At 37.8% G+C, this 144,179-nt stretch overlaps 1 protein-coding gene across 1 annotated transcript; it reads right to left on the bottom strand.

The window, feature by feature from the left end:
* Positions 1–35,721: 35,721 nt before the first annotated feature.
* Positions 35,722–138,460, bottom strand: LOC146002365 (uncharacterized). The gene is made up of 2 exons (XM_083140087.1): positions 136,356–138,460; positions 35,722–38,474 (listed from the first exon to the last, which is right to left on the bottom strand). Exon 1 carries the CDS (start codon positions 138,238–138,240, stop codon positions 136,357–136,359), a length of 1,884 nt encoding a protein of 627 aa, XP_082996213.1. The 5' UTR covers positions 138,241–138,460; the 3' UTR covers positions 35,722–38,474; position 136,356.
* Positions 138,461–144,179: the final 5,719 nt, after the last annotated feature.

Raw genomic sequence — 144,179 nt, 5'->3', positions numbered from 1 at the left:
TAACCTATTATATTTTTCTTTTATAGGTTGTAACCAAGGCAGATATGAGTGTAAATATGGGAAAAGAACCACCTCATGAAGCAGTTCCTTCAATTTCATCCACACCAAACCGCCCGGTACTTAGAAAGGATGATAGAGAAGTGTCTGAAGCGTGGCTCTTAAGTAATTTACTGCAAGATTTGACCCCGAAAAAAGGATCTCAACTGCCCACCAATGGGGATGTGCTTCGCTACTTTGTTTTTCTCAATCGTGGACCCATGCAGGAAGATAAAAGGGATGATGTTATAAAATTCGTTATCCTGAAGGCAGAAAAGTTTTGGGAGCTTTCTGGCATTCCAGTGACGCCTGTCAGAGCGGGACATTCCAAAGTGAAACTCAGTAAATTAATTGTGCAATACGAAAATCTTCGGAAACACAAAACAAGGAAGAACTTCCCAGCTGAGAGTGAAAGCTTTCTCAAATCTCTTCTTCTACTCTTTGACATAGCACATGACAATGCTATTTCTATTATAGAACATGACAGATGTAGGACTAGGAAAATGATTCTGGAAGATGTGCAATTCTTAGAAGATCAAAGGTCATGTCGAAAAATGGAGTTAGGTGTTTTTGATAAGACATACTTTGCAAAAGTTATGAGGAAATTATCTCATAACGAAAAAGAAATTGAGCGTGCTGCGAGGGAGAAGCGTCGCCAAGAAGAAGCTTCAACCAAGACAAACATAAACACAAGTACTAGCCTAGAATTTGATAAAGTTGGTAGCCTTGATTCAAGTGATTCGGATGGCTTTGATGCTGAACCTGATGCAATTGAAGATCCTGAGTTTGTTGAAGGGGAGTATTTCCTTCAACTAGCAGTGGTGCAACAGGTACAGGTACAACACTTCGTAGAAAAAGTTCGTCAATTGCTTTAAATCTACAAGAAATCCATTTACAAGCAAAATCATATCAACCATGGGAGACAGGCTTAATCTATCAGCTGGTCAACGAACAGCATTCATGGGAGCAATTCTTACAGAAGGTGGAGTTCCACTGAAAAAAGCAACTCTTTCAATTAAAAGCACTTGGACAGCAGGTAGGGAAGTTAGGAAATCATCAGCGCAAGCAATTAAGGCTACATTCACAGCACCGAAGCACTCAACACTACATTGGGATGGTAAGCTGGTTCCAGACTTCAAAAAAGAAAACAAAGAAAGACTAGCGATTTTGGTATCTGGTATGCCAGTCTGTGAAGAAGGCAAAGTTCTTGGTATCCCTGTAATTACAAACACAACAGGTGAAGAACAAGCAAGCGCTACGTGGGAGATTTCAGATAATGTGAGATCCCTTGTTTTTGACACTACAGCTTCAAACTCAGGATGGAAAATTGGAGCTTGTGTTAGGCTGGAAAACCTCTTTGACAAGAAGTTGTTTATGCTGGCTTGTCGGCATCACATATTTGAAAGAATTCTGAGTTCATCTCACAAAGAATTGTTTGGTGCAAGATCAGGTCCTGAAAACACCAATTTTATTCAATTCAGAGACTCTATTTGGTCAACTATTAACACAGAAGCTGGTTGATCCTAGAAACCAAAGACAGGAGTTTGAAACTCACTATGGAAAATTCTATACAATCACTGAAGAGAATACTTTCTACTCCAAATAGAAAGAACTTGCTACCTCGCGCTGACTTTCGGGAGTGTGCTGAATTGATGTTGATACTTCTGGGTGAGACACCTGAAAGAGGAATACACTGGCTGAAACCAGGAGCAGCGCATCAAGCTCGATGGATGCCATCCATTTTGTATCCTGCAAAGATGTTTGCTTTCAGTGCTCAAGCAGGATATGACAAGGACATGATCAGTAAACTGGAAGCACTATGCAAATTTAATGCACTATTCTACGTTGAAAACTGACTCTCTTCATCCATTGGTGCCAATGCAGTGTATAATGATCTCAAGCTATGGCATGACTTGAACAAGTACTGCAAGCATGATCCTCAAGTTGCAAATGCAGCCATAAAAGCCATGGGAAGGCACTTCTGGTACTTAACCGAAGAATGTGCTGTGTTCTCTCTATTTTCAAACAGACTTTCCTCTTCAGAACGGCAGCAGATTGCTCGAACATTGCTCCGAATTCCTCGACCAAAAGAGTTTGAAAGGGGCCATCCAACTTTTCCTATTCTTAGCCACAGTACAAAACTATCATCCCTTATTGGGCCTAAATCCTGGTTCTTGTTTCACAGTATGGAAATTGGCGGCGACTGGCTAAGAAAACCTGTTAGTGAATGGCATAATGATCCCAATTACCAAGAAGCTGAGACATATGTGCGGTATGTCAAAGTGGTGAATGATCTGTCGGAACGGGCTGTGAAACTAATCCAAGACTTCTCAACTAGTGTTACCAATGATGAAACATAAAAACAGTTCTTATTGCAAGTGGTCGAATATCACCGCAAAAAAATTCCCAACTTTCAAAAAGAGACATTAAAGAACTTAACAACACTCTCCTCCATAAAACCATAAATCCAGTAAAGTGATTTCAAATGATTGTGTGTTCACTATTACCATAGTTGTTAGTTACTATATATGGAGTTTGTCTTCTCTGTATAATAAACTGTCTTACATTGCAAACATTTTTGTCATGATTTTCGTGTAGGAAAACGATGATTAATAAACTAAATCAGTTAATCGTGTTGGGCGGGGGTCAAAACATCACCAAATGACCTAAAATTTGGTATGCATTCATATTTTGGCAGTAGAAACAACATAGGAGGGGTGCACCATATAATTTTAAAAATATTTTTTTTCCATACCTACATGCAATGCCCTAGTGGTCATATTCCCCCCACTTCCCCTATACTAAGTATATAATTATGAGTATTGTTAACATTTTTACTAAAAAGAGTTTCAAAAGAAAATGTGCATGAACTAGGAGAGTGAATGGGACGTTCGGGCTACAAATGGCTCTCGCATGACATTCTGAACGAGGTCATTGATATATTAGGGAGATCTGTTTTGCGCTCCGTGGTAGCAGATATTAAAAGTCGGGAATATTTTGCTATTATGGTTGACGAAACTTGTGACATATCCATCCGTGAAGAATTGACATTTTGCATTCGAACTGTAAATGAAAATTTTAATATTTTTGAGGAATTCATGGGCTTTTACGAGATTCCGAACACTGAGGCCAAAACTTAAAAAAGGGAGAGATTGAGTCATTCATTAATTTATTTCAGTGATCAGAGCCCCCCCCCAATAATTTTGACAAATCGGCGCCCCTGGTAGTAATAATAATACAATTCCATATAGTGAGTTACTTGATACCTTCAGTATTCAGCCATTGTTCGATTAACAGCAGATCTTTCACTTTACCTTTGAAGTTTAATGGGTTGTTTATACTTGCGATGTTCACAGGCAATGCATTCCGTGCTTTAGGAGCCGAAAAGGAGAAAGATGATTTGTAAACCGTGGTTCAATGATGGGGTAAATCAAAGTTGTTCCGCTTACGGGTAAAATTCTGATGGATTTCCCTACGGGAATGCATTTTCTCGAACAGGCACATATGAGAAGAGAATGCTACATTTGAATGTACACGAAGCACTCACATGTTCCGAAACGCAGAAGAACCATCTTCTCGAGTTTCTTGAACTTACTTCTTCAGGAGCAAAGGGGTAAGGGGAATATACTCAAGAATATTTATACGCATTCTTCTTGCTGGTCAATTCAAGGTTAGTAAGGTGGTGGCTTGGGGCAAATGCCATTGTATGTGGATAATCAGCACGTGGGCTTCTGGGGGGGGGGGGGGGGCGTCAGCGTTCTTGCATGATGTCTGCACTGGTTGACCTTCGGTTCGGAGCCTGCTCTATTATTCAAAACAGAATGCAACAACGCCAGCCGCTAAATATAACATGTTTTTATCATCGCCTTTTCTATTGTGGCTTTCAATGTTAATTGGCTTCTAGGATCGAACAATAGGTTTGCATTCCGCCGGAGTTGGTTGATCTTAAATCCGCAGACGACATGTGTGCGTGTTTGTCTACTTTAAACACAAAGACAAATCTACGCACTACCATTCCGAAGACAGCAACAGTCAACAGGTAGGCTGAATGCGGGTCATGAATAGGTAGGCTTGCCAGATCGCAGATGTAGGACGCGTGCACACCTGAGCTTCATTTCATGTTTTTCTTAGTTCAGCTGTCGTGCATAGGGTTACCAGATCGCTGTAAGGGAAATGTAGGACATGCTGTCCCAAAATGTAGGACATTAAGTCAAAATGTAGGACACAAAACATTCTCAATAAATAATACATCTTTCTATAGAACACGTTAGGAAGTAGTTAAAAAATGACACTTTTCAGTTTTTTAAAAAAATATTTCCCAACGAATGTTTAAATGCAAAATTTCAAAACTTGCAATCATACTAATCAAGGCACCTCTTACTACTTGATTTAAGTGGTACTTCTCAGACGAGACAATTTTTATCAAAATTTCAGGTTTTGTCAAACTATATATTGATGTTAGAGTGGACAGTCAAACTCGTTGAAATTATAGGGACCAATACCAAACATTTTACAGACTTTATGAGAAAATAATTCTCTCGTGAGTCTGTTGTGTGGATGACAATGAAAGTACTCTCTCAACATTTCAATTATGACCTGTAATGGCAAACAAATATTCAGCAATTACTGTAATTTAAAATGGTTTCATCTTGGCTAGTTTTTAGTTCAATAACAGGGTTTCTACCAAAATAACACATCCAGAAATCTTGACTTTTTCTGGACTTTTCTATATCCTACTTAGGCAAAGTTGGAAATTAGTAATTAAGAAAATAAATATTTATTTAATGAAAATACCTACCAAAGGACCAGTTAAGATAAAAACTGAAGCTGAATTTAAGAAGAGAATTACATCTGCTATTCCGTATTAATGCATCCTGAACTGTGTTTGGCAGACAAGCGAGGCTTTGGCGTCTGAACTCACAGCCAGTATAATCTCATGTGGGGTTTGTGTCGGTTGTCCCTATATGTTTATGTCTATCCATTCATCCATCTTATCTTACCATCATTCATCCTCATCTTCGCGATTAGCCAATGGGACAGAAAAAAGTGAAGTAAAATAAACTAAATCAATCAATCAATAGCAAAAATTCTTGACCACAAGAATAATTTGTTGCCTTTTTATTGACTTCTTGACCTACTAGTTGATTTCTTTATTTTTTCTTGACTTCCATGACTTTCTTGACTGGCAGGCACCCTGAATAACTTTGTTTTCTATACTCCTGCTTTACAATCAAATTATATTAAATATTGAATAAGAATGGACAACACCTTGTTCCATCAGTATAAACCCTAAGGCAAGAAATTCTGCTCAGGCATTGAACAGTGACGTTATCAGAAAGTGGTCCCAAGACTTTGTTCATTAATTGCTTCCGTTTTCCCGTTTGTTGAATAGCACGACAAACTTTATTATTTTTGTGCAAGGACTGAATCAAAATAAATTTCACTATTGAGTTTGGAAGCGCAGTCCATAGACTTGTAATTTGCATGATTTCTTTTCTGTTACGTATTTTCCTAATAAATATTATGTGACGCTCAAAATGTAGGACATTTATGATATTTTTCAAATTCCTCCCGGACGCCGGACATAAGGCTAAAATGTAGGACATGTCCGGGAAAATCCGGACGTCTGGTAACCCTAGTCGTGCAGTACACCACAGATTTAACACCATGCCTTCTAGAGTGCTGCATCGTCTAATAGTTCGCACGGATGACGCTAGATGGCTTTACGCTCGGGCGAATAACGCTCGAACAGGCAAACGATCGGTATACGCTCGAAGCCCAGTACTTCATGTATAATCGTAATTTGTCTGTGGTAGCGGGCCTTCAAATATGCTTCGTGAAGAGAAAGACGAAATGAAATTGAAACTAAAGTGAGTATAGTCATCATCTCCATGTTAAAATGTAATTTAGTTTATCTTACCAATACATAGCAAGATATGAAAATGGATAGATGATTATGGGCTGAAACTACCAACACTAATTTTACACATATATTTGTACGAATTGTCACATTGAAATTATAGTTGATATTCTATATATATACGAGCGAATGACGCTCGAACGTGGGAGATTCGATCGAGTTTGAGCGAGCAAAAGTGCTCTAATGCCTTCCCATACCTTGGTATGAACGTCGCCTGAGATTTTTGTCAGGTAGTTGATAAAATTTGAACAGTAGTAATAAATAATAATAATATTTATTTAAGTGATGAGCACGATTTGACAACCAGGTACATCACTATGCCCAAAAGATGAGATATAGAATTACAAAATTAAATATGAATGACTGACTGGCGCCTTGGAGGCAACGTGCACATACAGAATCGCCCTTCCATGCCAGTGCTGCCATCTAGCGACACAGTCTGGAACTCGTCTCGCGGACATATTGCGTACCCCAGCCTGGCCTACATATCCCGTAGGTTTCATCGCTCTGTCACTTTATTTCGCTTTTTCACGGCATTAGTCCGGTTATTTATTGACCGTACCAAATAATTATAAAATAATACAATGGATCCTACAATCTTGCAGAACATATGGAGTAAGCTTTCCACAAGTTCAGCTGTTAAACCTCTGTCCTTTTTAGAGATGTTTGAATTGAGATATTGAGAAATTCACGAGAATATATAATTCTAAAAGTATTCACTATCTATTTGGGAAGATAAAATCTTCTGTGCAAAATTGTATATTTTCATTCTTCTTCTTTCGTCTAAGGCAGACATATTTAACTGTGTTAGCCATTCAGAATAATGATGTTGATAGTAATTATTTTTAAACTTCGTGCATAGTAACATAATAATTTGAATTTGAATTTAAAATTTTGGTTGCGTCAGCACTGAAAGGCTATTTTGCACCCGTCACGTTATATGAGGTCCAGCCCCTTACCATAACATATAACATATCAGCAACGTCCCATAACTAAAATCTTAAAACATTCTGACTTAGGCTAAAAGCTGAGGCTGTGAAGGGGCACTCAGCACACACAAAGACAAAACACAGGACAACATACAGAATTATACTGGCCATAGGGGCAGTCACCAGAGCCTCGTTAGTCTACAAAATGCAGTCTATGGTGTACTACGTGGAAGTGAGGCTGACATTTGGGTACACCACGTGGAATGTCACCCTTACACCCCTAGTAACATAATACTAATAATAATAGATTATTTTGAGTAGTGAGCCCAGTATAAAACTTAACACAGCACTAACCGAAGGAAAAAGTGCATTATCACTAGGGTGCGGATTTTTGCCTATTTGCCTTTTTTATTCCTTTGTAGCAAAACATTAATATTTGAAGTTTTCCATGGTGTTTCTAGTCCAAAGGCGCATTTTTATAGTGCCTATAAATGCCTATTTCGAAGGTTAGCGCCTATTTTGCTAAAAATACCTAATATGCAATTTTTGCTTACTTAATTTTTTTAAGCGGACTTTCCCTAGATAGATGAAGGTAAGCCTTTTTTTATGTTTAACTGACTGAAATCTTGTATTCACCTGATTTTAGGGACTCAAGGGATCTCAGATCTTTGGAAATATCATGCTTAATGAGGGTAAGCTAACTGGACAACATGTTGGTGACTCATACTTGGACAAAACGACGCCAACCCGCCTCTTATTTTTTCCACCTGAATGCTTTAGGAGTCAACTCCCCCTCCCCCTCAACTTAGGCACGCCCTGAATATAACTATGCATTGGAAGAAGAAAATTGAAATAAGTTCATGTTCAAGGTGCCTTTTAAGTGCCTATTTTAGTGCCTTTTCTTATTTTATAGCGCCTTTTTAAGTGCCTATTTTCATCATTTTTCGTGCCTATTTGAGACCTTTTTAGTGCCTATAAATCCGCAACCAAATTATCACACGGATAAAATATGTAATATGTAGAATAATATAGTGAGAGACACACATTTACAATTCAAATTAGAGTTGTCGACAAGATCATCTGCTAGGACAGATACTTTGGGGATTTTCAAATCCTAGTAGTCATCCTCCGTGGCGGAGTGGTAAACACAGCGGGTCCCGGGCTCGAATCCCGGCCTGGCTATGGGTATTCTTTGTGAGAAATCCCTGCACCAATTTCATCATATCGTCACTCATCCTCATCAAAATTAAAATTGAAATAAATTAAGCGAATTTACAATACCGGAAGTATCTTCAATTGCTTTCAAATTCGGCATACTCGCTAATTTTGGCCTCGTAATCACGAATCTGCAGTTAAAATTTGGCGGTCATGTCTAGAAATTGCAAGTTGAAAAAAGTGGGTCCGTGAGTGGAGTGAACACCCTTGATTTATGAAGAAAACAACTATTTTTTGCAATGATTGGCGTTTCAAAACTATGTTTATGATCTAACTATGCTTGCCTAACCTAACCTAACCTAACTTTACCGTGAATGGTTCGTGGGGCAAACATGTTTTTCACCTTTACGCAAGACGCCATTTTCTCACATGCAAATCAACGCTCCATGCAACGGGTCTCACTTATTGCACAACACTTGAGCAACGTTGGTGGCAAGACCGTTGTGCGGAAAGGAAGCAGAAAACATGGTTTCCGTGTTATTGTAGGCAATGGAGAATCATAGCGGTAATTGACAAGGTTATTTTTCAATTTCTAGACGTGACCGCCAATTTTTAACTGCAGATTCGTGATTACGAGGCCAAAATTAGTGAGTATGCCGAATTTGAAAGCAATTGGAGATACTTCCGGTATTGTAAATTCATGCCTAAATGAACTATAGTGGTCTAACAATTACAGAAAGTAGCTTCCGACATTCGGTGTTTTTAACCCTTTATTGTCTGGGCTAAAGTGACGTAATTTAGTGGGAATAATAATATGATATTCCATACCAGGTCACACTCGCTTCGCAAGCAAAAATAAGCACATACTAGTGAATACACTTTAGCCTATGCCCTTTCACATCATTCAATATTGAATCATTAAATTCTGTTCGTTTCCTTACTCTTCCCCTTATCAGTTGCTCCACATTAAATCCTCGATTGAGCCTAAGTTTCTCTTCTTGTGCTGCAAACAAAAACCAGCTTTACCCTCGGTCGTAAACGTCTGCAACGAGACGAGGAATCAGCATCTTACTTTGCTCAATTTCCTTCATTTTATGGCCATCTTGTTTCGACATGCCAATTTGTAGTCCAAGTGATTACATGTGTCTGTCGGAACCCGCGGCCAATCTGTATGGTTTATCGGATTCGGTTTGGCGAGCAGATATACCACAAGGAGGAAACGCAACACAGCATTTTAACCAAAAGAGAACAGTTTCTCTCCCGACATTCTGCTCCCGCTCTTTCGATGGTATTATTTGTTTGTGGTGATTGGCTTCGGAATTGCACGCTTCATTCTTTTGGTTTCCTGCTTCTCGTGTTGTTGCCATTGCATAATAATTTACAGTTATGGCCCGCTTCCTGTTTCCAAACAGCCATTAAAGCTACAGAAGCTGTGCAACGACCAGACTAAGTGATATACAGTATGCATACTGAAGGCAACACTGATAAATGATACGGTGGAGCAGTGGTGCCAACTTGTATAGGCCTGAGGGGCTCGAGCAGATCCAATAGTTTGCTTATTATAATATTTTTGGAAATGAATCACTTCACGGACTTAAGAATGAAAAAAGTTTCATCATTTTACAACTGAAGTATTTCCACAACTTAATTACTGTTATCAAACTGTTTCATAATAATTTGTTATAAGACATTTTAGAGCAAATCATGACATATACTGGATGTTCCGTTACCATTACAATCAAACAACTCTGAAACGACATGACATAAGGAGGGCGGTTTTGTTGCAAAATGTTCTACAGCTCAAAAGGTTTCTCTTTTGTTATTTTCGTTTGTGTTCTAGGTTCATTTTTCTTTATGGAGGACGGCATTGCATGGATAATTTACTTCGATATGCTTGAACAGTACCTACGTCCTGCTCTATGCAGTGTGACTTCAGAGTTATGTTTGATTATAATTGTAACGGTACTTTAGGGACATCCTGTAGTAATAGGCTATTCGGGCTACTGCGTTGCAGTCTTGCAGTTCTATTTCAATGTTTAGCATTGTGACAGAGCCAAAATTTAAAGACTGAGATCCCTATGTCGATACCAGGTGGAGGTAGTTACATAGTCTTCATGCACCACAGACGGTCGGGAAACATTTTGCCATTTCCCGTGTCTCTCATTGAAGACAGATCATTGAATCACTCATAGCAGGTTCTTCATACACCACACCATAATCACAAGCTTTCGCAATATTGAACGTAATTTCATTGAACGTAAATCTGCCTTTAGGGACAACAGGAGGATATTCACGTTTCACAACTTAAAAGAAGTTTTACCAAAACCTTCCCTAAAGACAGAATTATGTTGACTTAAATTGCGTTCAATATCGCGAAAACTTTTAGCTTGAGAAAGGAGAGCACATTGTGTGTTTCAATTTTGCATTACAAGTAATGTCAAGTAATCTAATGTAATTTAGATAGTTAGGTGAGCCGCTTGCTTTGTAAAAAATTGCAATTTTTCACAATTGTAAGTCCTTATTTAATTCCACATTTTGATCAAAATAACAAAATATATGTACATGTCAAACACATTTTAATACATATAAATCTGTTCCCTGATCATAACAATGTAAACGATGTTTTAGTAAATGTTAAATAAAATGTATTAGTAATGATCAGTGTAGGGATTATCGCATGTAAATTATGCTAAAATTGTGCAACTTATAAAAGAATGTCTCTAAGAGTTTTCAAAACTGACGTTGGTTATTTCCGACCAAAATATGACCTGAGGTATTTTTGGGGTTACCAGACGTCCTCTTTTACCCGGAAATGTCCTCTTTTTCGGGTGTTAAAAATGGTCCTGGCGGGTTTTTAGGAAAATGGGGAAATGTCCTCTTTTTTGGAGTATAGACAACTGCTTCAACTTCAAGATTCGTAACAAAATTTTATATTTGTAAATAATTGTTAATTCTGTTTCAATATCAAATACAACATTCTCAGTTGCAAGCGCAAAGACAAGAAACTTTTCTTCCAACAAAGAATGAATATAGTTTATGTAGTTCATGATTATGTAATGTTCTCCATTCCCGTGATTCTTCATATCTTTTAATTAGGTCCAAATATTCTCCTACATAATTATCAAAGACCATATTTATCAAAACCAGCTACTAAAGCCATTATACATTTATACTATAACTCGAAGCTTAGAAGTCAAAAACATATTTATCCTCGATTTCTAACTAAATTCTTGTTGCCATGTATATATATATCTGTCGTATATATACGCAGAGGTTAATTCATGCACACGTAGGTACTTCATGATGTAAAGATTAACACAAGGATACAAAATAACAACGATTTAATACTCAACTTACAAGACCATTTCTAAGATGGCTGAACACATAATTTCGTCATCCACAACTTTACAAACAATTGAATGTAGATTCAAATATTATGTACACTTAACAAGTACTTTATTTTCAAAAATTCTTATTTTAAAGTCAGAGACCAAGTTTCACAACCGTATAATACTACCGGCATAGTAAATAAATATTTGAATATTCAGACATTTGCCTGTAATGAGGCCTATTATTAGTTATACTTAAACGACAATTATTTTACAGGGGTGAGTGATCTACAAGTTTATCAAAACGCTTGTAAACACAAGCTTGTGTTCGAAGCGCTGCATATAAAAATGTCCTCTTTTTCAGATTATGTAATTTAAAAATATCCTCATTTCTAAAGTTTGTCACCTGGTAACCCTATGTATTTTGAATGTACGATCACGCAAGTATATGTACAATTTATATTGGAAATGTATCTCTCTTGAAAGGAACATGCTTCAAATGTCTTCCAGTTGTCAATGAGAGAGTCATTCGAACGCTGACCTTATTCATGTAGCTACATTGTTTTTCGATCTACTTAACACAAGTGCTTAGACGATGAGAGAATGAACGCAACTGTTCCCTGCTCTTTTCTTCTACACTCCTGATAAAAAAAGGTGAAAGTGTTGTGGCGTTGGAAGACAAAGGATTGACGTAGAACATCCCGATGTTTGTGCTCTTGTTTCCTTTGACGTCTCCGCAGAAAAACATGAACATTTTTCACGCGAGTCTTTGTCATACAATGTTGATGTCGAGTGTCTACAGACTGCAGGGATAGGCGTTACCGCTGCATCCAATTACGAAATTGTTCTTGGATTGGAAAACAGCTGGCAACTCAAATTTTATGAAATCGGTGGTATTTTCATTTCAAATTGTTGTTATTATTACTATTATTAGAAGTTTATAATTTGTATTCATGTCCAGATATTATTAGAACGATTAAATCCAGAAGACTTAGGTGGGCAGGCCATGTGGCACGAATGGGAGAGGAAAGAAGAGTATACAGGATTCTTGTTTGGGAAACCTGATGGTAGAGACGTAGGAAGACTGAGACGAAGATGGAGGGTAATGTTGAGATGGACCTAAAGGAAATTGGTAGAGATGGAAAAGAGTATATACAGAAGATCTTGCTCAGGATAGGGACAGTGTTGCTGTGTTGCTGCAGCCATGAACCTTCGGGTTCAAGAAGACTAGAGAGTTAGTTAGTTAGTTAGTTATCATGAGGAGTGGTTGGAATCACGTAAATTACAAACACCGTACTTAAGAAGAAGTAACAAAGTAAGTGTGTTTGTATACAATATGCTCTCATCAAAGATCGATAGAAATCATTTAACACTAGACAAAATTAATTTATTTCAGTAAATAGTAAAAATGGTGCTGAACTAATAAAAACACTAGTAGATATTTTAAATGATATGTTATGAATTATATAAATTGGACGTGGGGGTATATCTGCTCATACTCAGCATTAGAGACATTGTCGAAAACAATAACTTAAAATTCACAATATATTATTCTATATCTTACATATTATATCCCTGTAATTTTGTACCTTTTTTACTTGATTTAGTTGTATACTGTCTTCAGCACTTAAAAAAACTAATATCATTATTATTATTGTGTATCTGCAATTAGGCCAAGTATTATTCACTATTTCTATCAGTGATGTTACTCTCTGTTTTAAATCGGGGTGTAAGGGATAACCCTTTCCAAGACACCAAAATGTCAAACCCCCTTCAACATAGTGCACCCTGGACTGCATGTTGCAGACTAACGAGGATCTGGCGTCTGGACTCACAGCCAGTATAAACCTCTGTGGGACTCGAGTAGTGTTGCCCACGGGACGAGACGGGACAGGCTTTTACAAATTCGAGACGAGACGAGATTGATCATGTGTCCCTTTGACAAACGAATATTTTCGAGACGAGACAGCATTTCACAGCATTCCCACGAGACGAGACAGGCCAAAGTCTCGTCTCGTGGGCAACACTAGACTCGAGTAATTATACCATTCTCTTATGGACTTTTTTTTATCATTTTGTGCCATGTAAGTCTTGTTGTGTCATCCCTATATGTTTGTGATTGTCCCTTCATCAATCTTATCTTATCACCATTCATCCTCATCTTCTCGATTAGCCAAAAGTGGCAGACAAGCGAAGAAATATAAACTAAATCAAGCACATGCCTGTTATATGCAGATGATATAAGCATTTTCAACAAATAATGTCGTTTCATGCTGACAATGATAGAATGACACATTGGTGAATATTTAATGGATTGAAAATTAATTTAAATAAGTGTCAAGCTTTGATGTACAAGGAAAATGTATTAATATAGAATCAAGTTATTATTATTTCAATCAGATTAAAGTGCAAGTGTGTGCGAAATTTAAAAAATTTCGGAATCTTAATAGACTCCTGTGTTTTATTTCATGCACATATTTAAAAAATTGCACAAGAGTAAAGAAGATGTTAGGCTATATATTTGTTTTTCATGGAAAGTTTTTCAAATTGAAAGTACCTTGGTATATTTGTATAGTCAATAGTTTGTCCAATTGACAGACAAGAATCATTTTGAGAAAGTTGAATCAATTTAGAGACTTCTTTATTAGGTCACTTTTTTTTTAAAGTTTTAAAAGAAGTATTATGAACAGTATTACTATGAATTATTAACACAGTTAAATATTTTTGTCCTAGTAGATGAAAATTTAAGGGAAACTATTTTGTACGGATGTTGTGTTTACAAATACAGTGCTAAAAGAATTGTTGCATAATCTAATATGTACAGAATGGAATGCTATATAGGTGTTGAAGGGAATGGAATATACTAGGAAATGGGGCATAAAGCAAAAACCTTTATTTGAAACAAAGGTGAAGTGTTTTGCACGAAACAAGAGGGGGGAAATATACAGTAGCACAGTTACAATTACACTGGTTCTCTACACGACGTGGCATGATTCGCACCAGGTTGGCCAGGGTATACTGAGGAATACGATCCCATTCATGTATGGCGGCCTCGGTGAGTTATCGGAGGGTCTGTGGTGGGTTGGGATGATTGGCAGTAGCTGTCTTCGGGAGTGCCCATGCATTTTCGATGCAACTGAGATCGGGAGAATAAGCTGTCCATAGAATGCAATGAATTCTGTGTTCCTGCGGGACAGGAGCCCAGAATAGTCGTCAGGAATACGTAGATGTACCTATCATGTTTGCAAAATATGAAACTTTTTTGAGTCCTGTACATAGCGAATCTTACAAAATTCCCAAATGGTATTTCAGTATAAATCTGTTATAATTATCGCAAAATAGCAACGCTTCTAGTTGACACTATTCTTGCGAAGTAAATCCAGCTCATAGCTTCGAAACGATATGTCTCATCCGTTCGGATTGACACCTTGGTGGGATACATTTTTACAACCACAGCTAATTGTGATGCAGGCAATAACTCGAGTGACAGATCGCCCAATGAGAGGAAGAGAAGGACGAACTCAGGAGAGAATGGCTTACTTTCACTTTACATGATTTCACGTCAACCATCCCATTGCTTTAATCAAGGTGTGTCACAGAGGAACCTTACGAAGGAGATTATCTAAGGAGCAGATCTTCCTGCTGTCATGCAGAGAAGAGACGTATGGCACAGGAAGAAGTCGTAGAGGAGTCTTTTGCCTATAAGTCGGTTCTTTCGCCCTTGCAGTGTTGCCACAATTTCAGGGAATAATTTAAGTAATAATTTCCCTTTTCAAGCAAAAAAATTTCCCTTTTTGGGCCATTCCGTCCTTTAAATAATAATAATAAGCAGTAGTAGTATTCTTGTCGGCGCTGATGCGTTAACTTCACATAAATATTGGTAGGGCAAGATTGGCAACAATTTTTTTTTATGTATAAAGTCTTGAGGATTTGGTGGGGGAGAAAGTGCCGCCCCTCCCCCTAAATTGGCGCCTATGCGTTACCCATGTTTCAATCATAAAATATGTTTAGTGCCACTTTTGGCTAATTTGCGAAGATGGGGATGAGTGATGATATGATGAAATTGATGGGCACTCATAAACATACATGCACAGGCAGACCCGTAGCCAGGCAGAGGCCAGGGGGGTGCTCAACCCCCCCTGACAGGGTCACCAGTCCCTTGACATTAGGTAAAACTATTTTGCATTCTAATTTATTTGAGGTGAAGAGTAAAAATGTAGACAGAATATATTATTTTGTTCCCAACTTCGTTCGTTCATCTTGCTTATGAGCAGAAGTCTAAGCAACGGCAAGTGTTTAGAAGATTCTCTAGACTTTAGAAAGTTCTTTCATAGGGAGCCTTCTTTATGTGTACCTTCCCTGCCCCTGTTGCAGCTTCTCGTTTGACAGAAATCTGTGACTTCGATGTCATTATTCACATTCCTTCCGCATCTGCTTCAAATGTCAACAGATCCCAAATGTTATTGCTTTGGCCGGGGGTGGAATGTACGGTAGGCATTATGATTGGAAGTGAATATCGTACATTTTAACATGTATGATATAAATATCTGTATCATCAAAAATAGTATGGAGTGTGTGTTAAGGGATGGTGTCAGTGGCAGTCATTAGCACTTCAAGAGATGTTTTAGAAGATATAGAAACGAAACTGTAGTATTTGTATGATATTTCTAAATTTTATATTTTAAATTAACTTAATGACCCCCGACACACATAATTTACCTTCATTAAACTTTTGAAAAATGGACTTGGTTTACAAAGCCCCCCCTGATAACCCGTGAGCCCCCCTGGAGGTCAGTTCTAGCTACGGGCCTGTGCCCAGGCCGGAATTCGAACCCGGGACCCCTGGCGTCGTAGCGCGATGTGATAACCATTCTGCCACGGGGGCCGGCTAAATTAATCACACGGCCGAGATGGATGGGCTTGGCCAGAAATTTTTGAATGGGGTCTAAGCTATTCATAAAACTTAAATAGTAATAATTATTGTCATGCTTATGATTATTATTATTATACAATAATAGCGTTTATAGACTAAAATTAAAGGAATATTGTTCCAAGTTTATTATTATTATCATCATTACTATGTGTACACTTGGGGAGACTTTTCTAGTGGATTCACCAGATGAGTGGATATCCAGCACAACTGTTGTTTTTCTTTAAATTTATTTTTATTACATTTGATGCAGTTATTCACTTTTTCACGCCTCGTTCAAGACTAAGCTTTAAAAGTAAGGGAGAAATGTAGTGTTTATGTTGTGTGACCTCCCACATAAAACTCTATTTTTTAGAATTTTGAATACTATGAAACAATATATTCTTTGATGTAAAGGTAGGTAGATGAATATGATAATTAGCTGGTTCCTGCATTTTAAATTCACTTTCTCGATTTAACGCATTTTACTTCGCTATTTTGTTCGAATATCAGCTAAATTAACTTTATTTCTGTTATTTTTTTTTATTTTGATTTGATTTGCTTTATTTTACTTCGCTTTTTGTGTCACTTTTGGCTAATTTGCGAAGATGGCGATGAGTGATGACATGATTGATGAATGGACACTCACAAACATCCATGCCCAGGCCAGGATTCGAACCCGGGACCCCTGGCGTAGTAGCGCGATGTGCTAACCACTCCGCCACGGGGGGCGGTCTTATTTCTGTTATTAACAAGGAAAATAACAAGCTTTATGATTTTTTGTAATCCGCAAATGGATACGAAATTGGAACCTAATATACTTTACTAATACTGAGTCTGAGATCTTCAAATTTCCATGATTATTTTTCATGCATTTTTCATCGCATTTCCCTTTTGGTTTAAAATTTCCCTTCGAAAAAGGGAAATTTTCCTTGATGTGGCAACACTGCCCCCCTTGCATCTAACAAGGGCGATTTTCCCTGTCGCTGATGAGAGCCTAATCTGCTTTCCGTGGGAAGAGACGAGGGAAACGTTCCTCCAAGTTTTTCCATTGTCAGTTTCGTTTCAAGGGAAGAAGACACATGGAGACACGCGCATCGGGTCAATGCCTCCGCTGCAGGTCCCTCCGTGAGAATCGCGCATTATCATTAGCTCTCGAAAGTGCTAAAGAAGAAATCACAGCCTTTCGTATGTGTGTGTGAGTTTCTGCGTCATTACTCTGCACCGGGGTTGTCAATGATTCCTCATGAAATAAGATTTGTTTGACTGCAAACCTTTTCATATTTCTGGCTATCACTGAAATTCGTATTACTTTTTACCTGCCACTAAATCATATTTTTTTCAATTTTTGGCATTTCCATTTTCATGTCCATGTTTAAACAAAATATGCGCTTGGAGTGGAGATACATTATAGTTCGTCTAAGAATGTTCAAACTTTGTATGTGGCACTGTCCTACACAGGATTTCTTTTTTGAAAAGGGCTGGAATTCTAAAGCATAGCTGTTCTCTAAGGGGGGGGGGGGGAGATACACAATAAAGTATTTTGTATTTTAATTTACAATTTTCAGTCTTCGTTTTAAAAGTTATTCAAAGTCGAAATTGGGAGTCATTTTAAGGGGGGGTTTGTATTTGCCACTTTGGTTTTTCCCAAGATGCTGTTTTCATTTTTTTATATATATTTTCTCAAAATTTCGGGAAGGGCTGTAGCCCCATCAACTCCCTAATGCGTACTCCAGTGTCTGCGCATCATTCTATACTAGCTCTATATTCTGTCTACACTTCAGCCAGAATTTAGAGCCATAATATCCACAAATTAGACCTTTTGTGAAACATTTTGAAGGGGGTTAGTGAGGAAATTTGGTGAAGGGGTTAAGAGCGGGTATTGGAGTGTGAAGATAAAACATCGATTCCATGCGAAGTGATCCAGCACTGGTTTGCTTGACTTTTACTTCAAAATCTCATTTTATGTGTGTTGTTAGATTGCACTGATAGGTTGATAGTTCAAAATAGGCCTATTTTGATTCCAAACATTTTTATTAGAGTATTTTGAGCATTGGAGCAAACCAATACAAAAAATAAAACTTTGAAATAAAAATTATGTGACTAAGATATGCAATATATTTGTTAAAGTGTTGTTTATGCTGTTTCTGATTGTGTAAGTTAGTTAATATAGTTATATACTAGAAGTTATGGCCTTCTAATACATCTATTTGCACAATTTCGGACACGACCAAAACCAGGGTCTCGGCCCTCCACTCGAAAAAATTCTAGATACCCCTGCAGTCAGTATTTTTATTGTTTAGCCTAGCTAATGTTGAATTTGTAAGTTTGTTCTTTATGTAACTTTTGGCTAACAGCGACAGTGAATAATGATTATATGAAATTGGTGCACAAAGAAACACCCACGCGGACACCAGGATTTATATCTGCGACCATCGGAGAGAAGATCGTGAGTCCAGCACTCAACGAGCCCGGCCGATGAGGGAAATGCTAGTTTGTCAAACACTTTGAAAAATACAATTGACGAAAGTGTATCTGTAACCCGGTTTCGATCTTGAATAGGACCTAATTTCCTCTCGCGAATTTTCTGAATGGCCAATTGTCGACTTCCTTCCAATTGATGTTACAATGAATAGTGTAAGGTTTTCACGTTTAGCAAACAAGAATCCATTTATGAACTAACCTCAATGACTGCCTCCATGGTCGTACGCGTACAAACTTCTCCCATTGGTTTAGTGAACATTTTGCACTAATATCACACACAAATACAAAAGTAAAGTAGGATTTTAAAAGTAAAAGCCTAAATCTATTAAACTCAAATATAGAAACAATATTGCTAGGGTAAATACAATTAATGCAGGCCTATATCAAGCTAATATTTAGAGAGAAAAATATTAGTTTCAATTTAAAATGTTTATTGACAATAAAAATAGTAACAATTAAATTATAACAATTGAAACTGTATTGTACCTGGACTGCATTGAGTTGAGCCCTATATATATATATATATATATATATATATATATATTGACTGCCTTTGTAATAGGAAACGACTTGCGAAAATTTGGCAGACAAATAGTAAATAAGGGAGAAGTCATCAAATTGATGCTGATAAAAATATACATAATTGTGACGTTGATTTGTTACTTTATATATTATAGTGGTGTAAATTAGATTCCGATGTGTAACCAAAAGAAGCAGAAAATAAAACAAATCATTGAATGAAAGTTGATAAACGTACTCGCCAAAATGCTATACAACAGCTAAACGTTACATGAGATAACATTCATGTCTGAAATTTTAGGACCATACAATGAGGAATAAAATGATTACGGTCCGAACATATTGAAAATATTCTTTAATTTTCTTATCTTGTGCGGTGAAACCTTTTGGTCAGCAAAACGTCCAAACATACATACTAACGTCCATACTACCGCTTAAAATATTTCTAGGTAACATGCAAATTTTCCATCATGTAGGTTATGTATGGATCACAATTGCACATAATGAAAAAATATGGCAGGGGTAAAATTAGAAAATGCAGTGGCAATTGTGACCTACGACAGCTAATCTCAACCACTCCCTTTTTTATGATCATAAAATGCAAATATGTAATGGTTCGGTTGCCCATGTGGAATGCAACATAAATGCAAGTGAAAGTGAAGGCAGTTTTAAAGTAGAAAACATTTTTTTTTCAACCTCTTGCAACATATCAATTTTATGTAATCGGTATAATTATATCTTACATCTATCTACGCATAAATTATTTTATAATTCCAAGAGGCAAGTTTCGTTAAATAGTACGGAGATATGGGTTATGTTCCTTTTCTTCTTGAGGATACATACACATATTCTTATTTGTATGTATATGTATATTACAAAATTTTGTCCATTTTTGTGAAACTTTTTCAGTCTAGCTTATGTAATTGCAAAGGCAACGGCTTTAACCAAACTCATTTTCAAAGTAGCATTTTTGCATATCAAATAATTTTCGCTTCAATGAAATACAAAGAATGTCATGATACTACGTGAAGTAATATTTTCGAACTGTTTCTTGTAGAAGAAGATGCCTATACATTGCTTCGACTTTCTTGCAACTGTTGAACATTTGTATAATGTAAATCTGTGTGCATGAGACGCAAGTTGAAACAAACCATCTTGAGTATGGAATGTTAATTAGCAAGTCAGTGTCACTGAGACTCGCTCTATTATTCTAAAGATATATAAACATCATGATCCTGACGAGACCATCATTTCGGTCTTCGTTAAATATTATCCAACTTTATTTACATTTGGAGACTCATTCCTGTAAGAACGTAAGTTGTTTGTAATTGTGTCAAGTGTACTCATATAACGGGACATCAACCAATCATAAATTGATGGGTTAGCGACACTTCTCAGTGACAAAAGCATTCAAGAGCTTTCCAGATAAAACCTACATGGGGCAAGAAGTAAGAAAAACAGATTTACAGATGGGATTAGAAATGTGAGGCGCACACTCTTAATGTACTGTTTTTGCTTTCATTTTTCATGGGAGTTGATTCCTCTATGCATCTTCTGTCCTCTCTTCGGTCAACTCTCCTCTTGGTTTGCATGCTCGAATTCAATGTCAACACTGTTGAACGAACAGTAAGTAAACAACATTGAAGTATTTCCTTACTGAAATTGAACGTATATCATGCATAGACAACAATTAGAATACCAAGCGGGCTACGTTCCATGAATACTAACCGTTAACTAGTTTTTAGCAATAACAAAAACATGTTAGGGTTTTTGTATCAAGAGAGAATTGTACTTTGGTTGCACTCTCATTATTTTCCAAAATGTATCTCTTTCATGACTAATCGAAATTTCATTTTAAGTTGCTTGTTCTCATGGATATTCTAGTCTTACACCATAGCTTTTCAATGTTCTTTCTCTAGGAGATATAGGTAAAAATCATCAATGTTCTCCCCGATAGCGTAGTGGTAACGTTGCCGCCTTTTAATTCAAGGGTTCCCGGGTCGTTCTCCGGTGGTGGGACAGTAGTGAGAATTCCACTTTGAATTGCAGATACGATGTAAATTAACCTACCTGAGTGCAAAGTGGATTGTAGCAAACATTAACGAACACACTTTGGCAAACATTATTAATAACATGTGGACAATTCGTGTAAAAGGACGATGTTTTCCTTCTTTCAAACACCTTTTCTTTGCTCTGTATGTCACAGACCATGTTGCAAATGTGCAATTGGAATACAGAATATAGAATAACATTCACACAGGATAGAGCATGTCTAGTTGTACCAATATGAACCAATATGTTTTCTTACACGTGTTGTTTGTAAAATAACTCTCATCATAGTGTCCATTAAAATCCCGATTAGCCTATCTGAGCATAATATGAACCTAAATCAAACTTTTATGTTGCCGTTGAAACCACGTTTTCGTCATTCAGTGTGTTGGTGTTATTTAATTAACAAAGGCGTAGAATATACACGACAGCAGTCTATATGACTCAAAGAAACTGTTGCAAGGTGCGTGTTCGCAGATGGGTCTTTATTGTTTCGAAACAAATGCGCTAGTAATTTGCATACACATGTTTCACACGCTTTCCCACTTGGTCCCGTGTGCTTTTCAAGACACTGGTTCACACAACATTTAAATTCCTTCCACTAATGGTAGGTTACTTTGCCATCTCTGGATTTGATCAGATACACCTCATATGAAAATCCATGAAGTACTTTCACCTTAGCGTGTCACCTCTAGCTTGCGAAACCTATGATTCAGGAAATGTCAGACTTTGAAGTTGATTGTTGAGATGTTGAAAGACAACCAAAAATATTCCTTTGCATTGCATTCAAAAGTATAATTGGTTGATTCCTTAAGGAAGAGATTCAATTCTGAAACAAAGGAATATTAGTATAGCCCCGTCCAGTTCGCTGCACTTTTTGACTTTCTCTGCACTCACGTGTCTAGTTGGTTACACGCAGTGATGTGCCGTAGACTATAAGTTTACGTATACATGCGTTGTCTACACGTAATCTACGCGTAGATTACATTGGGTTGTAGTTTACATAGACTACATAGACAATCTAAAGTGCATTAAAATTAATTTTCAAGGGTTTCATGAAACGAAAGTGACATTTTCAACTATATTGGTTCCTAACGAAATAAAAAGAATCCTATTTACAACAAATTTCTCTTCTCTTCTATTATCAACTATGGAAGAAGATAAATAGTATGCAAAAAACAACAACAGATGGCAGTCGTGAGGGAAAAGTGGTCTTTTCCCCATAAAACACTAGAATATTTCCTATATTAGGTTTCTTCCTAGGTGAGAAATTGTTCGAATTTGGAAGAATATAAATGAAAATTTCTTCTCACACATCACCAACTGATACGCAGTATATTTTTTTTATAGTTCCACGGCCCTTTGCTAAGTTATCACCTTTCCCCATGTTGTTTACATAGTTCCCGCCGTTTTTTTAATTGGAAAAATCTCTATGACATTAAATACGTTTGGCACGACGGTGTACATCATGCGAAAGAGAATATATTGTTCTACCTAAATTTATGTTTCTTTGTTACTAAGACACATTTTTTTGTTATTTACAGATCATTAAAATGGAATGTCAAGTTGAGAAGAATGAGGATTTTCGACACCTCCTCCTTTTTGCCTTTAATCAAGGTTCTAAGGCCGCAGAAGCTGCTCGGAACATTTGTGCTGTGTATGGAGTGGGTGCTATAGCTGAAAGAACCGCCCGTGATTGGTATGCGAAGTTCAAAAAAGGAAATTTTGACCTCAAAGACGCATCTCGTTCTGGCCGTCCAGTTGAGTTCGATGAAGAGCGATTGAACCACCTGTTGCATGAAAATCCGCGTCAAACAACAAGGGAACTGGCAGAGACAATGGGTTGCTCCCACACTACTGTAGAGAAGCATCTTCACTCGATGGGAAAGGTTCAGAAGTGTGGAGCATGGGTGCCTCACACTTTAAGTGTCACCAACAAAAATCAACGAGCCACAATCTCCGCTGGTTTGCTTGCTCGGCACCGTACAACCCATGGACACAAGGAACGATTTCTTCACCGAATCGTTACTGGCGATGAAAAATGGTGCCTTTACATGAATATGAAGCGGCGTAAGGAATGGCTGAGCACCGGGAAACAAGCGACCCCACGTGCGAAACAGGAACTTCATCCGCGTAAAACGAAGTTGTGCGTATGGTGGGACTGGGAAGGGATTCTCCATTTCGAATTGCTTGAAAGGAACCAAACGATCAACGCGGAACTCTATGTGCAACAAATGGAACGACTCAACACGGCTATTCAAGAGAAAAGACAGAATCGGCAGCATGGTGTTCTTTTGCTGCACGACAACGCCCGCCCTCATATCGCCAATATGACCAAGGACGCCATTCAAGCTCATGGTTGGGAAGTGCTGCCACACCCACCATACTCTCCCGATTTGGCACCAACGGATTTTCACCTCTTTCGATCTCTTTCAAATGCTATGCGGGGAGTTTCGTTCAATACTGATGCAGAATTGAGAGCTTGGTTGGATGACTTTTTCGAGTCTAAACCACGTGATTTCTACCGACGAGGTATTGAAAACCTTGTTGAACGTTGGCAAAACGTTGTAAACAACACAGGAGAATACATTATTGATTAACTACTTGTATCTGTTTATTGAAAACTAACCTTTTAACACCTTCCTTAAAAAACGGCGGGAACTTAGTTGCCAACCAATAGATTACATAATGTAAGTGTATAAAATGTAGACTATCGTTGTTTACTCGTAGATGCACATCACTGGTTACATGGTGCAACACCGAACCGTCTACTTCATTGATTTGGTGTCAAGTAGTGTATTTGGTGTCTGCACCGTTTGCACTACGTTCTGGAGCAGTGTAGGGTGTGTGTTGCATAATCACGTGGTGCGTGCTAACTAATCAAATGAACGTTTAAAGCAGCATTTGTTGAATCTTCTAAACTTGAACACCGTTATCCGTCTAGTACTTGGTTGAACGTCATTTCCTTGCACCAGCCTGACACCGGGATGCACCTGCGCTACATTTAGTGTCAAAAAGTGCAGCGAACTAGACGAGGCTTATGAGACCAACAAATTTCAACTCTGTAATTTGATACTTTGAACTAATTTGTTGGAACGAATGGTGCAAGGATCAATTTAAGTTTGTGGGCAATACATATAGATGGATTGCAGAATTTAAATCCAAGGTGCCTTGGTTCAATTCATACACACTCTCACGGCAAGTCATAGTTTTTATTAATAGATTAAGAACAGGACATGTACGTACACCAGCACATTTAGCAAAAATAAATATTAAAACTCAAGAAAATTGTAAATGTTGCAATAATAATCCTGCTCAACATTTATTTCTAGAATGCCCAATTTTTTCAAATCAACAAATCACGCTCTACAAAGGTATACAACGTTTAAAAATGCCATTTCCAATATCACTCTCATCCATTCTAACAGATTTAACCCTTTCAATAATATGGATGCTGTATGCATATGCTCGGAAATATAGACTCGAAATATAAAGTGATTTTTATATATATATTTAAAAAAAATAAGAAACAGCAAAAGGATAAAAAAGTGAATTATTCATAATAATCGTTTTATGTTTGTTATTCTGATTAATTTGAGAGACTAACTATCAATCTTAGAAGAAAAACATTAAAACAAATACAAAACAGTAACGATGTCCAAAGTCGACAAGATAATGCTGACAGGGACAGTTAAAAAGAAGAAGAAGAAATGGATTAATTTGGACAATCTAAAAGACACAGTACAAACAGTATGAATTAAAGAATAAGACTTATGAGTACATGACTCATTGTGCCGAAACAAGGCGTCATCCAGCAAAAAGTTAGTAGAAAAAGTTTGCATTGATATCCTCCACACGCTGTCAAATTTTATAGGTAAGTCAGGACAAAATCATTGTGTGTATCGGGGGGGGGGGGGGGGAGTAATAAATACTGGTCCGTTGAAATTGGCATCTCATTTCATGTAACAAAAATTCAGAAAGTTTTTTTTTTATTGTTAATAACGTAAATAAAGTTCATTTAGTTAGTATTTGAACAGAATAACCAAAGTGAACATTTGATTATATCGAAAAAATTAGTGTAAAATACAGAAGGCAAGTTATATTTTTATATTCTACCATTTAATCCAAAGAATAAATTCTTCCTCAGTTTCCAAAATTAAAAAAATATAGTTTTAGGTGAGAGATCACAGAATGTAAACTTTATGATGATTTTTCAATGCATCATAACTTTAAAAGCTCTTCCTTGAAAGAGGTGCATAAATGTTTATAACTAAGTTCCATAACTATAAAATTTGGTAATTATGCGATATCGCCCGAACACTTCTCACTCGTTTATTTCGTTAATTTTAGCATTGATACTTACCTATTCTGCATTGCGGAAGATTCTTTAAGGTGAAGTTATGCCTTTTTCCATAAAATAGTGTCAACTTTTCATATTATGAGTCATTATTTGTCTTCCTTGTTCCGCTTGGGTAACAGGCAATATGGCGTGCACTCGTCATGGATCATCGCGCGTCGTGCTTGTGTTTTGTCGATTTGGAGTGGGTATGCAGTGTTTTAACCTTCTTCACCGAAAAATACCTACTTTCGTGTTCATTATGTCATCACAAACTATTGACGGATAGCCCCCCCCAAAAAAAAAACATTCACGATAGCCCCACAAACCATTGACGGATAGCCCCAAAAATTCTTCTTCTTTGTAGCTAATCAGTGGTGATTTATTCATTCTAGTATTTGGACTTTTAACCACTTTTATTTTTTAAAAGAGATTTACCTACGTTTCGGAAGCTGAATCTGCCTCCGTCTTCAGGGTAGCGTGTAGTTATATAATGGTTGCCTTGGAGGATTATTCTTGGTGGCCTAGGCTCCACTGCGTCTGTCGGTCACAAGGACCTCTATATACAAATAATTGCCAGGTAAGATTATCAGTGTCCCAGGCTCCACTTTGTCAGATGACCACGTCAAGGTCACGATCAAGGCTGACAAAGTGGAGCCTGGGCCACTGATAATCTTACCTGGCAATTATTTGTATATAGAGGTCCTTGTGACCGACAGACGCGGTGGAGCCTAGGCCACCAAGAATAATCCTCCTAGGCAACCATTTATGTGACCTAACGATTACACGCTACCCTGAAGACGGAGGCAGATTCAGCTTCCGAAAAATAACAGTGGTTAAAAGTCTAGAACCAAAAACCATTCACGATAGCCCCACGATCCATTGACGGATAGCCCCACGATCCATTGACGGATAGCCCCAAAAACCATTCACGATAGCCTCAAAAACCATTCACGATAGCCCCAAAAACCATTCACGATAGCCCCACGGACCATTTCCGGCAAGGTTAGGTTGGGTTAGGTTAGGTAATCATAGTTAAAAGAAATTCTCGTAAAAAAGGCACGTTTGGAAACACTGGCGAGACCGCGTGACTTTCGACGCTCGCGCCATCTGTAGGTACATAATGGAAACAACGGCATAATGTCAGAAAATGCAAGTTCCTTACATAAAAAGTGATTATTTCTTGTTCTGCAGCATTCTATGGTGAAGTTTTCAGTTTCCGCGAAAGAAAATACCTCCCAAGAACTTCAACAATGCTACAGAAACTAATTCAGTAAGTAGCTTCTCCTGTAAATTTGAAGAAATCCGTTCGGGCGATATCACATATTTACCTAAAATTTAGTGCACTAACTCTATGAAAAGTAATAAAATAATAGAAAATAGCAGTGCTGGATATTCACTGTTCCATCTATCGGATGGAGTATCAAAGTCGCCCCAGTTTTTATAATGATAATAATAAATTTGGTATATTTTTATCAGTTTATAATAGAATTGTATAATAATTATTGTTGCTATATTTCTATCAATCATGTTTTATAAATCTATGGTGTTCGGGTAAAGTTCCATACGTCACAAACTGCGATATTTTATTGCTTTCATCTTCTGTCTGTGTGCGTGTGTAAAGTATGATCCCCCCCCCCCCCCACAAGGCTTCAATGATTTCGCACCCTGTCGGAGGATGATTTGGTCGTACGAGCTTTGTCGGCGACATTTCGTGAGGAAAGTCGCCTCGTAATCAAAGGGTCCCGGGTTTGATACCCAGTGATTTGGATCACATTTTATATTGCAGGACGAGTCCCGTTTAGCCTATCCGTGCATGAGGTGGACTTGAAACAAAAACTTGCATTTCTGGGGGGGGGGGGGCGGTATCTAAAATCCGCCAGCCCGCCACTGCTTCGTAGACCTCTCTGGAGCCTGTAGGCTGTCGACTTATGTTCCAAGAGGCCAGTGGAGGAGAAGTCGCGCAGTGTCCCGTTAGAACACGTTCTGTGCTGGACGAGTGGTGTGACCCTGGGACTCTCTTCCTCAATTCCCAGCAGCCATTTGAAGAGAAACGGTTCACCGGAGACTTTTTTTTACCTCACCGAGCCCCGTTGTGTTGTGGTTAGGCTATATTCGCGTACCAGTACACAAGCTGAAACACCAGCTACAAATAGAAGAGATAAGTTTGAACAGTTCGATGATTTCTCATTGAAATACTCCATATGAACTCCATATAATTTATACCACGTTCCTTTACACTATTGCTGGGCATCGCCAGAAAGTTTGCAAGGGGTTTACGTCATTAATAACACGTAATTAGCGGAAATAATAATTATTATCATTGTTATGATTATTATTATTCAATAATGACTTATAGCCTAACAAAAATAAACCATTTTTCCAAATTATTATGTTTTTAATTAATATTATATCCTTGGTGAGACTTTTCAACCAGATTCACCAGATGAGCAGAACTGTTTTTCAATATCTTTTTACATTTCATTCACTTATGTACCGGATATCAGAGTTATTCTGTTTTGATATTAAGTTTTACATACTTCTTTCAAGAAAACTTAAAAGTTTAGGGGAAAATTTAGTGAGAAGGTTTATATTGTTTGACATCTCATATATAACTATCATTTTTAAAATTGTTAAAACTGTAGAATCCATTCATTCCTCAGACTAAGTGCTAGAATATGACAAAAATAACCTGGATCATGGATCATACCGTTATTCTGTTCCGAGTACTAACTGAAATTTATATCTGTTATTTACAACAAAGACAAGGTAACAAGGTTTCTATCTCTTTGTATCTAGAGATAAAGAGTGTCAATTTCAAGTGGAGGGGGTGGGGGGAGTCGGTGCCCATGGCAGTATTGCGTTATCTTCTGAACTGTAAACCCAAACTCATAAATAAGAAGCGCTATTAACACCGAAAACTTGGCCAAATTTATATTGATCAATTCCAAACTTAATGACCACGTAACCTACTTAACAGGGGTGCCCATCCTCCCCCCCCAAATCATATCATTCGCGCCCTCAAACCATATTGTATTTAATTACGACAGCGTGTCTACCGAAAGTAACTTATTCTTAGCTTTACGTCACACTATACTTGATCTGGCCCTCCTCCCTAAGCAGGGGGTACCCATTACTCAAGACCGCCCCTAAAATCGTTCATCATACCCCCCATAATAGTTTGGATGAATACGTAACAATTGATGTATATGAAATGCCATGTTAAACTGTCCATATTTTTTAATTGTTCGATTTTCGAAAAAAAAACTTAAAGCTAGCACATTGCTTAAATGTAGTAAATTAAATTATGCATATAAATAGTTATTGTGAATGGGTTTATAAAACTCACAATTTGAGTATTTAACACAAATGTTACACAACTTAAGATAAAAATTGAAAATTCAACCTTGGCAAACCAAATAACATACTCTAGCCATATGAGCGATTCAATTATTGTTTCACAAGACATTACAGAACCCTAGCTAGAAATTCAATTCTTAAGATCAGGGCAATAATATAATACGGTTCCTCTTTCAAATAACTCATCCTTCCCCGTTTTCTTGGGGTAATATCATTATTTTAGTAACTAACACATAACAATAATTACGTGGATTTTATCTTCAGTGAAAATTTAACTTCATAAAGTAAAATTTTCCTGTGACAAGAAGTTAGAAACGCAGATTCGATATATACAGGGTGAGCATAAAGTCTTTTCCTGATTACAAACTTTTATTGCTAAAGAACTATGCTAGATACAGATATGCGGTTTGTTGGAAATGGTAGCTTAACTCATAATGTTTTGTTATCAGTACACTTCGACGTGTGCTCCCTTTGTTGCCCTTAGAACGTCTAGGCGATACTCAATTTCTCTCCATGTCTTTGCCAACATCTCTTCCGTCACCGTCTCTATAGCATCCCGTATTCGTGTCTGAAGAGTTTGCATATCAGGAACTGGTGAACTAAACACTGTGTCCTTAACGTAACCCCATAAAAAAGTAAGAGGGGTTATGTCCGGCGAACGCGGTGGCCATGATATGGGACCATCTCTACCGATCCATCTGTCTGGAAAGGTGTCATGCAAGAACTGGCGAACAGTTAACTCCCAGTGTGGTGGTGCATCATCTTGTTGAAACACTACCCATGGTTTAAATTCACTGCTCACCCTGTATTTTTGTTCCAAATGATGCACCTGCTCTAAATTAAACAGTATACTAACTCTAAGCATTATATTTTAAGAAGTGGTGTTATTGATAATATAGTTCATGTCTTATAATGCAGCTACAGTGTAAAATTTCACATTCGCCCTAGTAAAACGTCAAACACGAATTTTTTTACATCCATTTCTTTGCACGCTTTCAATAATATTAATTTAATGAGTTGTCAATACTTTCTTAGGATCCAGAGACTTTTGACTTCTCTTTTGGCACGTTGGAGGTCGAAAACGTGTGGATACCATATCGCTAAATTCAGTCTCCAAAATTTAATATTCGAACTCTCTCTCCACTACAGAAATCCCTTAACAATCTAAGATTTAACACTTTATCAAGAGCTTCCTATCTCCCACTTTAAATTTAAAACTCAATCCTACCACCAAAATTTCCATGCCAATTGTAGATTTTCTGCTGATATTGAAGAGTGGATATTGCCTCCTCCAAAAGAATTAATTCTGTCTCCACACCAGAATTTCCGCAACTGCAGTCTAATACAATAGTAATACACAAGAATTTGATACCCTCCTCAATGTAATACTCAATCCCCCACTAACTAAAATACTCGCTATAATCCAAGACCTTGAGTTGGATACTGTCCCCCCACAACGTTTAATTCATACCCCCCCCCCAAGAACCCACATTCTCCCACTTCGATAATACCATTTTACATTTTATTTTCTTCATCTAATGGATTAAATATGGTGCATTCAAGGTGTAAAATTTTTACATATATTTTGGAGAAATATATAAATGTTGAATTTTATATTATTTGAAGGAAAAAAATCCCCCCAAATATCTCGATGACCTGTACCATAATCCCCTCCCCTGTGGGCACCCCTGTGCCTAACCTATCTACATGTTTCTTGTGAACACTTTAATACTTGTAAAATACCAGCTCTATGCCATGAAAACTTAAGTGGAAAACAGCCTGCTGTTGTCTTGACTCGGTGAGGTTGTTCAGTTGCAGAATGGCGTCCTTTAATCCAGAAGGCTGCTTACTTTTCGGCAGGGAAATCGTTGATGACTGAACCATTAATGGACGGACATGAATGATTTTTTCAATTGTGCTTGTTACATAGTTAATACATAAACTGTAGATAGCTGCGTTTCTTCTTTCTGGCCACTGTAACAAAGCCTGACTACATTATGTTATTCCATGTTCCCCTTGACAAGCAGGCGACGTCCACATTCAGGATGTCCTGATTCAGGATCTCTTTGAAAAGTGTCTCGATTCGGGATATGTTTATCACAGATTTGATGTCTCAGTGGAATTTGTCCGGATTGAGGATGTCCTTTAATTGCCTAAGGAAAGGGAGAGAGTAAGACCGGTTTCTTGAGAATTTCGACCTTTAGGAACAATTGGAGATCATAGTCCAAATCACCTTGAAAAGACAAAATTGCTTGGTTAGTTTAGGTTAGGCCTTCGTGAACAACAGCAGGGCTACCACGTTCAGTCTTCAAGTAATCCATCTTCTAGCAGGACTCAATCACAAGTGATTAGTCGTCTGAATTTCCATGTAAGTGAAAATCAGATCCAAAAGCCAGGTCCATGACAGGTTGAGGAGGATGGGGGGAATCATATCGTTCCATTTCTAACGTGCATGTTCAAGCGGTAGAATGTCCACCCTATGAGTCACTCCCACTCTAGGGCTCCAGTCAAGAAGCCATCCTGAGTTAGGACAACCTCAAATCTTTAGCAAACCGGTTCACAGAACACATCCCCAATCGAGACAATTTTCAATGGAATTTGCACAGATCCTGAATCGAGACATCCTCAGTGTGGTATAAATCGTAAAGCAGCTCCTCAGGGCGGCAGACTCACAGAAACTTCATTATTATTATTATTATTGCTATTATTATTGCATTACTATTACTACTACTACTTTGTTCTTTTTAATTACATACATTTGTAATTTCCATATTGTAAATTGTATAAAAACATTAATTCATGTAGGACAAGAAGCTGTTTTTTATCGTTAGATAATCAGTGTAAAATAGACTGTAAGCATAAATGTAACCCTGTTTCAAATAATAATAATAATAGTAATCGTAGCTGTACCTTACGGCCTGTAAGTCACAGAAAACAAAACTTTTTGTTATAAAATATCTCTACAATTTCATCATTCGAATTTCATTAACTCTTTCCAGAAATCTCAGGGGGGCACTTGCCCCACGTAGATTGAATAGTTGCAGATTTAAAGCATGACAGTGCATTGGAAGCAAATGTAGAATATTTCTCGAATTTTTCGAATGTATTCTTTGTATGAGACATAACAAAGAGTACAATAATTATTTAAAATGGAATCGTTGTCTGGTAACAATGGGAAAAGATCCGTTGTATTTCAGAAGTGCAACTGACGTTCCCTGATGAACAGAAGTTCATGCCCGTTACTTAGCACCACGATTCGTCTTTACCTCAAAATTACTGTAATTCCATCATAGGTCAGCACATTGACATACCAAGGGCGGTCAACCAGAAGAGGGGAGGGATGGCATCAGGATAATTGAATCGAATTGATTCGTCTTTATTAATTGGATATTAATTAGACAAAATACATTCACAAATTTTATAATGGTTGTTGTGGATATACATATGATATTAACGTAAAATAATAAATTTATAAATTTGAGTGTGAATAGCATATTCAGAATGCTCGATATTTTCTGTGATGTGTGAAATATTTTTTTAGAGGTAGCTATAATATTTGCTAGATGTTCTTCATTCATTTCAAATATTGCATGTGGTTACTTACCGAAAATAGGTTGAAACTCGTTTATTATTATTATTATTATTGGGTCGGGTACCCTATTCTACACCCTCGAATTTTGAAATATTTTTTTTTCATTATGAAGGTTATGTGATCCTATTTGTGAATAAAAAAGATTGGAGCGCGGAAAGAAGTATTTACGACTGTACAGCCGTTTAAAGTTGCGATTTTGTCGTTTGAAATTCTTGAGTCAAAATTTCCCACCGGTTCCGGGCTCCGCCCCTGGGGTAATTGACTTACCGCCCCCTACCGCTACCGCGGCCCCGCCTGCGTATTTACAAACCCTATAGTGCTGCAGAACCAGAGGTATATAACACTTTCTTATTGGCTGTGTGAACCGGAAGTGATTATGTTCCGTGTCGTGTTCCTTGTTTCTTCATTTACAGCAAAAGTATGGAAAAAATTAGACGTGATTATATTAATAAAGTTTGTAAACAGATTGTCGAAATTATGTTAAGAAATATACGTTTATATAATAAAATATAATGTTTAAAATGCTATACATTGGATATACATAATTTTCTCAATAGTCATTGGTAGTTACAATGTTTGCACTGATGTGATTTTAAATAGAAAAATCATTCACTTCAAGAAGAGTTCTGATTTCTGTCTTCTAAAACATTAATTTAAATAATTTTACTAAAAAATGAACCTTTTTGTAAATGGGTTTCTTATCTAGTTGGGATGGATATCTGAAATCTACACTGTTAATTTGAACCCTGCCATCTAGCGTTAACTTGAAGGAACGCTGCATCAACTTCCGGAATGGCAGCCAATCAGTAGCCAAATATCGCTGGAGGTTCTGCAGTACTATAGGGTTTGTAAATACGCGCCCCGCCTGTATCTATAGAGTCCCTTTTAAAGGCATGTTAGAAATTGGCCGAAGTCACCTGCCCCCAACACTATTTCTCACTGTTTTCCGCATTGACACATGAAGATACAAAAAATGAAGGCTCAATGAAGGCTAAAATTAAACCAAAGAAGGTAACTTACCTCTTTTTACCAAGGCCAGGTATTGAATTGTGGGTCGAAGTTCAATTTGTAAGTCCAAAAATGAAGTAACTCCTACGTTGAAAGTCCTTGTTGTCCTTTTCCACAGAATACCAACCTCCACTCCCTTCCCATCATAAAAATTAGAAGTCGCAAATTATCCCATCCAACAAGTCATTTAGAAAAAAACAACCCTCCCCTTTACGGCATGCAGTTGCCAAAAATATATATATATATTACGTATAAAATATATAAATCCAGTAAATGTTTTATAATATCGTTTGAATTCATGCTTGCAGTTATTTCCATTCTTGACGAAAGGATGGTTGCTAAACATTCTAACAAAAAGCAATTTTGGAAACTAGTAATATATCGTTCCATAATCAATTTTTCTTTCGTAGCTGAAAATTCCACTTTCTGCTATGGGCCTCAATATGGAATACCTACCGTAAGCAGTGATTTATGCACACAAGCAAACACACTCTTATATTTTTTCAATGCTTCCTAAATTTTTTCACAAAGAACTGATTTGTGACCATTTTGACGTTAAATTTGCCTTCAAACTGCCTCCAAGATTGAAAATTCTGGAAGGAAGTTGAATATGAACGTCCGGAAGGTGAAAGGATACATACGCCTTCTTTGCAAATGTATCCTAAAATTGTATACTTCACATATATAATTTTGTTTCGGTCACAGTAATTTGCATTAATTGTTATAAGGCACTGCTAATTAAAAGCAAGACTGGTATAGGATCATCGCAGAAACGTGCAAACTTCTGATTGAAGCACTGTTGTATTTGGGGGGAAGGGGGGCTACCTTGCATCCCTCCATCCTCAGGGGAAAATGTTTTGTTTGCCTCTCCCACTGTAGTATTTATAAGGGGAAAGGAAAAATTCTCCCCTCTGGTTTCAAATTCTTAGCCCGTGGGGGATATTTTATACATAATACCCCGATGCCTTGAAGGAAGTTACTGAAACAGCCTCCCTCCGCCGAAAATTATTCTAATACCACACTGTGTAAGGGGATGTAATAGCAATGTAATAACACTCACATCACTGGGATCCGGGTTCTAATCCCGGCCTGGGCATGGATGTTTGTGAGTGTCCATTCATGAATTTCATCATGTCATCACTCATCTCCATCTTCACAAATTAGCCAAAAGTGGCACAAAAGGCGAAGTAAAATAAAGCACATCAATCAAATCAATCAATCATATTAGTGGTTGAGCGCACTGAGCGTTCGACTCACCATTTCGCCATCGAAAATTCTGTTTGCTTTTTCAATTTCCTCAAATCTATTTATGTACACTCTCCGGCAATAAAAGTGGGACACCTAGAACCTGAAATGCTCGCTTCCATGTAAGGTGTTATGTGTGTTGCCTAACTCTACGGCGATGAATAGATTTTAATAGCAAATTTTCAATGGCAGCTTCTAAAACCGCCATGCCTTACATAAAAGTTTAACATGATAAAATCACAGATTTAGAAATGAAAAATAACCCAATATGATGATTTGGCGCTAATGGTCTAAGTTAATGACCACAGACTAATGATGTGTCATACTAGTGACAATCGAACCATTAATCCAAGGTATCTTAATATATATTATTCAATATTTCTTAAACAATGAGAGTTTATATAGGTATTTTAAAGGTATCTATACATGATACATGATTGACAGGTTCGTGGAGACTATTTTTGTTATTTATGTTATTAAGTATCACATAAGCTTCCATTTTGTAGACTTGACGAAATTTTCAAATGAGTAAATGTGTGTGCTTGTACTAACTCAGAAGCTACATTTTCCATTATATTAGCAATATATCTAAACTCAATCGCTGCTACACATTATGCATTACAACTACGCGTATGATTAGATTCAGGATGTAGGATATATTTTAAATTAACAAAGGGAACCATTTTACCATAATATTCTCATGGTACAAAATCTCGAATGATAAACGCTGCTCGACATTGTATCCATAATTCAATCGACCAATAACAATCTTGGCATACCCTATCACAAGTGATGTTTGAAACACAATATAATAAGGAACTGAATACAAAATCCAACACAATTTTTAATCATGGACATTTTATTATCATTTTAAAAATAATTTGAATTATACTTCTGAATTATGTACAAAATGCAATGGATATATTGTGGTTCTTTGTTAGTAACACAAGCTTCACTGCAGTTTACAGCCACACATGATATCCTATTGGCATATTTCTTAGATCTTTTTGATTCAATCTTTCTCAATGAAGAATATAATATACACATATCCGTAATAGAGAATAATTCTAAATAGTAACGTTATAAAAATCATCACAAATGAGTTAACCGTGATATTATTTCAGTTAACATAAATTCCAAAACGCCTTATAATAATTATATAAGCTATGCTCGTAATTAATTAAAAATAGCATGGCACTTAACACTTCAGACAGTTGATTGGCTTCAATTACAGCACTCAAGTCATTTTCTGTTACAGTAATAATAATAAAATCTCACTGGATCTCCATCGTTCCATTTACAATGAACAATCACTAACTGGCACTATTTACTTGTAGCATTGTCACTGGGTACAGGTCCTCGCTACACAGTATCCTTGATACAAGCAATATCCTGAGATATTTTAAGTTTGTCTTTCTAACCGTAATAATCTTTGAAGGAATTTATTACAATATAGTGGCACAACGTAAATATACATTATATATTTTACTACAAAGACTAAATAATATCTTACAGTAAATACATAATACACAAATTAATTTATTGGAGGTTACCTTGAGCAAATTATGTTACCATTTATACCTTTTGGTGCAGGAGCTTTGTTTTAGGTTTTCAACTGAGAAATTAATCTAGATTTTTTGATGATGAAATTTGATCAAGCAAAACAATTGAAATTTAAATAGACCTTATTATCTTGCTTATGCTTAAAACAGCATAATAGCAAATTAGCGATATACGAGACAGGAAAGCAAAATAATGTCTGTGATGTACACGTTGTATTTTCATCCAATACAATTATATTAGTGATGAGTTAGGTCAATTTTTGATTCATATAGTTACGTGGAATTCAATGCTGTTATATTTTGTTACTTATTTTAAATAAACAGAAACACATATTCATGAAAACAAATTTATACATTTGCAGCTATTCTAACTTATTAATTACATGAATTTGTTGATGAAAATATCAAACAATTGTATCTTTCTTGCATTAATGCTCTGTTTAAAATTTGAAATAATTATAATGTGGTCAAGTTTGAGTACGTTGATGTTTTATCATTCTTCGTGACCTCCAGTGCTTGATTCTGTGAGCTTTCAAACACCGTAAAGTGTAAAACGTCACATTATAAATTGCCTAATTAAAGATTCAGAATTTGGCGTTAATGAAATACAACACAACGAGAAATTGAAAGGTCCGGTCTGTACTTTACATCCACAATGATATAACATAACCGAAATACTTTCACAAAGCATGTTCATTAATAGAATCATCATTTTTTTTACAAGTTGCGTAAACGCAGAAACAAGTAGAGATAGTTAACTAACTATCAAAATATAGTTACTATCGACTACAGTCCAGATCAACTTGTATTCTGATAATGGAAGGAACTATGCTTATTGTTTGTCTTGAGTTGTAGTTTTACTACGTGAATGATTACCAAATGGTTAGCTTTTGAACTTTTCAATAACATGCAATAGTCCACATTCTTGTTTCAACACGGAAGCAGAATCTGAATATCATGTAGCAAGTTGATTATTTTTTTAATGTTCGATAGCTGTTAGGTTATTTGAGGAGGAAAAATAATAAAAGAAGTCCTTCTGTTGAAATGACGTATGCGTTTCTTTAGTACTAGAAGACATGCTTAGCAGATACTTAACCGTTACACACTCGGACTGTCCTCAACTGTACATTTCAGACTTATTTTTCTTACTACTTCTTTATGGTATCACGATGTGTGACTCAAATGCAAATCTTCTAGAAATTACAATGTTTGCTCTTTAACTGTTCCAAATTTATATGCTGCAATTCAAATTTCAATTGTTTAACTGAGGGCCAAAGTGGCTTTGATTACAAACTGCTTTCTTGTGCAAAGAATTTATTAAATCATACCATCTGTTAAAGAGGTTTAGTCTTGTTAAACTACTTCAGGCGTCTGCAGACTATCTTGACCTACACTGGGCGGTTAGGTCATTTGGTACCCTGAAGCCAGCCAGCTCCTGCCCGCAAACACACACACAATTACACACACAGGCACACATACGAAAGTTTTCTTCTTTTTCAGTCGCGGTAAGAAGAGGAGAGAAGAAACTACAGCAAACTCTCTGCGGACCTTCGATCGTCCACACTTATGTATTCAGAATGGATACCATGTGGTTCTGGGTCCCGAGTCAGGTGTCCGCCTCATGCTCAAACCTGAATGGAGGGGGGGGGGAACAGTCTCGGCCACTCCTCTATCTGGTCCCGTTGCCAGGTAAATTCATCCACTTGCATCGCTAGATGACCGACTAAAAAAACTGGCAACACTGTGCACACACAATCCCTCCCGTGTCGAGGAAATGTTCTGCGTTTCTTTGCCCGAGAGTAAAGTTCTGGGAATGAGTATTTAAGTAGGTTGTAGTTTTGGCGCTTGAAGAAAAACTTGGTCCCACTGCGGCGACGCTTCAGAAATCATCTTGGGGAGCGTTGGTGGTTCTGGATGGCGGCGCTGAAGACGGGACAGCGTTTCCTGTGCTCTCTGGAGGGTCAGACGTCACTTGGATGCCCAACTTACGTCGCTGCAGAAATCGGTCACTTCCTTACTTTACATCGTGGTCTGGAACAATCTGGAAGACACAGAAAAGAACAAATATTGTAAATACCGGCAACTATGCACTCCTGTTCAGGATTGACATGTTTAAAATAACTTGTTTTAAACGTTTAAAAACACGGTTTTGTTTTCTACGAATCTAGGACAATTGCGATGAAGCCAAAATCACGGACAATTGCGATGATTTTCACGGTGAAGGTCATTTTACAAATTAGTGGTAGGACAATTGCTACGACCTAACCTAACACAGAACTAATAATGCTGTAAAAGGTTGGAACAACAAAATAAATAGGTGGTTTGGAAGACAGCATCCAAAAATTCATGATGTTCTGACCTGCCTCAAGAGCCAAGCAGAAGACACCAACATCAAGTACATGCGGATGGAACTTAATCTTGAAGGTCAGAAAAGGAAGAAACGTGACGAGAGAGTTGGAAAGTGTATTCCGAGATATTTTTATGAGGAAACGGGTCACTTCAAAAGGTGTCTCTTGGCTCTAGCTCATGATCAAAAACTTGATTGAACCAAATTCCCAGCCGAAAATATCAATATTTCACATAATTCTCTTGTAAGCGGTATTGTACGGAATGTTAAGTCACCCTTAAATTTGATAGAAGATTTAAAATGTCATCGCAATTGTCCACCCGCCCTTTCATTTCTGTGTTCATCGCAATTGTCCGCCATCGAAAATGTCCGTTTTCTACAAATGTTTAAAACGTTTAAAACATGGTGTCTTAAATATGTTTTTTTAGACTTGTTAAAAACACATTTTGATACTTGATGTTTGTAGTCTTGGTTATTTACGATTTCTGTAACTTTGTATTTTCGTTCATTCCGTGTCATATTGATTACTGTGCACAGAAATCTGTTCAGTGGCTGAAAAATTAAAAGGTATATTCAGTTATCAAAGAAACATGCCGTGGGCCACTAAAGAAAGTTCGCCTAGCTATGTTGTTTTTTTCAAGCGTTTAAAACATTTTTAAAATTGAATATTATTTGGATGAAACAGTTTTGTTCCTTGCTTAATACACTGCACATAGTTGTTAATGTCAATATTTTGTTGCATTTACAATAAAATGTATTTCCCAAAACAAAACAGAGTAGCTACCACGTGTAAAAAAAAGGGGGCCTGGCAACTGTGCATTAATTGAAGATTCTTGAACAGTCTATATGCGAGATTTAAGATTGACAAAAATATGTATTTTCAGAAGTTAGTCAAGCATTTACTTTATAACTAGAAACATGGACCTTCCTTGGATTATTAACAGATTCCTGATTAATCATTATTCTTGGCATTATGTTTTAAACCTTTTATTTGCTTAAAAGATGTCTTTCTTCGGTTCTTGATTAAGACAATGTCAGTGACTCATTAACAGAAAGATATCAATGTAGGTGAGGTTGTTGGTTACTTAAGGTTAAAAAGAAAATTCATACTTTCAGATTGCTTACACAATAACCACTTCCTTTTTTAAATTACATATTTTTCTCTTTAAATGTCTTAGTTATTGAATGAAAACCGTACCTTTCGTGCTGTATATTATCTAATGTTTCCTCTACTCTTCGCATCGAAATTCTAAATGCTAACGGGTATGTTTCTGTGTAAAGTATTGTCCACTGTAAAGAGTTGTGTAAATTTTTTTTTGGGACATTTGGACTAGCAAAAATGTTAAAGAAAATGCTTCGCTCTAAAGCGGGCCTAAGTAAATACTAATAATTCGATATTTTTACAACGAAATGCCGATCTGAAGACTGCGGCTCAATACATATATATTTATTTACTCGGTTCTAATATTAGAGGAGAAAAACTCTCATGTTGAATTGCAAACGTATTCATTTCCACCGTTGAAGTGGGTAATTTTGCACGTATTGCAGGTCGCTGGCACGGAAAATGGAATCCCTGCATGCTGTTGCATCAGTGGTTTCTTTTCGTAATACGAAAATTCCTTGTGAATAACGTGCGAAAAATCCCGAGACTGCTTTTGTTGAAAGAGCCTTCAGTCATCCGTATGTAATTCGAGGAAGGTCATTCACAATGCACCAACGGGCGGTTGTAGGTCATCGCCTGACAAGCAGGTCGAGGACCCATTCAAGGTTTGGTTCCGTCTGGGATGTGATGTTCGCACTGTTCCCCGGAGCTACATTGAAGAGGACAGGACGGAACAATTCCTGCCATCCTTCTTGCAATCATACATTTTTCTTTGCAAGAGACGTTAACAGGTGACCTAACTCGAGTAAATGTCATTTTACGTCGATGTAGATGATTCAGGAAATAAAAGTTTACTTTTCTACACAGTTTTATCCTTCGCAACGCTTTGTCATATGAAAAAGCAAATCAAATCAACCTTTAGTATTCTGTGTGTACAGCCACCATCAATAAAAATGGGACACCTAGATCCTGAAATACTCGCTTCCCTGCAAGGCGTTATGATTGTTGCCTAAGTTTACGGCGGTGGTAGAAGTTGCCGTTGAAAATTTACTATTAAAATCCTTTCATCGCCGTAGAGTTAGGCAACATGCATAACATCTTACAGAGAAGCAAGTATTTCAGGATCTAGGTGTCCTATTTTTATTGTGACCGTACATGTGACATTGTATCGAGCTTGCTGACCTACAGCGTGCATTGCTCTATTTATCGTTTCGATTCAGAAAGAGTCTGAATTCGAGTCCCGCCCAGGGGACAGATATTTCTTTAGTTTTTCCTTCCTTCAACCTTTTACTATCTAAAAATTTTGCTTTGAAGGTAGCGATTTTCTTCAAGAGGTGTAGAAGCTATAGAACAAAACCATCGAATTATAAATATAGATAACACTGTTAGAGATGTAGCTTGAATTGAATGCTAAATTGTGACCGGACAAACAGAGGAGTTGAATGTGAGATATCGATCAGATAATTTGTAGTTTACACAGGCAAGCACGGCCTAATTAGTGTTGCCCACGAGACGAGACTTTGGCCTGTCTCATCTCGTGGAAATGCTGTGAAATGCTGTCTCGTCTCGAAAATATTCGTTTGTCTCGGGACACATGATCAATCTCGTCTCGTCTCGAATTTTTAAAAGCCTGTCCCGTCTCGTCCCGTGGGCAACACTAGGCCTAATCAATGATTAACGTTCGCATTTGTTTCAAGAATTATAAAGAATAAGATAAACAGTGGAGTAGCAAGGGGTGGGCGAAGTGGGGCATCGCATTCAATGGGGTTGATACGAAGAAAGCAATAATATAAGTCAGAAAAAATATGAAAAGTATAATTTTCGTGGGAAATAAAATTAAATCATTCTGTCTTTAAATTCTATTTAAACATCATAATTTGAATAAATATCTCAAATCAGGGGCGTAACATACAGGTGGGCGGGCCCTAAGCTAAAGGTGGGCGGGCTTTAAGCTAAAGGTGGGCGGGCCCTAAGCTAAATGTGGGCGGGCCCTAAACTAAAGGTTGACTGGCCTTAAACTAAAGGTGCCCGGAAAAAGTGAAAATTATTGTCGTATTTCTCATGTGAAACATTTACGCAAAAATTCATGCTTGAACATTTTTACCCATTTATTCTTTTATTGAATAAAAAGCCGTTTCAACCTTGCACTCTCGATTTTAATATGTTAACAAAGCACCTTAAACTGCTACGAAACTAGTGTGAGGCATTTAAATGCTTGCGTTGTTTTCCCCTCAAGGAGGGCATGGATAATATTAGCTGTTTTTTTCCTATTTCCTACAGCTTCAGATTTCAGCTCCAGGAAAACAGAGAAAGACGTCTTTAGGGTGAATAAAATTAATAAATATAATTTTCGCCAGCAATTTTTTTATGATTTAAATACAATAATATGCTGGCATATCTCTGAAGATTCTGTTCGATTCACATTGAGATTTCAAATTTAAAGAACGAATGGGGACCTTGCGATGTGTTGCTACGCTACTGGAGATAAACTACAACTTTTTGATTCTTTTACATCCGCTCTTTACGGAAAAAAACTTATCTGAACTCTTTTGGTTCGCCGCCTTTGATTCTTCGACAATGCTTTTCCATTAAGCGACCTTCCGTGCCAAAGTTCTGAATCCTGTTACCGACCTCAAACTGGCGCGAGTGAGAGTCGCCAAATTAGCGAACTTTGATACCAGCTAAGACGACAACGGTGGTCAGTATGTTTATAGGTTAACAGGAAGATACGTTTACAAAGCTTAAGAAAAAGCCATTGGTGCTACTTGGTGGTGTGGCAGACTGGGAAGAATGTTGCGTTCATCCCATCTAATGGATGTGCGGTCAGAATCAACTTATTAAGGTCAATTCGCTCTAATAGAAACTTCTGAATTGGAATCGGCTTTAAGAAAAGCCTAAGGACATGTTTCTAGAATAGAAGCAGAGACCTCATAAATTGTTAGAAACATGTTTATTTTAGGAATGGTTACAAAATCCGGATTTCAAATTAGCCGTTTTGGATACAACGAATAGTACGAATATCCGGAGAATTTAGATATGCGGATAATGCGAATATCCGAATAGAAAGATTTGTTGGAAATCCATATAGTGAAATAAATTATACGTGAACAGCCCAGCCCGTAAAACGGATAAAGGATAAAATTGTCTGCACAATGGACACATTATATTATTGAGAGTATTTGAAGATGAGATCCTTAGGAAAATATTTTGGCCTAAATAGGATGAGGAGACAGGTGAGTGGAGAAGGTTACATAATTTAGAACTACATAATTTTTATTCATGTCCGGATATTATTAGAATGATTAAATCAAGATGACTTAGGTGGGCAGGCCGTGTGGCACGAATGGTAGAGGAAAGATGAGTTTACAGGATTCTCGTGGGGAAACGTGATGGTAAGAGACCAGTAGGATGACCAAGACGAAGATGGAGGGATAATGTTGTGATGGACCTAAAGGCAATTGGTAGGGATGGAAAAGAGTATATAGATCTTGCTCAGGATAGGGACAGAAGGAAGGCGTGTGTTGCTGCAGCCATGAACCTTCGGGTTCAAGAAGGCTAGAGAGTTAGTTAGTTAGTGAGTTACAATGGACACATTCGGATATCCAAACATTTCGGATAATCCGAATATCTGGATAATTCGGATAATGTGAATATCTTGATAATTCGGATATCCGGATATCAGAATATCCGATAAGGGCATAAAATTTGGCCATCCCTAGTTTATTTTTTACTTGAATGATGAGGGACCTGGGTGAGGATTTATCTTTAGTCGCTTTCTCTCACTATTGGCTATTAGTCTGTTTATGTAGATCTCCTCAAAACACAACCATATCGAGTCAGGGCCGGATTAAGGTGGGTGCTATTGATGCTGCAGCATTAGGTCCATTCCTGAAATAGGCCCAGATGAAAACAGACGAGAATTTTCCGAAAGCTGAACAGTTTTCTTTTACTATATCAAATTGAAAATAAATCTTAGAATGAAATTTGGAGCCCCAATCTCGGACGCCTAGACACAGCGTTACCTATTATACAGTTACTGTTATTCTTTGCGCTGTGACGTAACTATAACGTCGTTGTGTTTATTGTTCACCGAAGATTTCAAGCATCAGGCCCAATTTCGTCTTAATCTGGCCCTGTGTATACTACACAAGGCTATCTCTTGAGGGCTCTTGTTTATAATTAGGGCCCGGGACTTTGTTATAACATATTTTTTATTTGGCATCGGGTCGGATACTTGGGTGAGATCTTTGCATATCTGATGAAAATCAGTCGAAATAGACAAACTTGATAAGGTATATTTTGACATATTTTTATCAATTTCGTGTTTTTACAACATATTTGTACAATTTTCTCGTAATAAGACATATTTCTGTATAATTTCGTAATTGTCTTGCATATAATCGTTTATTTTAAAATTTATTAATTTTTATTTTATAATTCATCCCTTTAGCGCAATAGTACAGAACAAAAATACCCCCTTTTTTATAGCGAGCTGCCAATTATGCTTTACTTTCCACAAAGGTGTAAAACTGACATAATAGCAAAAAAACATTTTGGATAATTGCAGTGAACCTCACAATATATTGTCAGTATTTTCCCACTACATTATATGGTTAAAGGGATTCTGACTTCATTTAATACCACACCCCCATCGTAGTCGATCATCCCTCGAAGATACTGACATCCCGTATAATGAGACATTCGAAAGTACTGTTGTGCATATTTTTGGCTTTACTGGGGATACTTCTGATTTTTTCTGACATATTTTTAATTTTTGTGACATATTTTTCCATTTTTATAACATAATTACATACATATTTTAAAGTGTTATAGGACATAAAGTCCTGGGCCCTATTTAATAATATAGTAGGTGCAGGGCAGGGGTCAGGGCTGCAAACGTGTCAATATTTTAAAAGAGTTTTACATCCCCCTTCCATTTTCCCCTCTTTAGGGGTTGAATTTCGGAAAAATCTCTTCTTAATGAAGCATCGTCCTTTAGAAAAATGAGTCGGAAACGAGGCATTTGTAAACTTAGCATATCAAGCTCGTACGTGAGATGCATTGAGCGAAATCCCGAAACTAAAGGTGATCCCAACTTAAGAATTCAGTATGGTAGCTTCTGGGCTTTTACGTTTGAGATCACCACCCCCAAATAAGAGTGTCTGTGAGAAAGGAAAGTTGTTAAAATTTGAAGACAAAAGAATGGATATGTACTAAGAAAAACACCCTTTTTCTGTCAATCCAGATCATCTTACAAAGAGGTGTTCGTTTCTTGTGTCTTCGGCGATTTGGGGGGTTCAATGGAACAGCCTGCTAACACAGTTTGGGAAAAGGTAAGGGGACGAAGAACGTCCAGGCAAAAGTTCGTCAATAGGCTTGGGTGTCACGTGCTTTATTGCATCTGTGCGCTCTTTCCTATATGAGTGGTTCTTGTAACCGGAGCGAGGTAATGTGCAATTTTTCTCCTTTGGGATGGGAATTTAGTAGTAGTGTTCTAAATACGTAAATATTCATGATTACTTTAATAACTGCTTCTAAATTAATGTTTCTCAGCGACATTGATTTGTTGTGGACTTTTCGCTTTCTCTAACGATGGCTCACTACCTTCTGTTTCAGTATACCAGCAGATATTCGCTGGACGGTGGAACATTCTTCTGCTGCTCTCCATGTGGCAACACTGTCGCCTTTAACCCTACACTGTATTCCTTAGCTGAAAATCCCCAATAGCGAATACGAAGACACAAAGCAACTTGGACTGCGTGACTCAGAAAAGGAAAAATACCTCTCGTTTCTCTGAACCACGAAATTCGTCCTTTCCTTTCTTTGGCCTGAGGCTCTCTTGGTGAAGAGAAAGGAACAATAAAACCAAGACCATTTGCATTTCCTCCGAAACTGCAATTTCCATGTAATTTATTGCTCCTTAAGTATTTCGGAAAATCCTTACAGCTACTTAACACTTGGAACTTCATAAACATTGGACACAAAGAATAAACAGAACACGAACGCTATATGAAAACTAAACAAAGGAAGGAATAAAAACTGTGGCGGGATATCTTCAAATAGAAGTTACTTCAACAGGTCACTCTAACCCCCTATATATTTATTTTACAGTGAGGATTACTCTACAACATGATTAATACTGTATCATGAGCAGCGCGGAGAACAGAAAACAGGTGTTTCTTCGGAAGACTATTTCTCAAAAACCATTTGACGCATTTGATTCAACGTTATGGTAAATTGATTAGAAAGAATGAATCTTGAATCTGAATATTTTAACTTTTTTACAACTACATAATTTTAAAAGACATTCGGTGTCAAATGTTTCAATATTTGAATAGATGTGTAGAGGCTGATTCTAAATTAATATAAAAATCGAGCTCTTCTAGGCTTTCCTGCGTCTTTCCTGAGTAAATTTCTTATTGTTTTATTGAAATTGGGTGACCCATTGTAACAATAAGTTGTTCCAAACATTGATATGCATTTTGAAAATCTGGAAAATTTCTGTAAAATATTCTGCTAAAATCGTGTCTTTCAAGTTCAGACGTCTGCCGCCAGATGACTCTGATCACCGATTTAGGACTGGTGAGCTACAACTGCAAAGGGGAGAACATTTCCTTTGAAAAGATTAATAAAATGGGAAAATTTTTAAAAATCTGGTTCAAATAAAACTGTTCATCTGTCATAAGCATGCAATATTATTTGGACTTCATCCATTGTCTAGTGTTTCATTTGTTTGTTCGAGAGAGTACCTCTGAAACGTTGCCTCTCATTTCTAGCATTTCTACTATGTTTCGAGAGAGCATGTCTTCTCTAGTCTCCAGGTGAACTATTTATTTTTGCTTGGGATCGCACACAATCCAAACATATGATTTTACTACAAAATTAGGTGCATGAACCAACGTCACCATGCATTGTGCAAGAACTTATCTGAATTTTGCTATATGTAAATTTTCACTTTCAGTAAATGCTTATATAATTAGCAATTTGATCATAATGGGATTTCCCAGTTACCAACTAACTTACACTTGCATACAGACATACATAACATTGGACAGCAGTTTTCATTGGTACGTGGACGTTACGAATGATGATTTCATATTTCCTTCTGTTTCCTTTTCTTAGTTCTTTCTATCTCTTTTGGATAAAAAAAAACATGAATAGAAATTCACCTTGAGTGTGGAGTCACGCAAACGACAGCCGTCAAACGATCGAGATAACGCTCTCATCTCATCTTCGATGTCTTCACTGATTTGAGTTTCTTTCGCCCAAAGTGCATGAGAAACCTCCGAGGTTGAGAGAAACTAAGTGGAACAAGGCTGTGGAGAAGATGAGAAACTCGCTCTCAAGCATTTCCTTGGTGAACCATTCTCACGAAATAACCGAGAGAAAAATATAGCAAATGAAGTGAATGACAGAAATACAGCGTCGTATGATGTTTCGGTTTAAGCGAAAGTCACAAGCATAAAGTTTTTACTTTCTGTTTGTGCAATTGTGTCATGTTGTCTCCGCGGCGTAATAAAGGCTGCCGAAGTTTCCATTGATCTGGTGAAAGGCAACGAGGATCTTTCCAATGAAGAGACATTAATTCTGTAGTGTTGCCTCACTTATGTTGTGTTTCATACAGCAATATTACTATAATGATATCTGCTAGGGAGATACAGAAGCTTTTAATAGAAGAAGTGTGTTTTGTAGACCTTTGGACAAACAACTAGAAAAGATGTCATGTTAAATTGTTGCTCTATTAATAGAAGAAGTGTGTTTTGTGGACCTTTGGACAAACAACCAACAAAGATGTCATGTCAAATTGTTGCTCTATTAATTGAAGAAGTGTCTTCTGTGGACCTTTGGACAAACAACCAACAAATATGTCATGTTAAATTGTTGGTCTATTAATAGATGTGTGTTTTGTGGACCTTTGGACAAACAACAAACAAAGATGTCATGTTAAATTGTTGCTCTATTAATAGAAGAAGTGTCTTCTGTGGACCTTTGGACAAACAACCAACAAATATGTCATGTTAAATTGTTGGTCTATTAATAGATGTGTGTGGTTTGTGGACCTTTGGACAAACAACCAACAAATATGTCATGTTAAATTGTTGCTCTATTAATAGAAGAAGTGTCTTCTGTGGACCTTTGGACAAACAACCAACAAAGATGATATGTTAAATTGTTGCTCTATTAAACTGTTGCTCTATTAATAGAAGAAGTGTCTTCTGTGGACCTTTGGACAAACAACCAACAAAAATGTCATGTTAAATTGTTGCTCTATTAACCCTTATGGACACGCGTGAATATTTGTGACACAACCACACGCATGGGGTGTTTTCCACCCCACACTTTATATTGCAGTTTTTTACAAATGTATGAGTAAAAAAGATTTTCTGTTGTTTTTTTGTTAACAATTAGTCTTTTCCATAATAGTTAAACATATTTTAGCTATATAAAACAACTGTATAGTGGTTTGAATAATTGTTGATTAGACAGTTACATTTTTCTTCTGTATTTTAAAGTATTGTTAAAAAATAAGTAAAAAAATAACTGTACCCAAAAAAAATAGTTTTTTACTTGCATGTGGTTACAAGACAGGTCAATGAAACAACTGAAGGTATTTTAGTCATAGGTTTATTATACAAATTTATTAGTAAATCACCATCGAGTATTGGTCAATTTAGCCAGCTGTTTATAATATCATAAAAACTTTTTCCCAAACCAACAAAATTTTTAGAGTGCTTTTTTTAATTTTTGATAAAATCTAAACAAGAGTATTATTTAAAGAGATACATTTATAAAAAATTATAAAATTTAAATCAAATTTACATCTTACTTAGCTACTGACAAAGGTTTTTGTGAGTGAATGTTCAAATTTATTCTGGGCAGCATTCTTCGCAGTAGATGAAGGTGTGCTCTTTACAATGCTGTCTATTATGCTTTCGTCTATCATACACAACCACTCATCAAGTGGGGTTTTTGGCTTCTTTAGCAGCGGCTTTTACAGTAGGATGATGTGTACTTACAATATTATGAGCTCTTGTCCTTGCGTTTTGTGGTGGTGTTTGTTTCTTCCATACAGTAGTTTAATCTTTCCCTATATAAGTGTTAAGTCTGCGAGCCAATGGTAGTTTGCTGTCACTGTCACTTTCTTCACTTTTACCACTGTCACAGTCTTGTTCAGTTTCTGTATCATGTTCACTTTCGTGTAAACTGTCTTGTTCTGCATCACTATCTTCGCCGACAATTGATTCATTATCACTTCCACACTCATCCAACATGGACAGAATCCTCGCTTGTTTGCTACCCAAATTATCCATTTTTGGAGGTTTTTTTAAATATGCAACTTAAAACACCATCTAGACTACAGTTCATAAAAAAACATAACAATTAGATAAAACAAATAACAAAAACTAAAGAAGCAGCATTTTGGAAATGTGTAACGTAAGCACACGCGTGGGGTGTAAAGCACCCCTGGCCAAGTTTGACGATGTTCACTGAGTGACAGCGGCGAGCAAACTGATTGACCTTGAGTCAATGACTAGAAGGGCAAACAACGGAAAGGTACCTGGAAGGCCACCAACAGAAACAAAACACTTTTAAACGTAGTAAAGAAGAGAGACTGTCTGGGGTGGATTCCACCCCGGCGCGTGTGCATAAGGGTTAATAGAAGAAGTGTCTTCTGTGGACCTTTGGACAAACAACCAACAAAGATTTCATGTTAAATTGTTGCTCTATTAATAGAAGAAGTATCTTCTGTGGACCTTTGGACAAACAACTAAGAAAGATATGTTTACTTGGACTTTTAACAACTGTTTTTTTCTTTTTTAGGTTCTATATGTACCTATGTTTCACAGACTGATTCTGTGCCATATTTGTTTCTATTTTGTCACCTGACAGTAGTCACAGAACACGGCATGTGTTATGGGAAGGCGTCGATATGCGTGGTTGTAGCGCAAAGAAGAATATAAAGAGGGTGTCTGAGGGGATTATCTATCGGTGACCGAGGCTCCACCTCTTCTAGTGGTCTGGGTTTTTGAGTGTAAAGCGCCAGGGAGAATTAATTATCTTTCTTGTGAACCAGGCTCCATCATGTCAGAATTGCTCAGAATTGGCAATTGAATTAATGAAATTAAAAATTGACATTAAAATCTATCCTTAGTATCGCTTACGTGCAACTGTCGGTTCGTAAATAGTTGTGGTTCTCCAAAAGAACTAAGAAACAGACTAATGAAGTGTTTTGTGTGGAGTGTTGCGTTGTATGGAGCAGAAATATGGACTCTACGAGAAGTGAGGAAAAGCATCTAGAAGCTTTAGAAATGTGGCTATGACGAAGAATGTAGTGTGTGAAATGAACCAAGTAAGAAATAAAACTGTGTTGGAAAGAGTTGGTGAAAGAATAGCAATGCTGGAAGTAAACAAGAAAAGATAAATAAATTGACTGGAACACTGGCTAAGAAGGAACTGCCTGCTAGAAGACACACTGGAAGAAATGGTTAGCGGGAGAGGATGTGGGGAAAAAGAAGAAGAAGATATCACATGATAGATTATAAATGAAGATGACACTGCGCTGATAAGCGAAATATCGGAAAGCCTGAATGTTACAGTAAAAACCCTGTCTACTAAGGCAGAGAACGATGAATAAATAAATGAATATAGTGTTAGGAATTGAAATCATCTGAAGTTTCACATAATTTATGTTCTCAAATTTTAACTTTTATATTCAATCTCCTTAAATGTCATGGTTTGTAGCATCTTCCAACAACTATACTATATTTTATTATTAGAAGAAATCAAGAAAAACACGTAAGAAGGAAATCAATTTTCATTAGCACCTAAGTAGAGACATTATTCTCCTTGTGAATTTTTATCTCATCATTTCTAAGATTAGTTGCAAAATATTAGCAAAAGTTTAAAAAGTTAATGCTCAACGTGTAATATTAATATATTTTTCTAATGGCACCATTACATATTAATAGCAACATTATTTTGTTTCTAAAAATTAAAGGGACACAGGAGGAGGCAGATTTTATGGGGAGGGATGCTAATGAAGCTAAGTTAAACATAATATTACTTATTAAAATTGAATAATAAGTTTAAAGAATGATGTTCCCTAAGAAAAACATACAATGCCCTGTGTCTTACAAAGCACTTAGGCCATTTGTAACAAAATTTTGATACTAATTGAGAGGAACCTGCTATGTAGTAATGGAAGACAGACAGACACACGTGCAACTTGAGCTTTCTCTTTGCATCTCTGGAAAACTACACGTGTGTGAGTGTTTACATGCTCGAATGGGATTATCACGCTCACAACTTATTACATAACTTTCATTTGCATGCTCTACAAAGCCAAACCAAGAAATATGTGTAACTTCACAGCCGTGAAATCATATCTCCATTCAGGTGGAAAGCTACCTGAATGTGCATTGGTGTCTTTGTATCAGCCAATGCGTGATGTCCTTTTCTTCAGTCTGATTGGACAGCCGTGATTTTGAGACCGAGAGTATAAAGCAACCAGAGCAGTCAGTGTTGCCAAACCGGATGCGCATAAAGGAGCTAATATGCATCCTAAATGGAGCTAAGAATGACTTTCAAGGAGCTAGATTTTCGAAGGCGCAGTAATCTGCCTCTTAAGGTAATTTTAAGCATCAAGGCGGGGGGAGTGAAGTAAAAACGATTCTCGGAGACCAATATTATGTAATTTCCATATCATCCAAGGCGATAGAAAAAACTAGGGTGGCAGGAGTGACCAACACAGCCAATATAACGTGTGAAATTTATATTTTGGGCAAAAGTTATCAATTCTTTCTTTGTCTATGGCGATCGGAGAAAGTGATGGCGCAAAAAAAAAATAAACAGGGATGCTGACGTCCCACAGTTCATAGATTAGATTTGAATACCTTCATTTGTATCGACACGTTTTAAAAACCAATAACATGCAACGTAGTTCGTAAATAACATTAGGGGTCTCATGGAACTTTACTCAAGAGCGACCTTTAGTAACCAAACACAAAAACCTGGTCCAGCCACAGGCGTGGGCACGGAGCGAAAGGGGGGGGGGGGGCAGATTTTTTCCATGGAGGGGTAAGCAAGATTTTTTTTCAGGGGGTTAAACGAGGCATATTAGAATACGGGAGTACGGTATGGAACCCATATATCTCATGCCATATCAATAAAATTGAAAAAATTCAGAATAAATTTTTACGACATATTTACTACAAAAAATACAAGAGATCTTCATATGCAGATCGCATCTCCTATGTTAAATTACTAAATGAATTCTCATGTGATACACTTGAACGAAGACGCGAAACGGCTGACCATATATTCCTATACAAACTTATCAATGGTATACTTGAGTGTGAAAATCTTATACAGTTGATAAACTTTAACGTCAATTATAAGGTATTAAGAGTAACACAACCATTTTACTGCAATAATCAAACACAAAATTCCATCAAAATTCTCCAATCATTAGATTATTAAGTAAACATAATAATATTGTCCCGAATGGAATTGATTTGGATTTTGCTTTTAATATTAAAAACTATCTATATAGTTTAAACAACATATTAGATATAATATACAAATAAAACAGATCTAATTCTAGAGTGATTTATTTATAGTCTCAAATACAATTTATAGCTTTCTAAATTTTGTATACATATAAACGAATTCAAATTTGAACTTTTGCTTTGTACTGATTATTCCTGTTTCTTATTTAAATAGTGGTATAATTTCTTTATTATTCTCAAGGTTTTATAGTTTGTTACTTGTTTATGTTTTCTTTCTTCTGTCCTTTAGTTTTCTCCTCTGTTTAAAATTTGTAATATGTATAATATGTATGTAATTTTTTGTATTTGTGTAACTTTTGTATTTGTATAACTTTTTGTATTCGTATTTATCTAATGTTTTGTGTAATAATTACTATGTGTTTGTATCATGTATTATATATTTATGTAAATTATATTGTGTATAGCAAATTGTAATGCCTATTGTAATTGGAGCATTCGCTCTGTTATAGGCGACTGGTTAATAAATAAATAAATATTACCCTGATAATAGTGTCATCCCCTCAAGAAACACCACTTGAATCTGAAATTATCGCGTTACTGCCTCCCCGTTACAATAATTAATGTAAATAACTGTGACTGAAATCAAATTATACTTGTTAAATATATACTTTTACGTTTTTATTCGTTTTCTAAAGGGGAGGTGTGGCTATCCTTGCTCCCCCTTCCAGACGCTCATGTCCCTACATTATTATACTCTCACCTAGAAATTTAGTGTAGAGGAATCTTATTGCCGTTATTAAATGATATTATGCTCTTAAAGAAAATGAAGTATTTTCAAGCCTATGAAATTTCAAAGCAACTACGGGGGAGGGTGTGTGTTATTTCCTATGTAATTGATATATCTCGCTTCGTTCTCTGCCGAATTTCTTGTTATTCGTCAGTTATGGTGGATTCGGACACACCCTATGTACGCCCCTGTTTCATACCCATCAATACAATAAAACAGTGAGATGAGAAGAAATTAGGTTTTCTTTCCCGACTGAACTTTCATCATGTTTTTGCACCACCTAATCAGAGTGTCTGCGCACGCCTCTGGGTCCAGTAGCTGGGAGGGTCGATCGCTCACCATGCCCCCCCCCCCCCATCTTCCCTACAATAAGGATTCGGCAAGCAAATCGTCAGACACATAATATGATCCTTACTTCGTAAACTCGCGGATCTGATTAAGCACTTTCAGATATTGTAACGACCGCCATGTTAGGTAGATTTCAGTCGTACGAGTATATTGGCATTTATCTTATTCGTATACTTTCAAGTTAAGAACTTGGATTAAATGATTTATACTTAATTGTTTTCATAATTCATGTATATATTTACGTTTTATCTTATGCTATAATATTATTCGCGTATTTTTGCAACATTTATTCAGAATATATAGGCTAATAATTATCCCAAATAATATATGAAACGTTTTCATTGTTTTTCAAATCCAAAATGGCTAGGATTATTACTATCTTCCACGCAAATTTTGTTGTTTAAGCACAAGTTAAATACATTTCATCTTAATATCGATTTTTGGTCAACAATGTACAAGATTGAAGTAATTTGTCTTCGTTATAAAGTAAACCTTTATTTAATTTAATTATTTTTATGTGCAAGGGCAAATATGATTTATTTGATAAAATCAGTTTAGTTATTTCTATATAGTTTAATATTGTAATATTATAGCAAAGTATTTCTCCCTGGTTTTCAATAAAATATCGTTTTCCTATTGGCTGTTTATGTTAGGAGTGGGGGGACCACGTTACGTGTTTTTGGCGATGTAAAATCTTCCACGTTGGCATTTTTAATTGTTGCCAACCTGAACTTTAGCTTACTATCGCTAATTAACATTGATCTGTTATATAAATTATCAGTTTTTTCTTGTGTTGTTTTATGTTACCCCATCTTCCCTACAGTAAAAGAAAGCAAATCGTCAGACACATAATATGATCCTTACTTCGTAAACTCGCGGATCTGATTAAGCAGTTTCAGATATCATGAAGAATACACTGCGGATAAGAACTTATCGACAGGGCTAGATTAGGAGCTAAATAGCTCCTTGGAGCAATTCGGAAGTTTAGGAGTAAAAGAGCCAGATCTGGTTGCAAAGAAGCTAAATTGGCAACACTGAGAGCGGTTATTACTTGAACGATATAGTAAACTGTCCATGGCGTCTGTTCTGAATTCCATTAACTATTCGTTGCCGTTGCTAATGTCTTCTCCGTCAACATCTTCCACAATACAAGATTTCTACGTCACGGGGATTAATCGAAAGTTTTTAAGGTGTCAGCAAAGCGGAAATGAGTTTTCTTCGCCTGACTTCAAGACCTATGAATATAAAATCTAGTAGACCGAAAGCCTTTTAACCCATTTTATCGCAAAATTATTTTTTCAGATAAAGCATGCACATTAACATCTTAATGATGTTTATAGTACTCATTTAACTTTGAGGGCTTTCCCGATGGTGCAATGGTAGCGTCGTTGCCTTGTAATCAAGGGGTCCCGGGTTCGATACACGCTGGAGGCACATACTGGTTCGTATTCTACTTTAAACTGTAGGTCCAGTCCCGATTAGCCTTTCTATGCATAAAGTGGACTTAAAACAACAATTCAATCAATCAATCATTAAATTCTCGAAAGTCCCATTGTGACGTAATCAACAGCTCTAAAACTGGGTATAGGAGACTAATATATATATGCGATTTCAATGTTTGAAGTGAGCAGGAAGTAAGGAAAAACTGATTGAAATGAGTCGTAATGAATTAGTTACCTGCAGTTTTATTTTTATAGGTTAAAACTAAATTATAATATTTTGAACTAAATAATCCCTTTTGATGAATAATTTATCAGTTTTTTAATGTATGAATAATGTATAAAAATACATAATTATTAATCAAAAGAGGATTATTTAGTTCTAAACATTATAATTTAGTTTTCACCACTAAAAATAAAACTGCCGGTAACTAATTCGCCTATTACTGAAATGATTTATAATTATATAATCAAGGGGTCCCGCATTCGATACCCGCTGGAGTTGCACAGTGGTTCGTATCCAATTAGAAACTAACTCTAGGTTCATCCCGATTATCCTTTCTGTGTATAAAGTAAAGTGCTGCATCGAGGCTTTTTTGCTCGATCGGCTAATAGTTCGCACGGATGACGCTAGATGGCTTACGTTACGGAATCGACTGTTTCTTCGCTCGAGCGAATAACGCTCGAACAGGCAAACGATCGTGAAGCCCAGTAGTTCACGTACAACCGTAATTTGTCTGTGGTAGTGAACCTTCAAAATTGCTTCGTGAAGTGAAAGACGGTGTGAAATTAAAACTAAAGTGAACATAGCCATATCTCCATGTTAAAATGTAATTTAGCCTATCTTACCAATACATGGCAATATATGAAAATGAATAGATGATCATGGGCTGAAACTACCAACACGAATTTTACACATATATTTGTACGATTATTGTCGCAATGAACTGATATTTGATATTCTATATATTCTAGCGAATCATGCTCGAGGGTGCGAGATTCGGTCGAGTTTGAGCGAGCGAAAGTGGCCCAATGCAGTACTCTAAGTGTACTTAAAACAACAACAACAAAACAATTTATCAAAACACTTGCGTAATGAAGCCTCAAAATGTTCACACCTCCCAGGTTGAAATCTGTAAATAAACATGTGAACTGACATGAGTTTTGAGACTAAACTTTATGTGAAATCTTCGGCAAAAAAGTGGAACACCTAAATCCTGAAATATTCACTTATCTGCAAGGCGTTATGTGTGTTGCCTAACTCTAGGGCGGTGGTGGAAGTTGCCGTATTTCAGGATTTAGGTGTGTCTTTTCTATTGCCGGTCACTGTACATATAGGCCAATCGGGACTGAGCCTACAGTTTAAAGTGGGATCTGAACCACTGTGCAATGTGCCTCCACCGGGTATCGAACTCGGGACCCCTTGATTACAAGGCGAGGACGTTACCACTACGTTATCGGGGAGGCCACAATAAACATGAAGAAAGAGGTTCAATCTAATTCTCCATAAACCCCATCCAAGTCTTTAATGTACAGGAATGTCCCAACTCAGGAAGTTCCAATTGAGACACTATGACTAAAGTTCCCAATTCAGGAACCGATATTTTCACGTGGAATGCTCCCAACTCAGGAATCGCTACCTCTGGAGGGAAAGGGGGGGGGGAAGGACCTGTTTTTGAGAGGTTCTTATCGTTGCTGCACGTTACCCTGAAATACTACGTACATATATGTATATCCAGCCATTTGCAGAAAAAGTAATGTGCTTCTTTCCTCTAATATAACTCGAGTACCTATATTGCAGATCTCTTGCTTCTAGGTTAGGTTAGATTAGGTTAGGTTGGCAGTTACATAGGTGTGTATAATGTCAACTATATCAATGATGATGATTTGTTATTTTAAGTCCACTTTATGCACAGATAGGCTAATCGGGACTGGATCTACAGTATAAATTGGGATCCTAACCACTGTGTTGTGTGTCTTCACCGGGTGCCTAACCTATGACCCCTTGACCACAAGGCGACAACGTTACAACTAACGTGTAATGTCAAATATGTCAAACTCCAATTCATCCTCCCCCGAGGCAATTAGTAGGAGGGGAAGACATTTCACTGAAATATCTAACTGGTAAAAACAGTTCCTGAGTTGGGAAGACATTTCACTGAAATATCCAACTGGTAAGGAACAGTTCCTGAGTTGGGAAGACATTTCACTGAAATATCCAATTGGTAAACAACAGTTCCTGAGTTGGGAAGACATTTCACTGAAATATCTAACTGGTAAAGAACAGTTCCTGAGTTGGATAACATTTCACTGAAATATGTAACTGGTAAAGAACAGTTCCCGAGTTGGGAAGACATTTTACTGAAATATCCAATTGGTAAACAACAGTTCCTGAGTTGGGAGGACATTTCACTGAAATATCGAACTGGTAAAGAACAGTTTCTGAGTTGGGAAGACATTTCACTGAAATATCTAACTGGTAAAGAACAGTTCCTGAGTTGGAAGACATTTTACTGAAATATGTAACTGGTCAAGAACAGTTCCTGAGTTGGGAAGACATTTCACAGAAATATCCAATTGGTAAACAACAGTTTCTGAGTTGGGAGGACATTTCACTGAAATATCGAACTGGTAAAGAACAGTTTCTGAGTTGGGAAGACATTTCACTGAAATATCTAACTGGTAAAGAACAGTTCCTGAGTTGGAAGACATTTCACTGAAATATGTAACTGGTAAAGAACAGTTCCTGAGTTGGGAAGACATTTCACAGAAATATCCAATTGGTAAAGAACAGTTCCTGAGTTGGGAGGACATTTCACTGAAATATCCAATTGGTAAACAACAGTTCCTGAGTTGGGAAGACATTTCACTGAAATATCCAATTGGTAAACAACAGTTCCTGAGTTGGGAAGACATTTCACTGAAATATCTAACTGGTAAAGAACAGTTCCTGAGTTGGAAGACATTTCACTGAAATATCCAATTGGTAAACAACAGTTCCTGAGTTGGGAAGACATTTCACTGAAATATCTAACTGGTAAAGAACAGTTCCTGAGTTGGAAGACATTTCACTGAAATATCCAATTGGCAAACAACAGTTCCTGAGTTGGGAAGACATTTCACTGAAATATCTAACTGGTAAAGAACAGTTCCTGAGTTGGGAAGACATTTCACTGAAATATCCAATTGGTAAACAACAGTTCCTGAGTTGGGAAGACATTTCACTGAAATATCGAACTGGTAAAGAACAGTTCCTGAGTTGGAAGACATTTCACTGAAATATGTAACTGGTAAAGAACAGTTCCTGAGTTGGGAAGACATTTTACTGAAATATCCAATTGGTAAACAACAGTTCCTGAGTTGGGAAGACATTTCACTGAAATATCGAACTGGTAAAGAACAGTTTCTGAGTTGGGAAGACATTTCACTGAAATATCCAATTGGTAAACAACAGTTCCTGAGTTGGGAAGACATTTCACTGAAATATCCAATTGGTAAACAACAGTTCCTGAGTTGGGAAGACATTTCACTGAAATATCCAATTGGTAAACAACAGTTCCTGAGTTGGGAAGACATTTCACTGAAATATCGAACAGGTAAAGAACAGTTCCTGAGTTGGAAGACATTTCACTGAAATATCCAATTGGTAAACAACAGTTCCTGAGTTGGGAAGACATTTCACTGAAATATCCAATTGGTAAACAACAGTTCCTGAGTTGGGAGGACATTTCACTGAAATATCGAACTGGTAAACAACAGTTCCTGAGTTGGGAAGACATTTCACTGAAATATCCAATTGGTAAACAACAGTTCCTGAGTTGGGAAGACATTTCACTGAAATATCGAACTGGTAAACAACAGTTCCTGAGTTGGGAGGACATTTCACTGAAATATCGAACTGGTAAAGAACAGTTCCTGAGTTGGGAGGACATTTCACTGAAATATCGAACTGGTAAAGAACAGTTTCTGAGTTGGGAGGACATTTCACTGAAATATCGAACTGGTAAACAACAGTTCCTGAGTTGGGAGGACATTTCACTGAAATATCGAACTGGTAAACAACAGTTCCTGAGTTGGGAGGACATTTCACTGAAATATCGAACTGGTAAACAACAGTTCCTGAGTTGGGAGGACATTTCACTGAAATATCTAACTGGTAAAGAACAGTTCCTGAGTTGGAAGACATTTTACTGAAATATCCAATTGGTAAACAACAGTTCCTGAGTTGGGAAGACATTTCACTGAAATATCCAATTGGTAAACAACAGTTCCTGAGTTGGGAGGACATTTCACTGAAATATCGAACTGGTAAAGAACAGTTCCTGAGTTGGGAGGACATTTCACTGAAATATCGAACTGGTAAACAACAGTACCTGAGTTGGGAAGACATTTCACTGAAATATCGAACTGGTAAACAACAGTTCCTGAGTTGGGAAGACATTTCACTGAAATATCCAATTGGTAAACAACAGTTCCTGAGTTGGGAAGACATTTCACTGAAATATCTAACTGGTAAAGAACAGTTCCTGAGTTGGAAGACATTTCACTGAAATATCCAATTGGTAAACAACAGTTCCTGAGTTGGGAGGACATTTCACTGAAATATCGAACTGGTAAAGAACAGTTCCTGAGTTGGGAGGACATTTCACTGAAGTATCGAACTGGTAAACAACAGTTCCTGAGTTGGGAAGACATTTCACTGAAATATCCAATTGGTAAACAACAGTTCCTGAGTTGGGAAGACATTTCACTGATATATCTAACTGGTAAAGAACAGTTCCTGAGTTGGAAGACATTTCACTGAAATATCCAATTGGTAAACAACAGTTCCTGAGTTGGGAAGACATTTCACTGAAATATCTAACTGGTAAAGAACAGTTCCTGAGTTGGGAAGACATTTCACTGAAATATCCAATTGGTAAACAACAGTTCCTGAGTTGGGAAGACATTTCACTGAAATATCTAACTGGTAAAGAACAGTTCCTGAGTTGGAAGACATTTCACTGAAATATGTAACTGGTAAAGAACAGTTCCTGAGTTGGGAAGACATTTTACTGAAATATCCAATTGGTAAACAACAGTTCCTGAGTTGGGAGGACATTTCACTGAAATATCGAACTGGTAAAGAACAGTTTCTGAGTTGGGAAGACATTTCACTGAAATATCTAACTGGTAAAGAACAGTTCCTGAGTTGGAAGACATTTCACTGAAATATGTAACTGGTAAAGAACAGTTCCTGAGTTGGGAAGACATTTCACAGAAATATCCAATTGGTAAACAACAGTTTCTGAGTTGGGAGGACATTTCACTGAAATATCGAACTGGTAAAGAACAGTTTCTGAGTTGGGAAGACATTTCACTGAAATATCTAACTGGTAAAGAACAGTTCCTGATTGGGAAGACATTTCACAGAAATATCCAACTGGTAAGGAACAGTTCCTGAGTTGGGAGGACATTTCACTGAAATATCTAACTGGTAAACAACAGTTCCTGAGTTGGAAGACATTTCACTGAAATATGTAACTGGTAAAGAACAGTTCCTGAGTTGGGAAGACATTTCACAGAAATATCCAATTGGTAAACAACAGTTTCTGAGTTGGGAGGACATTTCACTGAAATATCGAACTGGTAAAGAACAATTTCTGAGTTGGGAAGACATTTCACTGAAATATGTAACTGGTAAAGAACAGTTCCTGAGTTGGGAAGACATTTCACTGAAATATCTAACTGGTAAAGAACAGTTCCTGAGTTGGAAGACATTTCACCGAAATATGTAACTGGTAAAGAACAGTTCCTGAGTTGGGAAGACATTTCACAGAAATATCCAAATGGTAAACAACAGTTTCTGAGTTGGGAGGACATTTCACTGAAATATCGAACTGGTAAACAACAGTTTCTGAGTTGGAAGACATTTCACTGAAATATGTAACTGGTAAAGAAAAGTTCCTGAGTTGGGAAGACATTTCACAGAAATATCCAATTGGTAAACAACAGTTTCTGAGTTGGGAGGACATTTCACTGAAATATCGAACTGGTAAAGAACAGTTTCTGAGTTGGAAGACATTTCACTGAAATATCTAACTGGTAAAGAACAGTTCCTGAGTTGGGAAGACATTTCACAGAAATATCCAATTGGTAAACAACAGTTTCTGAGTTGGGAGGACATTTCACTGAAATATCGAACTGGTAAAGAACAGTTCCTGAGTTGGGAGGACATTTCACGGAAATATCCAATTGGTAAACAACAGTTCCTGAGTTGGGAGGACATTTCACAGAAATATCCAATTGGTAAACAACAGTTTCTGAGTTGGGAGGACATTTCACTGAAATATCTAACTGGTAAAGAACAGTTCCTGAGTTGGAAGACATTTCACTGAAATATGTAACTGGTAAAGAAAAGTTCCTGAGTTGGGAAGACATTTCACAGAAATATCCAATTGGTAAACAACAGTTTCTGAGTTGGGAGGACATTTCACTGAAATATCGAACTGGTAAAGAACAGTTTCTGAGTTGGAAGACATTTCACTGAAATATCTAACTGGTAAAGAACAGTTCCTGAGTTGGGAAGACATTTCACAGAAATATCCAATTGGTAAACAACAGTTTCTGAGTTGGGAGGACATTTCACTGAAATATCGAACTGGTAAAGAACAGTTCCTGAGTTGGGAGGACATTTCACAGAAATATCCAATTGGTAAACAACAGTTCCTGAGTTGGGAGGACATTTCACTGAAATATCTAACTGGTAAAGAACAGTTCCTGAGTTCGAAGACATTTCACTGAAATATGTAAATGGTAAAGAACAGTTCCTGAGTTGGGAAGACATTTCACAGAAATATCCAATTGGTAAACAACAGTTTCTGAGTTGGGAGGACATTTCACTGAAATATCGAACTGGTAAAGAACAGTTCCTGAGTTGGGAGGACATTTCACAGAAATATCCAATTGGTAAACAACAGTTCCTGAGTTGGGAAGACATTTCACTGAAATATCCAATTGGTAAACAACAGTTTCTGAGTTGGGAAGACATTTCACTGAAATATCTAACTGGTAAAGAACAGTTCCTGAGTTGGGAAGACATTTCACTGAAATATCCAATTGGTAAACAACAGTTTCTGAGTTGGGAGGACATTTCACTGAAATATCTAACTGGTAAAGAACAGTTCGTGAGTTGGGAGGACATTTCACAGAAATATCCAATTGGTAAACAACAGTTCCTGAGTTGGGAGGACATTTCACTGAAATATCTAACTGGTAAAGAACAGTTCCTGAGTTGGAAGACATTTCACTGAAATATGTAACTGGTAAACATCAGTTTATGAGTTGGGAGGACATTTCACTGAAATATCGAACTGGTAAAGAACAGTTCCTGAGTTGGGAAGACATTTCACAGAAATATCCAATTGGTAAACAACAGTTCCTGAGTTGGGAAGACATTTCACTGAAATATCCAACTGGTAAGGAACAGTTCCTGAGTTGGGAAGACATTTCACTGAAATATCTAACTGGTAAAGAACAGTTCCTGAGTTGGGAAGACATTTCACAGAAATATCCAATTGGTAAACAACAGTTTCTGAGTTGGGAGGACATTTCACTGAAATATCGAACTGGTAAAGAACAGTTCCTGAGTTGGGAGGACATTTCACAGAAGTATCCAATTGGTAAACAACATTTCCTGAGTTGGGAAGACATTTCACTGAAATATCCAATTGGTAAACAACAGTTCCTGAGTTGGGAAGACATTTCACTGAAATATCGAACTGGTAAGGAACAGTTCTTCAGTTGGGAAGACATTTCACTGAAATATCGAACTGGTAAGGAACAGTTCCTGAGTTGGGAGGACATTTCACTGAAATATCGAACTGGTAAGGAACAGTTCCTCAGTTGGGAAGACATTTCACTGAAATATCCAATTGGTAAACAACAGTTCCTGAGTTGGGAGGACATTTCACTAAAATATCGAACTGGTAAAGAACAGTTTCTGAGTTGGGAAGACATTTCACTGAAATATCCAACTGGTAAGGAACAGTTCCTGAGTTGGGAAGACATTTCACTGAAATATCCAACTGGTAAAGAACAGTTCCTGAGTTGGGAAGACATTTCACTGAAATATCCAACTGGTAAAGAACAGTTCCTGAGTTGGGAGGACATTTCACAGAAATATCCAACTGGTAAGGAACAGTTCCTGAGTTGGGAAGACATTTCACTGAAATATCCAACTGGTAAAGAACAGTTCCTGAGTTGGGAAGACATTTCACTGAAATATCGAACTGGTAAAGAACAGTTTCTGAGTTGGGAAGACATTTCACTGAAATATCCAACTGGTAAAGAACAGTTCCTGAGTTGGGAAGACATTTCACTGAAATATCCAACTGGTAAAGAACAGTTCCTGAGTTGGGAGGACATTTCACAGAAATATCCAACTGGTAAGGAACAGTTCCTGAGTTGGGAAGACATTTCACTGAAATATCGAACTGGTAAAGAACAGTTTCTGAGTTGGGAAGACATTTCACTGAAATATCCAACTGGTAAAGAACAGTTCCTGAGTTGGGAGGACATTTCACAGAAATATCCAACTGGTAAGGAACAGTTCCTGAGTTGGGAAGACATTTCACTGAAATATTTAACTGGTACAGACCAGTTCGTGAGAACTGTGTCCATTGGAATTCCCATAGTTCCTGTATTTGGAAATCCTGAATCGGGAAAAAATCCTATAGGACACCCTGAGCGTACATAGGGTTACTCAAAGGGGAGGAAACTTTTTGCCTCAGGTTGGGAACAAATTTAGAACCATAGAACCACAATAACTATTCTATACTATGTCCCGGGTATCTCTGGAGCCAGCGAACGAATACAAGTCTTTGCGCAAGTAGTGACTGTAGAGTACTCGACCAATAAACTAGTGCGGGGGATAGGGATTGCGTGGGGAAGGGAAAGCGACTTGAGCTAACAGCGGTTTGCAGGAGCGTGTTCTGTTTCGCTCGCCCCCACTAGCTTTCTCCCCTTTTCTGCCGTTATGTGCGACCTTGCTCCAGAGATTCCCGGGATAGAGTAGCAGTAGACCTTGTGAGTAGAGAACGGGGAAAATATTCCTTTCCTCCCTTTTAATTCCAAGACTATCAATGACTGCCTTGTCTGAGAGTTCTCCGAGCAGTTCCCACCCACTCCTTTCTCCCTGCTGAACCAACGTGACCTCCAAACGTCCACTCAGTGTGACGTAACGCGTTCTGCGAAGGTGCTGCTAACCGGATATACTCAGGCGACAATTGGTACCGTCTATATATCAAACGTTTGCTCAACCAATTCAATGTTATTAACACCTACTCTAACTGCACTGTAAAAATTGATTGTAGAAATGACAAACTAAGGCTGGGAATTTCCTCTGTCATCCGACCCCCGTTTTAATAACTATTATATAGTTTGTACAATTATGCAATTTAGATTATAGTTGTTTTTTAGTACACGCAACTACGAGGGCGTGCTGAAAAGTAATGCCTCCTATATTTTTGTGACGGTGTAAAGACATTTTGGATTTTGAGCTTTTTGGATTTTGAGCAACCATGCATTGTACTCATCAGACTTTCTCCCTTCTCCATTCCAAGTTTGAAACTTCTATCACCAAGGGTTGTGACACCAACGTGTGTGACAAAGAACTTCTTGAGAGTTCCTCGGCAGGAGTTTTCATTGTGAGCATGAACAGCCCAACATCATACTCATTGCCATAAAAATCCTTGATTCTCTGATGAATGTCACTGGGGGAGACACATTTCCTGCAGTTAGAAACTCGATCACCACACACAGTTTCAGGTGCACTGACATAGTATGGTTACATGCTGCCATTTTCCTCGCTCTAGTTCAGCAACCCCTGGGGATAGAAGTTTGAAACTTGGAATGGGGAAGGGGAAAAATCTGAAGAGTACAATGCATGGTTGCTCAAAATCCAAAATGTCTTTACACAGTCACAGAAAATAGGATGTATTACTTTTCAGCACGCCCTCGTACAAATAATAATTCATTACCTTATCTTTATGCGTGAAACTTTTTTTCAAAAGTCTCAATCAATGCTGGCTGAGTTCTTTGTGAATGCCCTTTCATAATCATCATCACGATTCGCCTAAGTGTCAGAAAAGCAACGCTAAATAACATAAACCGTATTTGCCGCCATATAAGACACACCGGCCCATAAAACCTCTTTTTTGCACATTTTTGTTTTTAGGAAAGAGCTTTATCACTGAAAATTATAAATAATTTACAGTATTTCAAATATAAATTAAACTTACCTAATCTAATTGTGAAAGGGGCCTCCCCGATGGCGCAGTGGTAGCGTCGTCGCCTTGTAAACAAGGCGTCCTGGGTTCGATACCCGGTGGAGGCACAAGGATCCCACTTTAAACTGTAGGTCCACTCCCGATTAGCCTTACTTAATCAATCAAACTGTGAAAGAATACATTTCAATCTTCTTCGTCAAAACCCAGACATTCATCTCCAGAACTAATTGAAGAGTGACTTGAAACCTCTTCTAAATCAGAATCTGAGTCCTCATACAACAAATTGTCAGCAATTGCATTATTAATTCTACACTTCTTCAAATGATTTAACCACTGTGTTCCTTTTCACAGCATCCCAAGAAGCTTTGACCCATTCACAAACTTGTGAAACCTTCTTCCTTCTTGAGTATCGGCGTAGAAGACGCACCCTGTTTTTCAGACCTATTTTTAAAGAAAATAAAGTGCTTTTTACGCCGGCAAATACGGTATATATTTCCTAAATATAAAAGTCCATTAACGTAACCTTTCCGCTACCTACTGCTACTCAAATCTTTGCTACAAGGAGCGCGGTGTGAGATGAATGAATAATGAATTGAAATATTTGGTTGGGTTGGCACCCTTCAAAGTATACATGGAAATATCTCCTTATCTAAAAACCCTTTCTGGTACCGTTACTGCTTCAATCAGAGGAAGAGAATAAGTTGATCGTCCAACATTTTTTATGACCATGAACTAAGGCCTTCTTTCTCCGGTAAATATGCAACACAGTTGTGCCATCAGTACAATTTAAGTACAATGAGTCCCCCCCCTCTCTCTCTCTCTCTCTCTTTTCATTCTCTCCCTTTTGTTTTCTTTATGCCGACAGCAGTCTACTGGCACTTTTTTGCTAGGTATTTTTTTAATCATACCCCATTCCATTGTTCTAACGACTTCTGACAGTACAAATAGTTGTTACTGCGTCACTTTCCCCAACGCTGTCCGAACGTATAGGTGTGTTTCGTCTACATCACAAACTGTTGCATTGTGGGATCGAGCAGCCATGATGAAGGCCAGTTCTTGTAAGCATACAAGCGGACGGGCAGAAGAATTGAACATTGTTTACAATACATTGTACAGCATTCGATGTTTCAAACAGAAGCTCACGTTATTTCACGGTATTTCCTTGCACACGACAAACAAACCCTGACGTCTCATGAAACCAACCTATTCAGAGAAGTCAAATTCAAGTTGAGTATTAAACGAAAGGCGAAAGAAATTCAAGTTTTTTCTACTAAATTCGAATTGAGGAAAAACTATTAAATCGCTTCAAGTGCAATGTACTATAAACTATATAAAGGAACAATTGTTTTACAAATAACTTTCTATTGAGTTTTCCACATGCATAATTAAAGTTATGATACTCATTCTAGTCATTATCTTACCATATGTGATGTGAAACGTGTTCTTCACTAGAATTGACATACCTGAAACAAAAGAAAATCAACAAATTAATTTTTGAAGACAGGTTTTAACCTTTATACAAATATGTTTACATTACATTGTATTTAATCGATAAAGAACACAATCACAACGTTATCTTTTAGTGTAGTTTGTAATATGTTTGGCAGCATGCCCTTGGATCCTATTGTAAACTGTTGAGATTGATCGAAATGTGGAAACTCGTTACTTTGTAAAGTCACTATAGCGGCATTCCAGCGTTACGTGTGTGACATTTTACACACAAAATTTAAGGTTCTAGACATGAGATTGGATTAATATATTCATAACGAACTGATTTCATAGAATTATGGAGTACTTTATGGTGTCTGCTAACAAATGAAAGAAACTTGAGTGTAATGGCATAGTCTGAAAGCATGAAAAGCATTGACAAAAGTGCGTTAAGTGTGGCGTTTAAAAATGAAGCAAATTTTGACTTCATTTGTCTGTGAAGCACATAGGCTGCAGATGCTAGTAACTTTTATTGTTGAAATGTGTAAATTATATGCATTCTCAAACATATATACCTTAATGCAATTAAAAACGATAATAATTTCCATATTAATTCATTTTGTTATTAACATGGAGTAGGACCACTTTTCGTGGAATGCCCCTATAGTATTTGCACACGTCACATTTTTTATTTTTCGTTGCTGACAAGTGGATAACTTCTTCGTTATATCTTTAAAAGGTTTTTGCGGCTCCTCATGTTACAGTCCGCATAGACATCGTGTGTTGAAAAGCAAGAGAAGAAGAAAATAGTAATTAGCATGTGAACAGCGGTCACATGTCTTCGCAAAGGCAGTGGAGAGACAAAACATTGCTAAAAGCTACGTTGAAAGATCTGGCCTGACGTGACTGTGAGGAAAACACCCAGAGGCTTATACAAGGCATTTTTAAATTGCAGTTGCCAGCTCGTTGGCAGGATTTTTTTATGACAAAAGAACAAGAATAATGGTAGGTATAGAATCGGAACGAGGTAGGTTGGAGGCCCTTAAAGGTGAGCGTTTGGTAAGGGGATTGAACTTCATGTTTCGTATCTTTGGTCAAGAAGTTTTCTTTGAGTGATTTCTGAGTGGAGTCTTTATGAAGACAACTTGACTTTCGCCTCTTCTCTGGCTCAGAACACCAGTGTACGAAAACGTGGGGGGACGAGGCCAGTATTCTGTAGCCAGAATTTTATTTCAAGGAGGCGCTCATCCCTTATCAGCACGGGCGTCGCCAGAAGTACGAGTATTTGTAGAGGGGCTCAGGCCTTAGATAAAACTTCATTAGTACAAATAATAATGACTATTGTTATTTTACAATAATAACTATTTATAAGTTATTAAAAATATACCAATTTCAATCCAAATTTATTGTAATTATTACAAAAATGGAGAGATTTTGCTGCTCGATTCACCGTATCACTGAATATCTAACACAATTGTTGTCCACTATTTGTCTTATATTTTGTACAGTTAGTGTAATGAAAATTATAGTTATTGTATTTTGTTATTAACTTTTACCTAATCGTTCAAAAAAAGGCTTTAACAGTTAGTGGTAAATTTTACTTATAAAGTTTATATTCTGTGATCTCTCACAAACGAAACTATAAGTTTTTAAGCTGTGGATCAATTTATTCTTTGGATTAAATGGTAGAATATAAAAATACAGCTTGGTTCCTGTATTATACACTAAACTTTTTTCGATGTAATGCAGTTTTTACTGTGGTTATATAACTTTATTTCTGTTATTAACAATAAAAATAACATTTAAATTAGATATTTGTAGGATTTCTGGAAGGGCTCCTTCTGGTTACGTGCCTGAGACACGGGGGAATCCCCCCAAAACAACCTTTGCCTCAAAAATCCCCTCCCCATCAAAGATTTACGGGGGGGAGAGTTTTTGTTCTAACAACATAAGATAAGAGATTGGTTTCTTGACATTGGTACTTTGCTACGGATAATATCGAAAATATACAGCAGTCATTTCTGAAAATTTATTCTGCTTATTACTTTCATTAATTAGCACACAGTTTCATGGCATTAAGCACAGCATGTGTGCATGGGCGTCCGGAAAGGGGGGGCAAGGGGGGGTCGTGCCCCTCCCCTGGAAAATGAAACTCAACCAAAAATTATATATTTTTCACATATAATTTCATTTCAGCTGCAATCATGTATGTTAATTATTGCATGAATATGATACATTCAAATTTAAGCAATGTTTTTTGAGGGAAAAACACTATTATTGGAGAAAATGTGCCTTCCTTGCCCCCCTGGAAAAAATACCTTCCTTGCCCCTCCCTGGAAAAAATCCTGCGGACGTCCATGCATGTGTGGCCTCGATAAGGGAGTAGTAATGTCGTCGCCGCCTTGTAATCAAGGAGTCTCAGGTTCGATTCCCCTATCTCTGCATAAGGTGGTAAATGATATTCCCATCCAGTGTTTCTACGGCCCAGCGAGCGGAACTAAGTACCACAGTTGATTTAAAGCAGCATTGTTAAAGGTCCAGGAATTTTACATAAATTCAATTCCGGTCCTGGAGAGGAAATCAGCAAGCGTAAATGGGTTCTGGACCGCAAAGAACCTTTCTATCTGTAAAGTATTTCTATTCGGTCCAGGAACCTTTTCTTCGGATCAATTTAAATACGGTCCAGGAACCTTTTTTCGTGACCAATTTAAATACTTTCCAGGAACCTATTTTCCGGTTCAATTTAAATACGGTCCAGCAACCATTTTTCAATGAAACAATACCCAGTTTGGACCGAATTTAAATTGTGCGAGAAAAAAGGTTCCGGTCCTGCAGCGGAACCCAATAGAACTCATTAGAATTTATGGGTTGGTACAGAGAACGGTAGCCTCAGGCACTCATTGAAAATGATGAAGAAATACGTATAAAATCGCCTGGGTAATTTTTATGAATGGAAAATCCAGATATTGGTAATAGTCCGTGAGAAAATAACAGTTCCTATTGCTTACGAACAAGTTCAGAACTGGAGTTGGGGCTTTTACTTTCAGCAATAAGGAAGAAATTACACTGAGGGGAAAAACGATTGTGGCGCCGCTCTCCTTGACTTGCTGTCCTTTGAAAACCATCCGGTCCCACGTCTACCTGTTGCAGAAGCAAGTGGCAGTGGGGGAGCTTCAGGAATGTGTGAAATTCTCTTTTGTAAGTGGATAAGGTACGGTGAATCCCTCCGAAGTGGTTGGCCAACGTTGCCACATGTACTGAACCTGGTTGCACCTGGCAGACCCGCGATTCAAGGTCAAATCGAGGATCTACCTGCACCAAAGCACTCTTCTTCCCCTTTGCAGGTGATTTTGCTGTTTTAAAAAATCCACTTGCAAAAAGGAGTGTTTTCGTACCAGGCGCTATAACTAACACTGTGTTAATTGTGTTTATTATTATTATTATTTATTAGTTCAACACAGGATACATCTCCCAATTATGTTGAACATAATATGCACAGAAAAGAAGAAAATATGAAATGAACATCTACGTGCACAATATTTACACAAATTTATGCACTTGTTGATGTGAGTATTTTTTCGATAGTGATTCCTGCCACAACCGTTGTAAGCAATCCGATTGGCTGATGTGACGTGACGTCATTAGTATTAGGTTAGATAGAAGAAGTGTTGTGGTACTAATTCCAACCATTTTTTCCGTCAGTGCGCTAAATGAATCTGTGCATATGTCAAATTGTAGGTACAATTTTTCTAAGTTCGTTCACTGTGTCCTACATTCGCACTGCACGTTGACTCTTGATCTCTGTACGTAGAATAGTTTTCGTTGTGTTCCACTGTGGCGGCCTACATCAAAGGTTATAGTTTCTATTAGCTCGGAACACTGACAGTCGTGTTTAATCCATTTCTGTAAGAAAGTGACGTCACTGACAACTCTTCAGTTAAATAAAGTGTCCAAACCAAAATGTTTACCTAATGTTTTATAGTCCTTTTTGTGATGGATAACAGACATTTATTTGAGGAAATAGCATTTTTATATTAATAACATCTACTATGTACATCTAGCAAAGAATGAAAAAGTAAAGTGTTCCCCTGTGCTTTGCACCACGTCATGAAAGGAGTCTAAGGGGGTGGAGTTAGGCCCCACACTTTCTTGATCACGGCCGAAGGTGCGGGTGATGTGATCAGCACCACGCCCCTGACCGTCTTTGCCCCCCCCCCCCCCAGAGTTTCCTCCAGGTACCCACTTTATACGGCGCTGGGTGGGCGCCGAACAGGAGGAAACAATCCCGCTTTTCCCCCGCCGGGATCGAACCCGAGTCTCTCGCATGGTAGGCAGACGCTCAGCACATACATGGACAAAACACAGCCCTACAAAGGATTATACTGGCCGTATGTCCAGACGCCAGAGCTTCGTTGGCCTGCAAGAAGCAGTTGCCGGGTTGTACAGTCATGGACACTTCTGGGTTGTAATGATTCCATTGAAAGTTAATGGAATTGTTATAACCCAGAAGTGTCCGTGACTGTACAGTCGGATCCATGAGTATTACCGTGCAAATTGTTCATTCTTTGGTTTCTTACATCCTATGGGTCAAATAAAGTGGACGAACATGGTGATGGTCAATTTGCAGGTACTCATGGATCCCACTGTACTACGTGGAAAGGACTTTGATTGGGTGCCTTGCATTCTCAAATACCACAGACCAAGGTGGATTAATTTAAATCGCGATTTAAATCACTTTAATAAATAATTCATAGAGTAATGTACATAAGGATTTTGTGGATATCAGAATCACTTTTGGTGAATGTACATTAATCTCGTAATCATTTAATGGTGTTTATTAGGCTCTAAGAAAGGAAACGAAATATATGTACCGATGGTGTGAAGCTCATCGAAAGGATATGTATAATATATAAACTGTAAACACATTTAAATTTCTCTCGATTAAAAATTCGATACTTTATATAGGCAAAAATAGGAAACATTTTATGTAGACAAATATACAAAATACTAATCATGTTAAACTGTAAAATAGTGTAATTATCATTAAACTGTAAACAAACATGGCAGCTGATATTTTGCAAACTATCATTAAAATAAATCCAAAATTCAGCTACAAATACTTTATTGTAAGTTACAATTATAGAGTACATCTAAAATGTTTTATTTCCACTGGAAGAAAAGTTACTGAAATCATTATAGTTTCATTAACACACTCAACAAACATTTCCATAGTAGATTCATGAAGCTATACAGTATCAGAAACAGAAAAATGTATATTTACATATATTTTTTTATTTCCTTTAATCAAAGTGTTCGAATATTTTATAGGACTGTTTATTGAAAGAGCCTTTCTATACAAAAACATATATGTATGATCGGTACCAAAAGCCATACAAGCAATTTTAAGCGTGTAAAAAAAAAAAAATCGGTGTAAATAAAAAAAATCATGAATTTTATCTTGTTGTTGTTGGAAATACACAAAAACATTTTTGCTTCGTTTTCCTCTAATATTCCAGTAAATGAATTTGGAGTACTGTTCAGTACAGGAAGAAATAAACTGCTAGAACACAAGGTAAGACCAAACGGCACACTGCTTTGTACCGGGCAAGTGACCCATGAAATAATTTCCCTCTGCTCTTCATATGCCTTCCCTTTTGCCACGTTCCAGCTGAGCCGAGGAGCGATGTATTCAAGACAGCAAGATTTTTGTTTGGTGCCAAAGGAAAGAAACAGGGAGGGGAAGTTTCCATGTTCCTGTGCGGCCGGCTGTACGCTCGAGTGACCAGGCTTCAATATCTGATGAGGTCAGTGTTCCCACTACAACAGGTATACGGGTTCGCATAAACAAAGGGAAACACCGCGCATGCACAGACGGGGTTATACAAAACCCCCGAACGGGAGCGGAGAGGCTGCCGGAACTTCCAAGCGTCTTCCTCCTTTTCTTTGTCACTCTGTGTCCTTTGTTGCAGCTTACCCAAGATGAGCAACGTCATGCTGCTTGCACCTCCAACAACAGTTTCGTTCGTGAGTTTGCGTTTGGAAGGAGATCAGCTATGGAGAGTCACTAATGGGAGAGGTCAGAGAGGTGCCTAATTTTGGTTAGTTCCCGTTTCGTCGCTTATCAGCATAAGGCCTGATTTAGACGGAAGCATTTTCCTTAACCATTTTACCAGGGGGGGGGGGGGGGGAATCTGAACCAAGTGCCTCAGGAATAATAATTTTTGAATTTGAATTTACAATTTTGGGTGCGTCAGCACTAAGGGTTTTTTGCACCCGTCACATTATACAGGCTCCAGCCCCTTATCGTTACACATAACAACTCTAACGTTGCATAACTAAAACCATAAAATATTAAAATGTTCTGACTTTCGTTAAAAGCTGAGGCTGTAAAGGAGCACTCAGCACAAATAAGGACAAAACACAGGACAACACAAACAAAATTATACTGGCTATGAGGCCAGTCGCCAGAGCCTCGTTAGTCTGCAGTCCAGGGTGTACTACGTGGAAGTGAGGTTGACTATTGGGTGTACTACGTGGAAGGAGCATAATATAATAATAGTAATAATAATAATGTTTAAATTAAAATAATTATATTAAATCAAATTAATACTAATTGCAATACATAAATTAATATTATATTATTACACCAATGGGTAAAAAGATTTTAAAAAATATAGATATAACAGCGCATATTCATTACGTGGCTTACCTGTAGTTAAGATGGGAATAATTTACATAAAAGCAAGTGCCCTGGCAATGAAATTAATGTCAAATAGATGAATAATTGCATATTATTATGAGTAGTAGTGTACATAAATCTTCTTCGTAATGCCATTCAAAGCCGTATCATCCCAATATAATCCTTGCCTTCTAAAAAAGTTCAGAGGAAATTCATAACCATCGATTATGCAACAAATGCTAATATTTTCATTACTTAATTTTAGTACTTGGTAAGTCTCTCGGGGGTCGTCCAGACCCTAAATACATCCTCGGTCATGACCAAAATGTGTTACCGTGAAAAGAGAAAACTCTTATAGCATTTCAGATGCCATGAAATATTTCAACGCATTTCCCAAGGATAGAATCGGTCATATTTTCGTAGCATAACCAATCAGAAACGAGATGCAAATAAAGTACTGACTTACGTGCTGTATTTCAATAGCCTACAAATAATCTGTAGTTTATTCTGAGTCAACGTGTTATTTGCAAGATAGAATGATGTTCCTACTTTTTTAAAAGGACTCATACCCTGTGCACTTTGCAAGCCTTTCCTCCGACGTCACTTCTATAGCCTATCTACTTTGTTTACCTCGAAAGGAAAACATGACAATGACTCAGGCAATCCTCTGAAGTGCAGAATTATCAAGGACAGCCATTACATCACTTGGCCCTACTTGCCTACTCCCACACTTAACCTCTCAAGGTATTTGTGTCGGTGGAAGTGCCTCATTCTTCTACCTTCACGTTCACAATTTATATCGGTGCGTCAGCTTGGTGTTCTATACAACCGTCTTGATAAAGAGACAATGTTCATGACTGGCAGTGGCGGCGATTGGGTTCTAAAACCGGGGGACAAAGACAGTATTCCCTTTGTAGATAAGGTTTAGCATAGTGTGGGGGCAAAAGTGGGAGGGCAACTGCCCCCTCGCTCCCCCTAATCGCCGCCACTGATGACTGGTTTAGTATTAGTATGAGTATGAATGGTGATTATATAAAATGTATGATATTAAGGGACACTCATGATCTCACTCAAGGCCAGGGTTGTTAAAGGTCCAGGAATTTTAAATAAATTCAATTCCGGTCCAGGAGAGAAAATCAGCTGGACCGTAAAGAACCTTTTTATCTGTACAGTATTTCAATTCGGTCAAGGAGCCTATTTCCGGATGGGTTTAAATACGGTCCAGTTTCCGGATCAGTTTAAATAGGGTCCAAGTTCCGTACTGAAATGAAACAATGCGCAGTTTGGACCGAATTTAAAATGTGCGAGAAAAAAAAGTTTCGGTTTTGTTACGGAACCAAATAGAATGTATGGGTTACTGGATCTTTAACAATCGCAATTGTAAATAAATTCAATTCCTGACCGGGACTGAAAATCGTTAAGTGTAAATTGTTTTTATGTATTTCGATTCGGTCCAGGAACCTTTTTTCCGGATGAATTTAGATAGGGTCCATGTAACCTTTTTCTCTGATCAAATTAAATACGTCCAGGAACATCTTTTCCTGATCAATTTAAATACAGTACAGGAATCTTTTTTGAATGAAACAATACGCATCACGAACCGAATTTAAATTGTGCGAGAAAAGATAGTTCCGGTCCTGCAGCGGAACCCAAAAGAACCCATTAGAATTTATGCGTTCCTGGACCTTTTACAACCTTGCTCAAAACATGACATTGAAGCCACGGCTCGAACCTGGAACCCAACGACCACGCAGCACGTTTGACCACCGAGCCGTAATTTTAGTTTTAAGTTCGCTTTATGCACAGATAGGCTGATAGGGACTGGACCTACAGTTTGAAGTAGGATCCGAAACATTATGCAACCCCACCGGTATCGAATCTGGGACACGTTGCTTACAAGGCAGCGACGTTATCATTACGTCATCAGGGAGAACACTTTTCAATAAAAAATACATTTTTGTCTCTCTGCCTTTCTTCTTATTTCGGTTATTTTACGACGTTTTTATATCTCTTAGGGTAATCGCGAGATAAGGGTGAATAAACTTGAGTCTAAACTTTATTTTCAACCTTTTTATTGATTTTAGTCGTTCCTGAGGAGCGCGGTGTTTTTTAATGTATTTTAATGTATATTTTATGTATTTTATTGCTCATGTGCTCTTTTCATATACTCTTGTCAACTTTGCATTTCGAATGTGTACAGTCACAGACACTTCTGGGTTGTAACAATCACATTAACTTTCAGTGGAATCGTTACAACCCAGAAGTGTCCGTGATTGTACAATACCCATTAGTTCGATACCTGGTTGAGGCGCATAATGGTTCGGATTTAAACTGTACGTCCAGTCCCAATTAACCTTCTATGTATAAGTTACACCTAAAATAAGAATTCAAATTCAAACTTGTCCATTATTGTATGAACTACCAATAGCGTGCCCAAGGGTTATAACCGCACTCTTTGTCCCAGTATTCCTAAAAATGAGACCGTTGAAGACAGGAAATGATGTCGAAATGAGGACTGACTACTAAATAATGTATGCTTAACCCCCTCCCCTCCCTTTCGAAAATCCTGGGCACGCCACTGTGAACTACTGTTTCACGTATATGTCTGTTCCTAAACAGGATCATATAAATATGTATAATCAAATGTAACAATTATATGTTAACGGCTGTGGAACTGATGAAATCAATTATGAGAGAAACACAAGTACATCCATGCCTTAACCAAGTTTCCATCTGGGCTTCGTAACGCAGGCCGAAATTTGTATTTCATATTCCCTATTGACATGGGGTCAGTAGATAGAACCTCTGCTATATGCAGTCAGGCCTGAAGCTAGGTAGGAGCGGGTTTCTTGGATTAGATTTCTGAAGAACAAATTTCCTTCAGTTGTCCAGTCAAGGTGCTCTACAGTTTACACAACTCACTGAAGCACCATGCACCTTTCAGTCTTCGGCAAATCAACAGCTTTGTGCTACAAGGTCTTTAAGTTTTCTCTTCCTTAACAGACGTTTTTGCTTGAAAACATACTGCACTAATAACAGGTAATTAATTTATTGCCACCATAAATCTATTGTCAAACTTCTTGCTCGATTTCCTTTCAAAACAACAATACCTCGAAGTTCAAGTTCTTCCAAGGAGTCAAGACATTCAAAGAAAAGTTAAATTGCCATCGTCCATCTCCACTTCACTGAACAAAAGTTCTCACTTACACATACTTGTTAGACACGTATTTGCAAGGTTTTAACGGTCCTACGTAATGCCCGAACTACGAAACGTTTAAAACAGTTTCTAAAGCGCGCAAATTTCCAAAATGTTTTGAAGCGCCATGATCAACAGGGGCACTCTTCGTCAATTCCACCTAAATGGAGGTGTGAGGAAATTCATCAACCGAGTAAAGCTTCCAGTTGGATAAGGGCGTGAATTCTGCGTTTAGGACAAATAAATAACCATGAAAATAGGTTAGGCAGTTTAAGTTTTGTCTACTTGACCTATTATATGTATACGTGGATAGGTTAGGCATGCCAGGTTTGGTGCTGTTAGCTTCCAAGGTGCTAAGGCTGTCAGCCAGTTAGCCTTATTGCATAAAGTGAGTTTTTATTTAACCCAAACCTTTCAAACTAAAAGATAAACAATCATTGTGATACATCGACAAAGGTTGTGTTCTTAGAACTATGCGTAGATGACTTGGAAGACTCAGATTCACTTAATAGACCCTTGGTTTAAATACTACACAAAGAATGGCTCTGTGTGAGATTGTTATTTCATCCAATTTCATGATTATCATCACCATTGTTCATCTAACGTCATAATGTAAATATTTGATGGTTATACATTTAGAACACAACCCCGTTCGAAAATCATTGATGCGTGGAATGCAGGTTGACATGGCTGTTTTGCACCTTTGAAAAACATAGTAGGATTGGTGGCAGTAGATAGGGATAATTGAAGAACTTTATTGTGGAAGAGAAAGGAAGACACTGGGAGTGAAACCTGGTTGATCCCCGAAAACTTTGAGTTACGGTTGTTGAACATTATGAACCGAAGTCTATCTACAAAGTTCCATCTGGAAGAGCCACTCCTAGAGATCAGATCCGGGGGGTGGTGATATTTCGAGCGATTAAGGACAAACCTGTGAAGACTGCTGGTTGGGTCGCCGTCACATGGGAAGATTCGGGTGAAGAACAATGTAAGGTGTGGCCTATCAATTTGTATGCTGATTCTGGCACCACCGAGAGACAGGCTGTAGGGCATGTAACAGTCAAGGGCAGTTCAATGTCATCCACACATACAAGGGACTATCATCATGTGGCATCGCTTTCCAGAAAATTACTATAATGTGAAATGGGCAAGAAAGTCACTGTTGCTGTGGAGAAACCAACAACTACCAATATCGAAAAGTTCACTAATATTTATACTGGAAGCTCTACGTGTTGATTAACAAATTACACATAAATCTTTTACACTCTTTTGATCTCGCCACCGAAGTTCCCGGGTTCGAATCCCGGCCTGGTCATTGGTGTTCTTTGCGAGTGTCCCTCATCAATTTCATCTAACTCATCCTCATCGTCGCATTAGTTAATAGTGGCAGAAAAGTGAAGCTAAATAACCAAAAATACAAATAACCAATTATATGCTCCATTTAAATCCATACTAACCTCTTGATATGATGGTTACTCACAATAACCCAGAGATCTAGTGGGTATGTTAGCATGAATACATGGTATACGTCACGTTTCATTCGCAACGAGCTGTAAAACATTCAAATTTTGTTTGAATTGCTGATAAGGCATTGGTGTGTCTATATGGTTGTCACTTACGTATGCCATAAGTTCATCACCCATATGTTTCACTCGCGTAAATTTGATTAGAAAAAAAATGAAGTTCAAATCGCTGAATCTTAGTTATCTAGCCTCTTCGTGTTAGGTGAACATTATATTTGTTTTGCCTTCAACCTATTACAGGTTAACATTTTACATCACTAACGTAAAGAATGAGAACCAACCATTTGCATTAAAATTTCGGAATGGTTTGCCTCATAAACATCTGTACATTCTCAATACAAACAGGAAGGAAGTTATAATTGTGTTTATCATAGCAGCGAGTAACATTCTTCCCGTGCTTGAAACAATCTGAGAAAAATTATGCATGCATATATTATTACATTAGAAATAAACTAAAAAAAAGAAACGAATGGAAGAAATGTTGTAAGTTCATTAACTTGGAACTAAATAACGTACGTATTAGGTTATATTGCATTTGTTTCAGAAAATATCATTGGTTCTGTGAAACTTTCCTGTCCAAGAACCGACAGTTTGCTGAAGCTTGATTGGTTTGCTTTATTTTACTTCCCTTCTTGTGCCAGTTTTGGCTAACTTGCGAAGATATGATGATATGATATGATAAAATTGATGAATGGACACTCATAAACATGCATGCTCAGGCCGGGATTCGAACCCGGGACCCCTGGCGTCGTAGCGCAATGTGCTAAGCAGTTTGCTGAAGCTGGCAGGAGGAAAAAGTTGATGTACCCTAGAATACCATCACTGGTATGACTGCATATTCGGGCGGTCTTGACTTGTTGTTGTTTATCTACAGTAGTTACCTGGCCTTTCAACTTCTTCCGCTTGTATCCAAGGTAATTTCGCACAAGGCTATCTGAAACAGTTATTTCTTTTCCTTTAAGCGGATACGAAATATCGCAAAGTTGCTTATCTTGATAGACGAAGGACTCAGTTGAACTTTCATAATATAATTTCCTGTACTCCAAACATACATTTATTTATGTGTTGAATTCTAAATATGTATAAGTATTATACTCGTGATTCCTTGGTTTCAGTTTTGCTGAATTCCAAAAATAAATACAATTGCATGTCCCGTCACTTATCATTAAGTTGAAACTTTACCGTGATTGCAACTTTAAGAAAGAATATTAGTTTAATGTCATCGTTGTTTCATTTTGACTAATTGCAGGAATGTAAATTAATATTTTGGAGAAACAAAATTACAAAACTAGATCAAGGTCAACTAGTTATTTTTCTGAGAAAGTCATTCGTTTCACATTACGATATTTGCCTGATTGAGCAATGGATTCACGTGCATTTTTATCTGTTTCCGATTTTCGCTCGGGGGTCTTCAAGAGGTAACTTTAATGAGTTCATCCGTTCTACGTGAGTAACGTCACGTAATTATGTGTCCCTGAGACAAATCACTTGTTTTCAAAACTGCATATTTTACCCTTGTAAACTTCTTGATGATGTTAATAGTATCTTCCGACACGTAGGCTCATAAACATCGACAAAGTTCAATAGACCAAAATATTCCTAAGTATAAGTATGAAACTTATAAAAGTCGACGAGGAAATTAGTTTAAGTAGAAATAAAGTAAGTGTAAATAGAAAATCCAGAGATTCATTTATATTAATGAAGTTTGCCTTTAAAGTGTTTTTCGACAACTGCGCCACCGATGTCGAAAACTGGAAACACTGCTTATAGAACTTCAACACAAGAAAAATATATTGTAGATTAGGCACACACAAGAGATGAACTACATTGAAATTTTTCAGCGAAAAATGCAGGCTCGACCAGGACTCGAACCCGGGTCTCTGGCATACCGTGCCATTCATTGCTCTAACCACTTTTTTTTTTTTTTTTTTTTTTTTTTTTTTTAAAAAAAAAAGGAAAGCCCTTATGCGGAAGCTTCCCCCATCACACTTCATTCACTCATATAATTTCATTCACATTTGTATTTCAGGACTTTTCAGGACAGACAATAACAAATATCCATGCCTTACCCGGGACTCGAACCCGGAACCCCTGGCGTTGTAGCGCGCTCTGCTAACCACTTCGCCACGGAGGTCGACTACCACTGAGCTACCGAGCCGGCCAGGCTTCACCTGATTTTTTGCTATCGGTGTTTTACCTGCTGAAAAATTTCTACGTAGTACAACTTCTGTGTGTGCCTAATCTACAATAATTAACATCTCTACGCTGGGAGGAACCAGGCAATGTCGAAGTCTACTGTGTTTCAAAGGCAACAGATCCCGTTGCGGTAGCACTGGCAGAGACGATTCCACGCAGGTAAGACAGCGACAGCGAGAAATCAGGCGAGGCCAAGACGGCTCGGTAGTTCAGTGGTTAGAGCAATGGCACGGTATGCCAGGGACCCGGGTTCGAGTTCTGGTCGAGCCTGCATTTTTAGCTGAAAAAGTTCTACGTAAGACAAATATAATTCTTCATAATCTTTGATACCAACAATACGAGATGTGCATAGCGGTGTGGATATTATTGTATTTGTCTTATTATACGTAGTTTTGTTACCAACTTGGGCTAACCGCGGCGTGGAAAAGAATAATGATTAGATGAAATTAATGAAGGGTCACACATCATGCACAGGCCAGAACCTAATAAGACAGAAAGTCCTGTAGACTGAAATGAATGGAAGAACAAATCAACGATAGGCATATATGTTTATTGCGTTTTGTGTCTGATTTCTTATGGTCAGTCAGTTAAGATAGAAAAATATGGTGTAAGAAAATAACATTTACATTAAACTAGGTACATTTACTGTTTTGATCAGCAGTTTTCAATTCATAACAATTTGAACTAACAATCCTTCATTCTGATTTGACACTGGCGTTATTGATGGCATTGATATACTGTATATACTATACACGTTAACTCCTGATTCTTACCGAAACTGAACGTATCTTTTGGAGAGAACCTGGATGTGGTGTGACGCATGGAGAATGGTCAAATATGGTCACTACTATTCTATTGTGGTTAGAGACGATTCTCCGTAAAAGAAAATGAATGGCTTATTGCAGAAAGGGACCTGAGTCACATTTTTGAGGTATCGGAGTTAATGGTGTTTTTGATTTTCTTAGACACATCTTTTAGTGTAGAAAGGACGTCAGTCACACGAGGCTATAGCCAAGAAAATACACACTGAAAAGTGTACTTTAATGCAGAAAGGTACCTGAGTTACTGACTCGGGTCCTTTTCTGCAATAAACTTAGCCGTATTTATACGTTGTGAGAAATGTGTACGCTAAACTGTAATGCAGCTCGGGGCGGTAAAAATACTGTCAAACTTATTGACACCAGTAACATTATTGGTTTCGCAACGTGGTGGCCTCATGTCTACAAAAAAAATGTGGCATCTGTGAAAACTACCATGTGTTCCTACGAGAATAGGCAGTATTTTCAGATTTCCAAGTATCATTACTTTGAATACTGTGTTGAACATAAGGGTACTGTCAAGGTTTCCTAATTCATCAAAGGTTTGACGTCTCACACCTTCTATCTGTCCAACGCCACGTACGTTCCCAGTTGCACGTATGCCGATTAAGCTTACTAAATTGAAGGATATATGAACTGCCTTGTCGTATGTACCAGACGACGTCACAGGATTTTATGAAGATATTCTTCAGTGGCCCACTACACACGGCAATGAAACAGACTTAGATGTAGAGTAACACATGCATGTATGAGTTCGTACATTATTGTACTTCAAACACCGACAATAAAGTCCAGAAAGTTCAGTACACTGTAATCTATTGGTGACTCTATAATTTTCTGTGGCATATATAACATAACCTAACCTAACCTAGCGTATGTGTCAACGACAAACGGGCGTTTGTAGGATATTTCTCGTCTTATTTCTCAAAGTTTCCACTTCTATTGCAGAAAGGTACCGGAGTCACAACCTTTTCATCTCCACTGTCTCTAGCAGCATACTGCAGGGGGGCGCATTGAGGGTTGCAAAATTAACTATTCTTTATGCTGAATATTTGAGCCAACAAGGGTACATTTCTTTCTTACACTATCAATATTATACGATTTTTCTTGTTTTTCTCAGAATTGTGCAAAAGTGACTCAGGTCCCTTTCTGCAATAAGCCATTCAAATAAATATGGAAACTAAAATATCAAGCCAAAAAAACGTATTGTGGTATAATTCAGTTACTTTCCCATGATTCATATAGAATCCGCTCTTCTCTGAAGACCATATTGTGGATACTTAGAAATAACGTACTACGTTAACATAATAATCATTATGATATTAAGTATCAAACCAGAACACATGAGCTATTCGAAAAACAGTAAAACAACCATGTTGTGGTCCAGAACTCCTTCTCGTAATTTTGGGAAACTTTCGGACAACCTGCGGGGTTGAGGTACGTAAAAATGGACTGACACAAGAGAAAATCCTTTAGTGGTTATCAGCAGGAAAAGTTGAAGCATGTGAGAATTGACTTTTTCTCTACTGCAATGACAAATTATGTGCGTCCAGGTGCAAAATTACTCTCAGCAGTCAAAGGTTCTGCTTTGTTGATTTCAAATCGGATGATGGTCTGGCCATAAGAAGAGGAAGAGAAAAGAAAACCTCAGAATCATGTTTCAAAAAATATGGAAAAATACTTCCGGATAGACATCTTGTAAGTTTCTCCGTATCCTCAAGATGCAGGAAGAATGGTTGTTCAATTTGAAGTTGGATCGTATACACGAAATTATGCCATTTTGAATGCTGAATAACCAAGTAACTATTCTAACTAAGTGTACTGTTAAGTTGCATTTTTACGATAACAGATGTTTTCATTCATATGAAAAATGTTACTGTCAGATATTTCATATTTTAAGGTATAAGGATAGATCGATCATACGTCAGTTGGCACTAGCAGAGCGTCTCATAACTGGCATTTTATCTTTGATATTTCTATTTATTTATTTATTTATTTCGTCTTCTTTTACATGGCGAAGTTAAGGCTGTGGAGCCTTTTCTTCCACTTGACCATGTTTACAAAAAAATTGAATATGAAATAATTAAAATATTGAAAAAAAAGAAAGAAAAAATATAAAGATTACAGAGAAATAAAAAATACAAAGAAAAATTACATATAAGAAAGGTAATCTAACCTATAGATACGGGCACATACACTCACACACACACACATACATATTTTTGCCCTTACACACGTACAAGCAAATACATAACACTACACTTACTTAAGCACAGTCCAATATTACACATACTTAAAACACAGTCCAAAACGATATACTTTGACGATAATTCATCTTAACTATTACGCTAAATAATTTTTGTGCCTTACGTCCTTCTATCATTCTCTGCACCCGCCATATTATTAGGGAAATCAAACATTTAATTTTCATTGTATAATATGTGTAACTTTAACAATTTTTTGATGATTTTTTTTCTATGATCAAATGAAAGGAAGAAGAAATATACATACACATGTGTGTGTTTGTGCGGTTGGCATGTTAGTCGTTCACGCTTTGATAGACTATTTGATATAAAAGTAATTTGTTTTATTACCTAACTAATGGTAGCTAATTTAATTAATTAATACACTGCTACTGAACTTTCAGATTTGCTACTGAGACCTATGCGAAAGTATGTCTTGACCCATAGGGAATGCCCTTGGTCTTGCAACTGGAGGATTGCTTGAAGACGAAATGGATTTATTTTTATACAGACCAAGATTTAAGTACGTAGTCATTTTCCAGATTTCTAAATCTTTGAATTGTCTTTTGAAGTAGCGATATGTTTATTACTTGTAATCTATGCTCAAACCCCGCTCACCTCTGAATTCACAGGGGATAATGATTGATTGAATTGAAATTTTTGCCTGCGTAAGTACTCAGGCTATTTGCACACGTCACATTATACTGGGCCACGCCCCTTACCATAACAAAAGTCAACACGTATCTCTGAGGGTGATGTCGCAATTCAGGAACCGATATTTTCACGTGGAATGTTCCCAACTCATGAACCACTGCCTCGGGAGGGAAGGGGGAGAGGTAAGAATCGGGTTTTGAGAGGTTCTTATCATTACTGCACTTTACTCTTAAATACTGGGTACATTTGTAGAAAAAAGTACTGTGCTTTACGGGAAGTTTCTTCCTTTATCTTATATATTTTGAGTATATTGCAGATCTCTTGTTTGTAGGTTAGCAGTTACTAAGTGTGAGTAATGTCAACTGTTTCAAACGCCAATTCCTCCTCCCCGAGGAAATTAGTAGAACTTCCTGAGTTGGGAAGACATTTATTTATTTCACCGAAATATCTAATTGGCAAAGACCAGTTTCAGAGATGGCAGTTTTTTCATCGGAATTTCCATAGTTCCTGAGTTGCGAATAAATCGTCTCTAAAATGTCCTTACCCACAGCTGAGTCTGTAAAGGGGCGCTCAGCACATATAAGGACAATACGCAGGGCAATATAGTCCTACAAAGTTCCAGACGCCATAGCCTCGTTAGCCTGCAACATTTCAGTTACCGGGCTGTTGAGTATTGGATGCCTTCTTGCACCCCAAAAGGAAAGATAAAATTCAAGGCAATGTTTCATAATTAAAACTTGTTGTTAATTATTTTAAGGAAATGTGATATCAATGTTCAAACTACTACGTAATACAATCTCTCCTTACAATTTATCTCCTTCGGAGATGTCATCCATTGGTAAATACATAAAAAAAAGCCTCTTAAGTTTTCTCCTTCTTTCCAAAGAAGGCTTTTCGAAAATATTTTAAAACCAAATCACTGGACCAAAAGCTATGAAATGCTTGATGTAGCAAACGAGTAATCATGGTAGTGCGGATTTCATCGAAGTCACAGAATCGGAAAGTAAGAATATAAGCTTTACAATCAGTTAACCATTTATTTTTTTTCAATGCAATTTACGGCAACACTATTGTGATACTTTACATAAAAATTTGCAACGCACAAAATTCCCATTTCCGATATCCATACACTTATTTCTGAACCTAAAACTACGATAATGTGGATATTGCATAGTTTTGGCTGGAAACATAACATCACAATATAAATATGTTCATAACCCCCAGAATACAAAAAAAAAAAAAAAAAAACCAACACAAAATGTCACTATGTCATAGGAACAGAAAGGTCTATAATTCTGAAAAGTGACAATTAGGAATATCATTCCTTGAGAAAAGTGAATACTAAGATCAAAGACAATAAAACCTCTACTCGGCAACTTTGGCTAGAAATCGCTAAAAGGCGGTGTGAGCCAATAAAAGAAGAAGAAGTAAGAATGTAACTCGAGCATTTATCGGTATACGACGGTAATCTCCATATAGAATCACATTAAAATGACATAATTATGTATTCAAAACTATCGTATCTGACCTCTTGAACGAACTTCCTGCTCTTGGAATAGAATCAAAAGGTTTCTCCTCAGCAAACGAAGCAGTTCCTCAATGGCATCCTGTATGAATGGCCTACAAGATGCTGCCCCGGGATCAATGTTTCTAGTTCGCCGATGCCTTCAGGCGTTCGTTCGACTTTCGTTGTTGTCTCCCACCTTTATTTGTCAAGGAATTGCCAAAACTGTCTGCGTCTAAGTTGGTCACTTCTTTTAGCTGCAACAATACAACTGCTGGCACAGAATATTAAATTCTGGTTGGCAGAACACAGACACAAGTTTCCAACGACACAACAAAGCATGTTTCGTCCTGCATTCTAGGTAGGGGTGCGATATACTTTAAAAATACTTCTTAATTGCCATTCTTTCCCATAGTGCTTCATTATCAACCACGGTAACATGTAGGTTCGATTTAATATTAAATAACTATTTAATCCATAACTCTAATATTACAACATGATTAACTCCACGCTTGACAACAAATTAACAAAACAATTGAATATCTACATACAAAGATATTATAACGTCATAGATGTTTCACAATCTATCATCTACTGCACATAGTTTTAAAAGCGTTCAAAGGCAAAAATGCTAATCGTAGTTAATCTTAACCAGAGTTTCCATTTCGGTTTTTCCTGACTTCTTTGCTGATTTTATTAAATTTTAATTGTCTCAAACTTTCGGGAAGGTCTGTAGCCTCATGTAATTTTGACAACGCTTAACACTTAAACTCTGACATATTTATACACAGTATTGTGCCCAAGGGGGATTTGTGTGGGTCATAACCCCTCTCCTTGGCCTAGTATTCCTAAAAAATAACGTAAAAGGCGGGAAAGGAAGGAAAAATGAGGGCTGACCACTAAAAAAATATACGTAAACCCCCTCTCCTGGACACGCCGCTGCTGCAGCAATGGGAATAAAACGAGACGTGAATTTTTCATGATCAAGAAAATAATCTTCCCAGTCTCGTGAAAACACTATTTTTCGTTAGATCTAAAGCATTCTGAAGCTGTCTTAACTACAGATTTTGAATCACCTTGCATTAGATTGGCTACACGAACAAAAAATCAGAAGTTAACTAAAACTCAAATCTAAGGCAGGAGATGTATGCTTCTTTAGCGTAGTGTGTCAGCCGACAGATCTTCTAGCTGCTAATAAACAGTAAAAAGCTTCATACAGCCACGTCTTCTCGCATTCAAGTCAGTGTTGCCACAATCTGAGGGCCAAATTTCCCTTTCCAAGGGATAAAATTTCCCTTTCTCGCCCAATTTTTCCCTTCATATAAAGAAATCGTGTAATAATAATAATAATAACAATAACAAAAGTTATGATAATAATTAGTAGCAGTAATGGTTGTAGTATTTTTCCCGTTGACCTCTGCTTGTGTGTGTGAAAACCCTAAATTTATTACATCACCCATTTCATAAGTTCATTATTCATCCTTATCGTTGCTATTAAGTAGAAGAGCGACGTAAACTAATACAAAATAGAAATGCAAATAGTTATAATAGGCTTATATTCAAAGGAATAGATATTAGAAGTGACCTGAAAAAAATGTGAATACGAAACTGAGACCTAACTTAATCTGCATTAATATTGAGCCCGGTGTCTTCAAATTCCCTAATTTTTAAAACATTTTTATCCAATCTACCTCTTCCCTTTTGGCTTAAAATTCGGTTCAATTTCCCTTCATATGGCAACGCTGATTCAAGTGATCTTCCTTTTTCACTATACGGCGCACGCTTTTAGAAGGAACATGAGTTCGGCCAATACCCAGCCAGTGCTACTGCGCTGTTGCCAAACTAACTGCTAGCGCAAGGGAAGGACAGAAAATTCGCGATGTGTCCATTATTTTGATAATGGATGCACAGTATATATGAGTACAGTGAATATTTCTACACAGGATTATAATATCATATCACTGTAGCATATACGAGAAACCCATACCTGAAAGAAACTTGAAGGTATTTATTCATCACCGCTCTCGTCGTAATCCTCGGTCTCCGTGTCACTGATTTCACTCATTTCCGAGTCACTCTCTAGATTTTGCACCCTTGGTGCCTGTACTACTGATGCTACGTTTTGAGAGTGACATTATTTAATTTTTTTAAAAAAAAACACGGAACACACACTATTGCATGAAAGGGCTGTATTTAATCTTTTCACAAACTGTTCTTTGTGGCGCACGATTGAACGATAAGCGAATAATGTTACACCGGCCTTGCAACGAAAAAGCTGAACTCAAACTGACCAGACTTTCAATGTTCGAGAACGCCCAGAACAATGAAGTGTCATTGTTTATATCGAGGCGAATTTAACACCCACAATTTTCCCTAGACACAACAACTAGCTGCGTCAACACGGTGGCAACGAAAGAAAACAGGCGGAAGGAAATAAAAGGTTATGTTTCCCTTGTTTCTTCAAGGAACGATAACTCCAGCTGTAGGCGACGGAAATTCATGGGATTTGGACAGTCAGGTTCAAAATGTCTTTCCCCATCTTGTGATGAACCTTAATGTGGCGAATTTTATGAAAACTTCTTGCGCGCAAGAAAAATACAGAACACGGCTTTTAACTTCCGCGCCGCAGTCTCCTAACTGTACAACGTTGCACTCCTGCCATTGGCTGATCGCCACGCACACCCTCTGCGTGGCACCACCCGATATCGCTTCTAAAAGCGTGCGTCGTATAGAAACAGGACTTGCAGGTTTAGGGAAGCGTCAACATAACGGTTCATAGCAAGCAATTCCTCGACCAACCAATATGTGCTATCTTAGCGGATGGGAACACCCGGGGCACTGCAAGCATATTGTTAGGTTATGTTGGAGATAGTTGCGTTGTTGTCTAACAGTTTCTTGTTTGTAATTACTATTGACGTATTTATTGTTATAAATCTCCAGCATGAGAACAACAAAATACCTGTTGGTGAAGCTAATTGGCGAACTGTTTCAAAACAAGGGTCGGTGTGCGGTCTAGGGGCTATGGGAGGAGTGGCCGTAGGCTTAGAGTTTGACTCCTATTTGCTATAACTAACGGTATTTACTTGTTCAGGAATGATTCCAGCTTGAACCTTTGCGAGAAATAAGGAAGGTTTTTCAGATGAGACGTGACTTAGCAGTGTCTAGTATCGAGTTGTAAATGCATGTCTCGTTCTCAATCTCGTTTCGATTTATAAATATCGGTCTCGTCAGTGGCGGCGATTGGGTTCCAAAACGGGGGGGGGGGGGGGGCAAGGACAGTTTATTTATTTATTTATTTCGAACACACAGGCCTCCCCGATGGCGCAGTGGTAGCGTCGTCGCCTTGTAATCAAGGGGTCCCGGGTTCGATTCCCGGTGGAGGCACATAGTGGTTCGGATCCCACTTTAAACTGAAGCTCCAGTTCCGATTAGCCTTACTGTACATAAAGTGGACTTAAAACAACAAATCAATCCAATCAATCAATCGAACACACAGGCACATGCCCAAATACAGTGTTCACAGAGTAAACAAGAAAGTAATACAAAATACAAAAATAATATTACATCAAGTGAGAAATATGACATTTCAATCTACAACATACTTATAAACATGACTGATTTCATATATTCCTTGATTTGATAGAGTTTATGTAATATTTGTATACAATTTATACAGAGGTAATCAGCTTATATACATGTAAATAGTAGTAGTGTAATAGTGATACTGAGTAATAAGTTGCACATATAAGATACACAATGATAAACATTCGACAGTGAAATTGAAACAGAATTTTATATTAAATAATGTTAAACAAAAATAGAGATAATGTCTAATTTAGGGTGAGATTATGAACATAACAAATTGAGTGAAAAATACAGGAATCAGGTTATGTTTTTCATATTCTGCCATTCCACACTTTGAAAAATCCAAAAAATTTTAGTTTCAATTGAGAGGTTCAGGTTGTACAACATAAAATTCGACTAAAATTCCCCCCACACTAGCTGTGTGAAAAAAAAAGTGCTGGCACTATCTTGGGGATCGATTTGCACCCTATTCAGGACTTCCCAATTCAGGAACTACGGAGATTCCAATGAAAACAGTGCCATTTCAGGAACTGGTCTACGTACGCCAGTTGGATTGAATTTAGTTAAAAATGGCAAAGGTAGAAATGGCGAGAATAAAAGTGGCAATGTATTATGATTTTACTTCAATATTGAGAAATTATATATCTCGCATTTCACAGTTTGAAATTAAAATTTCATATAATGGTGATATCTTTTAACATTAATTTGTCTTTTCAATTTGAATTTAAAATTTTGGGTGTGTCAGCACTTAGGCTAATTTGCACCCGTCACACTATACGGGGTTCAGCCCATTACCATAACTAACATTACTGTAATGTTGTGTAACTAAAATATTAAAATATTCTGACTTTGGTTAAAAGCTGAGGCTGTAAAGGGGCACTCAGCACACACGAGGACAAAAAACAGGACAACACACAGAATTATACTGGCCATAGGACCAGTCACCAGAGCCTCGTTAGTCTGCAGTCCAGGGTGTACTACGTGGAAGGTCACCCCTTACACCCCATTAATTTGTCTTTGAATGTATGCTGTTTATTTCTTTTGTCAGGAGTTACTGCCGCTATAGAATCACATGCTAATAAAAAGGCTTTTGTAAATAATTTGAAGCATGTGTAATGACTTAAGGGGGGGCAGCATAGCATGATAGCATGGTTTTACATCTTGACTGAAAACAAGTTTACGCTTTGCGCTCACCTGCTGACCAGTCACACATGTTTGTTACTAGTAGGGCTTCAAGTCAGCCCTTGGATCACACTTTAAACTGTAGGTCCAGTCCCGATTAGTCTTACTGTGCATAAAGTGGATTAGAACACCAACTCAAACCAACTCAACTCAAGTCAACCCCCTCGCACTAAGAGGGACGAACTTGTTTCCTTTTTTGAAATGAAAATTGTCCAATCTGGGAAACCTGGAGATAAACTCTTCTTTCTACAACAGTCTCATCTGAAGAATGTTATAAGGTGGAGGAACAATTTCAAGTGTCGAGGAATTCTAAAAACAAAATTATTGATCGCCGCGATCACCCATTTTTGTGTGAAGATATATATAATTGGTACAGAATTTTGTCCCCCCCCAAAAAAAAATTCCCATGACGCGTCATGAAACCCCCCTGTGGGCACCCCTGGTTCTAATGATATGAAGATTCGAAATTAACATCCGTGCAATCCAAGTGAACCTAAAACACCAGAAGATTCGATTTTGGATGATGTAAGAGAACATTTCATACATGCACTTGACAACTGCCAAAGAAGAAATCTAGGATAATTTATACACAGCATTAATATTTTTCTTCTTTACAATTTACATGTGGATTATTTATATCAATTATTTATCATTTGCTTTTGCTTTCTGTTTGTGATTTCTACTTTCGCCATTTTTCCATTTGCAATTTTAACTTTTGCCATTTTTTCCGTTTGCCATTTTTACTTGGCCATTTTTTCCTTTGCCATTTTTACCGGACACCCTCTACACGTGTACAAAACAGTCTAATCTGAAAAATGTTATACCAGGGCCGGATTAAGGTGGGTGCTATTGACGCTGCAGCATTAGGCCCATTCCTGACGAGAATTTTCCGAAAGATGAACAGTTTTCTTTTGCTATATTAACCTGAAAATAAATTTTAGAATGAAATTTGGAGCCCCAATTTCGGACGCCTAGACACAGCGTTACTTATTATACAGTTACTATTATTCTTTGCGCTGTGACATAACTATAACGTCGTTGTGTTTATTGTTCACCGAAGATTTCAAGTTAATGCTATCAATTTTACGTTTAGCATCAGGCCCAATTTCGTCTTTATCCGGCCCTGGGTGGAGGTGTGCTGACGGGAACAATATCAAGTGTCGAGGAATTCTAAAAACAAATTTATTCAAACAAAATCCTGTGTCGTAATGATATGAAGAATCGAGCTAAACTCACAGCCGGTGTTCCATCGCGAATATATGCAAAGATTGCTCAAGACCAAGAAGATTGTGTTTGTGCACGACTGCCTCCGGAAAATAGCTGTAAGCGTACTATGAGAAGTCAACGTCCGTGCAATCCAAGTGAACCTATAACACTGGATTTGTTTTTGGACATTTAGAGAACATTTGGATATTTCAGTGAAATGCCTTTCCAACGTAGGACGGCATACCTTGGGGGAGGGTGAACTGGCGTTTTAAATAGTTGACATTATACACAACTGTATAACTGCTAACCTAACCTTACCTAACCTAAGCTACAAGGGCCTCCCCCCTGGCGCAGTGGTAGCGTCATTGCATTGTAATCAAGGGGTCCCGGGTTCGATACCCGGTGGAGGCACAAGTGGTTCGGATCCCACTTTAAACTGTAGGTCCAGTCCCGATTAGCCTTACTGTGCATAAAGTGGACTTAAAACACCAACTCAAACCTAAACTACAAGCAAACGATCTGCAATATACTCAAAATATACATATTAGAGGAAAGAATAAACTAACAGCAAAGGACAGAAGTTTTCCCTTCAATCCCGAAGCAGCTGTTCCTGAGTTGGGAAATTTCGTCACACAGTAAAACTTCTCCTAACGGACACACCTCTAAATTACGGACATTCTTAAATTCCCCGGCAGAAATACAAGGGGTTTAATGGCAATATTACTCCTCAATAACGGACATTCTTAATAACGGACGCGGACACTGAAAACTACCTCCCCAACTCAAATAAAACTTCTTAATAACGGACAGCCTGAAAGAAAACGGTCGCAATTCCTCGAATTCGACACAACAATGGCCAGTATTTCGAACTAGCGCGCATTGTTTCATGTTACACCGAACGTATTTCTTTTTAAAAGTGCAGACACCTATACAGTATTCTTCGTGGTTATCTTGAGAAGTGTGTGTCACTTGTGCTACGACGTCACAGAAACGCAAACGACTGACATTAAAGGAAAAAGTAGATTGTGTAGCATCCTACACTTTTTTCTGAATAGCGGGCGGTTGTTAATAACAGACATTTATTTTCCCGCAGGCCTGTCCGTTATTGAGAAGTTTACACTGTAGTTCCTGAATTTGGACATCACCGGTAGATCGAGTAGAAAAATAATTTTGGAATAAAATTTGTGTATTTAATTAGTTTAAAATAGTTATTATTATATAATAACAATTATGACTAGGGAGCGGAAGTCGATGACCTATAGAATGTCATAAAAATTGGGGAAAAAATGACGTAAAAAATGCAAAAAATGACCATTAAATTTGTTAGTTTCAGGTTAAAAATTTAAATGAAAAAGAAATTAAACAAAATGTAATCTTGCTTTTAAAAAAAAGGCACCAAATGATACCACATGCACATTCAATTAAAATATGCAACGAGGATTTCCTATGGAAACAACCGAATAATTTTAAAACAATTTAATTATATATATATAGGCGTATGTTGACCTTGGTGAAAAGACTCAAGAATATTACCAAAATGAAAGAAGTGACAAAATATGACGAAACAATACAACGAATATTGCGAAAAATGACGAAAATCGGGGGAAATGGCCTAAAACCTGAAAATTGGCAAAAAATGGAAAAGAAAGCACTTCAAAATTACCTTTTTTGGGTTCTAGACGAAGTGTAATATTGTGTATATTTAATGGGCATCGTGTCCGAGAAGTCAGAAAAAATATGACATTTCATCAACTTCCGCTCCCCAATCATGAACATTGTGTACTATATCTACTATTCAAGGTTTCTGGCGACACCTATGCACACTCTCATCGTCTCGATTAGCTAAAAGTGACAAAATAACAAAAATATAACACTGCAAATCCTATGCAAGTCTTCTCAAAGACACGAAACTGTGCTGTTGAAATGCACATCACACAGAGCACTGCCGATTCCCACAGTCAGCTCGTCCGGTCGCCCAGGAGGAGGATTTCCCCTGGGGCACAGAGACAAAAAGAATGCGATGCCTTTCCCTTGGGGCGAAAGAATGACCCAGTGACTCTCTCGATCCATCTGCCTCAGACATTCCATTCAGCACAAGAAGAGAGCAGTGTGCGTCGTCTTTTCATTTGCTTTAGATGCGATCTTTATGTACAGGCAAGATGGAAAAGGGATTTTGTAGAATGAATGAATTAATGAAAATTTTTCTGATCCGTCGGCACGTGATGACATTTTGCACCCTTCAAAGTGTCCGAAGAAACATCCATTTATCTAAACACCTTACTTTAAAGCAGGCTTGTTAAAGGTCCAGGAATTTTAAATAAATTCAATTCCGGTCCAGGAGAGAAAAATCAGCAAGCCTAAATGGGTTCTGGATAGTAAAGATCCTTTATATCTGTAAAGTATATCAATTCGGTTCAGCAACCTTTTTACCAGATCAATTTAAATACGGTCCAGGAACCTTTTTTCAATGAAAAAATACGCAACTTGGACCGAATTTAAATTGGATAGCCGGACAATTGCGATGAACACAAAGTGAAAGGGCGGGTGGACAATTTAAATCTTCTATGAAATTGAAGGGTGACTTAACACCCCGTACAATAACTCTTACAAGAGGATTATGTGAAATATTGATATTTTCGGCTGGGAATTTGGTTCAATCCAGTTCTTCAACATGGGAGAGCCAACAGACACCTTTTGAAGTGACCCGTTTCCTCATATGTGCGAATACACTTTCCAACGTTCTCGTCGATTTTAATGTCAAGCTTCTTCCTTTTCTGACCTTCCAGATTAAGTTCCATCCACATGTACTTGATGTTGGTGTCTTCTGCTTGGCTCTTGAGGCAGGTCAGAACATCATGGAGTTTTGAATGCGGTCTTCCAAGCCACCTATTTATTTTGTGGTTCCAACCTTCTACAGCATTATTAGTTCTGTGGCACCTTTGGTTAGGTTACGTTAGGTCCTGATCGTCGGAATTGCCCTACCATTAATTTGTAAAATGACCTTCACCGTCAAAATCATCGCAATTGTCCGTGATTTTTAAATTGTGCTAGAAAAAAGGTTCCGGTCCTGCAGCCGAACCCAATAGAACCCTTTAGAATTTAAGGGTTCCTGGGGTGTAATATGAGCCCCTTGGGAGAGGTTAAAAGTGCAAGGTTTTAAAGGGACGTGTACAGGACATACGTACACAGCGCATTAGAAAGGTAAGCACAGTATAAGACTTCATCAGAAACAGTGTAAGAGGTCCGCTCTTCCCAGAGAGCTAAAAACATTAGTTAGAGCACTCATCATCTCCCAAAATGGATGATAAACAGTTCGGAAGGTTAAAACTAGATACTCAAAACCTGTAGTACATTTTCGTTCCTCGAGCAATATGGGTCCACTAGTAGTGTAGCCGCGGTGGCTCAGTCGGTAACTCGTCTGACTACCATGCTAAAGGTCCCGGGTTCGAACCCCGGCCGGTTCAAATTCGGGAACTTTTCTAACGATGGAAGCGGCCCCGGCGCCCACCCAGCGTCGAATAACATGGGAACCTGGGGGAAACCCTGGGGGGTAAAGGCGGTCAGGGGCGTGATGCTGATCACATCATTCCACTCACGACCGGATCAAGAAAATGTGGGGCGTTACCCCCACACCCCCTATACGCCTTCATGCACAGGGGAGCACTTTACTTTTTTTTTTTAGTAGTAGTGTATCGTTGACTAGGGCAAGATTGGAGATTTTAAATCGCTCTGTTAATAATTTCTGGATTAAAAAAGAAAAAAAAATCTGGAACAATTTTCATCGCGGACAATTGCGATTGATGCAATTGTGATTACTTTGTGGAAAATTCCCTTTTTAAAAGTTATAGCTAAGGACCAGTGGCGTATGCTGAGTCTAAGACCTGGGCTATCACAAATGACACCTGGTCCTAGGCTATGGAGGAAGGGAGAAGACTAGAGTCATTCTTGACGTCTTCAAGAAAGCCACGTTGCCATCCCAACGGTAGTCAGGTTGCAAACTTATAAAAATTCATGTTGCCAACTACTAAGAATTCAGGTTGCCAACTCCTAAGAATTCAGGTTGCCAACTCCTAAGAATTCAGGTTGCCAACTCCTAACAATTCAGGTTGCCAACTCCTAAGAATTCAGGTTGCCAACTTCAGAATCACCATTATTTTATTTCTTAAATCAGCTTAATTCACACAGTTTCTAAGATATTTCTTTTCAGTATTTTACTCTCTAGGCTTCAGGCTTCGCAGATAGCCTAACTAGCCTCGAATATACGCTCCTGCTAAGGACGATTGCGACCAGTTTCCCTGGTGACAAACTTTATTTCCCACCGTCATGGGTTTAATTTTTGGGTTCAAAATCCAAGATTATTTGCGAAATCACAAAAAATAATCTTTATTGCTTTGCTCCTCAGGTTCCAGGAAGTTAACAAATGTTACCTTAACTTGCAAATGTTAATAAAACTCAATTGCCCCCGTCAAGTTACGCCTATGCCCATCATTCACGATTAAATGGATGTAGGAACATTTACAAACATAAAGGTGGCATGAGACAAGCCTCGCAGACGATTATGCGGATTATGAGTCCAGGCGTCAGGGACTCGTTAGCCTACAAAATGCAAAATAGAAATATTATTTATTGTAATTCCAGCACAGCAGAAGCCATTTTCAACCGGAAACACACAACATTAAAGAGTACCCTAGTGTTAAAAAGAACACACGAAACAAGTTAAAATAAAATAAACAAAATATAAAAATAAACAAGCCAAGACAGTACCAAGGTAAATAGATTACTTTCACAATGCATTACTTATGTACATTTTTTTCTAAGTTGGTGATAAAAGACGAATGTGAACTGAAAATATCTACTTGGTTTGAGATGATATTGAATTGGTTCGGTAGCCTATGGAATAATGGACGTTGTATGAGCGATAGTCTGGGAGTTGCAGTGTGGAAAGTCTCCTTGCTCCGAGCTTTATGTCTGGGCACTCTGAGGGAGAGTTCGTGGAGTGGGATGCTGCATCTTAGGTTTCCATTAATGATCTTATGTAGTAATTTCATGTCTGCAATGTATCTACCTGATTCTGGAGTATTTATGTTTTAAGTTTACAAGCAGATCTTTCTTAGGTAGGTGTCTCAGGGCCTGCACTCTATATCGAATGATGGAGAGGAAAAAGCTGAGAACACTCTCGATCTTGGAGGTATGAGAATGGGCAGCCATGTTCCAGATGGGTGAACAGTATTCTAGAATGGGGGACACAAAAGTTTTGAAGTAAATGGAAAGTGCTTTCGGGTTATTGGTTTCGGTGAATCTGTAAAGTAAGCCTAGCATACGCATTGCCTTTTTTTGTGATGGTTGATATGTGATTATGGAAAGTTAGTTTAGAATCTATGAGGATACCTAAATCTCGGTGTTGTGGTTCTTTTGCTAGAGGGATGTCGGTGAGTGTATAATTACCTTCAAGAATGTTTTGCTTCAATGAAATTGTTAGGTAAGAGCATTTCGAAGAGTTTATGGGTAGTTTCCATCGCTTACCCCATTCAGAAAATTTGTTGATGTCATTTTGGAGAAGTCGCATGTCTGATGGCTGTTTTATTTCTCTCATAATCTTGTAATCATCGGCGAACATTAGAATTGGGCTTGAGATGGGGGAATTAAAGAGAAAAATGGCTTGAAGATATCGTATTCATTTGAGTCAATAAACAAGTGTTAACAAATACCATGAAAGGCGATATATTTGCGTGCGTACTTCCGAAAGTTTCCAATGATCGTGATGGCCTAGGGCCCGGAAACGACAAGTGCATTCCTCCAAAGACGAGCGACCGCTTTTGAGAAGGAACTCTCCTCTCCTCCGAATGCAGGTTAGGCGAACAACGTGGCAACGCCGCTTCTCGCCTCGGGTCGCGCCGCTCAGTTGCCACATCTAGGTTTTGAGGCTACGGAGAGTTGGTTGGTCTTCCTTTTCACCCAAGCAGCAGAAAGCTGGGACTCCGAACAGGTAAATACCGACAAAAGTAGCACCAGACCAGACTTCCCCTTCAACTTCCTGCTCCTGCGAGGCAACACCTGTTTGTTAATCTTGCTGTCGATTGCTTCGAAAAAAGGGCAAGAGAGAAATCATAGAGGCTTCTGGGCGATGTTGGATCTGGAATTCATGTCGACTGAAGAAGCAGAAGGCCCAGGGGCCTCAACAGGCACATTTTTCGTGAAACATATGAGACGAATATAACGTTTTGAAGTTTAATCCTATAAACTACTCATGTTCTATGTTTTGCTCGTTGAAGTGGCTCTTTTAATTCAAATACTGGCTTTGATTTTCAATTGTTTTAATGTCTTAGTCGAGTCCGCCTGGGTTCAGTCTCTGGGTTCTCGGCCTGTGTATAGGATCGGTGGCAACCCACCATCGTGAGGTAATTGGGGAGCTACGAGTGAGTAGCGTAACCCGGTCTCGGAAATCTCCGGCTGAGGATTTGACATGCTGACCCCACGTCACCCCATCACGGGTTGAAGATCTCCACACCTCTAGGTAGGATTGTGCGAGGAAGACGACTGGCATTCATGATATACACCAAAGCCCTTCGAGGCTGTTATTATTATTATTCATGTTTTAGCATGTTTTTTCAGTACAGCGATAACAATAAAGGTTCATTTCGTGGGAATTTGAATTGTTGGACACTGGACACATTTTAAACCAATGAATCTTGAATTTAACAACTTATAGACTAATATATCTCTTCTACAACAAACGCACCAAGATTTTTTTATTGTTGAAGTTTGTTTACGATAGAATTAAAGTAAACATTATTGAAACGCATCAATGGAGCGTTTGATTCAGCACTTCAAGGTATTTAACTGGCATAAAAAAATCACAATATTTCTCAATTGATTTGGTTTATTTTACTTCGCTTTTCTCCCACTGTTGACTAATCGGGAAGGAGAATATGAGGTAATTGATGAAGGTACTACACTCACAGATACACCCATGTACAGGCCGGGATTCGAACCCGGCACCCCTGGACAATATCTCTCTCAGAATTTTGTACAAGGGCATCAGGGGAAAATAAACTTGTAGTTCTTCAATACGTCATCAGTCTTTCATGGTGCCTACCGGGTACAAAATTTTACCTCAAAATGTATTAACAGCAGTTACCCTGCCCACATTCCACCTCAATATCTCTTAAACAGTTAACTGTAGTTCAAAGTTTTAGATACAAACTTGCATCCAAACCGATACCCTAAATTCTCTATGAGTTTAGCTCTCTAAGATTCGATAATAATGTCTAGACAGAGATTTGAAAAATCACAAAATTTTGCGTGTGAGGAAAGTAGGAACATTTTTTTTTCAGTACCTCACACCTCGTGAAGCTTCCACACATTTCTCTCAAATTTAATATCAGACCAGTCTTCCAAAGTGTAAAGTTTCGTTATAAAAAAGGTTTAAACTTACTGTATATTTAATGTAGTTAAACCACATTCTTGAAGCAGTGAACTCTATTCCAAACGGTTCCGTTTTCACTAGCAATAATCCTGTCATTAAATAATGAACAGTTTCTACCAATTTTGTAAATTGAAGACTAAAGCTTTTGACCACATATTTTGGTAATCTATTTGTGATTGAACTCAGGGAATTATGACGTAATTTTGAAAAAATAATATTAGAACCACTAATATTATTTTTTCAAAATTACGTCACAATAATATATAAAATATATAATATATAATATTAGAACCACATGTGGCCGCGGTGGCTCAGTCAAGTCGACCTCCGTGGCGAAGTGGTTAGCAGAGCGCGCTGCAACGCCAGGGGTTCTGGGTTCGAGTCCCGGGTAAGGCATGGGTATTTTTGTTCGTCCAGTTGATAAGAAACAAAGGAAAATGTAAGAATTGAAAAGCGTAAAAGTGAGAAAAAGAGTGAATGGTGGAGGATACCTCCGTGTAGGGGGTATTTCCTTAAAAAAAAAAAAAAAGTCTGTAACGCGTCTGACTACCATGCTAAAGGTCCCGGGTTCGATCCCCGGCCGGTTCAAATCCGGGAACTTTTCTAACGATGGAAGCGGCCCCGGCGCCCACCCAGCGTCGAATAACATGGGTACGGTACCTGGGGGAAATCCTGGGGGGTAAAGGCGGTCAGGGGCGTGATGCTGATCACATCACCCCCACTCACAACCGGATCAAGAAAGTGTGGAGCGTTACCCCCACACCCCCTATAAGCCTTCATGGCGTGGTGCTATGCACAGGGGAGCACTTTACCTTTTACCTTTTTTTTAAATATTAGAACCACTTTTTGAAACCGTGTGTCTTCATCAGGGTTGTTAAGGGTCCAGGAATTTTAAATAAATTCAATTCCGGTCCGAGGGAGAAAGTCAGTAAGCGTAAATGCGTTCTGTACCTTAAAGAACCTTTTTATCTGTAAAGGTTTCAATTCGGTCCAGGAACCTTTTTTCCGGATCAATTTAAATACGGTCCAGGAACTTTTTCAATGAAACAATACGCAACTTGTACTGAATTTAAATTGCGCGAAGGAAAAGGTCCCGGTGAGCGAAAGTACAGACAAAGGACAATCAAGACCTTTCTGGTGAATCCAACACCGCGAATACTTTACCCTACTTTCTTGAAACGTAACAAGCCAATTTAGGAATAGTTTAGTATCAGTTTCATTTGATACAATTACGGAGAAGCTGGCACGAAATTTCGAAAGGAGAGGCGCTCTTGGTTGCACAAGTGTTTCATAATAAGGTCACGTAACTTGTCTCCTCTTGGTCCTCGAGGAACGGGTTTTGACCTGGTCGCTGGGGAAACCTGGAGATATTCATGGCCGACCATCCCATCAAATGCCATTTGTTCATCGTCTTTGCTGACGGAATAACTTTATCAAATTGGTCATTGGCTGTTCTGAGTCGCAAAGCGGCAAGGAACCTAACCACCACAATGTTTGTCTTTAAGTTCGGGATGTAACTTAATGTAAACAAGACAAAGGCAATGGTTATTGGGAGGAAATCATGGAAAATTACCGTAAGGATTCGAGGCCAAAGCACTGAACAAGTTGACAACTTCAAGGCGTTGACATGAGCTGCAGTCAGGAAGTCAAAGTAAGATAGCAATGGCAAAATAAGCCTTTAACCATGGGCGCCCGCAGGGGGCGGGGGGGGGGGGGAGTGATATTTCTGGAAAGAGTTCCAACGGTGAAATTGTATCGATATTATTAACAACAAAAAAAAGTTGTTTTCTGTGACTTACAGGCCGTAAGTTAGAGCAACTATTATTATTATTATTTGAAATAGAGTTATATTTAAGCTTACATAACTATAAAAAACCGTTTTAAAAACAGCTTTTTGTCCTACATGAATTAATGTTAAGTATACAGTTATGCAAATTGCATATAGATATACAGAATATGGAAATTACAAATGTATGTAATTTAAAAACCATATATAGTTGTAAAAGTAATGTAATAATAACTATAATATTAAAAAGAACAACAAAATTAATACAATAATAATATAATAGCAATAATAGTATTAATAATTATAATAATAACAGCAATAATAATAATAATAATACAAGTTTGTGACTGCACCACTCCAGAGTAATTTTCTTTTTGTTGTTATGTTGGTTTTCCTGCGAAAATTTTCAAGCGCGATTATGTAATCTTCCTCTGCATAAGCTTTATTAGCAGGTGCAGGCAGTTGTTGGAAAGAACATCGTTGGTGCCACGGACGTCCGCAGAAATATTTCCAGGGGGAGGGGCAAATAAGGTACATTTCCCCCATAATAGCGTTGTCCCCTCAAAAAATATTGCTTCAATTTGATTTTTTTATGTTCATGCAATAATTAACAATTGAATTGAGATTATATATGTGAAATACACAATTTTTGATTGACTTCGATTTTGGGCCGTGCCCCCACTTGTCCCCCCTTTTGGACGTCCATGGTTGGTGCTAATAAACGACCCTCTGGTGTGGTGAACTTCCACACGTGCGAAAATGTTGTTCTACACTTATGCAAATGTTATTCAAAAAGGTGACCCACCACGAATTCGCTAATGTTGTGTGTCAAATTTTGAAAGAAGATGATGATTTTGATGATGATGACTACGGAGAATCGGAAATCGAGGACAATGTAGAAGAGCATGTAAAAATCTCTCTCTCGAAGTGTGTATAGTTTTAACGGACGCGATTGAAACCAGTAAGAGCATGAGAAATATTGTAATAAATGACTTCGACTTCTACTTCGGTCATTTTAGGTCACTTTTATATTTCCTAGGTTAATCGCGAGGGTGAGGTGAATGGGTCATAGGACAAACACCATGATACACCCGAGACCCATTGAGATTCGAACCTGGAACCTCTGACTTCGTAGCACGTTTCGCTGACCACTCCGTCACGGAGGCCGAAGACTTTAATGTGACTTTTAAGAGTTATTTTCCTTTTATAATAAATTAATCAAAAACATAACATTTGGAATTCAAAAGAACGCATGCTTTTAACCTTCTGAACTCATATAATATTCCGACTTTAATGCTTCAAGAATGTTTTTGCATCAAGTCTTAACTAAACGTAATGAAACACTTGAGTGCTTTCACTTTGAAAGATAAAACATTAGAATTAAGCTTTCGCACTCTATTCTATTCATTACGTCATTCAGATACTGAAATCGGAGTCACGATCACTAACTCTTCCGAAACACATTGTTTTCAATTGTTATGTGTTTACTGGTACTATACGACGCACGCTTTTAGAAGCGATATCGGGTGGTGCCACGCAGAGGGTGTGCGTGGCGATCAGCCAATGGCAGGAGTGCAACGTTGTACAGTTAGGAGACTGCGGCGCGGAAGTTAAAAGCCGTGTTCTGTATTTTTCTTGCGCGCAAGAAGTTTTCATAAAATTCGCCACATTAAGGTTCATCACAAGATGGGGAAAGACATTTTGAACCTGACTGTCCAAATCCCATGAATTTCCGTCGCCTACAGCTGGAGTTATCGTTCCTTGAAGAAACAAGGGAAACATAACCTTTTATTTCCTTCCGCCTGTTTTCTTTCGTTGCCACCGTGTTGACGCAGCTAGTTGTTGTGTCTAGGGAAAATTGTGGGTGTTAAATTCGCCTCGATATAAACAATGACACTTCATTGTTCTGGGCGTTCTCGAACATTGAAAGTCTGGTCAGTTTGAGTTCAGCGTTTTCGTTGCAAGGCCGGTGTAACATTATTCGCTTATCGTTCAATCGTGCGCCACAAAGAACAGTTTGTGAAAAGATTAAATACAGCCCTTTTATGCAATAGTGTGTGTTCCGTGTTTTTTTTTTAAAAAATTAAATAATGTCACTCTCAAAACGTAGCATCAGTAGTACAGGCACCAAGGGTGCAAAATCTAGAGAGTGACTCGGAAATGAGTGAAATCAGTGACACGGAGACCGAGGATTACGACGAGAGCGGTGATGAATAAATACCTTCAAGTTTCTTTCAGGTATGGGTTTCTCGTATATGCTACAGTGATATGATATTATAATCCTGTGTAGAAATATTCACTGTACTCATATATACTGTGCATCCATTATCAAAATAATGGACACATCGCGAATTTTCTGTCCTTCCCTTGCGCTAGCAGTTAGTTTGGCAACAGCGCAGTAGCACTGGCTGGGTATTGGCCAAACTCATGTTCCTTCTAAAAGCGTGCGCCGTATAGGAGAAGGCAATCGAACAAATGATTTGCCTCGATACACAAAGTAAGCTTTCAATGAACAAAATAATAACCAAGTTTGAAGTTGAGCACGTCAGTTTAAATCACGCCCCTTCCTGTCTTTTTACAACAGGGTTTACACTTCAATTTTTTAAAAATATATCAATGAATTACTTCTAATTCTAAATACACAGTACACTGAGATATGATTGGATTACCTAACGACTAGCTATTATCGTTCATGAACTAATATGAATTTTAGGCTGTCCTCTTCCATTTCTAACATGTTATACCTTAATCCTTAAGTCTTGACATTTTCACCACTGTAATATTCTTTAGATCTCAAGAGAAGCCATCAAAAATTCTACATAATTATAACGTAGTCTTAATGCCTAACGTTAATTTTGTTAATGATGATAATATGTAGCAGATTAGATTCGACCTGAACTGAACCAATCTTCAAAGGGAGTTCCGACATTTCCGACACCGTCATTTGCGACACTAAGGCAAAAACTGGTTTCTTCCCGTCATAAGCGACACTGCTTGGATTTTCTCCTACGATTTCTAATTTGTTTACCAGAATTAGCGACATTTGCGTACGTGCAGCAGCAATAGCGTCTCTGAAGAAAGTATTTTCCGAGGCCCAGATCAATGGTTGTAATTATCACTTTAACCAATGTTAATGTGTGATGGAAGATGCGCCAAACCACGACATATTGAGAAAATGTTTGGATTATTTCGTTGAACAGTGGATGAACAACTCTGTTTTCGACATTTCCATGTGGAACTGCTCCCAACAGCGGCACAGGACTAACAATGCAGTCGAGGGATGGGAACCATACAGTTAATGTATTGACGGAAAAGTCAAGTCCTAACGTATACCAATTAGTGAAGACTTTAAGATTAGGAGCTGTGTACAACGACTACTTATGTGAGAGAAAGGCCTTGAATCTTAAAGGGAAACGTAGACGACGTCAGTACATTATATTAGATTAGAGAATACAAAGAGCGTTTACCGACTATGAAATGCATAGAGATCTTAAGCGCTTTTTGAGGAGAATGGCGTACGTTCAGAAATTAGAATGAAAATAGTAAGATGTTAGTTCATCTACAAGAGAAGCGACGATTTCTACATTGACAAGGGATTGCAGTCTGCTCCTATACTGACAAGGGATCTAAAAAATCCGTCATTGACAAAGGATAAATACTGTACATCCAGCTTTTAAACACCCAGCTTGCATGATGCCAGTGTGAAGGAAAACTAATAAAAGTTTTAAAAAAACACACCAGCTTCCATGATTCTGCCAGTCCTAAGCCTGGATAAAGTGTGACGGGAAGCTATTTACACTTTGTGTCGCAGATGACGGTGTCGCAACTGTCATGGAATATATTTTCCATACAGTGTCGCATATGACGGCAGAAATGCTAGTGTCGCAAACGACGGTGTCGCAAAAGTCGTGGATTCTCTTCAAAGGGTAGAGAGTTTGGGAACTTATAATTTCTACCTGATACTTCAACTAATTCTCATGATCCCATATTAACAAAAAAATCTAGTTTTCATGGAGAATGAGACTGTTGTTTTAATACAAAAATCTTAGTTTACACATGGTTTTAAAAGTAAGTGCTCGCATTCGTAATGATTCGATGTAACTAGAGGCATTATATCTTTTTCTACTGAAGTTATGTAAAACTGAACGAAGTCGACTTTCCTTCTAAACTTTATGTAACAAGCTCTTCACTTTGTACTGTGAATCTGAATATCTCTGTGAGATTTCTTCCATCTCTAAGAGCCTGGTTATTGTTAAGTAAGTTGTCCTTGTCATAAGAATGATACGTGCAGCGTTGCCAACCGTACTATCCTGGAGAGATTACTAGTTAGGTCTATATAGAAAAGAAGATTACTAGTTAGGTCTATATAGAAAAGATTAACAATGATCTGCCAATACTGAATTGCGATGCGAAAGTTGTGATTCTCATATTGTGGATGAGTGTAAAAAATTATCGCCAAATAAATGTCAATAGTGAAGTTGTTTAGACACCATAAAACCTTTTTTTAAAAATTGAATAATAACATTCTTAAGAGAAAGAAACAATTTTTGGCCTACACGCAAACGTAAACTGCAATAGTCAACACTAAAGTTAAAAAAGCTTTCAAAATATATCGAACTATACCCTGCAATTTAATAGTTTCTGACCACAATCGATAGGTTGATAATATAGTTTTGTAACTTAGTTTTTTACAGTATAGTCACCTTGTAGTTATATATTAGTGTATCAAAGGTACAAATACGTACAAAAAAACTATAATATCCAAGTGTACGGTCCGAAAGACAAAACTACAATCAATTTAACGTGAGTGTACTGTTTTGACGGGTTGGTAACGCTGAATACGTGGGCAAGTGTTCCAATTGGATTCTACGATTATACATAGAGAAAGTTACGAACACAATAGAGAGCCAAGAAGACAAATGCAACATGGTTAGTTAACACTGAATCGAACACCTTCAACGCACACGCACATTGTTACATAAACGTCGCCAAAACACAATTTGTGTCAACTTTTGTTTCACTCAGGTGTAAAGATGGGGAAAAGTGAAAACTGAGATTTCATATCCTAACCGAATAAACACCTGCACTTGCGTCACTTCTGGAAATATTCAAGGAAGTTTCTTCTTGCTGGAAACTGCTTTCTACAGATCTGACTTTATATGTGAAATGTCCTACTTCCGTTTGTTTCGTAAGGAAGGACGAGGCAATTAAGCTTACAATGGGATGTCACACACGGCTCAGGAAAATGAAAGTGTCAAAGCTTCATCCCGTAACTAGGGCTTTTATAATGCCTTGTTGTCTCCTGGATGTGGAAAATATAAATCATAATTTATTACAGTTCCACATTCTGTAATACAAGTAATTTCTCTTCCATTGTACCTAATGAAGCAACGGAACCATATACAATTAAATTATATTACAATATGATTTCTTAACGCGCGATCGCTCGCACTGTTAGATAGAGCCTAACAATGCATCTATTTGTGAGCTATAGTCCAAACACACATAGGTCGAAACGGGTTTACTACAGGCACATCCAGTTGCTACAACGCGATAATCGTTTTATTTAAAAAGCTGATAGCGTCAAACTTACTCTTGCAAATAACTTACATGCATTATTTTCACAGTTACAATTCTAATAGTGCCACGTTGTAAGTAGTGTTGCCCACGGGACGAGACGGGACAGGCTTTTAAAAATTCGAGACGAGACGAGATTGACTATGTGTAGGGTGACCAGACATACTCTTTTTAAGAGTATTATACTCTTTTAGAGGTTCATATACTCTATATTCTTTTCAATTTGCAAAAATCCCCAAATATACTCTTTTCCTTGATATTTAATTTCATTCATTATTTTACGCATAAATATACGTTAAAATCCACAGAACGGAAAACGTCAAGATGTCAAGAAACTGAGGTATTTACTCCTTGACTCAAGAATTTTCTATGAACACTTTCAAGAGTCATTTTCATATTCCATCAAGAAGCAAAACATATTTCAAATTCATTGGAATTTAATGATAATGATATTTTTGACACTTATTGTGCAATTTCAAAAGCCATTGAAAAACATCTTGAAGATTGGGAGGAAAGAAAAGAAACAATGATGGGTAAGTGGAGGTCAGTACAGGCTGGGTCAAATTTAAAAGTGATTGTGCCTCTGATAAAATTCTTGGTTACTCTGCCTGGTACAAATGTTGATTGTGAAAGACTCTTCAGTGTTATTAAAACTTATTGGCAAAAGGGAAAAAGTACACTCCTGGTGTCAACACTCGAACAAGTAATGAAAGTGAAATTCAATGCGGACAAGACGTGTGAAGAGTTTAGACTGGCAATAAATGACGAATTAAACATACTCAAGAAAGCAAAATCATCCCAGAAGTATGAATGATGGTGCCCATTGGTGAATAAGTATTTGTAATTAGCTAATTACATTAGACCCATAAGTAATTTGAATCTGTAGAGTGTAGGCCTATTTTATAGGGGCTATAATAGAAGCAATAATAAATAACCACCCGTATTTTAGTTTTCTTTTTATGTTTTGTGCATGCGCACCTTCAACCTATAGACTATACTCTTTTTGGTCAACAAATGTCTGGTCACCCTAACCATGTGTCATAAGACAAACGAATATTTTCGAGACGAGACAGCATTTCCACGAGACTCCACGAGACGAGACAGGCCAAAGTCTCGTCTCGTGGGCAACACTAGTTGTAAGGTTAGGAGGCCAGGTTTAGAGCTGTTATGAACCCATTTTCGCAGCGTGTTAGTAGTTTGATGTGCCCCGCACTCAACTCTGGTCGAAACAAGTCTGTTGGTAGGAGTATTACTCGAAGTGGTACTCTTTATTAATAATAATATTCTTCGATAATTTGTTCGTCAACCAATTCATTACGTGGGTGTGGGAATCGTCAGAGATACATAGAATCTACGTACACAGTGGCGACGATTGGGTTCCAAAACCAAGGGGGGGGCAAGGTCCCAAAACAGGGGGGAGCAAAGACCGTATATTTCCCTTTGTAGATAAGGTTTAGCATAGTGCGGGGGTAAAAATGGCGAAAAGGTGGAGGCAACTGCCCCTCTCGCCGCCACTGTGTGCATCTACATTTTTTAAAGTGAACTAGCATATTAAAATCAGCACATGGAAAACATGAAATGTAGTAATATTAGTACATAAACTATTGAACACAAGAAAAAACGCTGACAATTATAACCACGAGCGATAAACTATAAACACAAAAATAAAGTGTGTTCGAAAAATAATCGCTGACAATTATAACCACGGGCGATCAGGGTTATTTAACTACTTTGAAAATAAAATCAGTCCTTTGTGAACGTTCGAAACCCGTATACTAACTACCCACAGCTATACCCACGTAGTGCACTCAATGTAACCTTTATATTTATGTGTAAATATGTATTAATTTATTAAAATTCTGCGTAGCGCGCTGTGCTAACCACTCCTCCAAGAAGATCGGCGTATGTGTGTATTGTGTTCATGGACGTCCGCATGATTTTTTCCAGGGAGGGGCAAGGAAGTTTTTTTTTTTGCAGGGAGAGGCCAACATGGCATATTTTCCCCAATAATAGTGTTCATCCCTCAAAAAACATTGCTTAAATTTGAATTTATCATGTTCGTGCATTAATTAACACACATTATTGTGGCTGAAATTAAATCATATGTGTAAAATATGTAATTTTTGGTTGACTTTCGTTTTCCAGGGGAGGGGGCACGGCCCCGCCTTACCCCCTCTTCCGGACGCCCATGATTATGTTGTAATAAATCCCGATGTTGGGTCTTTCCCCAGTAATTTGTTCTGAGTACATAACATAAACAAAATGAGCATCACACATACATGTAATTGTCGTATATAATAAATATTTACTAGGGCAAAAAATATACGATCCATATTCCGAAAAGAAAACTACATTCAAAATATCCGAGCAAAATCGTTCAAAGTCAGCATTGAAAATTATGGCGAAGTGAGGTTTTTGTATTTTTCCTCCAGTCTATTGTTGTTAAACACAGCTTGACTGCATTCATAAAGCACATTTGGAAATGGCATTGTTCGCAGCCGTCAAATACAATGGGTCAAGAACATGACGTCACTTACATACCTATTGAATGAGAAAATTGGCTCTCTTACGGTAGATGGGAGTCGCGGGTAAGGAAATATACCGTTATCGAACACTGCTGGATTTATATGCTTTTCCCCTTTGCACCGCACTTTATAATCTGACTGTTTCTGAGCTTCATATGATAGTAATTGAAGAGATAAAATGGTCCATAGTTGAAACTCGCAGGAAGCGGCATTCGGTACTGGGTCACTGAACTGTTCGTTACGCCCACGAACGGAAATGAGGAGATAGCTCTCGCCAGGGGAACCTTGGTTTGAAATTCCTGCGTTTTCCTGCACATATATAACGTGTGGTTATCCTAGAATACAGACCATAATTGTCACAGACAAGACAGTTGAACCGTGGCCGTATTTTGCATCCCAGCTACTCCAGATCAAAATTGCTGAAATTTTGATGTCAATATTGGTGTATGCGGTTAGGATTTGCTGAAGGAGCACATTTCAGATGTTCAAATCCCAGCTTAAATTACATGGTAAATCTTCAGTAGGTTATCTGTACGTAAAGTAAACTGTTTTATTACCTCCAGGGGTTCCCAAACATTTTCGTTTCACGGCGCCATTAGTGTTTCAAATTTTTTCCGCGACGCTCAAGTCAGAATGCAGGCCTATCTACCACTTGCAACGCTCAAGTAGTCTGGTTAGGTTGCTTGCCTTAAGTTAAAAAAAATACACACATATAAGTACGCACTTAAAATGTTTCAAATTCAGAAACATTTTATGTGTAAAAAGTACTAATTAAGCACATATTTCGGTTGATGTGATGGTCCGATTCTAAAACCACGTGTACACTAACAAGTTTTCCTACCTATTCGGTTAATCGCGACGATGAGGATGAATGATGAACTGGATATCAACGGGACAAATACAATGGCACACCCATGCCTTAACCTATGGCCTCTAGATGGCCTAGTGATAACGTCGCCCCATTGTAATCAAGGAATGCAGGGTTCGATACCCGGTGAGTGCACATAGTGGTTCGAATCCTACTTTAAACTGTAGGTCCAGTCCAGATTAGCCTACTTGTTCATATTGAAACCTGAGATCTCTAGCTCTGTAAGGTTTTAATTGACCACTTCGACACGGAGGCAGGCACACACACAAATACATATTGGCCTCCCTGTTGCCAGAGAGGTATAAAACGTTAGTAGGTAGAGGCCATCACTTCCTTCGAATCCATTTCCTTCAACGACACAACATGTGGAATAAATAATAATGAGAATAGCGGTGGACAATTTGCCTACTATTACCTTTGCCGTTGGCTGTACATGTGGGGAAACGTATCATGTCCCCGTATTGCTGTTACTGCTAGTTGAAATTCTGTCAAAGGGTTATTTTTTGCTCATAATATTGGCCATATTGCAATATGTTGTTTTTTTTCATTTGCAGTCCTTTTTCAAAGCAATTTCTTTCCAGTGAAGACACCTTGGAGAATAGAGGTCCTAAACTTCCAAAATACTCCTACCAATCTCGAAAGTATTAGCGAAAGGATTTGAACATTGTTCAAAGTCTGTTGCTTGTGTCTCGCTGTAGTCATACATTGTTCTGAACAATATCATGCACCAAATTGCTTAGGCTGTGGGCAAGGTCGCCCACAGAATTATTTTCCAGGGGGCAACAATGCTTAAAGCGGGGAAAAGGGCAGTGGCGGTGATTGGGTTCTAAAACTGGGGGGGGGGGGGGCAAGATGCCAATGCTGGGGGTGCAAGGACAGTTTACTTTCCCTTTGAACAAAAGTGGCAAAAAGTGGTGGGGCAACTGCCCCCCGCCCCCTAATCGCAGCCACTGGAAAGAAGGTGATGCTTCCCCCCAGTTAAAAGAATTCTCATGAAGCATCCCCAGCACTGGGATAATTTGCACAGGTACTAAATCTGCTGTCAAGTTTGCACGCAACAATTTCAAGATTTGAATTATATGAAGCCTTTCTAGATATCTCAGGGGGCAACTGTCTCCATGACCCCCCTCTGGGGACGCCCTTGACTGTGGGACATTTTCATCCTTTCTCTTTCTCCATAGTAGTCTTTCTACGATTGCATTTCCTTTCTTATTTCTTAACCTTTCCGTTTTCCTAACACTATTTCCCCCTTAATCTTCACGAGCGCCAATGTTTTCTTTCTCTTTTTGCATTATGAACACCCAAGAGGAAAATTATTCTGCCCGAAGGCGCAGGTCGCGAATATAGAAGCGTGACGCAGGCCCTCACGTCTCCCAACAACAGCTAGCAGGAGCTCGTCGCATGCCGTCATGTTCGCACAGAACCTGGTCGAACTTTGCAGAATGCGGAAGTGAAAGACGTAGGGAGTCTTGCCTGATCTTGGGTGTGGACTTGGCTGCAAGAAGTTGACATTTCAGGTTGAATCGACAAGCAGCCTCGCTCTGTCGATGAATGATGAAATCAACCAGTGCAAGGGCAAGAGGATTCAGGTTGCAACACACGTTGACTTCAACATTATGTTGATTCAATAGCGTTAACAGGTTGTTGCCATTAGTTTGAACATTTCAACAACGTGAAATGTTAATTCAGCATGACAAGCCGATAAGAAACACACTTATTACATTTCAGAAATGAATATGTGTTTATACTGTTGTGACGTAAGATAATCACTAACTTGTACTAGGAAGTTAATTGCAAATTGAGGTCGTTTGTCGTGTGGCGATCTACCGTTAGATTTAATAACGTTTAAGTGACGAGTTATCATTTAATCTGATTGAATACAAAGCAATTTCTGATTCAATTTCATTAGTTTCGGTTGCAATCAAGTTGATTCAACCATGAATTTCAACTCTCTCGTATACATTATTTCTACCGTGTCAAACTGGATAGGTTTCTTTACATTTGAAAGATACCATGAAACCACACTAAATATATATTTTCAGGCAAGTATCCAGTTGATTGAAGCCCCTCCCCCCGAAATCCTACACATATTTAAATGTTTATTTTTATTGTTAATAAAATACATAAAGTATAACCACAGTAAAAACTGCATTACATCGAAAAAAGCTGTGTAGTATATATAATAGAGGAACCTGGTTATATTCTTATATTCTACCTTTTAATCCAAAGAATAAATGGATCCAGAGCTTCCAAAGCTTATAGTTTTCTTTGTGAGAGGTCACAGAATATAAACTACATGAGTAGGGTCTCCCCGATGGCGCAGGGGTAGTGTCGTCCCCTTATAATCAAGGGGTCCCGGGTTCGATACCCGGTGGAGGCACATAGTGGTTCGGATCCCACTATAAACTGTAGGTACAGTCTCGATTAGGTTTGCTGTGCACAAAGTGGACTTAAAACACGAAATGAAACCAAATCAGAACTTTGTGAGTAAAATTTACCACTAACTGTTATAGCATTTTTTTTGAACTAATGTGTAAAAGTTAATAACAAAATACAATAACTATGATTTTCAGTACAAAATATAAGAAAAATAATTGACAACAATTGTGTTAGATATTCACTGATACGGTTGATCGAGTAGCAGTCTCTCTCCATTTATGTAATAATAACAATAAATTTGGATTGAAATTGCTATAATTTTAATAATTTATAATAGTTATTATTGTCAACAATTATTATTGTCATTATTATTTGAATTAATCAAGTTTTATCTATGGTCTTGACCCCCTCTACAAATACTTCTGGCGACGCCCGTGCTGATAAGGGATGAGCCCTTCCCCCCCGAAATAAAATTCTGGCTACGGGCCTGTGTATTTTATTTTTACTTGAATTAAGAGTGTTCTTTTCTTCAAACGTGTCGATGCAGTACCCTAAAACATAGTAATAGAAAATACTGTAGTTCTCAGAAAGATTATGTACGCTGCAGATTTAAAACTATATGTGTAGCAAGTACCAAATGTGTACATGTGCCAAAAACATAACTGTAATGTTGTAATATTTCTATCTCTTTCTCGAATCACACCAATAGATTGTCTTGAACAGAAAAATACGCAACAAACAAAGAATCCGAACGAACACGAAATGCAAGCACAGTTAGTTTGGCTGAAGGAAATTGTCAATTATGGATGTTGGCCTGACCAACAACATTCATAGGTTAATTACAAAAAGATGCATTAAAAACATTGCAAACTGGAGTGAGACTAACCATAGTCATGTTAGTTCAAACCAGTTTTCAATACATACCAGATTTATAAACTAATTTTACCTAATGGCATCCCACAATACCAGTCTTTAACTAGTAGAAGGTAGATTACACCAAATGTGTTTGTTCATAAAGTGCTATACTATATCTGTGAACATACATAACACATTTATTCCAATATCAGTGTGATCTAAAGAGGAAATAAAAAGCAGGCTTAATTCAGGGAATGCATGTTACTTTCATCTTCATAAACTTTTGTCTTCTCGTTTAATATCTAAGAAACTAAAAGTTAAAATATACAAAACAGTAATTTTGCCTGTAATATTATATGGATGCGAAACTTGGTCCCTTACGTTGAAAAAACATAAATTGAGAGTATTTGAAAATTAGATCTTTAGGAAAATATTTGGGCTTAAAAAGGGATGAGGAGACAGGTGAGTGGAGAAGGTTACATAATTAGAAATACATAATTTGTATTCATGTCCAGATGTTATTAGAATGATTAAATCAAGAAGACTTAGGTGGGCAGGCCATGTGGCACGAATGGGAGAGGAAAGAGAAGTTTACAGGATTCTTGTTGGAAAACCTGATGGTAAGAGACCTGTAGGAAGTCGAAGACGAAGATGGAGAGATAATGTTGAGATGGACCTAAGGAAATTGGTAGGGATAGAAAGAGTATATAGATCTTGCTCAGGATAGGGACAGATGGAAGGCCTGTGTTGCTGCAGCCATGAACCTTCGGGTTCAAGAAGGCTAGAGTGTTAGTTAGTTAGTGTGGTCTACCAATTTTACAATATGCACGAGATGTGAGTATTGGACATTTTTCTTCTTCGAAACAAATAATTCTTGTTATTTTTTTTAGACAATTAAGAAAACAGCTGGTTGACATGAACTTCCGCTACATGCTTCTGGAAATCGTGCAAACTAAGGTTAATTACACGAAGGAACAGAGAAAAGAAATTGCAATATAAAGTCATTTTTGCATTTTATGCATCAGAACACGCGAACTCTTCCGTATTAATAATACGTCTGGCCACACTCGAACGTTGTCGCCCACGTGACTGCTACAGAAGGAAAAGCACAAGACAAGACAACAGAAATTATGTCCACCATTCTGTCACTCCTTGGTCCGGTTCGCTCGAACCTGTTAGACCAGTTGGCTGGACGTGTGACGTGTTTTGACCTCGGCAAGCCGTTAACGTCCCCTTGTTAGTTTCTTAAGAATAAAAGACGTTGAAATTAGCAGCGAGATTGCAAAATCCACACAGAGATGAGGTTTTTCTGTGCTATGTAGACACAAACATGTCACTAGCTGCATCACAAATATCACAAGTTTAATCTAAACGTCAACACTTAGTTCCGTTTTGACACGTAACTAGACACCTTAATTTTTCGCAAACGTGATAAACCGAAAAATATTTATTGTTGGAAGAAAAAGTCTGTATGCTTGTAACGGCACATTAAAATCACACTCTTCGTGCACACAAAGTGGCGAAATAACACGTACTTGTTATTGCCATTAAAGAGAAAAATGCAAAACTCGTGTGATTTTCAGCGACACGAGTCTAAACAGTAATTCTATTTAGTTTGTGACTACCTGCATACAAAGTCCAATACATGTATGAATGTAAAGCAGGTATAAACATTGAGGATGTGCCACAAGGTAAGATTTTGTTGTAGTAACAACTTGCGATTTGGAAACGCTACTCTTAAATTTCCAAAAACATGTATTCCGTAAAACTGACATTTCAGTAGTTTCTCTTCAACTTAGTGCCCAATAAAAGGTAAAGAAAGGTAAAATGCTCCCCTGTGCTTTAAACTACGCCATGAAGGCGTATAGGTAGTGCGGAAGTAGGGCCTCACACTTTCTTGATCACGGGCGAAGGTGAGGGGGAGGGGTGATGTGATCAGCATTACCTTCCTGGCCGCCTTTACTCTCCAGAGTTTCCTCCAGTTACCCACTTTATACGGCGCTGGGTGGGTGCCGGAGCCGCTTGAACAGGTGGAAAAAAATCCAGGTTCTCCCCCGCCGGGATCGATCCGTTTAATTTTTATTTTTCAACTTTAAGAGGTCCCATTAAAATATAAAGTACTGTTTGCGTCTTTGATATTTACATTTTGATTATTTGTGCATAACATTTTCAACTGAATATTGTTACCTGTACTTTTATATTGTATCATATATTATTGTAAATATAGAGGAATGTTTTGCAGTGTTTTGATGTGGGGCGTCAAGTCCATTGATTAATTAATTAATTTCATTCGCTTTTCTACTACTTTAGGTAATCGAGAAAATGAGTAATAATATGATGAAACGTCGTAGCGCCATGTGCTAACCTCTCCACTTTGGAGGTTGGCATGTGTGTGTGAGTCTATATACAGGTACGCACACATTTGATATATACATACATACAAACCAGTGACGTAAGCTGAGTTCAAGGTGTGGCCTATCTCGCCATCCTATAATGTTATAGTTGAAAAAATTCAAATCAGGAATTACAAAATATATTATTTCTGCTGACCAGTTTCTTACTGAAAAGGTGAAAAACTGATGCCGTGCAATGTATGTTTCTAATAGATTTCTGTTCTGTACTTTATTGTCTTGGCTCCGGGCTTCACAGATAGACTACAATATACGCCCCTGATAGAAATATATATATTAATTCCCTTTATATCATTAATCTGTAATACCAGGGTAGGCAAATTCTTAAATTTATATATCCTCTAGCACTTTATATAATCTTACACTAACGTCTTGCGTTCAAGCAAGGTACTGTATATATTTGTTACAGCACAAGAAAGACAGACAAATGGTTTTTAGTTACATAAACACTCATTTGTATTGTACTCCATGTTGTCTGCAGATTTTGCATTCACTAATTCGCCAATGGAAGTGAAAAAGTAATTTTATTGAAATTATTTAATTTTATAACACATTCGAATGTAGAAAAGAGCATTTGGTAGTCAGCGTTTGTGTATTGCTTAATATATTTATGGCATTTTCTCAAAGTGAAAGTTCGGATTATGTTTGTGTAGTTCTACATTTATATATGGGAGCGTTATTTTATGAGGCGTTATGCGAGCACGTCAGTGTGCTTTAGTATTACCATTACAGGCCGCGAATCAGGGAATTGCCATGTTACATAGGTGCTGGAAGCGACCACTGAATAATTTATGATGAATTTAATTACAAGGAAATGTATGATCATCAGGGTCAGCTTATAGCCTCCAGAAACAGCAGTTGCAGATGGAACCGCTTCCTGCACAGCTAATACATTTTCACTTACTTCTGACCATTCGTCCCACGGGAGTTCGTTTCAAATTTAACTACATTAAGTGTAAGCCTGCATAGTGAATTTACATATGATGTGTTGCAGAGAGAGGGTTTCGCTCGAGCGCCAAATAGTTCGCATGGACGACGCTAGATAACGTACGGAATTGAGAGTATACACTCAAAACAAGCAGTATACACTCGAAGCTCAGTAGTACACGTATAACCGTAATTTGTCTGTGGTAGTGGACACTCAAATATGGATTTGAAGTGAAAGACGCATTGAAATTGAAACTTAATTGAACATAGTCATCATCTCCATGGTAAAATATAGTTTAGTCTATTTTACCAATACTCAATGATGTAAGAAAATAAAATAGATGATTGTGGGCTGAAACTGCCAGGATGAATATTTTACATACATCTAAGATTATTGTCACATTAAAATGATATTCCATTGTAAACACTCGAGGTTGGTAGACTCGAAAGAGAACGAGCGAGCGAAAGTAGTGCCATGCAGTACTCTAGTCAGTGCGGTAATTTGTAGGGAGGGGATTTTAAGGTGCAGCACCTTTCCAAAAATATAGCTCTTTTCATACCGATCGTTTGAGATATGTATTTTACAACACGCTTTGTTGCACCTTTTTGCATCTTTTCGTGAGACTAGAACATTTATCCCCGTTTTACCCCTTCTTTGATGCTTCAGCACCATTTCCTTCCTTTTCTTTCATGTCTTGTTAAAAATTTGGACAGAAACATAAGTGATTTTCACTCTTCCTGAGCAGCTACATAAAATCCTATAGTCTCGTTTTGTAGAGCAGAACGAGAGCTATAAAATGGTATAATATAATCATTGCAGCCCCAATAGTTCCCAAGATAATGTAGCAAAACCCGCGAGAGAAAACACAAACTTCAACAAAACCTATTCGGCAGAACGACTGTTCTCTCTGCGGTCCGCGCGCATTATATACAGAAGGCGCAGAATAAAGAGAGTATTTTATCAGCACCATCTTTTGAACCTTTTTGAAAAAAATTTCAGAACCTATTTTTCTCTTTCCCGACCATAATTTTGCACCTTAAAATCCCTTTTCTAGTAATTTGAAAGTAGAGATTTTAGTAGGGCTGAACCGATAAGGATGCGGATGTATCGGTATCGGAAAATATTGGTTGGTATTTCTTTCTTGATACCTGCCGATACCTCTCCGGCATTTTGGCCAATCACTGAGTTCTCAAAAATGCCATGCGACACTTTCGCCATAAATATTGCCATGAATATAAGATTTAAATTGGAAAATAAAAGAACATCTGCGATGGTAAATGTTTGTTTAACAGCTGATGGAACGAGTCTCAAATTTTCGTGTCGTTGAAAGACTTCACGTTTGAAACTATATCAGCAGAACAACCCGTGACTCTCTGTTGACACACATTACGCATGCGGCAATTAGCAATGGGCGGCGATAATTACTGGTTCAAACCAACCGTGTCTACGATGTCCTTGGCTTCGTTACGTAAAAAGAGATATTTATTTCGCTTTCCACTCATTATCAATGCGTTCCTATACTTGGACGGCAACAGGTCGTTGCGAAATTCCCTAAGATACCGTCGGGATGAATATATGCATCATACCAAAAACAATGGCAGCTGCAGAACAAGAGACCCGGGTGTGAAATAATGAAATAATTGACAACTTGTTGTGACGTAAACAAGGGCGCCTCTCGTACCATATTTCTATGCCATCAATTGACACTTTTACATTTGGGGCAGGTTTACAATGCAAATGCAAATTGACGTGTTTGTGTAGTTTACGAATATTTCTCACAACTCGGTGGAGGCAAATAGTGGTTCGGGATCCTGCTCTAAACTGTAGGTCCAGTCCCGATTATCCTTTCTGTGCAGAAAGTGGACTTAAAATAAAATCTTAAACTCACGTCTGTGCAATTTGTCTCAACTAGAACTCAAAGCGGATGATTATAACTAGGGCCCGGATTGTGATGACGTCATCTCCTATTATTTAAGTTTAGGTCATTTTTCGAAGTTTTTCGTCATTTTTGTGTTATTTTTTTTCAAGTTTTACTTCATTTTTCGCGTTTTACTTCTTTTTTTGGTCTCTTTTTTGGCATAATTGCAAAAAAAAAGTAATAATTGTCAGTGATGGCGATTGGGTTCCAAAACGGGGGGGGGGGGGGGCAAGGTTAGTTTACTTCCCCTTGTTAGATAAGCTTTAACATAGTGATGAAGCAAAAGTTGCAAAAAGTGGGGGCCGTTGCCCCCTCACCCCCCTAATCGCCGCCACTGGTAATTGCATTACGTTTCACTCACTCATTTTTAGCCAGGAACTGACATTTACCGCCTTGATGTCTGTAACAATGAAAACAAAAATTTTATCGCCACATTGTAGGAACAAAGCAACATGCCACTCGACATTACCTAACTGCAATAATTTTGAATAAGTGAAGGTTTTTACTGATTTCTATTTTTTAAATTTATTTAATATTATTTAATTGAGAATATTCCAGATATAGCACAGGAGGCAATTTTACACTGAAATTGTCAACAATGAAAAAGCAAAATAATATTAGTAATAATAATAATAATAATTAAAAGTAACAAAATAACACAAAAATATATAGCAAATTAACAAAAAATAAGTATAAGATGGCACTACTTGATTTTATTTACAAACGTTTCTTCTAATAGAAGACCGAAAGGCAAGTTCGGACGAAAATATATCCATACTTGAGGAGAGATCATTGAATTGTGTGACAACTCTGTAAAAGATAAATATTTTTTGAATTTGTAGTCTGGGTTGTTTTGTGTAAAATAAGCTTGTGTTTCGTGTTGTGCGCATAGGTACTCGAAAGTGGAATTCCTCAAGGAGTGTGTTGCAGCGAATTTTGCAATTGACAACTTTGTATAAATAACAGAAATCACTCTGCAAATGGCGCTGAGATGCAGAGTCTAAGTTTAAAAAAGACAAGAGATGCGGAGATGAAAAATTGCGTAAAGAGGGAACCCTATAACGAACTATAGCCAGGAAGAAGTGAAAGACTGAATCGATTCTAGAGAGCTGAGTGGGACAAGCCATGGACCAGACGGGAGAGCAGTATTCTATTATTGGGGAAATGAATGACTTGAAGTATAAAGTGATGGCTGAGATGTCACTAATTTCAGTGAAACGGTACAGTAAACCTAAGAGACGCATTGCCTTTTTTGTGGTGCCTGTAACATGTTCATGAAATGTGAGGTTTTCGTCGAAAACAATGCCTAGGTGTTTGTGAGAATATACTGCTTTGATGTTATTGCCAGAGATGGAGTAAGATGACTTTAACTGGTTCTTCTTGAGAGAGATAGTGAGAGTAGTACACTTGTCAGGATGTAATGTAAGGTCCCATGTCAGGCACCAGGAAGTAAATGTTGTTATGTCATTCTGTAGTTAATGAGTATCGTCGTTAGTGGAGATTTCTCTGAAAATGTTACAGTCATCTGCGAAAAGAAGGTAATTGCTAGAGAGAGCTGTGAGGTGGTCGGCAAGGTCGTCGACGAATAATATGAACAAGAGGGGTCCTAGAACACTACCCTTGTGGAACTCCAGAGAGGACAGGAAGAAAGCTAGAAACAGTTCCTGGAAGAACGACACGTTGTTGGCGATCGCTAAGGTAATCTGTGAGAAGGGTGAGAAATTTGCCGTGAATGTTGAATCTATTGCATAATTTGTGAATCAGAAAACGATGACTATCAAAGGCTTTGGCCAGATCAAAATATATTACATCTAACTGTGAATTATTTGAAATACATTTCATAGCATGTGAGAGAAAAACAGACAGGTTTGTAAGACAGGAGCTATCAGGAATAAAACAATGTTGGTTTGAGCTTAAGTAAGGAGAAAAAAATTCACATATACATCTTGTAATTTCAGTTCTAACGTTACAGAAGTAAGAATTGTGCCGTACTAACTGTGATACCCTGAAATAAAGACAACATTTTAGTAATTTTTTAGGTCATTTTATTGACATTTTTAGGTCATTTTATAGATCATGTTTCAGATATTATTAGGTCATCAAAATCCGGGTCCTCGTTATAACATACGATACACGTATCATGATTTCCCTGGTGGATACGGTCACATGTGTGACAAGCAGGCACGTAGCCAGGATTTTATTTTGGGGGGCTCATCCCTTATCAGCACAGGCGTCGCCAGAAAATTTGATACAACTTGATTAGTGGAAATAATAATAACAATAATAATTATTACCACGGTTGTAATTGTCATTTTACAATAATAACTATTATAAGTTATTAAAAATAAACCAATTTTAATTTCAGATTTATTGTTATAATAATAATAATAATAATAATAATAATAATAATAATTATTATTATTATTATTATATAAATGGAGAGGCTATGCTACTCGATCCACTCACACAAGGGTTGTCCATTATTTTTTTTTTACATTTTGTACAGTTAGTGTATTGAAATTCATAGTTATTGTATTTTGTTATTAACTTCTACACATTCCGTTAAAAAAAGGGTTCTAAAAGTTACGGCCAAATTTTACTCATAAAGTTTGTATTCTGTGACCTCTCACAAAGAAAACTATATATTTTGAGAGCTGTGGGTCCATTTATTCTTTGGATTAATTGGTAGATTATAAAACTATAACCTGGTTCCTCTGTTATACACTGAACTTTTTTCGATCTAATGTTTATTCCTTCTAAGGAAGTTAAATTAATTAAACTGTACACTATTTAAATTAGATATTTGTAGGATTTCGGGGAGAGGGCTTCAGCCGCCTTAGCTCTCCCCCTGCCTACGTGCCTGGTGGCATGTGTATACATGTTTATGCAGCTACGCATGGGCGTCCGGAAGGGGGGCAAGGGGGGGCGTGCCCCCTGGAAAATGAAAGTCAACCAAAAATTATATATTTCACACATATAATTTCATTTCAGCCACAATATCATGTGTTCATTATTGCTCGAACATGGTAAATTCAAATTTAAGCAATGTTCTTGAGGGAACAACACTATCATTGGGGAAAATGTGTCTTGTTTGCACCGCCGGGAAAAAAATACCTTCCTTGCCCCTCCCTGGAAAAATCCTGCGGACGTCCATGCAGCTACGTCGAGTAGCAGCAGCAAAGACAGCGATTTCCAATGTAGTGGTTATTGATATGCCATTGCAGTCACGCTCGCATGATAAAGCACATGTCACTGGTCCTTATCCTACTTTTAAAATCTGATTCCAATTAGTCTATTAGTCTTTCGAATGGGCTCAAAACCAGGATTTCGAAAGGGATGGGGGGTCGTACAAATCATAAAATTCAAATTGAATTGAAAATATTTTCGTTGTATACAAGTTCAGACTCGAGTCTAGTATTTAGATAGAAACTGGATTCGCCTTGGTTCCTTTCAATAAACATTATCGCTTTGTTGATGAACAGTTCTTTGTCTTTTTGTACTTTTTCACAATGCACAGATGTCCATCAGTCAGAGACCAAGTAATTTACTGTCCTTCACGGTACCTCTAATCCATGTTTAACGTGCCGAACTGTAAAATAATAATAATAGTTCTAACCTACGGCCTGTAAGTCACAGAAAATATTTTCTGCTATAAAATATCTCTACAATTTCACCATTCGAATTACATTAACTCTTTCCAGAAATCTCAGAGGGGCAAGTGCCCCCTGCCCCCCCTGCGGGTGCTCTTTACGTATACTTTGATAGTCAGTGCTCATTTTGGCATCGTTTCCTGCCTTTGACGTTTTTTTTTAGCAATACTGGGCCAAAGGCGGCAGTTATGACCCCCACCAATCTCCCCTTGGGCACGCCATTGCCCAAAACAAACCTTTTAGAAATGGACAAAAACAGTCAATAATTGCGAGGTGTTCGGAGAAAAGTGACAAACTGCGATTTCCTTTTACTTACATTTAAGTCACACTGAATCAAATAAATAAAATATTATAAGCATATTTTTATATTAAGAATGTGTAACGATTCTAAACAGTGATGGTCCAATATATATAGCATGCCTGTAATGTTTACTATTATAATAAATACATAAATTGTCTGCTGTAAAATTGCATTTTTTGACTGAAGTGAGTTTTAAATTTTATCGAATTATTCAACTACACTCTTGTAACTTATGAAAGAAAGAAACCATGCTTTCATTTTCAGAGCGAAAATTTAAAAAAAAACGGTCAATTTTTATTTTTTTAAAGGTCATTCTGTGTCATTTTTACATTTTTTATGTCGTCAACATCCGAGCCTTACTGATAAGTAATAACGAGCACTGGTTTGCTTTCACAGCTCATGGTTGGGTTCAAAGTTTTTGGGTATGTTTCTAGTTATGCACAATATCCGGATGCGAGGGCGCTCGTGTGCAAAACGGAATTCAGCTTTGCGATCAGCATGTCGGAAGAGCTTTGCTGTGGAAAGTTGGTCGGCCAATCTCCGCTCAGGAAAGAAACAAGTTTGGCGAATTGCATAATAAGTGAAATAGCAGCACACATTCCTCAAGATTTAGAAACAATCCTTGTATTCGTTTCGCATTCTCATGTGAGTTGATGTCGGAGAGATTTATCCATCAAAATAACAAAAATCATTCAAGCTCAGTTGTCGCCATAGGTGGATGCAGAATTTTTTCTGTGAGTGCACAGATTGCTGTAAGCAAATGATAGCTGTACATTCTAACACTGGAAGTGTAATGTGCAAACTTTCTTTCATGTTAAAACGGCCTCATTGAATTTGAATTCTTGTTTTAAGTCCATTTTATACACAGAAAGGCCAACCGGGATTGAAACTACAGTTTAAAGTGGGATCCCAGTCGCGTTGTCAAGTATCTCCACTGGGTATCGAACCTAAGACGCCTTGACTACAAGGCGACGACGTTACTACTCAGCCTCATGTTTGCGCATGTGTGTTTATAAAATATCCACGTCAAGACAGTTACAATAGCTTGTTTTAAGGTCAATTTCAATTTGTGATCAGATAAACTCAGTAATGGCGATTGGGTTCCAAAACCATGGGGGGGGGGGTAAGGTGCCAAAACTGGGGGGGTAAAGGCAGTATTTCCCTTTGTAGATAAGATATAGCATAGTGCGGGAGCAAAAGTGTCGAAGAGGTGGGGGGCAACTGCCCCCCTTGCCCCCCAAATCGCAGCCACTGGAAACTAATAGGGTCTTCAAAGTAGAATCCGAACTTCCACCAGGAACGAACCCAGGACCCTTTGATAACAATAAGATACATTAGTAGATTCTTGCGAAATAGAAGTATTTCTAAATTATTTGTATTGACAATGATTACAGAAAAGAATAAGCTTTAGAATTCTCTTCCGCAGCCAAAACTGCCATAGGGCTAGTAAACATGGAAAATATTTGACCTAGGATACTCTCGCTTTGTGTCCATTGGATAACGTTATTGCCTTGCAATCCAATCCGTATTTGGTTTCCGGAGTCGACATATTTAAAGTGTCCAGCAAATCTAATCCTTTGTATTTGGGCTAAACTTTATTTTATTATTTTCCTGTCTGAAAGGATTGCTCGATTATTGTTGGTTGTAATACAATGCTAGAAATATGTTGTATAATACCTATTCTTCCATTTAGGGAAAAGGGAACGTGCCCCCGTGCCCCTCCCGCTAAATCCGCCAATGGTTGTTGCACTTGGAAGATCCATACCGTTGTCACTAACCAGAGACATCATGACAGATGGACACATTGGGTACGAAATTTTACGTTTTCCCCTTTGAATATCCAGACACATCACAGAGGTGTTTACCAAACGTAGCGTGACCCTCGTGAGGGCAGACCTCACCCTCACAATCCGGAAGACTTGTGAGGATGAGGAAAAGTTGTGATGGAGAGGAAGGTTGATTTACAATTAACACCTCCGTTAATTGGAATCTTGTCTGTCATTAAGTCACCATATATTTATAATAATGGTACTTGAGTCACCTCTCATAGACTTTTGTACAGGGACCAGAGCGAGCAAGAAAATTTGTACTAAATCAATTTCTTTGCAAATCGACAATTACTGTCGTACAGTACCCCAATAGTTTCAAGAGGTGCAACAGACCAACCAACCAACTCGCGTCCCTTCTTTCTAGCTACAATCTGGACACACTTCTGATACTAGGCTACCATCCAATAGGTGCTCAAGATTCTGCCTATTTTCAGCATTTCAATCTCAAGTTGTCCATGTTGCCTGTAGATAAGCACCATTGGCCATTGTTATTTAAATATTTCATGTCTTCATGTTGCTGAATTATGAAAGAAATAGTAGTTTTTGATAACTGGAAACAAGCATGTGAAAGTTAGTGTGTCACTAACTGAAATTACAGAAAGGTGGAAACAAACACACACACCAAAATAAATATACCTCACAATTTTTTTTTTCAACTTTTCTTTAAAAATGTGACTCAAGTTCATGTTTCCTTTGCTTAAAAGTTTGGGGGCACACGTCCCAAAGCTTCTACCCTCAACAATAGCCCTGCTTATGTGCATCATTAGGGTAACTGCGACGAAGGGTTTGAGAGGCATCTAGAGAAAAAGATGCAGGAACAACAGTCAGTTATTTTTTTTCAATTCTACACATAACCTGATTGGTTTGAATTTAACAAATCGTGTTTGGTTAAGCCTTTTGGAAAACATAAACAACAAATGTAAAATTTGATAATTTTGACAAAAAATGTTTTGTTAGCTCTAAACAATGGTCAATATTACCTGAAGAATTTGTTTCTGGTAAAAATAATTTGTTTGTAGCATATTTACACAAATATTTGAATACCAGAAGCTATTTTTTTTGGTTAATCCAATCAAACTTCTCCCCTCTATATGTAATATTATCTATTGAAACCAAAATTCAAAGTTGATTTAATAATTAATTAACCAATTTCAGAGGATTACCACAGGCAGTGGCGGCGAGGGGGCAGTTGCCCCCTCACTTTTCGATACTTTTGACCCCGCACTATGCTAAACCTTATCTATAAAGTGAAATATACTGTATTTGACCCCCCCCCCAGTTTTGGCACCTTGCGCCCCGGTTTTGGAACCCAATCGCCGCCGCTGATCACAGGATATTTGTCAAATCAAGTTACAGAAGGAAGCATTATTTCTGGGAAACTCTTACATTCAATAATATTTCCGGATATTGAACATGCCTTTGAACTGTTGAGGGTGACGCAAGCATTATTGCAATATGGCCCAATGACACAACTCATTACCATAAGCAGTATCGTGCAAACTACACATGAGTTGGTTTTACTTTCCGTTAAGAAATGTGGCCACACTTCACTGCCAAGCAGCCAAGGCGTGAAGGCAGTCGCAGCTATCAGTGGAACATGCAAATCTTCTCGCCATTAGAATGCACGAAAGGCAGACTCGAGCGAGGAAGGTCTGTGGCCTCAAACTGACAAGCGGAAAATGTTGCTATTACCTTGCAAGGAACCAAGTTGCATTGCTAAAAACTCCCACGAAAGGAATTTATTAGGAATTTTTTTCGCTACATTTCTTCCAAAGGTTTTCAACCTTCTTAAATCAAGAATGTATGAACGAAAAATGCAATCCTTACACAATAAAATCGACCTGAGAACGAATTAGTACAGATTAAAAGACAGTAATGTATAAGATCCTTTTCTTAATATTAGAACATGTTTAATTGTATATATCATAAAATGTTGAAGACACTGAGTGACAAGAAGGGTAAGCAGAAAATGTTTGATTCAAGTTGCAAAATGAACTTTGTTTCTTAATGTTACGTTTTGTGAACATAAAGGATTAAAATTCCCTTTGAAATATTTATTATTTACTTTAATTTATTATTATTATTACTTTCTTTTAAAGTTTTCACCATATCTCTCGAACTTGCTTCAGACCATTCGCCTCTCAAATCAATGACATTTTCTACACACAATTAGGATGCAAATATTGAATTGATGTATAGTCATCGGCATTAAAAAATGGGACACCTAAACACTCACTTCGCTGCAAGGTGTTGTGTGTGTTGCCTAACTCAAGGGCTGTGGTAGAAGTTGCCATGGAAACTTTGCTATAATAATCCACTTATCGCCGTAGAGATAGGCAACACACCCAACGCCTTGTAGGGATGCGAGTATTTCAGTATTTAGGTGACACATTTTTATTGTCGGTGACTGTACATTAGTCATGTCCACCCTAACAATATGATCTTTCAATTTAATTTCATTAGTATTGAGTTTGAATTTTTAATACACAAAACCTTTTCAACCAATATATTTTTATTACCAATTCTGAGATGTGTTCACTTAAATATACAATTAGTGCACAATGTTTACTAAACCAATATGAGGTGTTTGTACCCGTTGAATCCTTGCGCCCATTTTCTTTTTTAGTATAATTTGATCAAACTTATTTTTTTACTGTTCTAAGTATACCTTTATAGAATGTATACAATGAATTGTAATTCGGATTTGTTACTTAATTATACGCCCATTGACACTGTAGAATTTACTTCAGCTATTGGCACCGATATCCTAGCGGTAGATATACATGAAGCACAATAATGATACATTCTCTTCCCATGACACAAGAGGAAGTTTAGGGAATGCAGAATGGGTGAAAATCTCTGGCGCAGGAAAAGAATTCACTGAAGCGTGAAAGAACCTTGGAGACGTCTACCAGCATGCAAGGCACGCAGACCAAGGAAGACGAACCAAGCCGACTTCTCTCTCTTTTCGTTGCCTTCGCAGGTACTGAGCCTTGTAAAGTACTTTCCAACAGCATGCGACACAGTTCTTGAATTCTTTAGATATGAATCAGATTCATAGACTTTGAGAAGGTAACATGAATGCCTGAAGCCTGCAGGCGTCCTAGATGCCTAAATGGTGATAGGCTTATTGGAAATTTATCAGGCCTTTAGGAGACCTTTAGAATGATAAGTGGCAGGTTGTCTCGAATAGGTCCTGACTCTTGATAGCTGTGTGGTATTGTCTCCAAAACAAAATAATTCAAGCAGTTTCGTTTATTTTACACACACACACACACACACACACACACACACACACACACACACATATTGCCGTATGTAAGGAGAGGGGTTTAACAGGTCCAAACCTATCCTATTGGTATAGTAAACATTTTGCACTAATTATGTAATCAAATAAAGAACATCTCAAAATTAGTCAAATCACTACATTGGTTGAGAAGATTTTGAAAATTATATTACTACCATACACACACAGACGCACACAAAAGTAAAAATCCTAACTCTAACATAAAGTTAAATATAAAAACAGTAGGTCAACATGAAGGTCCAAATTGTTTAGAAATAATTTTTTATTGGTTATATTTTAAAATTATTTATTAACAATAAATAAATAGTAACTATTAAAACTTTATGATCCTTGCATTGCAGTAAGCTAAATCCCACTCATTATTTCTGTATATGTATATGCGACCATGCTCGCGTTAACATACACAGTCAAATACTATCCTATAACGTATCATATTTATGTAAGGTAAAACCGATTATGTGTGTCAAATTGTGCAACTGTCGTTTGGGGGAGAAGTGGTACATGTGGTACACAATAGAGCAATCCCATTGGAAATTTCAGGTCTAAAGAAATAATACTTTGCAGAGGAGACTCGCTTTCATGTAACGTTTCATTTTATTATTAAGTACCAAATGTGTTATGAACACAATGCTCGAAATATCCCTAACAAAATGATAATGAAATATTTATAATTCATGTTATACGTTGATGTTTGTTTCTCATGCATGTCTTGTAGTACAAGTATTTTTCTTTAAGTGAGAAATGTGTAATATTTACCTTCTTTTGTTACAACTAGTAGCACAAGTGGGGGACCTACTTCTTGAAGCAGGTGACATGATCAGTATGTTCTTGTAGTCAGTAAATTCTACCCCCTTGCAGTTATTTTCAAGTACACAGATAAAAGAGTTGGTTTGGAATAACTACAAAAATCGTTTCTGGCAAACAATCATTTACTTATAAATGTTATAGTCAACAAATAATTATTCACAAGAATCTCTTTTATTAATGGTGAAAATTTGTTTAAAGTTAGCAAAGAATTTGGTCAAAATTGTCCAATGTAGTAAATTCCGGTTGTCAGAATATTCTGTGTGTGTGTGGGGGGGGGGGGGGTCCAGGCCATTGATAAAAAATCTTGAATAGTAGAAATAATAACAATGATAATTATTATTATCATGCTTATGATTATTATTACAAAACAATAACGATTATATTATTTTATTCCAAATTTATTATTATCATTTCTACTACTGTAGACTTGGGAAGATTTTTCTACTCGATTCGCTACTAGATGAGTGAATATCCAGCACAACTCGTTCTTAGTTATTATTATTATTATTATTTTACATTCCATGCAGGTACTATACTAAAATGCATAGTTAGTCTATTGTATTAACTTTCGCACGCCTCGTCCAAGAAAAAGCTTTGAAAGTTAGGGAGGAATTTTAGTCATAGTGTTCATGTGGCATAATCTCTCTCACAAAACTCTCATTTTTGAAATTATGAAAAGTCTGCAACAATTTATTCGTTGGTGTGAATGGTATAGAGTATGAAAATTTAAGATGCTTCCGTATTTTAAACCATTTTCCACCAATTTTACTTCGTCGAATACCAACTAAATTAACTCTATTAAGCCTTGTTTCCATGTTTCATAAAACACCAAGATGCTAACCAAGGCAAAATTTACTGTAAAATAATACACTATAAACGTAAAAATCATTATTTTTTAATTATTGCGAAGAAATTATTGTGAATATTTGTCCAAAAAGAAACGTTACATTTATAGTGTATAATTTTACAATAAATTTTGCCTCGGTCAGCATTTTGGTGTTTTACTAAATTAACTTTATTTCTGTTATTAACCATAAAAATAACAAGCTTCATGAGTTTTTGTAAGTTGAAGTGAACGGTATGTACAAATTTCCAGGAAGTGTCGACCGAGCTGTTTGACTAATTTTCTTACATACGGTTAGCAAAAGCTTAACCAAACGTATGTCGTTAATTCAAACACGTAAGCTTGTTCTGTGTACTTTTCTAATTTGCAGATTTATTAACACCAGACTAGGATCACAACTATACACTTAGGTAAGTCGAAACACAACTCTAAACAAATTCAGGCCTTCAATCCAGAAAGCGGAAACGTGCAAAAAGAGTGTCAAGGCTAACTGAACAGTACCGTTGTTGGAAGCCATAGCACAAACTATGCCACTCGAACAAGATTAGTCCCATAATAGCAATACATGTTTATATTTTGTGCATCATTTAGCGCATGACCTTTGTCAATGCTCATATATCCTGTCGGGCTATAAAAGTAAGTAGGTCTCACGGTTCATTACGCTGCACCATACGGTACTCTTCTGCTGAAGCTCTCATCGTGGCATGCAGAATATGCAATGCCTGAAGGCATCCACAGATAGGAATCTAATAGAATAGAAATAGCAACTAACTGGTACATCTATTTGTACGTGTCTAAGGATGTCAAGATTCAAATTTGTCAACTTTGGTGCTTTCGGTAACTACCGATCAGTTGATAAGGTGATTTGTTGTAATGATTTGCTTGCTTATTATTGCCGGTTTAATTTTTAACTTCATTATGACTTAACCTATTATTAACCCTTACAAACTCTAGAAAATCCATTTTGCGCGTTAGAACGTTAGGTGCCTCGGGTTCGAATCCCGACCTGGACCAAGGGCGGATCCACGGGGAGGGCGATGGGGGCGATCATCCCTCCCAACTGCCAGTAGTCATATTATGGTGCCTAATGTTTTTGAAGACTCAAGTGTTCTGTCTTTTATCACGAAGTTTAAAAAGCTCGAAAATATTTTCAATAAGTCCATTTTATGCTCATGATAGGCTAATCGAAATTGGACCTACAGTTTAAATCCGGGTCCGAACACGGCTGTTGCTGTGCAATATGCTTCAAAGGGAATCGAACCTGAGACTTCTTGAGACAATACGTTTTTGTATTCTTTATCTATTTGTTTTGCTCCTCATATCTGATCTTTCAGTTGACCGTGGCAATAGCAGGAATTATGATAAAGGCATATAATAATAACCATCTATTTCAGCCCTGAACTCTTTATTTTTGCAAAACAATACGCTAATATGTACGCGTAGAATCTATGGAAGTTACCTTGGTTCCTGTTTACAGTACGATATATTGTTTACATAAAACAGTGCAAGTGTACGTTAGTATCGATTGTCAGTGAAGTGAGGTACCCGATTGAAATTCACCCCTCCCTACTGTAACTTCTGGATCCGCCACTGACCTGGGCAGTCCTTGTGAGTGTACCTTAATCAATTTCATCGTATCATCACTCATCGACGCGATTAGCCGAAAGTGGCAGAAAAGTAAAGTAAAATAGAGCAAATTAAACAATCAACCAAGTCCAATTTGGTTTCAGCGAGGACACAGGTGGAATTTTAAACGTGTTCAAGAATTTTAAAATAGTGAGATAAGTTTGATTGATAAAAATGAATAATAAATACAACAGCTGCAGTGGCTGTAGTAATAATCAGCTTTTGAACAATGATTTCTGCATCCATCCTGAAATCAATTGCTAAATATAGTGGTGATTCTAAATAAATTATTTGGTGTTGTCGAAAATGTTTTCAACATGGTAGAATGATGACAAGAGTGAAAGCTTTTTGTGCTATGCAAATCATGCTTTCCTACAGGCAATTTTGTTTTAAGGTAAATTTAATATGAAAGTAGATTTGGTAATATTTCTCTCAGCCGTAGGCTGCTCTACCACCTAACCCTTAAACTTGTACAATATCAAATAATGGCATGTACACAGTACGTAGCTACTAACTGGTTATTTCTGCATAATAGCATAGCATGACTATTTGAACATTGTAGGTCACTAGGAAGCTTTATCAACAACACCAGGAGATAAAAATGGAGACGGAATTGTTAGAGCCTCAAATCGCACTGAAGAACAAACCAGAGGCAGATATCTTTTTTGGTACACACTCAACTGCCGCAAAGTGTTTCGTCTTGTTCTTGCGGCAAAAAGCGAAAAGAGGCCGCAAATGGCTTCAGCCTACATTTCCAAGGTACCATGAGAAGAGTTCTGCAGAAGAAAGTCTTGGGGGGGGGACGCGAAGTTACTTCGCCTCTTTGCTTGGTTTACCAACCACTGGATGACTCCGAAACGCTTCGAGTACAACAAATTCTTCCAAGGTCGGACAGTGAGGATCTGGCAACACTGCAACATGCAACGCAATGTTTCGTGATGCTCACAGTCCAACGAAGATAAAAAGAAATGTGGCAATCACGTAGGAAAGAGTTTTTTTTAAAGGCATATTCTGTCTGCCAATAACCCCAAAACTGCAACTTGTTTCCTGGCTCGCGAGAGTTGATTCGTGGAATCATCTATGCCAGAGGCCTTCAATGTGTCGCATACAATTGAATTGCTACAGGGCAATTTATTATCTTTAGAGAAAGGCACAGAGTTGATAAGCTGAACAGTAATCGTTGAAATCCATTGCCTATTAGGGTAATTTTTCTGCTGAAAAAATGGTCTGTAATTTGTCGGTTGATTCTTTCAACTGACATCAATAAAACTGCTGTTCTTGTGCAAGCATCATATCTTCCAAAGCACTTTAATGGACATAAAATGGTCATTGTCTGTGAAGAGAATCACAAGTTATGGAACACAACTGCTGATTGTAAAATCTTGTTATCAGTCTAAACATTATTTGACGATCCATTGTAACCAAATGTTTAAACTAATTTGATTGGAAATCGTAGTGGATGTGGAAGGTACTGAAGAACGAGGACCACTGGGGGGGGGGGGGCAAAATTTCGAACCAGGCGGTGGCGATTGGGTTCCAAAACTGGGGACCCAAGGTGCCAAAACTAGGGGGGGGGGGCTTCCCTTGGTACAAGCATAGTGCGCGGGCAAAAGTGGCCAAAAAGGGGGGCAATTCCCCACGCCCCCGCCCCCTAATCGACGTCATTGGCAAAACCAGTAACAGCAATGCCAGTGCCAGGACTCAAACCTGAAGCCTTTTCTAACGAACGCTAAAGGCTATTTCATCATTACACAGTAGCGTCAAAAATAACACCTTTAGTTTAAATTAAGGCACGACAATTTTATGATTTTAAATCTAATATGACATATTTCTTAAAAGAACGGCCCTTTCTTACAGGCCTGCGTGAAACAGTTATACTAGTATGGCATAATTTACAGATAATGCTCGTCATTCCCAATTTTAGAAATGAATGTGCGGCGGATATGATTGTACAGTCACTGACCCTTCTGGGTTGTAATTTTAAATGGAATCAATACAACCCTGAAGTGCCCGTGACTGTACAGGGCTCGAAGTTTGCTGTAAAAGGGTGAAAGGTGATCTCTTTCATTTTCATAATACTTTTTGAAGATGTCTTAAATATGGGCACTTACATCTGTACCATGTAAATGTGTTTGTGTGTGTGCGTAGGCCCATATATAATTTTGAATAGTCACGGACGGGGAGGGGAATAAATATTAGTAATTGAATTTTGACTTTCGTTTTTGTCAACAAGCAAGACAAAACATATGCCTTCTCGATAAAAAAACATGCAGTTGCATACAAATCTTCGGTCAAGCAATAAAGTAGGAGATGAAATCCATTGCCATTAAATAGTTTTTGGTTGATGTAAATAGTCTCTGTATGCGCAGAATATGGTAAAATGCTGTCATGGGAAGAAACTCATAGTTTCTGAGTTATGCAGAGACTAAGTAGAACAAATGAAACCTTGATATAAACAATATATATTTACGAGAATGGTTTTGGAATTTTAATAGTTATGGAACACGTTTTGAAACCGTAATTAATGTTTAAAGCTAGGCACAGAACTTTTAGTTTTGGCTAACAATCTTAAAGTATTCTATTGAATCGTGCCGTTCTGTTACTACATTTCTGTGCTTATTACTTACATGTGCATAGACAATCATTCTAGTCAGGTGGCGCAACCACAGGGAGGCTGAAGGGTTATTGCTCCCCCCAACATTAGACGGAAACCAATTCTAGAGGGGGAGCAAACATTGCAGTAAAGAAATGCAAGGCTAGCAGAATCTAAAATTAGCAGGACAAATGATACTCGAGATAGAATAAGTTTTCATATATTCATTGCGTTTTCCTTCCAGATGGCCAAGAGCATCTGCGGGGGGGGGGGGGGGCAATTGTCCCATCCTCGATTTCAAATTTTATGCAAATAAATATGCATTACGTAATGTTTTCTTGCTCGCTTCGCTCGCAATGCCTGCTTTCCTTGCAGTTTCATCAAGATCAGAGTTGTAGCTAGGAGACGGCAGGAGTCGGACCTGGGCACCGAACGATATAAATGGGAAAAGTATGTATTTTCTCATCTTACGTTGCTCCATGTTGCATATCTATAAAACACATGTTCTACATGAAAGTTACACATGTCATATGTACAAATAGAATTATATTCGTCATTTTTGCCTTTCAAAAATACAGTTTGTGTGCTTGTTTACCATTCTTAGCAAATGTGAAATTGAACGTGTTGAAAAAATACCAGGAGAAAATGCCAATATTATTATTATTATTTACTTAATTTGTATGTATAAGATTGTAGGATCCACTGTTTTATTTTATAATTATGTATTCAATTTTTTTATTTTGTATAACCAATTTTGACATAGTGATATACCTGGTTGTTTAATCGTTATCATCACTTCAATAAATATGATTATTATTATTATTGTTAGGAGAACAATACACAGTTAACTGCACAATATTATATAACAATAAACAATTATTGGTATCAGATATATAATCGAGCTCGTTGAAAACTGTAACTTGAAGTGTAAATATGCCAACCTTTTATGTTGTGTTATTCTACAGCTTATGTATTTTATTCGTGTAACTTTGTACTTTTGTACTTAGTGCTGTATTAGGTTTCATACTGTGCTCAAAACTTAAAATAAACGATTATTATTATTATTGGCAAGATTTTTCTCTTGGCACTTGCCCTCCCGGCCCCAGACAAAAATTCGTGGTTGCGCCTCTGTTCTAGTCGACTGTTTGGCAAAAGAGTCCAGGTGCGATGAAAGTCAAGATTGCAATATATCTTTGGCCTTTCGAAGAGAATGGAATGAAGTTTGGCCTTGGGTAGCGAATGCCTTCTACACTCTAATGCAGTCTTTGCCTACACTGGATTTGCTCCTAAATGATCGTTTTTTCCACAAGGAGGCTGAAGTGAATGCTAATAAAGAGCGAGTCTTCCTTATTGCCTCTCGTCTCGTTTCTTCGAGCTCTTTGCGTCTCCTCTTACGATGTTAAATGCTAATTGCAACGGTGGTTCGTCTAGGACGAAAGGCAAATATAACTGTTTAGAGCAGAAAAAACTGCCAGATAAGTGAGGATAAAAGAAAAGTTACGATTTAAAACTTTCCGATCAGTAAAACTATGAGGTACGCATTTGACTGACTTACGAGCAAATAAATGAAAAGTGGAAATATTGTAAAATAATATCTTAATTAACCAGATTTTTTTAGTTTAGCACCTTTAAAAGATATCAAATTGTATGCAGTGGCGTGCCCAAGTGGAGGTGGAGTTCATAACCCCCCTTTTGGCCCAGTATTCCTTAAAAAACAAAGAACTTCAAAGGCAGGTAAAACTGGCAAAGTGAGAACTAACTACTATAAAAAGTATGCGTAATCTCTTACTTTTCAAAAATCCTGTGCACGTCACTGGTTGTATGTTTTTTATTAGATTTGATTTTTTGTATTTAGCGCCGCTTTTCTGCTACTTCTGACTAATCGCGACGATGAGAATGAGTGATGCCCAGGCTGGGATTCGAACCCAGAACTCATGGCCTCGTAGCGCACTGATTGTATGGAACCAATGATTTAATTTATTGTTTCACTTTTGTTTGTAGCATATCTATTCGACATTATACTTGAATATATAGATCATTCGTAAAAAACGCGTGACACCGAATTTTTTGTTTTTTAATATTGATTTTAAGAATATTTTCAAAAGCAAAAACGTTCAGGATTTAATTGGTTCTTTATAGATAGCATAATATATATTTCAATGGATAAGGTTCATTCAGGGACCAGAGTTATTTCATTTCTAGCTTTCCACCTGCAAAGACAGTTCACAAACTTGTTAACACCATTGACAGCATATTTCCTCCAATCAATCTAACATTGTTTTGCTTTAGTTCATGTGAGTTTAGTTATTGATGAACTACTTGTCTCTGTTACCATTGGGAAATAAGATCAACTCATATTCATTTTACGGTTAAAAATATAATACAAGTTTTCTTCTTATCTTTCTGCTAACGTTCATGATAACTTACATAAAATTAACGTAATGCAGCCTTTCAAATCGTTTATTGTAAATTAGAGAGAATTCAGCTTGAAACTATTGCTAGAACATACTCAGTTCAATCTTTACTGGACTGCAAATTCAAAACAAATCATGTGTTTGAAGTTCTAAATTAATATAAGTTTTTAAAATCGGAATTTGGAGCATGATTTGCCTATAAATAATGTACTTTTGTTTATAAGATGTGGATTAGAAAATTATTTTTACTATTAGTGATTATATCCTTCTTTTCTTTACAAATAGAGTTTTTTACTTAGAGGAGATACAACTTTCGTAATTTAATATGTGCAAATATTGTTAAATTCATAATAGGACGTTATTGAGTTGACTACAAGAAATCTGTATAGAGATTAACTCGGGGGTAAAATATGGTAAGTGACATTTTGGTCATTATTGAGTTTCTTAAGCGGAAATATTATTAGAAGTTATAGTGTAGATAAATTGTTTCTGTGTTGTGTTTACCAACTTCAGAAGGGTTGAATGAGTCCAATACAAATTTCATGACATGGCAATTATACGCGAGAATCGATGGATGGCTCTTATTTACTTTGAAATTCAATAATGATCAAAATGTCACTTACCATTCTTTGCTCTGAGCCCTTAAAATAACAAACATACAAATACAAATACTTTGCGTCGCCCTTCTGCCACTTTTGGTTAAACGTGACAATGAGAATGAATGATGAATAGATGAAGGAATATTCATCATACCCCGGACGGTATTCGAGCCCAAACTTTCAGACCACTGAACGCCTTCAAGCATCGAGATGGATCATGAATTTTCTAATTTCATTGAGTGTAGAGTACAGAATCGTGCCTTACCTTATCTCCTGCTTGCCGGTCTCCTGTTTTCGTAAACTGCAGCGGGAACCTCAGATCTTTCCAGTTCGTCCCCTGAAATGTCCAGGTCCTGCATCATTTGCATGATTTCGCGTTCTTTTTTAATGTCTTCCTTCATCCCAACAGCCGAGTCGCCATTTGCAAATTTTAAGTTGGCCAGTGAACCGTACGAACGGGATCTATGCTCTTGGCGGATGGAATATGAAAAAGCTCTTTCGTTCAAGTGACCTTTCTTGCGGTAAATCCCGGTGTTGAAAGGCGAATCTGTTGACGATTCGTCCCCCTTCTTGCTACCAGTCGATTTCTTCTTCTTCCTCTGATATTTGTTGTCTGTGGTGGCGTAATGCTGCATAAGGTATGCTTCATGGGGGAAGTGACCTGGTTGATAAGATGCTACAGGGCTCAACGGTCTTGCTGATGGCATGTATATGGGTTCCTCCATGGGTATGGGTTGAGGTTTTCCCTTCTTGGACATCGGCATTGCCGTCATGATGGCTGGTGGAGGCATTGGTGCTCCATGAGGTGGCATGGGTCCTCCATGGGGTGGCATGGGTGCTCCATGGGGTGACATGGGTGCTCCATGGGGTGGCATGGGTGCCCCATGGGGTGGTATCAAGAACGGCGAGGGGATCGACCGAGGGACCATCCCTCTGGGGCGATGGGAGTATGTGCCAGCCACCATTCTTCTCATGGGGCGCCCTTGGTGGTGAGGAGGGGTTACAAGCACCAGCGGAGGGCCGTAGCCGTTCATCTGGGAGGAAGGGCGCATGAGTGTACCGTTGGGCATGACCCCACCCTTCATAAGGGTTCCACTGAGGGAGCTTGAGGATCTTCCATTCATGGCGCTCATGGGTCTCATCAACGAACCATTCATGGGAATCGGATAATATTCTTCTCTGCTTCCTCTATCCCTGTTCTTCTTCTTCCCCTTGTCCTTGCCTTTCTTCTTGTCGTCTTCATCTTCAGGAGGGGGTGGAGGCTTGGATGGCATCATGATTTGTCTGGGGCGATTTGATCTGGAGGTGCCAAGGGTGGATGATTTTGCGCTTCTAAGGGTGCTCGCGTACTCACCGTAGATCCCATCCTTGTCCGGACTTGTGGAGCCAGCCCACACTTTATGGTTCTCATCCCCGTTGTAGATAGAAATTTCATCGGCAGCACTATTATCTACGGCAGTCAGAACGCCGTTCTGGACAAGATCGTGCTGGTGCGCTTGGCCGTTGGGGGTGCTGGAGGCGCCAGGAGACATTCGCCACCCTTCCACCTTCTCGATGCTGGTCACCGGTTCGCTTATCACCGACTGCCCTCCTTTAGATTGGCTCCTGAGGGTACCGTAGACGCTACCCTCCATGTGTCTTGCGTAAGAGGAGTCTGCGTAGGCATGGAAACAGCATCTTACGAGTGCGTTGGCCGCCATCTCGCGTTTGCAGATGAACGCGTGGCATTCCAGGACCTTGATGCCAGTGGTCCTCCTAAGGATGCTGGCAAAGAGGGGAGGGTGGTTGATGTTCGGGTTGCGGGCGAATGGGGAATCCAGGGGAAGAAATCTGGGAGTTTTCTCACCCCCGTGTCCTGGGACGAGGACATACCGTACAGCCGCACAGTAATGTAGCGTTTCGATAGGAAAGAACCTGGTCACTTTTTTATGGTTCTCGTCAACATTCTCGAGAAGCATACCGTTGCTCCAGACGCTTAGCCAAGAGTCTATACCCTTTGCCCCAATGGCACCTTGTTCCGGATACAACTCTTTTAAAGGTTCCTGAATACCTTGCAAGCCGTCCTTGGTTACGTGGGGTACCGCAGATCCCAAGTACAACACGCGACACCGGCATATCGGGGTTGAGTCAGGTTCACCTCTAGCCGCCATTTTTCACTTCAAGTCACCACTGTTAACACCACACAACACCTGTGCGTCTGTCAGTCGAATCACTTCCACATCACTGAAGCACCGTTCGTCACGAATCACGATAACACCGAGAGTTACACATCCAGAAAAAAGGGGGGGTTGGCAGAAATTTCTTCGGCAGAACAAAGCACTCGCGACAACCTTCCCGTTCCGTGTCCTCCGACAAACTTCGCCACCGCTACACCTGAGACACCTGTGGGGAGACAGACGCGCATGCGCCAAGGTGTTCTGTGCTGCGGCATAGTAGTTACGAGATTTTCTTCCGCAGGCGGTCGGCTTTCAGGCGAGGCCTTTGTATCTACCAATGCCCGTTTGGGATTGCTGGCGAGGGGAGCCAATGAAAGGTCCGGACACGTAGTATTCGCGGTGGCAATGACCGGCTCCCGGCCACATTCCACAGACAAACCGAAATGGGACAACTGACGATCGGAAAAAAGACTTGACACTTTCCCGTGTTTCCACAACGCAGTGAAGGGTTTTTGTTTTTTTTATTCAAAGGTTCCATGCGGTACACCTCAAGAGCAGAATGATGTCACGCGGAATGTAAATCCAGTTATTCTTACGATAAGACAAACCTGAAAACTAAAAACCCTCATGACGTGAAGCATCCTTGAGAAGTTGCTTTTGGGTACCACTGGCAAACTACACGTATCATATTTTTTGTTTTTACGTCTCTTTCTCTGCCTCTTTGGACTAATCGCGGCGATGGGAATAATTGGAAATTACATGAAACTGATGAATGGACATTCACAATGAGTTGTAGTGCAAGCACAATCGCCAGTTGACCACTCAATTTGCCAAATTCACAAAGTAAACCTGGGTACATGTGCGTCCGGAAGGGGGGCAAGGGGGCCGTGCCCCTCTGTAAAATGAAAGTCAACCAAAAATTATGCATTTCACACATATAATTTCATTTTAGCCACAATAATATGTGTTAATTTTTGCATGAACATCATAAATTCAAATTTAAGCAATGTTTTTTTTAGGGAACAACACTATTTTTGGAGTAAATATGCCTTGTTTGCCACCCCTGGAAAAAAAATACCTCCCTTGCCCCTCCCTGGAAAAAATCCTGCGGACGTCCATGCGTGGGAATGTTTATTTTCTATTCCATAGACGTAATCTGGGACCTTACTTAGGAGGGAGGACGGCAGAATCAGGTCCGTAGCCAAGATTTTATTTCGGGGGGGCTCTTATCAGCAGAGGCGTCGCCGGAAATATTTCTAGCGGAAGCAGGCCATTAATAGAACTTGATTAGTAGAAATAATAATGACAATAATAATTATTACCACGGTTATAATTGTCATTTTACAAAATAACTATTATAAGTTATTAAAAATAAAACAATTTTAATCTTAAATTTATTGTTATTATTATTATATAAAGGAAACGGCTTTTGCTACTCTATATACTGTATGAGTGACATTATTTTTCTTACATTTTGTAGTTAGTGTACTGAAATTCATAGTTACTGTGTTTTGTTATTAACCTTTACACATTCCGTTCAAAAAAAGGCTTTAAAAGGTAGGGGCGAATTTTACTCATAAAGTTTATATTGTGTGACTTCTCACAAAGAAAACTTTAAATTTGGGTACAGTGGATTCATTTATTCTTTGGATTAAATTGTAGAATATAAAAATATAAGCTGGTTGCTCTATTATACACTAAACTATTCTCGCTCTAGTGTTTAATCTTGCTAAGTAAGTAAAATTAATTACCACTGCACACTAATTAAATTAGATATTTGCAGAATTTCGGGGGGGGCTACAGCCCCTTTAGCCCTCTCCCTGGCTACGTGCCTGGGCAGAACCAATAAATTTTCTATTCCATAAAATAACGTCCCAGACTATTTTGCTAAATAACTGTTAACTTTGCGAAATCATAAAAAAAAATACTCATTACTTTGCCCCTCATGTCCGAGAAGGTTAACAAAAGTACCATCAACTTGTAAATTTAAAAAAAAAATGCAAATTTAAGTGGGGTGCTTCTTTGCCCCCGCCAAGTTACGCCCATGTTTTATTCCTTTCAATTTTGGATGCTTTATGTCGCTTTGGGTTAATCCCGATGATAATTGTATTTATTCTTATTTAGCGCCGATTTTCTTCCGATCTTGGCTAATCGCGACGATGAAGATGAATTTGGATCACATAACATTTATGCTCCGCCTGGTTTTGAACCCCAGACCATCGATAATGAGATCTTAAGTCCAGCACCTAAACGAACTCGATCACCAGGGCTATAATCGCGACGATGAGAATGAAGTTTTGAAAGTTTCAAAATGTATTTGAAGTCCATTTTATGATCAGATAGGGCTAATCGGGACTGAATTTACTGTTTAAAGTGGGATCCGAACCACTGTGTGCCGCCACCTGGAATCCCTTCATTAGACGGTTTATATACTTATTTCACGTAATACTAGTTCATGGGCGTCTAGAAGGGGGTCATACAGGTCCGTTGACCCCACCCCTGAAAGTTACAAAAAAGGAGAATACTTGATATTTTTATTGCTAATGGCAGAAATAAACTTCGGTTAGTGTTCGAGCAGAATAACCAAAGTTAAAACTGCGTTAGATCGTTAGTGTAAAATGCAGGAACCGTAGGTTATGTTTTTCAGAAAAGATGTTCTACGATTTAAATCAAAATATAAATGTTTCCATAGTTTTCAAAATTGTAAAAAAATATTATTTTATGGGAGGGGTAATATGAGTAAAATTTCCCTCTGACATTTTCTCGAAAGTGATGTGTAAACATTTACAACAAAATAGGATAACTATGCATTTCAGTGCGATAACTGTATGAAATGTGAAGAAATAATGAACAACAGTCTTCCTGGATATTTGCTGATGTTCTGAATCGAATAACAGTCTCCTCAAAGATAATAATAATAAATTGGAAAAAAATAGTTTCATTTTATTCGTTTATGATAATTATGGAATAATAATAACAACAACAATTAAACCAAGATAATCATTATTGTTATTCCTACTGTTTAAGTTTTATCAATGGCCTGACCCCCTACAAACATTTCTGGCAGCCGACCTTCGTGGTTATCACAGCGCGCTACGACGCCAGCCGTCCTGGGTTCGAATCCTAGTCTGCGCATGGGTGTTCCTTGTGAGTGTCCCTTCATCAATTTCATCATCATCACTCATCCTCATCTTCGCAAATAGTGGAAAAGTGGCAGAAAAGCAAAGTAAAATAAATTAAATCAATCAATCTAAAATTTCTGGCTACATCCATTGTAAGAGTGGTTCTAATGGGCGTATTTAAGGGGGGTTCAACGGGTCCAACCGCCCCCCTTTTCGTTCACTAAAATTCCGCTTGTTCATAAAAAATTCTTCAGACTTAGTATTTTATTCTACTAAAATCGAGACGTATAAGACGAGATATAGATGGGAAGGAAATTACGTAATTCCACACATCAAGTTGGACTGCAGACCAAACGTCTGCAATTTCCTGATAGTTTCGGAATGTTTGCGATAAGAAACTATATTGGGACTGTCAAATCAGTTATCATTTTTTCCCCTTCGAGTCTTCTTAAAGAAATTTGGCTTTTAAAAGCGCAGTGCAAGAAAACTAGGAAAACACCGTAACATTCTCAGGTTGCTTGACACAAGATGAACAGGCCTCGGAAGTTGAGGAAAAATCCTTATTTTTCCTAGTGTCCAAAGACGAGGCCCAACATAATATATGTTCATTTTGGGTCATTGTAGGCCAGAAAAAGGTGGGTTTTATTTGTCCTTTTTTTGCCTTTTTTGGCTTATTGGTCTTTTTCTAGCCTATTTTTAGGTCTTAACGGCTTTCTTTGCAACTTCTTTCGACTACGTTTTTACTGCCCATTCTCAATTCGAATCTTCATCAGTTCATCACCTCTTAAACATCCTTTCTGTAGTAAAGAAATAGAAAAAATAATAATAAATAAATATATTTGAACCATCCCTGAAACGAGAGAAAAACATTTTTGGACGACTGAAGCAGGTACGGTACAAGGTCATTTAACCGTAACTTGTCTGGAAGGTGTAAGTGGCAACTTTATCTTGTTTTGAAGCTTTCAGCACGGTGTATACGACCAGACAGCACGCGCCTGAAAATATCTTAAGTCAGATAAGAAGTGCCGTGCATATTCATTAAATATGTAATTAGAACTCAAGTTATTAATTAATTTGGATCACATTTATACGTCCTTTTTTCCGTTTTTAGGTCCTTTTTTTGATATTTTTAGGTCTTTTTATAGATTTTTTTTGGCAATTTATAGGTCTTCAACTTCCGAGACGAAATCATTACTAAGTAGCGCGACTTCGTGAGTACATACACACAACTTTGTCGGGTCCAGCACCCCCCCCCCCCCCCGCCGCCGCCGCTCCCCAACAAGCTTCCGGTTAGCAGTGTCCTGGATTTTCACTTATGAAATAACCCTAATCATACCAAAAGTCCCTCCCCCCCCCCGTGAACTATATATACACGTCCATGACTCCTTGCAATGGGAATAATAAAGAAAATAATAACAAACTTAAGTTCTACTGTGAATCAAAGTTGTTGATTGTGTAAAGGTATTTCCATATTTTCAAATGTCTGAAAGTGAATCTTATTTTTCCTCGAGAATGACTGTCCTTTCTCAAGAAAATCCTATGAAGCTTCATGTGTGAAGGCGGAAACGTTGCTTGCTGTAAATCATGAAATTAACGACTTGTTTATTTGAGAATAACGAATTCACGAGCAGAAATCTGAACAGTTCAATTAATCCCATGCCTTTCCTCTGAGTTACGAAAACCAGAATTGACTTACAGGAAATGCTTCCGCCTTTTGTGGCTAAACCTTGAGATTTGTTACAAGGCATTTTACTTAGAAAACTTCAATTAACTTGTGGAGTGATCATCATGCCATCAAGATAACAAGAAGGCATTTCCCGTACGTGCTTGGAACTTCCTTTGTAAAGCAAGTCTTGCAAACCATTTCAAAACCGATATTTCGACGACGCTTATAATAAATGTATAGCTATAAAATGTAGGAGTTTTGGCTTTTTGACCTTTTGCAATTTCTGACTACTTTTTCTTGATACATTCGCATGCTAACTTATATGGCCTAACATATTTTACCGATTACAACACTTATCCAAAAATGGAACGATTCTATGCAGGGGTGGCCACAGGGGTGGATCATGGCACGAGTGCTCCATAGAAATTTTGGTGGTTTTTTTTCTAAAATAATATAAAATTTAATATTTATTCATTTTTTTCTAAAATATATGTAAAAACATTTACACCTTAGGAGCACCATATTCAATTCATTAAGTGAAGAAAAAGAAGTATTTTGGGGAAGGGGTTCCCACATGCGGGTTTGTGGACACTTGTTCCACCCAACGTTCTTTGTGTGTGTTTGTGTGGCGGGGGGGTGATGGAAATTCGACTGTGTGAAAATAACAATTTGTATACTGCCAAGGGAAATGTAGCGGATAGTCTGTATTATCCGTTGGGGTGCCAATATCCGAATCTTACATATTAGGTCTTAAATTAACACGTAAATTCTGGTTGGCGATTAACAATCGTTGGGGAAACATATCCAACTCTTGAATATCAGTCTTAGATTATGACGGAAACTTTAGTTAGGGTAGATTAAACATTAAATTAGGGGTGAGGATATTTAATTCTTGTGTACTACTACCAATTCTGGTGTGGGGACTGAGAATTATTTGCTTTGGAGGGGGCAATATCCACTTTTCAATATGAACAGAAAATCTAAAATTTGCATGAACATTTTGGTGGGAGGATTGAGGGTAAGGGAGATGAAGTTCTTGATTAAGTGTTAAACCTTAGACTGTCAAAGGATTTCTGTAATGAGGGACGGTTCGACTATGCTCGAACGAATTCTTCCTTCAAGATGAGGAACCCCTTTTCATCATC

This window comes from Lepisma saccharinum, chromosome 18 (genome assembly GCF_977018435.1).
Source record: "Lepisma saccharinum chromosome 18, izLepSacc3.1, whole genome shotgun sequence".
NCBI lineage: Eukaryota > Metazoa > Arthropoda > Insecta > Zygentoma > Lepismatidae > Lepisma > Lepisma saccharinum.
This window is presented reverse-complemented; position numbering and strand designations above follow the sequence as displayed.

Excerpts from the sequence above, each read along its gene's own strand:
- LOC146002365 (XM_083140087.1), bottom strand. The coding sequence starts at position 138,240 with ATGGCGGCTAGAGGTGAACCTGACTCAACCCCGATATGCCGGTGTCGC.